Source organism: Cinclus cinclus, chromosome 2, assembly GCF_963662255.1.
Source record: "Cinclus cinclus chromosome 2, bCinCin1.1, whole genome shotgun sequence".
NCBI classification, from domain to species: Eukaryota; Metazoa; Chordata; class Aves; order Passeriformes; family Cinclidae; genus Cinclus; species Cinclus cinclus.
This window is the reverse complement of record NC_085047.1, coordinates 101,370,332-101,507,989: the sequence shown is the minus strand read 5'-3', so window position 1 is coordinate 101,507,989 and position 137,658 is coordinate 101,370,332. Positions and strand designations below refer to the sequence as shown.

General features: G+C 41.2%; 1 protein-coding gene across 1 annotated transcript; it reads right to left on the bottom strand.

Moving 5' to 3' along the window:
- Window positions 1-42,904: 42,904 nt before the first annotated feature.
- REPS2 (RALBP1 associated Eps domain containing 2) lies at window positions 42,905-133,655 on the bottom strand. The gene is made up of 18 exons (XM_062515134.1): window positions 133,449-133,655; window positions 99,560-99,683; window positions 97,201-97,349; window positions 95,520-95,643; window positions 92,711-92,808; window positions 90,909-91,047; window positions 89,390-89,453; window positions 86,946-87,088; window positions 83,700-83,794; window positions 80,371-80,440; window positions 78,398-78,463; window positions 74,092-74,134; window positions 70,986-71,122; window positions 59,866-59,930; window positions 48,403-48,486; window positions 45,736-45,881; window positions 43,555-43,660; window positions 42,905-42,973 (listed from the first exon to the last, which is right to left on the bottom strand). Exons 1-18 carry the CDS (start codon window positions 133,653-133,655, stop codon window positions 42,905-42,907), a joined length of 1,929 nt encoding a protein of 642 aa, XP_062371118.1.
- Window positions 133,656-137,658: the final 4,003 nt, after the last annotated feature.

Genomic DNA, 137,658 nt, shown 5'->3' with positions numbered 1-137,658 from the left:
TGTTCTTCACTGTGCCCTCAGGAGCACAGTGCCTTCCTATGCTTATCCCATGGGACCCTAACTAGAAGTGAGTCCATTACAGACTGCTATCTGCAATGTAAAACAGTTGTCAGTTGTCAAATCTGGTGTTCACATCACCATCCAAGCACCAAAGCCCTTTATATCGGCCCTGCAGGAGAGCGCTGCACGGGATGTGGCCCCAGCAGTTTTCAAGTGCTTTTGGCTGGAAACCAGTGGTTCATCACTCTGTTGTTGAGATATGTAGGGATGATGTAGTCTATTTTACAGACAACGAATTAATGCCTTTTGATAATCTCCAGGCATTGCAGGAAGATGGCAATAACTACCACAGGTTTGCCTCAGTCTCTAGAATCAACTGTCTTCAGTTGTCAACAGGAAGGGCCTGGAAAAATATAATCTGTCATTCAAAACCTTTTTTTTAATCTGAAAAATATTGATGAGTATTTTTGTTTTCAGCTATCAAAACTAAATCCATCTACTCAATAGCTTACTTTGAACTCCTTAGCCACAAATAATAATAATAACAATAATAACAATAATAACAATAACAATAATAATAATAATAATAATAATAATAATAATAATAATAATAATTTCTTTTGCCTTCATGAGGCTCCAGCTGTGTATTTTTCCCTATCTTTGCACACAGCTGAGAAGGAGCTGGGCTACCCACTCACTTACATGACTGAGAAAATTGCCAAAGCAGTAATTTACCCTGCAGAAGTTTGTAAGAAAAAGAAACGTGCCCCCAGCTTCTTCCCTTGTTGCTGTGCAAAGGGCAGCCTTCAGAAACCATCCAGCACTCTTGACCTGAGGATCTTCAGCCCCTCAAACATTGTATTGACAATGCATGGGATTTTGTGGTCAAGAGGGAAAGGGAGAGGTTTCACCCAGCTGTTCCAGCCAGAGACCTGTTGGGTCCCTCCTACCACTTACTGGCATGGGCTGGTTTTGCATCCTGTGAGAGTTTAGGATGCAGCTGAGGAGTTTTCAGCAATATTTTCTGAGGTATCAATGGCCCAAGAAGAGCACAGCTGACAAGGACAATAGCCAGCTCTGCCATGCCAAGGGCCAGCTTTGTCATTTGTCAGGATAATAAGCAAAGCAATTAATTTGCATATAAATTACTTAGTATTTTAATCAGATATTAATAAAAAAGGTTATGGTAATTACCTATACACATATATCTATATTATCACAGCAATAGTTCTTCACACAACACAGCGGCCAGCATCACTTGCTCTTGAGGCTTCAGAGAAATGTGGCTGGAAAAGAAACACCCACTGCTCCACTGGATCAAACTTCTCCACACATGGCTCTTGCTTCAGCAGTGACTGGACCCCCACCAGAGCACAGGTTCCTCCTTTCCCCAGGGGACAGGGAGCTCTGCAGCTGGGCATCTCTGCCATGTCCCTGGCAGACAGGAGGCCACTGCTGCCTGAAAGCAGGGCTCAGCCTGAATCCTCACCTCCTTCTTCTCTTCCTCTTTATTCTCCCCATCAGGAGCCACCCTGCTTCAGCACAGCTCCAAGAGGCTTGGGCTGCCATCCAGACTCCCTGAATTGCCACACATGGAACTCACAGCATAAGGTGACCTTGCTAAAAAGCCACCCATCAAGAAAAAAAACCCAATGCATCAGTTTTCACTAGCAGAGGACCACCTGCCTCCACCATGCCTGAAACAGCTGGGAAGACACTGGCACGGGGTGTGCACAGACCAGGATCCACCAGGGTGGGTGAAAGAGGGGAAAACTGCTCTCCCCCACAAACACTTCACACTGGAATAACACAAAAGCTCAGGGAGATTTATACTCTGCCATATTAGCCTTAAATCACAGATTTGTCTGTTAGTTGGTCTTGTTGACTCCCCTCTTACACACTCTGGGGTTTTTGGCTTCATGCATTCACAGGCTGCAGTTCAGTCAAAAAAAAATGGAGATTGGGCTTCAAGTTCTCACAATAATCTCAACCATTTAGTCTTATAAATGATTATCTGCTATAGTTAGTCAGATAAAAATAGAGGATTTTAAGTCAATACTGCCTAGAAACTGCTGTTGCATGCAAGAGAAAGGAAAAGATATCTCTGTCCTTAAGGAAATGCAGGACCAAAACTATTCTCTGAGCACAGAGCTGGTCTGCTCAGCACAGCCACATCAGTAGCCCAGCAGAGTAAGGTCAAAGAGAATCTGTAATACAATAAAATAGCAGCTGACTTGTCCCTGTTTAAGGGTTCACATCCATAGACACTGCTAAACAAGAAACTTTTCTAGCAGGAAGGTACTGGAACACATCACCAACATGAAGGACTTGTGTGTTTTTCCAAGAAACATGAAATTATCTCGGCTTTAAGTTTCATTTTCCTCAGCAATGCTAGGCAAGAGCAGGCACAGCAAGACTATTTTAGCCTACTTTTTGTTAGTGGTTTGCAAACAGAAACTCAACAGCTTAACAGTTTAACACAGCTGGGGATATTCAGCTTCAGTGACTAAATACGCCTGAAATATGTCGTAGCTGACTTGGAGGATTTTATATTTATTCTGCCCAAAGACTTGCTGTAACGTTATTTGGCACTGCAGGTAATTGGCTCTGCTCAGTCTCTGCATTCAACACAGGAAGGTTCCAGATTTTCCTGTCCATGGGTGAAGAAGACAGTGTTTTTCAATCTGTCTTGCTGGCAGCTTTCAAGATTTCTTTTTTAAGGAGTCATCCAGAAAGGACTGATTGCCATTCAGGGGTGGGCTGGGCACAGGCCAGTGGGTGGTGAGCAACTGGTGCATCAGGGTTTAATTTCTGTCTTTTTTCTTTATTTTTTCCCAATAGTATTGTTTTTTATTATTTTTATCCCATCCCACTAGGAATGAAAAAAAAAAGAAGGCAAATAAGTCTACAGCTACTTCTGAAAGGCCTTCCATCCAGGTACAGATTCACAGGGATGAACAGAGCTGTGGACAGGAAAGGAGAAAAGAGATTTGCAGTATCTCTCTCCTGTTAATAGGTCCTGTGCCTCTCTGGCAACACAATTTTTTTCCCCTCCCCACTTCTCCTGATCTGCTGAATCTGTTGAAACCAGTCCTCATCTTTTAAAAACACCTGCCACCAGCACTGCCTTTTCCTTCTGAGATGTTTTTGTCCAAGCAAGCACCTCCCCACCTCCTCCCCACCTCCTCATCCTGCTGGGGTACTGGAGGGCTGATGTGCCTTCCTCATCAGCACTCGTTGGCCCAAACAGAGCTTGGTCCTGGCTCCAGCACAGATGAGGATCATTCCTAGTTCATGTTACACTGCCAAGGGAAAATCTCATTTGTCTTTCTCACTTCAATGCTCAAGATACCATAGAAGATACCATACAAGCCTCTTCCCCAAACCTCCACTCCAGTGGGGTGCTTGGTGAGGAGGGTGGAAATACATGGGTGAGATGAGTGGAAAGGAACAAGCAGCACCTTGGGAGGAGCTGGCAGAGATGCTGCTGTCTGCTGCAGTTGTGCATAAGGACCCAAACTTGTGTCTCTTTCTCACCACTGAAGACACATCTCAGTGAAAACACTCCTAGTGTCTGCTTTGTGAAGAACTTTCTAGCTTATAAAATCAGTGTGGAGTGGGCTTTAGGAGGTCCTGTGCTCAGAGCAATTCCAGTTAGAAGAAATATTCAGGGTTATGTCCAGGTCTGTTTTGAGTGTGTCCAAGAATGGAGAAATCACCATGCCTCTGGGCAGTTTGTTCCAGGGTCATGGTCTAGTCCAGCAGAAGCAGGTGTCACCATTTCCCAGGAGATTCAATATGTGCCCACCCTGGGCCTGACACCACTGGAAGGTCTGAGAGAAGGAAAGGCTCCAGCTCCCCCTGGGACTCATTTTACATGCCCTGGCATCAAGCATTGTTACCTTGTTTTTTTAACAGGATCCTTACGTCCAGAGAGGGGAGAGAGCAGCATCTGCCATCTCATGCAATGAGTGACACCATGGGCATTGAGGAGTCTGTGAGCTTTAGTGCCACCCTCTAGTCACTCCCCTCCAGGGCTGCCATCCAGGGGTGCCACCTGGTGTGATGAGAGTGCTCAGTGCACACACCGTGGTCTGTCTCATCCTCAGCTCCAGGATGAGCCATGCAAGCTCCTCTTTGGTTATTGGGAGGAACATGGCTTTCCTGAGAGTGGGTCCTGAGGAGGGACAGTAGGAACAGTCTACAGCAAGCTCCTGGGCTGTCCCTCTGTCCTGGTTTGAAAGACAGGTGTCTGCTAAGAAAGGCAGGAGCCTCTCTTTGAAATGGAGAATGTAAACTCCCTCCCTCCAAATTATTGTAATTTTTAAATTAAGGGGCTCTCAGGCAAAGATATGGGAAACAGGAATAACAGTTCTTTACTAGGAAAATTAAAATAGAAATATTCCAAAGATTCCAAAGAATTCCAAAGAACAAACCCAAAACATTGACAGAGTCAGAATCCAACCTGACACCCCATCAGTCAGTCAGGGTGTTGGCAGCAGTCCCATTACATGGTTGCTGCAGTCCTCCTGCAGTGACAGATGTGGTTCTGTTGGAGCAGTGCTCCTGTAGAAGGGTGCAGTTTTCCTCCAAAGGTGCAGTAATGATGGAAAGATCCGGTTTTCCTCTGGAATCCAGTGGAAAAAAGGATTCTTTGGTGTTCCAAATTTTAGTTTTTATCTAGTTAGGAATGGCTTGACTCCTCCCCCTGGCTGGAGCATCTCCCAGTGGGATGATATAATTTTATCAGTCATACAGTGGAACTCAATGGCCCATTAACAGACAATATCTTCCTGAGGGAAGGATGGGTTGTGGAAAAGATAAAGATGACTTCCCCACCTGGTTTCAACAGATGGTGATAAAATACATACTTTTGGTCACATCCTACACTGCAACCTATGACACCCTCTGAACACAGCATGGCCCCACTGGCATCTTGTGTGGCCTACAGCTCTCTTGTCCATGTCCATCATGGAGAGGAGTGACATGCCAGAAGATTTCCTGCATTCTGACTGTAAAGACAGAGTCAAAGTAGGACATTTCCTCTGCTACTTCAGGGCTCATTCTTTGTTACTGAAGCACATCATGTACCAGTTTGCAATTAAAACCATCAACAGCATGGAAGGCCATACCACAATAGCTTTGTAGTCAATTATTTGATTTATAATTAAACATGCTGAATTTCAGCTTACTGACTAGAAAGTAGGACAAGTACTTTCTGTTTGCCAGGAATCCAGGCTGCAGTTTCAATAGCATGGATAATTTCTCTCCTGCAGTGTGGCCTGTCTATACAATTGAGTGAGTTAGGACAAAGTAAGTTTTGGAATGCAAATTTTAAGTACTACCATAACAGCAATTAGAAGCCCCAAGATAAACAAACAGCCAGTGGCTAGGAAGGCCTGTTAGCCATGTGGGAAAACAAGCAGGGAGAGGCTGCAGCTCGTGGGTCAGGTTGGGTGCTCCCTCCATGGGGTGCTGTCCTCCTGGGTTTGGCAGTGCTGCCGTCGGCTGACACCGCACGGCAGTTTTGAGTCAGCGCTTTGAATCGACACCAAGCATAGCAATTTCCAGCCACTTTTTCCAGCCACACACCAACGTGTCATCTATCCCTTCATTCTTTCTTTACCTCTCCCTCAGATGGCAGGGAAGATTTGAAGGTGGTTTTCATGTCAGAGTCCTGCAAAGGACATGGAGGAGTCGTTTGTGTTTGTCGACTCTAAAATAAAAGAGAGAATAAAGAAAAGGCCAGGAATGAGACTATTCTCCGTCTGACTGACACACTGAACTTTGCTTTGTTAAAACCTCCAAATCCTTGCACTTCTAGGGACAATCAAACACTTCTAGGGACAATCTGCTAGGCACATCAGAACCTGACACCTGTGACCAAGTTTTGCAGTTCTTCCTCTGGCTTCCATTTTTTATGCACATAGAGTGATATATAGTATATTCCATGGGCATCCTGTACACAATATGCAGTGTGTTTGGGCTAAACCCAGGTTTCACTCAGCTGTAGGACAGAGCACTACACTGATTTAGCCAATTCATACTCATTCTTCTCTGAGAAGTGGTAAGCATATTTTACAGTTGTTGTATTTTTCTAACCACTTCATACAATCAGTCTTGAGGACCTTTTTAGAAAATTTTTGTTAAATGTACTCTCTCCACTACTCTCTTGTATGCATTGGATTTTTTTTTCTCTTCCACAACTTTGCAAGAGGCCACTAGAAACTTACAGACTCTTCGCCTCCAGTGGACATGCCACAAAGCTTATGACAACTGCCAGCTCCCAGTTCCTCTGGGATTTCCATGCTCATGTAATGAGAGTGAATGCTGATCCACAGCTCATTGTTCAAGATCCCAAACATCTGTTTGTGGGATAGAGATTCTGTGTATCCATACAACTTATTCTAAAAGTGACTTTCATGTGAACACATTGTGACTTGTGCTCAAGACTTGCATGCTTTTCCTACCCACTGCATCACTGGGGTAGCAGAAAGACTTCAAACTATGAGGGGCCAAATGCATATTTATCTGATATGTTTTTTATACCTAGAGAGAAGACTCAGCTTCCTGTACAGACAAAACTATCACTACCTTTCCCTTTTTGAACACCTCCATTACTTATCCTTGAAAAACATTTACCTTTAGGATCATGAGGTGGCAGTGAAGTAAGGCCTGAGTAGTGGATATCTGCCTATTCCACCTCTTGACAGTAGAAGAGGGGCTTTACTTGCTGATTTGTACATTGGGACATCTGTATGCCTGCTTGATAGTCTGCTTTTCTACAGTGGTGGTGAACTGTTCTTTGTAAGCAAGACTACTGCGTCATCAGAAGAACCTACCTACTTGCATGTGACATTTTAGGGAAGTGGAGCAGTAATGTTTCCCAGTTTCAGGAGTAAATTTTCAGCTTCATCAGTAACAAATATGCCTTAGTGCAGAAGTGGTTCCTCTCTTCTCAGCCTAAGCATAGTTTCCAAAGGCTTGGGATTGTTTTGGTATTGCAGTGGTTGCACACGCAGAAGAGGCAGATTCCTATCTTGAAGAGGTTGCAGTAAGTGGCCTAATGCCTTGCAAGAGTTCAGAGGAGCTCAGAGGTGTTCAGCTGATGGGTCATGATGCAAGGCTGCAAAACCACTGACATTTAATGAATGCCAAACAAGGAATATTCTTTTTGTGTGTCAGATGCAATTAGCACAACACTAAAAATACTCAGCATGGTTACAATTGTCACACAGAAAAGCAGAGTAGAAATGACTGGATTTGAATGCAAGAAAACAAAAAAGCAAGACATTTCCACTTGTAAAAACACATATTTCACTTGATGCATTCTTGCTCAAGTCCCATTCCTGAGCAGACAGTCAGCAGTGGATTTTTTCCCCTATTTTAATCTTTAGTACACAGAAACACATGTTTTGTAACCATGAAGATTAAATGGTAGAGTACTAAATACGGTTTATGCCCAGTATTACTTCAACAGTGACAACTGTTAGAAATAAAATTAAGACCATTTTGCCACATTTCCTTGTTTTGTAATCCAGCCATTTTTCCCAAATTAACTTTACAACTGCAGAGGGCAGTGGTTTAAGTATGAAGGAACCAACTGGGATTTTTGTATGACTAAATGTTATTCCCTGGAGTTTGGGAAAGTTTGCATCAGCTGTTGCCAAGTCCTGCCTGCCTCCCAGGGAGCACAAGACCATGGCCTCTTGCTGGGAAGGGGAAGATGTTCCTCTGAGCCCACTAAATGGGGCATGAGGTGACTCAAAGTAACATGGAAAAATTTTCTTCCTCCCAAATCATGGCTCAGGCACAACACCATACCAACTGTAGTTGCCTCTTCACAGCGTAAAGCAGGAGCATCCTTTTTTCTTTAAGCCAAGTATCCAGAACACCAGCAGAGAACAGGAGCGTCTGGCTGGGTTTCAATCTCTAGAAAGAGACTGTTAGCATATCTGAGATCCTGGGAAGGTTGGCATGCTTAGACAGACATTTCAACCATGCAGTTAAACTTCTTCCCACCACCACAGTGTCACACCAGTGCATGGTGGGGACCATCTATCCAAGCAGCAGTCATGTGATGAACATTTAGTATGACAAGAAAGTCAAAATGAGCTTGGGGGTCATCTCCCAGCAGCACAACCTTTCCACGGTGCATCCTCCAGTGCTTCATCCAGCCATGATTAAACTTTATCGTCAGTGGTGTGGGACCCTGCTGGCACAACAGAGCAGGGATGCCCGCAGGTGCTGACTGTGGCCAGTAATTCTGAATGCCTCTGGCCACCACCACGTGCTGTTCTTTACCTTCCCCAAACACCAATGTCCTTCTCCCTCACTGGCTTTAGGCTGTTTATTTTGATAGACAGAAGTATTTTCTGCTCCTCCTCCTCTTTAATGTCCCAGCCCTCTAGTGAAACACTTGCTTTCATCACACTTGCCATTTCACCAGCTGTAACCTGCATCTGTGACTGCTGGCAAGTAGAGAATGTTCCAGGTTTGCCCATTCACTTCCCTGTGGTCTGGAATTTCTTATGCGTGGACTCCAGTTGCCACCTTCCTGGCTTCCTACAAATATCTCTACAGAAGAGGTGATTGCAGACAACCTCTGTCTGGGACACTCCAAGAAGGCAGTAAGTTGATTCCTACCCAAAGCTAGCTATATATTTTCTTTCCTGTGTCTAGCAGATATACATCCCTTCCCATAGCCAGGTGTCTGAGTCTTTGTCAGCATGACCTGGCTCTCTTCCAAAAAAACAGTGCTCTAATTTCAAATCTGAAGAGTGATTTGTTTCTGAAAGTGTGCAAAAAGCCCAAGAAGATCTCATCAGTAATTGGCACTGAAAGATGGCTGTCTTTTTTCCATGAAGTTTACTAGATCTCATTACTGGAACTTTATTTTTAATAGCCACGCTGCCAAACATTGATTAGCACACTAAGAGGTATTAGAAAAATGCAGCATGTGTCAAAATCTAGTCTATGTCTCCAAGCCTCACACCTCGCTTTTTCATTATGTTCATTCACTTGCAAAATTCATTTGCTTATTTTTGGAGAGCAAAAGAGCCATTAGGGAGAATTAAAGAGGATCTGCTGAAACTGAGGAAGAAAAGCTTAAACACCTGCACAGAAGGGAGGGAGGAAGGGAGGGAGGGAGGAAGGGGCACTTCTGCAGGTTGGCTTAAGGCTGCATGATTACGACTGTACCTATTCCTGGAAGAACAGAAATTGTCTGGAATACGGGTCTGCAGTCCAGAACCTACTTCATCCTGCCATGAGGTTTCTCAGCCTCAGCTGGGGCAATTACACCCACAGACTCATGAGCATGGCAAAAGTGGGGAAGAATCTGTGGAAAGGAGAAAGCAGCTCACATTTTGTTATCGCTCGGTGGAGGTAGTGAGGGATTTAGCCTGATTACACGAGCTGCACCTAATCTTTCATTCCCCAGCACCTGCCTCTTGCAGGGACTCTCATCAGATAATGAGGAGTGACACACGGTGTGAAGTGCCAGCCCTATCTAATCGAAGCTGTCATCGCCACTGTCACAAGGAAGCACTACGGGAGATAAATTTAAGCCTAACTGGTGTTTAGAATTTGGATGTTGTTTGTTGCTATTTTAATGCAACCACTCTTCAGCTCAGTTCTCTAACAGAGGCAGAAGGAGAACTGCTGAGTTACTGATCATGAGAAACAATTCCAGCTAATTAGTGTTTCTAACCCCACATTGGAAAAACATGGCTGGCTTTTCCCCCTGGGTGATTCTAAAATGCATCTTACAGACTCTTGAGTCTGATGCAGAGGATTCACTGTAACTGCTGGATTTAGCATCTCAGTACCTGCTTTAGGGATACGCTTGGTGAAAACTTTCTATTTTCTCTGCAGTTTCCCCAAACCAGCTTTGACTTTTCAAAGGTCACATGTAAACTTCATTTTGTGGCACTCTCTTGAGCCCACATGAACAACTGCACATAACAAAACAAATGCATGAATCAGCAAATTTCTCCTGCAAGGACTGAAGTTTTAGTTTGATGCTTCCAAGAGATTATTACAAATGACTGTGGGAAAATGATGAAAAAATGTAGAGTCCTTTCATAAGTCTTGCACTGAGAAATATAATTAAAAAAATAATTCCCCTTTTGTCTCTATTTTGTTGTATAATCCTTGATGTTAGTGCTGTGATTGTATCACTAAGCCCTTTCATTAACAATTGCTAATTATAATGCACCAGCCACTTTTCTCAGATGGTAACTTCTGACCTGGTCATGCATAAGTTTACACCCATGTTTAAACTCCTGTACTCTGAACAGCCTCCTTGGCTTAGAAGAACTGTTCCCTGTTTAGAAAAGTAGAGCCTGTGTTTGAAGTCCTACAGGAGGACTGGAAGTTGTGACCTCTCAAATGGTCTCATTCAGCTCAACAGCTGTGCAGAAACTTCCTCGGTGCCTGATATCTGCAGAGGTCCACCCACACAAAAACAAACAGCAAAATTTTTGCCTCAGTCTGTGGCAATTTAAGATAAAAAGTTCAAAAATATTTTCACATTTATTTTTCCTGAGCCAATGAAAGGAGCATTTTACCATCTCCAGCACTAACATCCATTACCAGTTTGGAGCGTGCACAGTGTTTGCTTTGCTGGCAATGAGTGCAATTATTGTTTGAAGCAGTGAGAAGTAAAATCCTTGGAAGCAGAACTCTGTGGGCTCTCTCCAGACCACAGTATCCTCCCACATGTGTCTATAGGACATGGTGCCACAGTGGCTGTCCAGAAGCCAGTGGTGTGTGTGTTGCAGTGGCATTAGCCTGTGAACAGTGTGGCTACCCATGGGGTGCCCACAACTGGAGGGATATTATATACATTTCTATCCTCTTTGGAATATTGTGACTTGCAAGGAAAGGCACCTTCCTTGGTAGGTACAAGGTAAGTGAGGTGCTTACCCTGTGATAAATGTTATACCAAAGAGTAGCAAAAAATCCCACCTTCGAATCCCACAGGGTTTCCTATGGGATCCTCTCAAGGCTCTTGGTAGACCCCAAATCTGAACTGCAGTTTTTTCTTGCAAGAAAATGAAGCACATGCTGACCACAGGGGCTCTGGACAAAATGGGCTGGTCTACTCCAAGACTAACAACCACATGGTTTCTGCAGCTGCAAGTCTGAAAATCCAAAGACATTTAGACTCTTGGAGTATTGAACTCTGTTGGCTGACTACAGAGGGGGTTAAAGGCCTTTTTGTCATCCCCACTCTCACCAGCAGCAACTGGACTATGATTCTGGGTGGTGGAACCCTGTTGCTGAGCAGCAAGCTTCTCTTTAACTGAGCAAAGGTTTCAAGAGTTATTATCATATTTTGTTTCAGAAGAGGAAAACATAGAATGATTTGTGTTTTCTGCTTGTGTGTTTTCTGTTACTGCATAATATCTTTAAAGAAATATTCATATATAGTAATTTTGTGTATATCTATTACTACAGAAATTTTGCATAAAAACCGTCATGCAAGCTCTGCTCCCACTCACCCCAATCAGTGACTTTACTGACTGAAGACTAAATACTGATCACTAGGTCAAGATCAACATGTGGATTTTGGTGTATTTCTCCAAAGAAATAAATTAAAATCAGATTAAAATGAACAGACCCTCTAAGGCCCATAAACAGTTTCCCAGCCTCTTCCTTGAGAAAAAAGAAACACAGACTTGTCAGCAGACTTAAATTCCCCATGCAGGGATTCCCTCCCCCACAAAAAAACGCTAAAGGTTCCAGAAGTGAAAAATACTTCTAAAAACCTAGCTTTAAAAGGTAGGCTTGCTCTTCTCCCTTGTGTCTGGGGTACAATGTTAATTACTCAGAAATAATTATAATGCCATAAAGAATCCTTCTGCATGTGACAGAGAGGTAGATACATACACTGCAAATGCTCTTCTCCCATCATCTGGGAGTCAAGATGTGTCACATCCTTCTGGGAATCAGCACTATGGGCTGTTCACTGGCAGCAATGCAGAGGTCCCTGGTGAACCTTTATGCAAATGACCCCAGTGATAAATGAGGGAGGGGAGAAAAGCGATAGATCCAGATTAATATTAAATTAAATAAACCCATTTCCAAAGTTCAGCACAATTTACCTCTTGGTCCCTCAGTCAACTTTAATAGACTTATTAGTCAACTTTATAAGACTTTCTTAAAGTCCAAGCACCTTCTTTGCTACGTGTTTCATATCTTTTTACTGCAAGAGAACCTGAACTACAGCTATAGATAGGATTGCTGAACTACAACAGCATGACAGAAATACATCCTAACATACTCCCAAGGTTTAGAAAATCCAGGTTCCCCTGCATTCCCTAGCTTCAGACTCAGCTACATTGTTCTTGTCCTTTGCTAGTTTTCCAGCATGACTTCACAAACCATGGATGTCTGGTTATTTTTTTATTTCAACCAAGATGTCCCAGTTGATCTCTACTTGTTGGTTAGCAGGAAGTTAATGTCAGTATAACAAAGGTGACAACACCAAAATGTTCATGAAAAATTGCTCTGTACTTTTCTGAATTTATCCTCCAGATCAGATTTGGCAATTAGGTCCACACAAAGAAATGTATTTGTGATGTTTTGTGAATTGTGAACCATGTCCTGATCCATGGCCGTGTCTCTACAGATGGAATTGCATTTGGGAAAAATGTGGTCTTTAGTATATCATTTACTCCTCACAGAGGAAGAAAAGTCATTTTAGGTGGAATCCATCTATCTTTGTAAATGCAGAGCTCATCAGTTGAGGAAGACAACCTGGCTAGGTCTAGGACAGGGACTTAGCAAGCACTCTCCTCAAATACTCACAGAGCAAAGAAATCCTCCCAGCTGGCACTGGTTGGGAACCCACAAGCTGAACTCTATGTGCTGAACTCTCCCTTGACAAGACTTTTTAGAAGCAGCAGCAGCACAGTTACAGCTAGTCCTCCCCTCTGTACCCACCCTCCTTTTTCTTTTTTTCCTGTTTTTCCAAACAAGAGACTTGAGTGGGTAAAGAATATAACAGCTGCTTTGGAAAGGAGAAGATCTCTATGGTTGCCTTTTAGCTATGGAATGGAAAGAACCACTTTTTGAAATCCACCCTAAAAATGATGGACATCTGCATTCAATTCATCCTCAGACAGCCTGAAGGAATCAAATTCATCCCTGCCTTGAGATGGACCATGCAGAGGAGAATAGCTTCTTCTCATCACAGAGAATTTGACATTTATTTGGTGAGAAGAAAGAGGATCCAGGCACTGCTTTAAAAAATTATCTGTAAATTTCATAAAAAAATCTCCATGGTGAGGGGGTTATTTTTATCTCTCTTCTTTGCCTAATTAATATTTACTGATTACATGTGAAGTGGGACAGATTCAAGCTTGAGAGATCTTTTCTTGGAAGTACTTTCTCACTGAGTGATTGACTGAAGCTGAGAGAGGCAAGAATAAGACCTGCCCCTTCCATCAGTTTTCCCAGTGGAAAAAGTTATGTCCTTTTGCTCATAAGAATCTGAGACTGGAAACCAAAGGGATTGGTATCAGTCAGCTGTCTCAGCTCCCTGGAGGAGGTCTGTGTGCTAAGCCTGCAGTGGTTTTATGTGTCTCTGCAGTGCTGTGGGTCAAGGAGCTCCTGCTGGTGCACCTCACTAGTCACAGCTTTGGGCAGTGCTGTTGCCTTCTCATGCAGCCTGGCAATGGAGTTTGGACTTAAAAGGATGAAGACATCCTTCTCAATACTCAGAGGTACTCCCTGAGCTGAGCTGAGCTGAGCTGAGCTGAGCTGAGGGATGACACACACACAGCTCTTTGTCAATGTCTGTCATCCCATCAGCTGTCCCTTGGCCACTGGCACATGATGGACACCAGCTTGGCAAATGGCCTCTCCAGTGCCCAGCTTTGCTTCACTTGAATATTTACTACAGAATGCAGCCAGATGGCTCTTCAGGCCACATCCACGTCACCTTGGTGTCTGCAGGCTGAAGCTGCCATGGGAAATACGGAGGATGCTTAAACCTCCAGCTCCTGTTTTAAGAACCCACTTAAGAGACAGGGAGATAGAGACTCCTGGCCAGGAGCCAGGCAAGCTTCTGGGAAACTGCTCTCTTCTCGGTGAAGAAGGGAAAAAGACACGAAGCCTTGCAGTCCCAAGATCCAACCTTCCACCACAGGACTTATTTTAATATGAAGGCCTTGGTCTTCCTTATATAAATGTCCCCACAATGTAATTGGGCTCACAATCTAAACTGCTCTAGAAATGCCAGTGGAAAAAGGATCACAAGGAAAATGTGGATAAATATGCAAGGTACCAGTCAGTGCAAATGCTGTTTTGTATATTTACTAATTCAACAGCAACAACTGGACCAACTGCATGCTGCCAGGTTATTCAGCAATATTGTAATTTTAAAACCCTTGTTTAATCTTGTTTAGCATGGTGGCTTTTGAGAGGTACATCTGAGATACTGACCCTCCTTACAGGTGTAGCAGAAAACTTTACAGCAAGCACATCAAAACCCAGAAGGACTTTTCATGTAAGTCAGTGGGAACCACTGTGATCTCCTACAGTGGTTTGGCTGCACACATGCTCCTCAATGATCTGGCACTTTGGTTTGTGTGCTGGGCTTGACAGGGATGGCCTGTGCCCACTAAGCACCTGTTTCCTCCATTAACTGGAGCCAAGTGATCATCTCACACTGCTGGCTTTAGACTTTATTCATCTTTAAGCAGGTCAATCACATCTGTGCTATCTCAGTGAGATCTCCAGCCACTAAGCTCTGTACATACAACAACGAAGACATCATGAAGTCACTTTAACTCCAGCTGGAGTAACATATATGCTAAACTGGACATGTGAAGAAATTCTTGCAGGCTTAAGACTTGGGGAGCTCAAGAAATGTGGCCTGATTTCCCAGGGAGTCATCTGAGTGCTTAGATCTCCTGATAAATTCAAAGGATCTGTAGGTTCTCAGCACTTCAGAAAATCAGTTTGCACCAGATTTTTATAACAGAATGATGCCATGCTGCACTTAAAAATAAACATTTCCCCCTCCTGCCCCCTCTCTGTGTCCCATTTTAACTTACTTTATTTCATTTGACTTTGTCTATAACTTTCCTGGTATGAGCAAAGGAAAACAATTGCTAAATTTTAATTAGAAAGTAATCTTTCAACCTATAATGTAAGCAAGGTTTTAAAACCAAGGAAAAAAATGTTGCAAAGCCTGTTATCCTTACTTACAAACTAAATATGCAAACTATGTCACCATATTCTTCACAAATATCTTTCAGCTGTTCTTTTTAATAAAGAAATAGATTAATTCTTCTGTATTATTCTGAGTTTAAAGTAGCTCAAATGTTTGGTCTACCAACTTTGACAATGTCCCTTTAAGTTTTCTGATTTTTTGTGGAAGATCTAGCCCTGGGGTTTTTTGGCTTAGACACAGTATTTGTCAAAACCCTTCAGACTCTCTTACTGAAGTGGCTGATGCTGTTCTGGAGGTTTTTTCTTAATATTATTCTTTTTTTCTTCCTCAGTATGACCTTATTTCCAGCTCCAATTTCATGAGAAAATATGATTGTGACATAATTTTCCTTTGGAGAGAATTTTCACTTTATGGATCTGACAGATTTTCAATTTCATGCTTTGATTTGAAGTTTCTGTGATTCTTTTCCTCTTTCATTTTAATCTGACAGTGTGCGAGGCTAGGGAGATCTATTCTCAAATGGTTAAAGCAAAAGGATTTGCATCAAGAGATCTGGATTCTATTTCTGGTCTAATCTTCAGACTTGCTGTGTAATTTCAGCAATATGAATATACGAGTTTGTATGTTTGTGTGTCTGTGTGTATTGTGCTGGGTCCTGTCCTATAAATACATAAATAAGCATTTAAATACACAACTATAGGCATAAAAGGCAGCAATGGCTATGCACCCTCTTTCAATTAATGCTTTTGAGTATTTTAAACTTTGTTAAACTGGCTGTGAAAGGAAAAAAAGAATAATGCATATGAGCATTATGGTATCAGTTAGAGTGCTCTCCTCAGCAGTTGAATTTTGACATATTTAAAACTGTCATTGATTTGCCAAAGTTTTTCGTGTCTTTTGTGTTTTTCGTGAATTTGTGCAGTATCCTAAACACAGTTTTATTTCGGCAAACAGGTAGGGAGGGCTGCAGAACTGAGGTGGTTGCTAGAACAAGTTTAGGCTTCCTGGTCCTGAACTGAGAGGCTCCAGCCACTGACAAATAGTTGCCTTGAGAGCAGACAAATATTGCCAGAGATTCCTATTCATCTGACAGAGAGAAATTCAGGTGCTTCTGTTCCATAGACCATATCGTCTTGGGAGACTTTCAAAGGCATGTACTTGTCAATAGGGAAATTAGGTGGTTACTTTAAAAAGACTATTTCATTAGGTGCCAAAAATGTAGATGCAAATTACGTGCTTATGTTGGCTAGATCCCTGTCACAGAGATGTGAGTATTTGGCTTCAAGAGTCCTTCATCTGTTTCTCATCTTGTGGTAATTAATATTTTTATATTTCTGTACTCATAGGTGAGGAATTCCTCATTTGTAGAGGTTATATGAAAATCTAAAAACAAAAGAGGTCAGTCCAAAAAGGACAAAAGATCAAACTGGTGAGCACTGAAAATACTTCTCCATGAAAATTGACAGTATTCCCATCCAGACTTAGAGACTCTGTGCTGCTTGCAGGCTGTGTCTTGTATTTGTAATGAAGACCAATGCTTTCCTCTTCTAGATGTCAAACATAACTGGAAAGGGAATGTGGAAACCACAACTTTGCTTTCACAGTTCAACTATTTTCCCATTCATGAATTAGATAGGAACTATGGGACTATTTACAACTTGGTTATTACCTGAAATGTGATCCAAGTAATTGGTCGTAGAATTCATATCTATTCTCTCTCAGACCAGAAACAATTCCAAGACCATAGAAGAGGTTTCAGTCTTGTGCCACCAGCCTTGCCAGTGAGAGTCCCCCAGGTGATGACTATCAGATGAGTTTTCACATGATTTTGATTTTACAGGGCTTTTCCCGGCCATTAAAAAAAAAACTCAAAACAAACAAAAAAACCCAACAAAACAAAACAAAACAAAACAAAAAAAAACTGAAAAACCCCTCAAAAATGCCACAACAAACCAAACAAAAACCGCAAACAAATAAAAAATAAGAAAATTCATCTACTTGAATGTTGATAAAAAGCACATAAAAGGAACCCTGCTCCTATAAAAGAGAATTTGCTGTTGTCTTCAAATAGCAGTATCTTATCAGCTACTGCTCATTCAGATGCAATCTGTATCAGACAGAGCTTTTCAGATCTGATGAATGATCTGATTCATTTTCGTTCATATTCATTTTGAGGGGAATAATAACCATGTAAGAAGAAGTGTGTCTCTTCCATCTCTGATTTTATAGCCATACATTTGGTTCATGGAAGAGACTGGTTCAAATGCTGTCAGGACCTGAAATCCTGAAAGGATTTTTTTCTAGGTTGTGTGGAGGGACAGCAAGTTCTCTTTGACATGTTTGCACAGCGTCTGCTACAAGCAGCTGGAGCATAAACGTAAATGGTGCACCACGAGAGTCATATTCTTCAGTGAAAGGACCTAGAAAGTAATATAAGCTGAGAGAAAAATAAACTTCAGAGGAAATAAAAATTCACAGAAAAATGCTATGTTTTAACTAAGATCACATGCCTTGTTTCAATAGTAGCTTTTTTTTAAAGTCAGATATTAAAAATGGCTGCAACACTGAAGACCTGTTGCTAATATTGGTCTCTCTGTCTCCCAGGGAGGGAGCAGATCCAGCAGCATCTACAGCTCTTGGCAGGTCCACAGAGTTATGGCAGAAGGAGCACAGTGGCATAAGCATGGCCCTAGGAGGGAATTTCTTAATCCTCCATTAAGATGAGGAAATTTACCTTCAGCTGGGAGGGGGATTCTATCTTGCTTTTGCCAAATTTGGCACAGGATAAGGAATACAAATATATACAAATACAGGTAGTAACTGAGAGCACATGTGTCATGTTTTTACAGTAACTAACTGCACTGTAATTTCCTGAATAGTATGCTTTGTATGATAATCTACTTAATTATGCTACTTTATTTTTCCTGAAATATAGCCTCTTTTTGATTTCGGTTGGTTTTGCAGAAGTGTGCAGAGGCAGTGAGCAGGGATGGGTTTGCAGTGGGAGAGAGTTATATATGTGTCCAGTATTTTTAGGAATTTATTTCATATTGCAACCTCTTTCTCAGCCCGCTATTCTCACTTCTCACTGAACTGTGTTCAAAAGGTGGGTAAGTTGTGTGTGAAGGAAGGCCCTCAAAGCACTGCTGGTCCCCAGCCTTGACATGCCCCCCATGTCTGAAGGCCTGGCAGCTCAGTGTTTGGGCAGCATATCTTCCTGCAAGGGACACCCTTCCCCTCCCATAGGCACAACGTATTTAGTCCCATCTGGTACAGGAAACACTTAGAGAGCCTTCTTTCCTCCTGGCAATACAATTACAATTTTTTGGTCTGTAATAAAACCATCACACAGTGAAATCCATCAGCTTTTCAATTAGAGGAATGGCAGATAAACCAGTCTTCTTTATATCTCCTCCAGTTCATTCCCTGTGTTTCCTCATCATGATTTAAGCCTTAATGCCATTGCTTGTGGAAGGAGTTTATTTGGTTGGCTTCATAAAAAATGCACCTCTTCCAGTAAGGTCTGAAATCCCAGCCATACTGATTCCTCCTCAGCAGGAACTGTGCATGAAGCATGGTGTTTTTTGCAATACCAGGGACAGACACCTTCTACGTGCTATTAGTTTCAGGGACAGTTACGTTATTTTAAGCACCTCAGAAGTACTTCTCTAAAAAAGAGCATTGCAGTGCTGCAGGAATGGCTGCCTATTGACAACTTCTAACCCTTCTGGGCAGGAGTGGTATCACTTACTGTTCACCATCAGCAAGCAGGGTGTTTGCTGTGAGGGAGCTGTGTGCCCTTTCTCTATGGTCTCTGTGGAAAGATGGTCATGTGAAAGGACAAGATCCCCTTTCTGCTCCACAGAGCGAAGAGCGTCAGGGTCACAGCAGCATTTTGTGATGGGATATTAAGGCTTGGTACTGTGAGCCTGGGATGAGTACAGGGATATGAGACAGAATTGGGTCTGTCACAGCAGTGCTGAGGGACAGCCCCTGAAGGTGTGGGGCAAACTGTCCTGTTAGCAGTGGCCTGCTTTCCTCTTGAAACTTACTTTAAACTGTGTATGGGGGGGTCTCAGCAGCAATTACTATGTGGGGGACTGATTTTATAGCACTTCAAGTTGTCAGAATGAATCATCCTGTGAAGGTATTTGTGGCTCCAGGTCCAATAAGGAGAGCTGAGGCAGCCTGGCAGGCTCTGCACCCTGCTTTCAGACTGCCAGGGCTGGAAGAGAGGAGCCCCACTGGTGTCTCAACCCTTTCCAGCCTCCACAGGTTTGATTTCTCCTCTATTTTACTGTGTCTGCTGGGACACAAGCCAAAGCCACACTGAGCTGGATCTAGTCCTGGTGTTCTTCATGTTCCCACTGTTGATCTCTAAGGCTTTGGGTTGGCCCTTCAGAGGAGTTGAGGCCAGCAGGGAAATCTGGAGCTTGATCAGCTTCCTGAAGGGGGAGAGTTTAGATTCAGTGGGTTGTTTCAATCACATCCCCACCAATATTTACTAGAATAATAAAAATTCATTTCTTTCCATTAGCTCAACTTGGATTTGCTGTGTTGGTGGTCTCGTTTTCTCTATTTTCTTTAAGTCTTTCTGTATAAACTTAATCAAAACAAGTTTCCTAGATTTGCTGAATGATTCCATGACATTTCCTGACTGCTGTCTTTCATTTCTGCTTTGCCTGTTCCCCCCTGTCCTGCAAGGATCTTTAATACGACCCTCTGAACCCACATAGCCCCAGCCCTTCAGTGTTCCCTTCATAGGGCACTGAAACAGGCTGAAGTAGGCTTAATTATTTGGCAGAGTAAAGGTAAAGGGTGTCTCTGCTGTTCCATGGGAAAAATCCTTGACACTCAGCTCTGATTTACAGCTCACGTCCTACGTGACCAGCAGCTCCCTGTCACAACTAGGAAACTCATTCTGTCATGCTGATGGGTAGTGTTAGAGGTGGGAAAGGGTGGCTTCCCTGTGCCCCAAGCCTGGGTGGAGGCATGCCTGCTCTTCAGAGGTCAGGGTGCAAATCCCTCCAGCACTCAGGGCTTGCTCCCCAGAAAAGCCCGTGCCACCTCTTGTTCCATCCTGCATAACTGTGACCTACCTTTCTGCATCCTTTTACTGCTCTCTGATGGGATTAATGCCCTTTCTTAATCTTGGAGGAATGTGAGTGCCTACTGACTAGAGGGCATGTATAAAACATGTCAGCCTGTACATAATGCCATGCAAAGGTGCTTACCTGGAGACACTGGGACATGAAGACTACAGTGTGCTGCTGAGGAGCAGGAATATTTATTGGTTTTAGGCCTGACAACCTTTTCTAACTGTCAGAGTGGCAGGGAATAGAGGCAGAGAGATTTGTGCTTCACCCCTGCTTTAACTACCAGGAATTTATTGTTCAGTCATTAGCATTTTACGTAGAACCTACTTCCTCCATAAGCTGTATTTATTAGAGGGGAAGGAAAATCCTTCTGCCCTTTCCTTGTTTCCTCTAAAAATCCCAAAATAACCCCCAAGCTACATATCCTGTGGAGTGTTTGTTTTGTTTTAAAAGTCTTTGCAACAAGATGGTAAAAAGTGTCAGAAAAAAACAGTGGTTGCTTTGTGGTTTTCCTTGATTCATTGTGATCCAGCTGACCAGCTGCAAACTCTTTTTTTTTCCCATGCCTTTATTGTTGCTTTTACTGTCAGTGGTTTTATTGCTTGATTTCTAATCGGACATTTCTTGCAGGTGTACCTCCAGTGGTAAATCAAGGCTGCCTTTGGTTCTTTGATCTGGGTCTTCAAATAACAAATCCGAGCACTTATCTCTCCCTTTTATCCCAGTGGCTGTGTACTTTGCCAGCGCTAATGAGTCCGGTCTCACAGCACCGAGGAGACCAGCTGTAGGTAACTATTGTCCCCATTTAAACAATGGTACAGAAGGCTCTCCCAGCACAGCAAAGGAAGGCAGTGGTGCAGCCAGAGCAGCACACCCAGCTCCAGCTGCCAGCACAGCCTCTCTAAACTGACTCCCCCTACATCCATAGTGACACAGGGAGAGCAATAGCAAGCCCTGGCAGGAGCCATTGGTCCTTTGTAGACAGAAAGACTGATCATAATAATGAGAACACATGAAGAAGAAGCATGCTTCATCTTTAAAGCGCTTTTCAAAAGTAGTTATATAACTTCCCAGGTACACCCTTTGCCCTGTGATCCCTGCTCAGCTTACTGAAACTTCTTATCTGCTGTGCTCTTAATAATTACTGCCAGAGCTCAGACATTTTTCTCCTGGGAACTAAGGGTGTGCATGAGACAATGGGAGCAAGTCAAAAAAGATAAAGGACTACAACAACTCCCTCTTAAAAATTTGCCACCTGCTGTTCCTAGCCTGCTGTAGAACCTATGCAGCATCTTGGTGCACAGCAGATAACAGCTGGAGACACAGAGGGCCTAAAAGAGATGACCCATCTGAAGCTGAAGGGCAAACCAACAGGAGAAGTAGCTGTGTTGCTGACAGGAGTGGGTAATTTTGGTGTAGCTGCCCAAGCTTGCCCACTGAAATGCCACCTCATGAGAAATGACACAAAAGTTGGCTTTTAGTGGACATATAATCCAGCAGCTGTTTCATATCCACTTCTGACATGTTTTTCCACACCCTCCAGAACTTATAATTCCAATTTTAAGAAATGAAATGCTGCATACTCCTTGTTATGGTGCAAACTGTGTCCAGATATAGCTTAATGTGCAGATGTGATTTTAGCTGGAGGGTATGGTTTCTCACGGCACCTCAAGTTGAATGGCTAACTCACAGGTCTACTGTTTTACTGGTCCAAACTGGTTTATCTTACAATCAGATGAGAGCCAGAGCTGGTACAAGGAGAATCAGGGAGGTGAGGAGTGGGTAGTTTGGACTAGAGTCTGGAGAAGGGCATAGAAGGGATCCAGGATGGATGACAATGGGCTCTCCCTCCTGTAGCAGCAGGAAACTTCTGGTTCAACTCATCCATCACCAAGCCCTTACTGACCAGAGAGAGATCAGATCACAGCAGTGTCTGGACAACAGAGTCACCTCTACAGCTGCAGGGGGAAAGCTTCTGAAGGATCTCCTGGCAAGCTCATTGCTCCAGGCCACCATGGTGAGGGCTCGAAGAAAACTGCAAGAGCTTGGAAAAACAAAGGCAGCTCTGCTACCAGGATCATGCAACAGCAACTAGTATTATAGGTTGGTATTGTACTCCCACAACAAGGGATGCAAGTTTTAATGAATACACTATAAAAATTAGGAAAAATAAGGGAAAGAAAATATGCATTCATAAGCCATGGAAGTTCAATAAAGCAATAAATAGTTAATGGATAATGATTCTCAAACAAAACCAAACCAAACAGGATTGCAGAAAGGTGGGAGAAAATGCAAGTGCGACTGAAATGAACTGGAAGACTGTGAAATTCTTAATGAGGTCTGAAGTGAGGAAGGTAAAGAGAGGACCTGGTCAGAAATTTCTACAGACTTCTCCCTCTAGAGCGTCTCATAAAACCCCACATAGCTCAAATTATTTTACTCCAAGACACACATTATAAAGAAAAACCTATTATTAATGGGAATTTTTCCTGATATGAAAACCAATATGAATTTGATCTTGTTCTTGCCATATGTCTTCTGAAATGACAGCTAAAGACAGCCGAATTGCCTCCAAGAGCTAGGCAGTTGTTACTGACTAAGGAGCTTTTTTATTGAGAAAATTATTATATTCCTTTCCATGATAATAAAATTCTGCATAACCCTCATTAAAAATGCTAAGACTTCCCAGGTAGCTGCTGTGCCCTGCCAGGAACGTCACGCTCTCCTGGAGTTCAGGCAAACCCAAGTAATGTGTAGAACTGTCTGTGTATTTCCAACATCTTTGCAATCCTCCTTTAAGAACCTGTGATTTGAATAAGCCCAGGAGTGTCCTGATGCTTCTGAGCTGATCCTTGTGCTGCTAATCTTTGCTCCACTATTTTTAGATAATTTTCCAATCTGCTTGCCTTTCAGTTACATACTCGCTCAAAGTGATGGCTTTTTATGTGGTCTGGGAGTGTTTGCTGTTTGCCTCAGTATGTCAATCTGAGCTCTGCAAACACTTCCTGACAGAAGTAAGCTCCAGTTCCCCTTATCCTTGTCTCCCTGCTGTAGGAGAGGTCGCCACGGGCACCTGACCACGGGGTACTGGAAGAGGAGGGCAGAGTCCAGACCTCTCTCTCACTCCCACTATGAGCCGCTGCTCCCTGTCGATTAAAGATAATAATCAACAAATAGGATTCTTCATGGTTTCAAATATCCAGAAAGAATGAGTGATCCTATGGAACTGTGAATGCATTGTCAGCAGTCAGCAGTGCCCCCAGCCACGGCGTCAGGAGAGCCCTGTGGCACCTGACAGAGGCCAGGGGAGGTGCCCTGGAACACTTACAAGCTTGGCTTTGCCATGTGTCACCCACAGATAGGCACACAAGTGAGGCCAGAGGGTCTCTGTGGGTCCAGACCCCATCAAGCCCATGTTTGTGCAGATGTGCAGTGAGCCACAGCAAGGAACAGGGTAAAAAATTATAACTTGCTTCTAAATCTATTTTACTCCTGTCTGCCTTTAAATAGCTGCAAACTGAAGACTAATGGTTGGAACTTGATGGGTGAAGAAGCCAGGCTGCTGCATCCTAGCCACCTGGTCCCATGGATGCTTTGGTGGTTGCATGGAACTTACTTCTGCTCCCAGATGAAATAAAAACCTCCTCAAGAGCAGTGACATATCCTGCTGCTACAGCCTTAAGGGACAGAGAGGGGGCTTGAGCCATGAAGGGATGTCTGCATGTCTGTTGTACTTTTCATGATCTGAAGCGCTCCCAGATCAAGAAAGGAATCTCTATTACATTCAAATTTTATTACAATAGTAGTTAGATGGATTCAGAGCTGCCTTCTGTGTCTAAAGAATGGGCTCCTCAGGCTGCAGCCACTCATTGTGAGCTGCCAGTGGTGAGTGACATCTGTGTTGGCACTGCAAAGCAAGACTGCCATTTTGCTGTGAAAAAAAGCAAAATTTCTTTATGTGGGCAGGCAAGTTTCACCTTTATTTAAACTAGGACAACTCATGCAACGTTTGCTGTAGGAAATACAGTGAAAACAAACCTGTGATGGCAGAGAGATGGGCTGGATGGTTTTTGCCCTCATCTCCAAGTCTATAAAAGTGAGGAAATCTCACTTAGGGTCATATCTGAGCATCTCTGTGGATATTCACAAATCTGTCAGGTTTTGCTCAAAAAAAAACCAGCCCTGAGCTGTTCAGATGAGACAGCTCAAGCCCACCCTCCTTCTCTGCTGAAGGAGCTGAGACGGTGGAGGGTCAGGGAGATGTTTCAGCTACAGTGCAGCAGTTTGTGTTTCACACTCCCATGCAAACTGTGTGTGTTTGCACTTTTAGGAAATGGGGCTGCCCTCGAGGAAGAAAGAGAGGTTTATCTGAGCTGATGCTGTGAACAGCACTTGGCTGATATAGCTGCCACTTCTTCTTAAGGCCAACATGAGCTCATGTGCTTTACACAACTGCAGATGCCGTGGGTGTTGCAAAAAATCAACAATTGCTGACAATATATCTACAGATGTGCCCAAACCAAAGCTATTCCTTGAATTTTGAACACTGAACTTCACTGCAGTGCCAGATGCTATTTACAATATGATACAGGCAGAATCTTGAGATTTAAGATTCTTACAGCTAAAATCTTGCTTAGAAATAGATCCAAATTAGCCAGCTTAAACCCCTCAGTAACTTGCTTACTTTAGGTTTCTTTCTTTCACATTTGTGACTCAATAACCTGGCAACAAAAAGCCTTGGTTATTCTCATTATATAGGGCAGTGTGTTTAAAGAAATTGGACCCAATTATGTCGGTTATGTTTATCTTGCCAAACTACCTCTTTCAGCAAGGAGTTATGTAGCCAATACATTTTCTGTGTGATAAATATCTCCCATTTCCTTCCAAACCACAAGTGTTTTTGCCCAGAGAAGACTGGCCAGAGCAGCAGGTAGATGAGGCCATCTCCACCCTCTGTGCCAGCAGCCACCCCTGTCCCTTGGCAGACAGCCTTGGGCACATGTCCCCATCGAGGGTGCCCAGGCCACCTCTTGCCTGGGGTCCCTGGTGCTGAGAGGGTTATGCAGCAAGGGCTCACGACCCACTGAGATGTGACTTGCACTTGGCTGGTGCAGGGTCTGGGAGCCCCAGTTTCCCAGCTGGTGAAACAGAGGGAATAGGGCTTGGTTCACCTTTAGAGCTGCTGTGTACTACAGTGACAGAAGTCCCAGAGCAGATCATGTGCTGAGAAAAATTTGTCTGTCTGTGGAATTATCACCTGCCTGTGCCATATGTAGCTATGCCCTAACTGAGAACAGGAGCCAGTAAGGACATGTGAAAACCTCAGTGTGGTAAAAGTACAAGCCAGTGCTAAATTAACCATACCTGGTCATGGCAATGCAACAAATCCCTTCAACCAAACACAACAGGTTGAACAGCTAAACAACTATTTCTTGGTGCATCCTCAATGTTTCCATGTTTAACCTTCATATATGAAGCTGCTCACTGGAGATCACAGACTTTAAAGAAAATTTACTGCAGACCCTCTTTGTTCCCATATCCCCTCTGTTCAGACCTTAAAACCTCCTTGCTCTTTTCCTGGTAGCCCCTTTGCCACCTCAGCAGTCTGCTTTCCCTGCTCTAGTACCTGCTGCTGTCTGTTCTCACCTGCGTGGCATGGAGTCTGCCTTAGGGCTTTATTCCAACAGCAATGCTTCTGGAAAAGTGTGCTTGATTTGGGAAGTGCACATGTAAATATCCTCCAGAGAGCAAAGAAAGAAAATCAGAAAAACTTACCTTTGCTTCCCAAGCACCCAAAATACCCAACCAGTTTCCAGGAGGTGACTAATGTTGGGAAGGTTAGTCTTTGGTGGGAAGAAGGACGGACCATGAGAGATGATGCTGTCAAACAGGGTCATTGAAGAGTCAAAGAAAAAAAACAGGGATGTAGAGAAGTACAGAGAACCACTGCTATCAGTGGCCCTTTCTCCCTTCCCTTCCCTTCCCTTCCCTTCCCTTCCCTTCCCTTCCCTTCCCTTCCCTTCCCTTCCCTTCCCTTCCCTTCCCTTCCCTTCCCTTCCCTTCCCTTCCCTTCCCTTCCCTTCCCTTCCCTTCCCTTCCCTTCCCTTCCCTTCCCTTCCCTTCTTTTTGAGCATGTGCTTACTCATAGACTTCAAGGCTTCCTAAGCTTCCAGTTAAAATGAGTTCTAGTGCAAAAAGTGACGTCTCCCTATGGATTTATTACTCTAATAAGGAAAAATGATGGAATGCCTTGAGCCAGCAAACCCTGCCCTGTGTACATACAACCCACACAGGTAACTACTGACAGTTCATCAAGATCAGCAGGAAATAGGCAGGGGAACTGGGAGGTGGCAGTGGCCCATTTAATTGTGCAAGCCGAGGAAAATGGAAAATGATGTCAAAGAGGAGCATCAAGAATGAGAGGAAAACAAAACTTGAGCATCCTTTCAATAGGCATGACTAATAAAAAAAGAGCCTTTTTAAGTTTCTAGTGACCTTCAGAGATATCCAAATTGAAAGCAACAAGGGGCTGGGGGCAGGTGGTGGGGCAAGATAGGGATGTGATGACAGGCTGAGGGAAAATAAACAGCCATGAGCTTGCTGAAGATCATAAAGCCCTGACTTCACCCTCCATATTTGCCATGGAGACAAGACAAAAGCCTTCAATTTTCCAAGCCACTCACATTCAAGTCCCTTTAAGGCACCTCATAGTGAACAGGCAAAATGTAAAGAGCTGAAGTTACAGGCCACTCTGGGAATGACCTAATATATCTACTTTTAGAAAAATTTATTTTGAAATTATAACTAGTTTCATCTATTGAGGATTTTTAAATGTTTTAAATTAGTCATGATTTGCATATTTTGGAAGAAATTGCATCAATTGTCTTTTATTTAAATACAGAAACAAAATGGAGCTTTCCTGGTCCTCCAGTCAGCACTAAATCAATGAGGATTAACCAGCATGCAGTGTACTTCTCATTCAAGCTCATTTAGCCTCTTTTTTTTTCCCTAGAGAATTTTGGCCTCTTATCTTCAGCTGACAATACACACCAATCACACCATCAGTGCTGAAAGCCAGGCTAACATTTGTGACAGCAGCTACTTCTCAACTAAATCCCCATGTTTTCCTTGAGAAATGCCCATCATTCTCCAGTCCCAGGACCCAGACCTTGCAGTGCTGGTTAATGGCAACATTTACCAGCTGCAGCAAAAGCCTCATCTGAGCAGCCTTTATCTGGAGAGACAACTGGAACAGCAATGGCAACCCATGGACCACCTTTCCCTATGGGAGACAGGACACCCAGAAGTTCAGCATTGGGAGGTGGAACTATTTTAGGTCAGGAGACACCTGATCCCCTGGAGCCTCACTCAAAAGGCGAAGTTAGTGGAGGTGGTAACTATTTGATTGAAATTCCTGCTGAAGTCTCCTGTCATTTAGAGCTCATCATTGAAAGGGAATTTGGCCATCTATCTCATGAAGTTTATAAGATCAAACTAAATTTTCCAACAAATCCCCTAAGTTCTGCAATGATCAAGTGTAAAAGCTGGGGAATTTGTCAGCTAGCTCACTGAAGTGAAGAAAAAAAAAAAGTGGGGAAAAAAACCAGGACTTTTAATAAATAAAATGCAACCAGAGTAATAAAAATCCATAGCAGATTCAGTATTATTTGTTTTTATACTAATTTTATGCTGCCCCCACAAACTCAGTATACCACAGCTTTGTATATTAAGAAAATATGTGCAATATGGAAAGAATTAAGGACGTGTTGCAGAGGCTGCTTTAGAGGAGGGTGGCTACATTTGGCTGTCTGAGGAGCTGTCTGGAGTCGAGGAATGTGTGTGTCAGCTGACTGAAGACCACAGAAGTGATTAGTGAGGGAACCCTTAACAACGCTGCATGTCATGCACATCTTGAGGTTAAGGAGTTAATTGCCTCTCTCAAAACTGTGGTTTCAAGACTTCTGTAGACCTGGGAAGCAAACCCAATGGCAGTTTGAACTTGATCCACAGTTTTCAAAATTCATTTCACAAATACAAAGGCTAGATATGTCTCCTTTTAATTCCTGCAGAGCATTTTAATGCTGTGTTAAACAGCTAATTCTGCGAAGAATGAGGCAGCCATGAACCACACAAGTGTTTACCCATCACCTCCCCTGTTTGCTCCAACCTTCTATTTTCAGGAAAGCTTTTCCTTGATTTATGAAGTGCACTTCTCCAAGAGTTCAAGTGTCTCTACTTTCCACAAAAGTGCTGATGTACAGCATGTCCTTCAAAATGCCCTTCCTGCCCCTGGGAACAAGCACTGGCCATTCTTCCCATCAAACCATCCTCCACCCACCCATATAAGCCTGAAGGAATAATTATTGTCCAAAAATTAGCAGATCAAGATTTTATAGACTGAGGGAACAAAAAGACCTCCTGATGAAAATGCTCTGGTGTCTTTATTGAATATACATGAGAAGCTGAAGCACCTCCACGTGGCAGCTCTGCCTGGACCACCCTGGTGGGCACTGGATACCCTCCAACCTGGCAGGTGCTGCCTGGAGGCCTGTCCTGTGGGTGCTGGGTGCCCCTGGCAGCCTGATCTCTCACCTGGACCCCAAACTGCTCACACTGCTCACACCCAGGTCACTGCTTTCCAGTTGAAACACTGAAATGTCACCATTGAGAAAACTAGGTGGTCTTCCACCAGAGGAGTCCCAGGCCATTTCCAGCTTTTAGAGCTGTTCCCGGACAGACCATGGAAACCAGGGATAACACACAGATATTTTTCAGACAAGATGTACCCAAGGCAAGTGCTGCTTATGTCCCCCACTGCCACTGCTGGGAGGACTGCACTGTGCTAGCCCAGTCTTGGGGTATGCAGGTATTGCACTCTGTACTGCAGTCTGTGAGCAAATTAGACCCAAAAAAAAAAAAGGAAAAAAAAAAAAAAGCCACAACTGAACAGAGGAAAAATAGCCATTTGTTCAGGTCAATTGCTCTGATCTGCTGATGTTTTGCTCAGCTCCCCATACAAGCCAGAAAGATACACAACAGACATAATCTATAATCAAGTGGATCTTTTCTTACCACTAACATGCAGGCACCATCAATCCTACCTTGGCTGAGGCCAGCTGGCTCCAGGTGAAGCCCTACCCTCAGCCAGCCTTGAGTAAATAACCTTTCCTGCAAACACTGATCCATGCCCCTGCACAGGCTGGCAGGCTGGGAAGGTACAAGGCAAGCTAAAAGCTCAGGCAGTGCCTGCAGAGAATCTGTCTTTTCAAACAGTAGATATTGGGAGTGATGGCTGTGGCTGTGGACACTTTGTGTCCCTGCCAACAGCTGCTTAACACAACTATGAGTTTATGCACCAGCAGCTTTAAACAATAGGAGAGGTCCTTCAGGACCTCAGCTAAACCTTCAACCTGAGGAGAGCAGCTTTAATTTGCACAAGCACCTGCAGATTCAGATGTTTATTTCAGTTGTTTGCGCTTTTTTAAAAACAGCTGGGCTTGTCTCCTCTAGGTATGAGTTTTTCTAGAGATATTCTGCATTTAATTATCAGCTGGGATAGGAGGCTTGCAAGCACAGCTGTTATTGCAACATTTCAGCGCTTTGATTTTCAGACCCAGATGGAGTGAGCTGTGCAAAAATGAGGAATCAAGAGTAAAGCAAACTTTCTCAAACTTTCAAAGCAACTCGATGTGAGAAACAGACCGGGATGGATTAAGAGTGCCCATGGCCCAGCTGAGCTGATGAGTCATGGTGCCACAGGGACGTGACACCACGCTGTGGTACCCTGCCTTGCACAAACGCCGACGGGAAGGGCTCCTCCTCACCATGCTGCTGTAAATCTCTCTGCAGTGCTGGGTAAGGACTTGGCTCTGCCCTTACTTGGTCAAATAGCAGTAGTTCTTTTCCAGGAGCCCATCACAGATAATGGCCTTGTTTGCAGGAGAAGGTATTTGGCTACCGAGTGTAGACAAGGGGATGGCATGGGCTCCTGGCTTGGGTGCTGATCCTTTCCTCAGCCCTGGCTGCACGAATAGCCTTGTCCCAAGCCAAAGGAAGGAACTGGTTTGGGGTAAGACAGCATGTTTTTTTGTCAGGTTGGTGCTAGCTCATTTTTCTCCCCCGGTCAGGTGTCAATAGGGCTCATAGGGCATTGCCATGGCAGGAAGGAGCAGCTGCAGGGCTGGGAAGGCAGGAGAGCAGTGCTGCTGCAAGGTGGTTTAGGACATGACAGTGACAGGTCATGGTGAGGTGCTGGCAGCCCTCCCGTGCTCACCAGCAAGGTGGCATGACAGGAGCCTGCCCCCTAAAAGTGCTCTTCTTCTTCGTGCAGAGGGAGCCCAGGCAACTAGATTCCAGAGCTTTAATTCCCAACCAGGTGGAATCAAGAAAGGTTAACTCCACCTCTGATGGCTTCCCCAGACCACAGAAGAGGATCTGGCTCCAGATTTACACAGCTCATGCCCTAATGCCTGGACTATCTTTCCTTTCTGGATGCAGGCATCTGAGAGCCAGACTCTTGTCTGCAGTGTCAGTGGCAAAGAATGAAACACCATGACAGCAAAGACAGCCTCAAACACTTTTTCCTCTCCTAAATAAACAGATTATTTCCTCAGGATAATATTTTAAGAATATAACTGTAACCCACCCCATGAATACCCACAGTTACTAGCAGCTTACTGTCAGGGCCCCCTGCTGCTGTGCACTGTGCCCGACATTGGTGGCAATGCTAAGCACCTGCCTCCAGTCAGTCCCACCAGTTTAGGCTTCCCAGTTGTCTTCATGCTAATGCTGAATAAAGTCCAGGTCTCTATTGCCTTGTCAGCTGGTTACAGATAAGGGGAAAGGCATACGGTCTCTCTTTGGGGGCCAAAGATTCCAGTCCAGAAGCTTAAAGGAGTGGATTTCCAGGAAGGTAGGATTTCAGACAGCTTTGTGGAGCTCTACCTATTGCCTGTGAAAGAAAATAATCTCTTTGGTTAGCTCATCCCATGTTAGCTTCATCCCCCCTACTCTTGAGCCAGGGCCATCCATACTTTATTAGTTCCCTGAGCCCTGTTGCACCTGCCACATACATGTTACTAGGTCACTGCTGATTAAATAATTCAGTCTCTCTGAAAAATTACAGTCCTCAAAAAAGTAGGTTATGTGCTGAGGCCAATCCTGTTTGCCTCAAGAAAGATCACTGCTCTCCTGCCTCTCCAGGGCACAGAAACAAGAAGTCAGTTTCATTAATTATCCTTGGAGAAACACTCAGCTAAATAATTATGATCAGCTGCTGCCTAAACATGAGATACATGCAGACTACAAATCAGAAGCAAAATACAGCAAAGAATGTCTTCTAATTTCTTTTATAAACTGGATATTGTGGCCAATGCAGATAGGATGTTCCTATTTCTAATGGGACAAGATTGACCTTGTTTTATCAGAGAATCACACACTAGTTGAGGTTGGAAGGGATCTCTGGAAATCACCTCAAGCAGGGCCACCTAGACCTGATTGTCCAGAACCACATCCAAATGGCTTGTGAATATTGCCAAGAAGGGAATCTCTACAAATCCCTCCGGGCAACGTGTGTTACACTCATAGTGAAAAGCAAGTGTTTCCTGATTTCAGAGGGAATCTCCTGTGCTTGAGTTTGTGCCCATTGCCTCTAGTCCTGCCACTGGGCACCTAATAGTCCCAAATATTCTGGCAATCCCCTCTGAGAAGGTAAGCCTTGGTCCTAGAGGAAAGCACAGGACACACAGGTTTAGTCCTTTGAAATGGGTCCTTGGAAGTCAGAGTTACTGAACCCTCCACTAGTAGAAGGACCTTTAGGCTATTAGTTATACAGTGAATACAATGCTTTAGGATGGGAGCAGTGCTGTTGCATGGGTATTGACAGCTGAAGAGCACTGCTACCTATTTGCTCTCTACTAGTATTGACTGTATTTCTTAAAGCTCCAGCTGTTGGAGCAAGGGATTTAAATAAGGGTAAGCTTAGCTTTAATTCAGAAGAATCTGTGGTCAAGAATTAAAAAAGGGGCCCTGAGTAAAAATTCAGGGGCCAGAAGTCACATTAAGCAAACTTCCCATTTAATTTTTAAATCCCACTGTTTTTAAGCTCACCTCATGGTTTTGAAGTCTGGGCTCACAAATATCATTCTCTGAGGCTTGTCACACCTTGGCCAACATGACACACAGAAAGTGAAAATGAAACCTCTTTTAGATAAAATTGTTTTTCCTACTAATTTCTTATACTCCTAAAGAACTTCTAGAATTCAATACAGTTTTTGCACTTTGTGATATGCGTCAACTTTGCAATTTATTCCACCCAGACAATGAAAAAAGACCAGTCTCTCTGAGCAGTGTGGCTACCCTTGACCTGCACAGTTACTGCTTTAAACCTAAAGCATTTGCCTACAGCAAACTTATACATGCAGCAAACAAGTTCCCATTTCCCCTGTGTCACCCACTCCCCACTGCAGTAAAAGATGCATAATGAAACTACTGTCAGAAAGTAACAGCTACAAACAGATACATCTAGGCTGAGGATTAACAAAAATAATTTGTGCCCTTCTAACAGATTAGGGAATTATATGGTATCCTATTGTGTAGGCAGGGCATATATCAACCTCATTTCTTTAAGACAAAAGCTAAATTTGAGGCCTGAATTATTATTTCTTCCCCAATGATAAAAGACAGCTGCATAAGGCAAAATGTGCAGTATGTCTGAGCACAAAAACGAGTGCAACTCTCAAAAGGCTTTGCAAAATTCAAAGAAGAGCAATAAATACTCCTGTTTAAGGGAAGTAAAAATTGAGACATCCATTACTTTTATTAGAACTGAATTTTATCTCACTCTTCTCCTGCCTTTGATCTCGCTTCTTCTTCCTGAGACAAAATAGATGAGTCTGTTAATGAGACACCTCAGGATGTAAAATTACCTGCTAGATGGTCCTGCCCCTTGGGAGTTTCCCAAGTCCATGCTCAGAGTCACCATTACCATAAATTCCAGAGCAACTCCTGAGCTTGGGATTTGCCTTCTCAGGAGATGCACACCGCGATGCTGTTACCTGAGGGAAATCAAAGAACACAAGGTCAGAGGACAGTTTATATCCTTCTGAAGAGACACCTTTTATTAGCACTGTTTTTCAGGGAGATACAGACTTTCAGTCAGCTAAGGCCTGCCTCTCCAGCTCTCATAGAAACTTTTCAATGCAGTTCTCTGAAAAATGCACTTACAGAATGTACATGCTATGGGCTAGATGGCTCACACGCACATCTGATGGTTTACAAAAATATTATAGGTTTAAAATGATGCTTTGGTTTTTATGCAAACACTGCAATAAGAGTGAGAGACAGAGATTCACACTGTCTCTTATGAACTTGTATAGTGTTATTTACAAATTCTCAATTCATTAGTATGATCCCACCATTCCAGGATGCCAGCTGATGTTTGCAGGGTAGCCAGATAGAGGGGAAAAAAGAAAATAAGAACAATAAACTCCTGGGTGTCAGGATGCTGTATTTTACGGAGGCACTGCTTTAGAAATGAGATGACAATGAACTGGCTTCAATTTGGCTACCTTACTGCTACTGCTACAAAACTAAAAATGTCCCAGAGAGAAGCAACAAAACCAACTAGAGACGAAGAAGTGTCTGGAAGACAGGCTGAACAGTTGTAATTCCTCTGTCTATACTGGAGAAAAATAACACAGGAAAAGATTAAAGAAATACATAAAAAATAACTAATTGCAAAAGGAAAAGTAAAGCAGAAACTTCTGTAAATACGTCTGTATAGATCTTATACTGCTGAGTGTGCATTACAGGTATTTCGACTTAAGGCACAGAGAAACGACTGTGGTCAGAAGTGAAGCAGAGGCTGGCCTTGAGCACGTGCTTCAGGTTCCAGGGATGCCAGAAGAAACATCAGCATGTCAGCCAAGGCAGTGGTCACTCAAACTCTATTTTCTGAATTGGTTTTGACAGTTCTAGGGCTCTTCCTCTTTCCTCTAACACTTTCTAGCCCTGCATAATGTCAATGACATCTTGAATGAGATGGGCCAACCTGGAGCCCTGTGTGTCCAGTGCCAGTGTTGCTATTAGTCTCAAATATCATTATTTATGTAACTTTCCCCAAATTATGTCATGCACTCTCAGGTTTCTGTGCTCAGTTTGAGCTGAGTGCAGGTTTCCACTGACCATTTCAGCTGGCAGAGCTTCAAGTCTACAATAAGACCATGTCCATGCAGATGATGCCTCATAGAGGCCTCTTGCTTCATCACCTGCAACCAAAGCCACTTCTAGAATCAACTAAATCAGAGAGAAATTGTAAACTCAACCATACATTTATACAGGAGAACAAAAGCAAGATGAGCCCCCTAGGCTATGGGCTGAAAGCAGGACCAGCCAGTGAGCACCTGTGCTTTGCTCAGCCTTCCCAGTTTGTGCTAAACCAGCAAGCACCAAATCTAGAAAAGAAGACAATCTAACTAGAGAGAAGAGTAACGAACTACAGCTGAGGATCCAACTCGTTAAAATATGAATTAGGCTAAGTTTGATTTATAACTAAGGTGGGGGAAATTAAACTGTATTTTTTTTCCTCAAACCAGAGCTCACCTATGGTAAAATTCAGAGCAGAAGGAAGATGCTGCTGGCCTGCCTTCACCTCAGCCCCTTGCAGTCCAGCACTAGCCCTGGAGCCTGCCACACTTGACCCAAACACTCATAACTTGTTTGTTCTCACTCTGAAATTGCTCCAAGTGCACTTAATGGCCAGCTCTAATTGGAGCATGACATACCTGCAGCAGCAGTTTGAAAGGCTGTACAAATAAATGTGTATGCATTACTATTTTCTCTAATATGAGTGACTGGGTGAGTAATAGGAGTAAATAGATTGTAGTGAAACAGGAAGGTCAGTTCCAAATCAGAGCCCCTAAAAATCCTAGGATGTCAAAAGTCCTGGGATGCTTGGATCAAAGTTCCCAAGGATTTTTGCAGAAACAAATTCAAAAAGCGCAGCCCTGAAGAGGCAGCTTCCGAGTATTACAACCAGATATTTGGAGAGCAATCAAAGCAACTTCCCCCCCCCTGCCCCAAGTGGTATGGTACTACATGCTGGAAACATACCTTTCCCAAGGAGGGTTTTTTAATCCCAGGAGACATTTTGATGGATAGCTTCAGGTGACTGATGACTCTGGCAGCACTGGTTTCTTTAGCATCCAAACTGAGACACCCAAAAAGGAGTGGTTATTCTGTTGGTGGAAAATGGTGCCCCCAGTATGACCCACTGGGAGGGCCAATTGCTTTTGGAAGTGCACACCGCCTTCACCCAAGGTGATTACTCCGGAGGGAAACTGCTGTAAGAACTCATTAATGAAACAGGAAGCCATTATTTCTGACCAAGTATACAGTGTCCTTTACAAAAAACACGAGGCTGGAAAACAAACCCAGGTGAGATCATGTGCTGGCCTTTTCCACTCAGATCATTGTGAAAACTGCAGTAAACAATGCGTGCTCTGTATCAGTCTGCTCAACACCAGCATCACTGCTTTAATGCAACCCAAACCTGTGGCAGATAGCACAAACTACTGAATTCCTTGAGTGACCATGGAAGGGAACAGCTCATGTATCACGTGGCAGTCCTACCCCAAACGTCCTGATAGTGAGTAGCCCAGCAGGGCATTTTTAAGCACATTATTCTTTTGTGTGGACACGGAGCAAAGTGGTGGAGGCACACGGACTTCCCTGCCACCTCAGGAGCATTATTACTTTTCCAGAGTTACTTTTTTTCTCCATTGTGGCCCTACCAGAGCTGATATACTGCCTCCTTCTCCTCTTCCCTCCTTGCTGGGCTCTGGATGCCATTTGCTGTCACAAGGCTGACACACTATCACTGCTCTGCTCCTGCTCATCTCTGGAGGGCAGTGAGGTCCTGGTGGAGTGCCTGTGGCAGCGAGCCATTACCTGCACATTGCCAGCTGTTACATCCATGTTTTATTAAAAACCACAGCACACTGATGAGCTCCCTACATGAACTAAGAATGACATGTAAAAAGATATGTTTCTTCTGGATCAGCCTAGGCTAAGGAAGCAATTCCCCCTCTCCCTCCCATCCTCTCTCCCTCCCACTAAAACCAGACTAGATGCAATATATAGCCTTAGTCTTGTCTAGCCCATCACATTTCTGATGCATAAAGCATCCTCAAAACGTCCTCAGATAAGATAGTCTTCCTGCCTCGTGCAATTTAAGTTAACAATCAATAAACATAAACCAATCCAGAATTTAACTGGAAATACTGATTCAGCACGTAGTAGGGGGACTAGTGGGCTAACACATCTGGAACACAGCTAATGCCACTGCTTCCAGATGTGTGCCCAAAAGGGTGGGTACTGAGGCAATAATGAGGACATGAGAGCCTGCTGCAAGTGGAGATCACATCCTCCCAAGGCCTCCTGCTCCAAGGTGCATTTGAGGGCACTGTAAAACAGAAGGACCAATGAGACCATGAGGTGAAGGAGCTCTGATTTGGCTAAGGGCTACAGATACCTAGGGATTCCATTTCTAAGTTATTTTTTTTTTATTCTGCTTTACTGCAAAATTCATGTAAACATCCCACTGAAGCAGGCACTCTTGTAAAGCAGCGCTACCTTAAAAACAGAATAAAAAGGGCTTTTGAAGCTTCTCTTACTTCTTTTGTTTCCCACTTCAACTAAGAATTTTTCTCAGGAGCAGGAAGAAGCATTTTTAATTTTTAAGAAAGATTATTGGAACCATGAATTTAAATACGGAGAGCCAATCTAGATTTGTAAGAAGGCACCCCAGAGTACCATCTAATTGTAAAAACTAAGAATGGAGGAACCATCTAAATCCATCCCACTGCTGATGGAGAATAGCTCCCCACAGGATATTTACAAGTTTTTAACGCCTTGGCCTTGTGCCTCACGTGCACCAGAGACATACTTTAGGGCCAATAAAACATCCCTTGTCATGGCTTAATGCTGGAAGAATTAATTTATCACCCATTATTTCCTCTTTTAAAGCTCTGCTCTTTGGATAGCTGTGACATAATTCTTAAAAACCACGCTAGTTAAAGAGCAGAATATGCTGTCCCTTCTGGCTCCCTGCCCACAAAGACCAGCTATTCAAATGGTTTCCTTTTCCTAGTTTAATTTCAGCTCTTGCAGCTGACAAGGGGCCAAAGCCACTGATCACAGGGATGCTGAGTGGAGCACCTGGAGTCCCCTCGCAGGTCCTGCCTGGCCACCCTCTGACTAAGGGTCTGTCGGAGGCTGGGAATGGTTTTTCCTTCACAATGGTGAAAAAGAGTGTCCCTCTTTGGGCTAAATCAGGGGGTTATGTCTGAATTCTGACAAAGCAAGGCCTGGCAAAGCAAAGATTAAGTTTTGACTTAACTGGAGCCTAAGGAAATATGATTTCACTTCAAATAAGTCTCTGTCTCTACCGTGTACACACAATCCCAATGAAAGTGATTTCATCTTTCAAAGCTGAAGGTCAGACATTTCAACATGGTATTTTTTCCACAGGGTGTCACAGTTTCTGGTCTCTTGGCAGATCTGTACCATCAACATACTAAATAAACCACAAAAGAAAGTCAATTTGAACTCATTGGACACTTTTATTTTAATGTAGCACCCAGTTTCATATCATATACATTTTTCAAAATTAGATGGGCATAGTATAGAACACTATACATTTTGTAGCTTACCACGGGGACAGTCTGCAGCTGTGAAAACAAATTACTTAAATCTGGCTATCTAATTTATAAGTTAAAATTCAAATATATAATAGCCTTGGGATATTTTTTTAGATTAACAGCCATAATGCTTGCATTACAACTATTTTATATAAAAAAATCAGTAACAGAGTAAAACATAATGCATATGTTCATAGCACATATCAAGATAGCTGAAAAAAAGCTTCAAAATACATAATCTCTTTTCAAAGATACTAAATCACTAAGATTTACTTTTTTTCCTGAAAAAAATATTTCACTCTTTAGTCAATAAAATATGTGGTTTCATGAACCCATGTATTTTCTTGTCAAGGACTGTGTGTGCTAAAGACTGAAAGACTGATGGTACTGGAAAATTGACATCCCTCATTTCCCAGCTCTCAACTTTCACAGGATCTCTTCCTCCTGATTTGGAAGCTTAGCTGGGAGGAAAGCAACCTATGCATCACCAACAGGCAGTCCTCACATCATGCCCATTCTAAATGCTCCCTGTGAAGGTTTCCAAATCCCAGCCATAGCCCTGTGGTCATTTTACCGTGCACAGCCTCATCACCCTGTGCTGGCTAGCCTTGGCAGTGTTGTAGAATCAGACTGGTTTGGATTGGAAGGGACCATGAAGATCATCATGGACAGGGACAGCTGTGGACAGGGACACTGTTCACTTTTCAGGTTGCTCAAAGCCCCGTCCACCCTGGCCCTGAACACTTCTAGGGTTGGGGCAGCCACAGTTTCTCTGGCCAACCTCTTCCAGTGTCTCACCACCTTCACAGTAAAGTGTTTCTTCCCTTTCTCTAATCCAAACCTGATTTCTTTCAGTTTGAAGCCATTCCTCCTTGTCCTATCACTACATGCTCTTATAAAAAGTCCATCTCCAGCTCTCTTGTAGTCCTTTTAGGCACTGAAAGGTGCTATAAGGTTTCCCAGAGCCTTTTCTTCTCCAGGCTGAAAAACCTGAACTCAGCCTGTCTTCACAGGAGACGTGCTCCAGCCCTCTGATCATCTGTCAAACTGGAACTGTCTGGATGATAGCCAAACAAATTCCTCTTCCTGATGTGGATATGGAATTTCCAGCAGGAAAACTACTGCCATGCAGTCTGAAGATAATATTTTGAATTAACAGTATATCCAGTAATTTACCAGTAACCAGCCTGCCTTGACTAAATACACTTTTGTTACACGACCAAAACTCTCTGGAAGAGCAAACTGAGCTTTCTGGAAAGAGTTGGTAATGCTTCCATTCCATCCTAGTATAATATTAATAACTAGGAGAAGGACATTGATCCTTAAGGATTAATGTGTGTTCACAGGTAGTTTGTTTAATAAAGGAATGACTCAGAAATGGAAACTGTTTGCCTTGCTTAATTACCAGGTCATTATTTATTCTGAAAGGCTCAAATAAAAAAATGGCTTATCTACAAAGGCAATTAGTCACTACACTTAGCTGGGCATTTTTTTCTTTTTTCACCATGGAATTACTATAGATTGAAACAAATACAGGTATCAGGTGATATGAATGTTAACAGACCCATAAAGAAATGCATGACCAAAAGGAAGACATGTGAGTGCACACTTACACTCATACCAAGGAAGATCCTTACCTGCTCTGCTTAGCCTTGTTCTGCAGACAAAAATATTTATTTGCCCACTGAAGACTTGAAAAGGGGCACCAGGCTCATGGTCAGCACATCCTCTCAAATGCAAGGATACTGTGCTGTTCTCCTGCTCCATTTATCCTCTCTTGCTGGGCATGTTGTGCTCTGCCCAAGTACCTACAGAAACCACTAACTGAGGACAGTGACAGCTCATGCATGGGAATGTGATCCTACTCCTTTCAGCAGGCTGCCAGCTGTGGCAGGCAGACCTTATTTGCTGTTCTGGGTCAGGGATGTCAGGGGCTGATCACTAGCTGATCACTCACCTGCAGCTCAAAAAAGTACCCTGAACATTAAGCCAGTGAGGTCTCCCTTTCTGACCAAATGGTTTTGGATGTAGGAGCATCTCCCACCCAAAGTTTGAGAAAGTAAAGCTCTCTGCAAGAAATTATGATTTTGCTTCACCCACATTCTTCTAAAGAAAAGGTAATTTTGAAGAAAATCTGTAATACTCAATTTAGATGTAAATTTGGACCAACCAGGGCCTGCTAACAGTAGCCATGAGCATGTCTGCATGGAGCAACTGCCAGAAGCACCGTCGCAGCTTCATGATGCCTTCTCCCCTCCTCAAAATGCTAACAGCTTCCCAAGAAGAGACACATTTTTTTGTTTTGTGTGGGCTATCATAAATGCTTAACCACTGAGACATACAGAAGAGTGACCTCCTGCATCATATGTATAACACATTGACATCTCTCCCTGAATATTTCACTTTATGGATGTGTGAAGTAGTGCACCATCATCATGGCTGACATTTCACCAAAAAGAATACAAATCAACTCACATTCTAGTCATTAAAACTGAGTGGGGTATTTGATTGCAATGCTGAAAATAGAGTAATTTTAAATACACGTATTTATCAATCCAGTGGTAAAGTAACAGCCAAGCAAGTATTTAATTGTTGGCTAAGCAAGTATCACAATATCCAGCGAATGAAAAAAACTCCTGGATTTTAGAAGGGAGACATTTGAAAAATACAGCATAAAGCAGACTCTTCCACTCTTCCCTTGAACAGCATCTATTCCATGAACAACTCAGGTGAAATAAATGGGAGATTATTTCAAGGGAAGCTCCTATCAAACATGAAAAAGTCCTCTACTGCCTTAAAAATGCAATGTGCACACTTCTTTGTAATAATTTAAAAGCTTCCCTTAAAAAAATCACCCATAAAAGAAAAAACAAGTGTGCCACGAAATAGTAAGGTCTTATTAACCAAATGACAATGTATGAACTAAAAAGCAAACAGAGCGAGCACTTAACCTCATTAAATCTCAGGAATGACTCAGTAGTATTATGAACAAATGAAATAAATGATGATAAATTCTCAGTGGCTCTTATGCAGATTCCCAGAAAAGCCTGCATTCTTCACATTTTGTCACTGACCAGGAATGATCATCTGACCCCAGCTATGCAACAGCCACATGAGAGAAGTCCCAAATCCAGAAGAACAGTTGTTGCTTGTTGACACAGTCCTCTTTAGTTGAAACAACACTAATGCATTACAAAAACAGACTTTCAGCACTCTGCCAATGCTTATTTTTACCTGCAGACTTCTGGATTCATGTCCCACTTCCACGTTCCTTTCAGCAAGAGTAGACTGTTTCCTTACCACTTTAAACACTCCCAGTGATGCCTTGCTTATCTCTCATCAAAACTTTTTGCTGCTCTGGTGCCCTCTGATATCCCATGACAGCCATTCCATGACACACCCCAAGGAGAGGTCACCCAGCTGCTTCAAGCCTGCTTCTCCTCCCTCTCAGCCCCAGGGCCATCCTACAGCTACAGGGAGCAAGCACCACACCCACAAGGGTGACAAAATTGCTGCACCATTTCTGCAAGGCGACCACATGCACTTAAATCAGGTCAGTGAGACCTGTGCAGGATCATTGTTCAAGGTGGACAACAGGTAGGTGACATCTCCTTGCAGTAAAGCACACCATACCCATGGTGGGAGCAGGGTTGACATTATTATGTCAAAAGTCACTCAGTCCAAGACTATTGCCCCAAGAAATACAACAACATTCATTAGCCAGCTTCCACTGAGACCAAAGCCACCAGCCACTGCATCCCCGGAAAACTCCCTAAGGAATTCAGCTGGCCCTGGATCAAATGCAGGTTAAAGATTAATCTTTGCTTCTTCCTTTAGAAAATAGATGTGCATTAGCAGCTTTCTCCTATCAGTAGCATCTCCACTGATGTGCAAAGGAACCTTAACAAAAGCCTGCTGTAAAAGACAATTACTTCCATCTCACATTTTATAGCCTCATACATAGCACTTCTGATATCTTTCCTCTTCTGGAAGTACAGTTCTTGTACACATCCTTAAATCAGCAGCTATTAAGACAACAAAGCAGACTAATACAAATGTACATAGAATAGCTTTTATAAAAGATGCCCTGAATGCATTTTTAACCTCTTGTTAGAAACACACTGTTGGTTAAAGAAAAAAAAAAGAAAAGAAAAAAGCTATACACCAACCATCTCAAACATGCTAAAAGAATGCAGAGACACTGGTAGTTGCAAGCAAGTGCTCAAATACTGGTGATTAGAAACAACTGTAGCTCAAAAAGATTTCTTTTCCCCTAATTTCCAAAATAATTATATTTTAGTATTTTTTACTGTTCTCTTATATGACTTGAACTAATAAAATACAAGTTCTCTAACATTAAAATACATCCGTGATTGCATAATAAACAGTACTAAGAAAATAATTATTTGACATGTGTTTGAGGATAAAGATTCTGTACATCTTACAAGTTCTATTCCCATGGTATGTTAAATCCACAGGTACTCTACAATGCTACAATCCTGCAGGAATCAGTAACATCCAGAAGTACATCTCAGAGGATGAGTTTTCAATTTAAGCAAGAATTTGGAAATGCTGTACCTCTTAATGATCAGGGCAGGAGGTGCTGCCAAAATGCATATAATCAGGAATTCTTTACATAAATAAAATACTCTCAAGTTATTAATTTCAGGGATAAACTGCATTTACACACTAGGCTGGGAGGAGGGAGGAAAGAAGGCAAAGCATCCCCCACTCAGAAATATTCCATAGTCAGGTATTTGTTCTCCATACTTTCCTCACCTGCAAAGGCAAAACGTGCGTAACGGGGCGAAGAGAGAGCCAGTCCTCCCCAGTGCCATGGCAGAGACCCTGCTCAGCTGCACTGAACTCCTCTCCTTGCAGGGCTGCTGGACACTGCTCTGCTGCTGCTCCTGTGTAGGAAGTCACAGGACGGTGACAGGACGGAGCTGCTCCAGCTGCGTTTCCAGGGCAATGCGCTCCTTGTGAACCTCCTGCAGGATGAGAGGTGTGTCAGAACTTTTGGGATGCTCGCATGTATCACCCTGCTCCAGGAAAGGGCAGCCAGGCAGGCTCTCATGAGCTCCCATGAAAGGGCTCCCCTGCCTGTGTGGGAGCTGGGCTGGACTGCAACTCCTCCAGGGTCTGCTTCCCCGACTGGGCAGGCTCAGAGCCCCAGAGTGGGAATGCACTCAAGCCTCAGTGCCAGATGTGCCTGAGGAGTGCCTATCAAGTCTTCTGGTCTCCATAAAAACAGCAGAGCTCTGCTCTGTCAGAAAGCTTCCAGACAGCAATACAACTTGAAGGACAAGTTCAGTTTTCTTCTCTTTTGTGAACTTAGACAAGCTTCTAACTTTTCCTGCTGCAAAACACAGGTAACAGCACTGGCCTGCTGAAGATGGAAGCAAGTAAGACCTGACCCAAGGAATGATGGTAATGTGCTCTCATTAAAAGCTTTCATCTCTGTGCTTATTTCAATTACTGTCCCACATTGTCTTCTGATTTCAATACTGCTGAAGGTGACACCTTACTGATTGCAGAGAGCTTTGTCACTGATTTTCAATGTGTTCCTTACCTTCAGCTGCTGCTGAAGCTCACTGTTCAACCTGGCGAGCACAGCATTGGCTTCTTTGTTTTTTCGGATAGCAGTCTGAATAGCCTTCTTCTGCTTGGAAGACTGTCTGCCAGACAGATAAACACAAGACATTTCAATTAAGAGCCTCAACACTGGCTGGCTGATGCCAGAAGAGCAGCCACCCATTTTGCATAACTCTCTGCACCCTGGACTATGCTTCAAAGACAAGGTATAAACTACAGATTTAAGAGAAGAAAAATGTAACACTGAAGCGAGATGGCTGAATCAGGTGGAATATTTGAAACTTGTTAACCTGAATGACAGAAATATTTTAGGTTGTCTTAATTATTTCAAAATCACTGCACTCTCACTGAGCTTAAGAATGATCCCTGCATAGCTGTGCTTATCGCAGCATCTTTGCATTAGCTGTTTTCAGACACGTGTAGAGTTTAAAGAGTCAGAAGTGGTTAACAGAAAATACAAAAATAATTCTATACAGAAGGAAAGGACATTGGCATGAAAATTCTGTCTCAGAGTTTTACTGATTCTGATGTTTCTTTAGTTCAAAAATTAATGCTTCTTTTATTCAAAGCAGTCATTTCCACCAAAATCATCTGACATCACAAACATGAAGATGACTTCCCTCAGTTCTTTTGCTGCTAAAATAAAGGATGTATCTTTCTAATTTTAAGAACATATTTTATTAATTAAGAATTTTTATTGCTTCATAGCCTGTGGTAACTGATCTGGAGGAAATGACAGCTATGCAGACAGGTATAAAAAGACAGCTGTACATAAGGACAAACCTACTCAAAGCAAGAGATAGTAACAGCAAAAAAGAAAGAAAATACAGACTGAATATCCCCTTTCCAAACAGATTATTTTAAAGTTTTACATGAGGAAAGAAGAGCTCTTTAATGCCAGATTTGATCTAAAACAGATGCCCTATTTAAATATGGTCCAGTGGCACACAGTCCCCATTAGCTCTTCTCTCTTAACAGAGCTGATGACATTGATTTTTGCAATAGACTCTTTCCCGCAGCACAGTGACAGGACTTTATGCTATTATCTTCCAGTGAACTGTCGGTTTTCTGCTTCACTGTTTTTCTGCAAACTACTCTCCATAGGCTATAAAGTAATAAATGAAAGGGGAAAAAAAAAAAGCAGGGCAATATATGTCTGTGGCTATTTTAACATTTCAGGAAAGACACAGACGACAGAACTGAGATGTTAACAAATGCTGTTATCTTTGAACCACTATGGAATATACACTCCCAAAGCACAAAATAGTGCTTTAAGAGCATCCTAGGAGTCTCATTACTTATTCTAATCTCCAATTATGCAGCTCAGATTCAGTCTACTGATAAACAGTCTGCCAAGAAATGTTCAATTGATTTGGGCAGCTCGATTTTGTTTCAGACTGAATTAGAGGTCTTTTGCAAGGCCCTGGGTAATGGTGGGGTATAATGTTTGCACGGTGCTTCAGCTGAGGGAGATGCAAAGACCCAATAGGGTTGCAAGTGCTTTTGCTTACTATTTGTACAGCCCCTTCTCCACCACTATTAAATACACATAGAGTGAAATCCCTAAAAGTCTTTGTTGGTGACAGCTTTGACTGCTCTATTTATGGGAGCAAACAACACATGTTGGGTTTGGCCATTATCAGATGGACTGCAAGTGGTCTGTGGTTCATCTCACACCAGTGGCAAGCCCCTTTCCGACATGCCTTGCAGTGAAGAAATATCACAAGGATATGACAAGGATATGATCAAACATTTCATGACTCGGCTTCCTGGGCATTAATTTGGTCATATCTGTCCACATGAAGGAGCAAAATTCCAGAAGACACATGCAAGGCAGAAACACACACCCTTACATATAAAAGAGGTTGTGTTAGAGATGCTGGTGTTAGAGATGTTTGAACAGCTAGGCTTGCTCCTCAGCCATGTATACTGGGTACTAAAGTAGGATAGCTTTGAAGAGGTAATCTACCCATCAAATACCACTGACAGTCACTACAGGCTTAGTCTGCATTTGAGAAGACTGATGTCTACAGAGACCTGTATCTTGTGAAGCATTCTTAGAAACAGAATATTAAGCACAAAATTATACAAAGAGCAAACCCTGCCACATCAGATCTCATGCTGCAGTTTGGCATGCTTGGTTGGTACAGGTTTTTACTTTTGGACCGGGAGGTGAGGCTTGACTGCTGGCAGGGACGAAGTCACATTTATAGTGGGAGAGAGTTCAGGGGTCTCCAGCCCTTGTGCTTCTGTCCGGAGCTTCCTGCGGGCAGGTTTGGAGGGTGGTTGAGCAAGAACAACCTCCTGAAAGGAAAGAGCACAGCAATGTTAACTCAGGCCATATGTGTCCCATCATTAGGCTGGAGAATACTTGTGACACATAAATTGCTGACAGCTGGTTAAGATTTCATAATTTAAAGACATACAGAACTTAATTCCAATTTGGTAATAGCCTCTCAGGTTTCTGACTTTGAGAAAGGAACAATAACTCCTGCAATCCCTTCATGAATGAAAGGGTGTTCTGCCTTCATCTGGATAACAGGCTCTTCACAACTGGGTTGTATAACTTAGTGTGCATTGGGTGGAAGTGGAGGTGCAGGTACAGGTATAAACACTAGCCCTCAGTTGACCCAAAAGCATTCAAAACAAAGCAAGACTTATTTTTTTACTCTGCTCAGTTGGAAAGAATCAATAATCAATCACTTGCATCCCAATTTACTGCCTCCCATCTGGCATGGAGCTTCTCCCTTGCTCTCTTACATGAAGCAACACTGAATACACTTTTGAAATACAAATACAAGAAATTATCCATGCAAAATTAACATGATGAAGTATAGAAGCCAAGCAATTTCTCTTGATAAGTTACATCAAAGAAATAGTCTGGGGTTTCTAGGTAAAGCAGTGTCTTGGATTTTTATTACTTCAGTAGTAAGAGGTGTTTTCATTATTATAGATTAAGACATCCTTTCTTTTGCAATGAGAAGTAGTTTTACCACCTTACAGCTGATTTAAATTATAAATATAATGTATCCTCTTCAGTGTATTTTACTGTTAGACCTATTTCACAAGGGATAAAACTATTACTGCCTCATTTCATGAATGAGAAAGGTAGGACTCAAAAAGTTGAATTGACTTGAGAGCAGTTTTCTCAGCATCAAAGAGAAAACCAAAGAAGAAATTTCACTATCACACATTTTACTGGGCTAGATTACCTTACTACTGTGTTTTCACCAAATGTTAATAAAATAAACAAAAAAGTAACGGGGAAACATTCAATGACAAAGCAATTATGAGGGAAAAAAAACCACTGTAGTAACTAGCCTGACTCACAAAAAAATACTATGACTGATACAAAATGTAACCAACATAATCAATCATTCATATTAGAAGGGTTGCAATTATTAAAATAATTTGAATTATAAGGAAAAACATTTAAACATTAAAAAACAGTTCTGTAATTACTGAAAAAAAAACCCTAAAAATATTATCGGATGTTCTGATCAGGATGTCAGCACATCATGACTGCACAGATCTCTGATAATGCTCTGAAATCCTCCGCACAGGCACAGCTCCCTGCAAACACACCCCATACAGCAAGGGTGGAACTTGCACATGCCTTCCACAACTATAATGCCAAACACACTATCCCAGTCTAACCTAAACTGCCCAAACCCTACCAAACCCACAGGATAAATCCCTCTTCCCTTTCAAACACAATACTGTATGCAATGCTCCAAGCAGATCCCTTGGCAGGGGCTCTTGGGCTGCTGCACCAGGCTTTGCAAGGTGGGTCAGCTGTGCAACAACCACCTGCCTCCCACAGCCTGGGGCTTCACTGCATTTTAGGGAACCAGATGGGATGAGGGTGAGCATGAAGTAGGTGGACTACAAAGACTTCATTTCCCCAGAAAGGCAAAAAAGCAAAGCAAGGCAAAAGCAGGGCCAGGCTAGAAGTAGCACAAGATGAGCACAAGCAGAACAAGGACACTGTCACATACAGAAAATGGTGACACTGGATGTTTGTCTGTGCCCCCTGTTACACCAAGAAGTGTGATGGTGCTCCCTGGGCAAGGTACATCCAGCACCTGCCAAAAGTTCTTGGCTGGGCTGTGTAAATGCTTTGCAGGTGCCCTCTGGCAGCAGGAGGGGCCAAAATGGGGAGGATCTGTATTTGCTGCCCTATCCACACCTGTTTTGGCTGGGGCTGGTGGAAAGAAGTGGTCAGGTGGTGGACCAGGAGAAAGAAAACACTCACAACCACTGCTAAGGCCACTCCATCCCTAAGCAAGGCCCTTTGAAGTGAATTTTAATTTCAGTGCTTACTTTTTACAGATGATACATTCATACAAAAACATATTAGAAACTGCACATCTTGAGAAAATCTCTTCCAGTCTATGTACATTTAGTGGCAGATCCTGACCTCTAGCAAACAGGTGTGTTTACATTAAAATCAAATCCTCAATAACAGAAACTAAGAAGTGCATCACAATTTGGAGGAACTGCAGGGAGGCAGGGCTGGAGTACAACCAAACTCTTTTTTGTTTTCCCTAAGGCTCCACAGGCCCCTATTGATTTGAAATAAATAGCAAGCTGCCTCTCTCAAAGCACGTGCATAAATGTGTACATACTAAGAGGTTTCTTAATGATTTATCCGAGTTGATGTCACACATGATCACAGTTCTCTCCAGTGTCTTGACCTCCAGAGAACATAAACATGTAAAAACATAACCCTAACCATCTGTTTAATTGCTTTTAAACTTAAAACAACCGCATTTGTTGATGAAGGCAAATCACTCCATAATGGTAAAATGTGTACAGATCTCACCTTTTTTGCTGAACTGTTTTCTTCTGCCTGCAATGGGGTTCTGTTCATCTGAGGGTGTAATTCAACCTCAGATGGTTGCTCTGTCTGCAACAACAAATCAGTCATTGCTACACCCAGAAAATGACTAGCAGTCACATACAATAAAGTCAATGAAAGGAAATGTTACACACAAAAGGAAAGTCACTTTAACAATTCAACAGTAGGCAAAATGGAGATCTAGGGTGATGGCTGAATGGATGACATATGTCTTTTGCAGATTTTTAATGAAACCATATTCTTGCATTTGATTGTGCTGCGAAAATCGGTGAAAAGTTTTTTTAGTGAAGCATTAGGAACCACGTGTCTGAATGTAAACAATCTAGTACCCAGAATTTTTTCCAGAATTACTATTATGGCCTAAATATTCTGAAAAAAAGCTAAGAGAGTGGAAAAAAGATATAAAGATCTTAGATATGCCCTGTCACCTTATCACCTGAAACTGATGAAAATCTATAGGAGTAAGCCTCTGTCTTTGAAGTTTGTGAAGCTGGAGTGACAAAGCCAGAATCATACCAAAAATTCCAGCGAAGTTACTGAAAACACAAGACATAAAAAAGCAGACAAGTCTTTCCTCCTCCCTTCTCACATTTCAAACAGAAATTCAGCTGAAAACTCACCACCCACATTTACACATCTGCAAAATGAAACACCTGATTCCCAAAATACCTGACTGAGAAGCACATTAAAGCAGAGGGTTAATCCCTTGCTTTGCCTCTCACGGAAGTTTTCTGCACCTTTTAATTTCCTCCACTAGGACAGGGCAGAGCACTGGGGAGGGCGGCAGGATTTAGAACTGCCTGTTCCCAGGTGCACAGCAGCAAACATGATATTATAAACACACTGTGGCTGTTCTCTGTCCAGAACATATGGGCTGACTGTCCAAGATGGGCAAGGCAGGCAGGAGCAGGAGGCTGAGCCCACTTGGCACTGACAGACAGCCCCTTCTCCTCTTTCCCAACTTGTGCCAAGTTGGAGCCAGGCTGGCAATGGCCCCCAGGCAGCAGGGGCAACCTGCCATCCTGCTCCCTCCTCAAACGAGGCTCATTTCTACACAGGTGAAAGCCTGTGTTTAACACCAAGTCCAAGGCAAATCTCAAACTTTTAAGGGGCCAGGATTTTAGCCATAATAACAACTTGTTGCACACTAAAGAACCTAACTCACTGTTGCCAAGAGGTTTCTGCATAGGCCCACCAAGCTCTGTAGCAGTCACAAGTTTCCAAGTGCTTAACTGGAAGTTAAATAAAAACAACAGAAAACACTGAATTTCGTATATTTAAAAAGGAGGAACTTTTCCACACCATTTTTATTTCTTCCATAATAGACACAATAAGAGCTGTAGGGAAAGGTGCAGGGGAAATGTGGTTCTGTGGTACAGCTCTTCTCCAATCACAAAATATCAAACGTGTGCACAGAGCAGGAAGTTTTGAAATTAATTTTTTTAAAACATATGTGAAACTCCTCAGGAGAAAGGGACTGACAGATTTCTCTCCCACCCTTTTTAAAGTGTGCTGCATCTGTAGTGTTACCTGATGGCTAAAAAACCCGCAAGAGCCCCTCACAATGTAATATTTCCAGTATTTAAATATTAATATCTTAATTTAAAAAAATAATAAATATTGGATGTTAAAATTTGAATTTTGAAAAGCTTTTTATATATTGAAGGGCTTCCTCTGTAAATGTAGATTTCTGGTCAAATACAGTGAAATGGAAAAAAGCAAGTTTTTTGTGCACCTGCAAAAATCAAAGACCTCTAAAAGTCCATTGAGTGCAAAAGAACATTTCTTTATCATCAAACTGAATAGCCCATAACCTCCCTGATTTCTATAACCACTTTTTACATATTTGAAAGAAATGAAGGCTCTAAACACTGCTTGCAGTAGCCTGGCAAAGTCCACAAGGGTTTCATGAATGATTTGGGGATGGCAAAGCTCAAATAATGAGCACAGTAAGTTTGGGCCACATCACTTTGACAACCCATTCATCCATTTAGGGACAGCAAGAGTAAACCCTTCAGAGAGACATGTAATGCACATACTAAAAAGTCCTCATGATGGTACAGCTTTGCTGCAACACCACAGAACAGGGTACAGGACAGACAGCTTTTAGTGGCAGGGAGCACTAGATACCTGCCTTAACCTGGCCAGGCAGGCAGTTTCTGGTGCTCACACTCTTGTTGGGGTCTGTACTAAACCTTGCATCAAAAGCAAGAATATATTAACTTATTCCACAGAATGAAGAGGAAAAAAAAAAACCCCCAAAATTATCAACTGCAGGTTGTTTATGTATAGATAAAAAATGAAACTTTTGAAGAACCAGTATGTTCAAACAGGGTAGAAGTAACTGAAAAGATTGGTATTCTACAATGTCAGTTTCAAATAATCAGAAAAATTGAAATCAGAGAAGGTGCCTAGAGAGAAAAGAAAAATTAAAAAAAAAAAAACAAACAAACTTTTGCAGAACCATCCATCCTCTCTCCCTCCTTTTTTTTTTTTTTTTTTTTTTAGTCTCATTGCCCTGCAATGAGCAGGGCATAGAAAAGAACAGCATACTCTTTTAAACCAAAGGGAACCGAAAAGGGAAAGAGGGAAAGAAAGGGTAAAACTCGTGTTCTGGTGAAAGCAAATATAACTCACAGTGAGAACATAAAGAAGGGCAAGATATCAAAATCTGTGAGAACAAGACATTTTTGCGAGTGATGTGTCAGGCACAGCCTGCAGCCCACGCTCAGTCAGGGCTGTGGTACCCACTGGCTGTGCCTGGGTCACTGGGCTGGCCACAGCTCCCTGCTGCCAGGACAAGAGGATGCCAAAGTTCGGCAGCCAGGGTGCAGGGGCTGGTACAAATAAAGAAATAGCTACATCTGACAGGAAAAAAAATAAACAACAACAACAAAAAAACAAAACAACAAAAAAACCCACAAAAACAAACACCCCCCCAAAACGCCCTATTTCTGGCGATGCAGCTCCTGCATAATGAATCACACCAAGTGACTGCCATGTCCCTAAACTGCCACCTAGTGGCACAGGGACCCGCCACTTCCAAGGGCCTGGCACATGCACCGTGCACCACTGCAAAGAAGGTTTGCTGCACAGCCAACACATCAAAGTCTTCTCTGAGTGGCTTAATGAATACATCTGCAAGCTGATGTCTCCCCACATTGTTCCCACGCAAATTATAAAGGAAAAATAACTCCTGCTTTTTCTTTTGGCAAAAGGATTCTTCGCAGATTTCCTTCGCTGATTTGGATGCGGGGTTATTTGTAGTCTGCTGGTAGTGGGCAGAGACAGCCTGGCTCAACAGTACTCTGGTACTCTAGGGGAGTACAAGGAAAAGGAGATTCTTCAGGAGCAGCTGAGGTGAATTCCCTTTAGTTCTTCATCATTTTAATACCATGCCTAGAATAGTCTGCCCACAACTCATTCAGAAACACGGCAATAAACAACCTCTCTCCAATCACAGAAATGTCTTAAAATTTTCACGCATCTTGGCACAATTACTTTTGGGTTTAAATTCTTTACCGTTGGTTTATTAATTATAAATTATGCAAATGGTCTTCCAAAGCAAACTCCATTTATGGTAGTGTAGAAGTGCCTTGATGGAGGTGTCTCACATCCTTAGAATGGAGTAAACTACTGACACTGGTAATGCTGCTCTGCTGGCTGGTATGGCTGGGAACACATACAGGGTTACAGGAAATGGGAAAAGAATATCCTGGTTGTCTGCACTGCCTATAGTGCACTGCAGAGTCTGCAGACCAGGCCTATGGGTGTCTTGATTTTGGGAAGCAGGGTAAGAGACCACAGAAAAGAGCAAGAGGGTGTTCCTATTCCAAATTTCCTGAATCACAGAATCACTGGGTTGGAAGAGATCTTCGAGATCATCAAGTCCAACCCATGCCCTAACACCTCAACTGGACCATGGTACCAAGTGCCACATCCAGTCTCCTTTTAAACACATCCAGGGATGGTGACTCCACCACCTCCCCAGGCAGACCATTCCAAGAGATTCTCTTTGCAGAGACCAGTCCAGTTATATTAGCAGACAGTATCTCCTGTTTCCTTAGCACAGTCTCAACTTTTTTAGGAATAGCCATACCCTTCTCATGCTTCTAGGCAGAGAGTAGAAGTGGCCAACAAAGTTTCTGTGCAATGGCCACAGACAGAGCCCAACCTGTGGCCTATGGCCAACACTGAGCACTAGGACAAATAATTCCTCGTCGTTAAGGAGAGTATTAAGAGTTGCAGTTGCTCATTATTTCATTGCATGATCCCTGACCAGCCATGATCCACACTGCTCCATATGATGAGACTTAACAGTTCCTTCCTACAAGAATATGTAACACTCACTGAAGCACTGAGCGCTTCAGAAGCCTCAGATGAAAGACATTCATAACTGTAGGAGAGTGCAGTACCTTAACAACTGGTTCTTCCCTTACACGTACAGTTCTTTTGCTTTGCAATGCTAGATTTCATGTAGATTTCATACCCACTTTTCAAGACAATCCCCAACTGATCTTCCAGAGCAGATCTACACCAAGCTTTCATGTTTCTGTTACCTGATAGCCTTCTTGCAAGAGGTGAAGCATATATACATTCAGTAATTCCCACAATTCAATTTCGCTCACACTTATGCTCTAAGCTAACTTTACACATGGAAATAGTCCCATTGTACTGGTTCTACTCACAGAAATGAAATTATCTTTGTGCATTCACTGGAGTAGCCCATAATCATTACCATATAGCGGCAATGCTTAGCTTTGCAAAAAAACTATTGAGAACAGCTCATCTCTGAGAAAAGGTAGGATACCAAATATACTTAACACTCTGCATGTGCCCACTGCAATCTTTATCATCTCTGTGTAAGTTCATTTAAGAGGTATTTTGCTCCTTTCTAAACACCCATATTTTTGTGCTTAAAGCCAATTTCTGGGAGTCGAGACATCTCAATTCCAGTTTCTGTGAGTCTCCTGCATCCCACACTGAATCATCAATTCTTTTTATTGCTTATTACAAAAACCAAAAATGGTATGACAGCAAAAAAACCCCACAGGGATGCAAATGCAACAAGCTGCCAGGGTCTTAGTGTGCTGCCTGCTTTCTCAGCACTGTGCAGCCCTGAAGTTTCGATAAGCTTTTTCTTTCCCTGAGCTATCTGAGGGCTGGTGATAAGGTTGAGGAGAAAGGCAGTAAATACAAACAAATTGCTGCAATGTTCAGCTCATTCACAAGGAAAGAATAGGACCCAGATGGAAGTATTAACAATCTGTTTTAATACTTCAACTTCCACAAAACCAGATTAACGTAAGCTAGAAAGGCATATGTGCATTCCACTAGAGATATAGGCCTTGGGTTCTTAGCTTCTTTTTTGTTGTTATGATAAATATGAAGCCAAATTAAAAAATTGTTACAACACATTTTAATTAAGATACTCGCTTTCTTCCACTCCTGCAGAAACCTCTTTAGAAAGGATTTAACAGCATCCATCAACTACTCCTCAAATTCAATTTTAACTGTGCTACTTTCCACCACTTCTTAAATCACAATTTATTTTGTCTGGCTGTCTTAGATTTAATATATAATTTTCATGAGAGGAAGATAATCCATTTGTATTATATTAAAGTGGCAGATGGCAAAATCTTTCACGCTATAGAAGTCTTTCAGTTTCATTACTGTTACATACTTCTTCAGCACCTATTGCATGACTTATACAACATATGTTATTCTGCAGCCAAAACCATGGAGATAATAAAAACAACCCCAACCTTTCCTTGCACAGTGGTTGTAAATGCAAGCTAAAAAGTATTCCTTTCATTTAATATAAAATAGTTATTTGAGAGAGTACCATCATGTATAAAATTGCATGGTGCCAAAGGCGAAATCTTTACTTTTTTGTGGGGGCAATTTTTATTTATGCAACAGAAAAGTTCCTTCCTGTAAAATTCAAGGTGTCCTGCCAGCACTTGAAATTCCTCATGTAATTTTACAGAATAAAGGAATGCCTGAGTATTTTCTCCAAACAACCTTGTAAGCAGGTCCAACCTCATTCCCCATGCATCTCTGCTGTAGCCAAGGACGCTGTGTGGAGGGATGCCTGGACCACTTCCCAGCACAAAGCCTGCACATGGCATCCTGCTCTGGAGGCCCAGAGGTCTCAGCAGGACAGATGGGAAACCTTCCCCACCTCTTGGCCTCAGCAAGGGCACATGTAATTGATGGTTAAAAATCCAGCCTGAGCCACGGATTCAGCAGAAAGTGGAGGCATGTTAGTAAAGACAACTTCTTGAAATGTGTCCCGGTTTTCATTTGCAATTCTGGATGACGAGTGGCCAAAAACCTTCAAGGAGCTATGAAGTATCAAGTAACATTTGGAGAGCAGAACATTCAATACATTAAAAAGAGTAATATTTTTGCTTTCCAACACCACCAGGGCTGTGACTGGGCAGTGACCCACCCATCACCCCTCACAGTGCTTAATTTCCAGGATTTCATCAAATCAGTACCATCTAATGGTAACGATGGCCACTAAACTGACAGCTGAATTCTGAGCTCGTGTAACTCAGTGAAATTTGAATCTTCAGAGCTGCACTGTACTCAGGGTACTTCAATTTGATAATGTTAACAGCTGCCTACCTACTCTACTTCACTTGAATGCTTTGCCTTCACCCACAATTTCTTCAGTGCCTGCCAAAACTGCCAGCATGGAATCAGTGGGAAAAACACATCCCAAGGTCTCCAGAAATAAAAGTGCAGCACAAACCAGTGTGAATTTACAAGACCAACAGGCTTAAAATTGTGACTCTGGGAAAAGAGACCAGGAACATCAGTTTTTTCAGCCAAGATATACAGTTTTCTTCCAGTCCCACTGTTTTCAAATTCCCTTATAAAGCACAGGCAGGATTGAAGATACGCCTTCATTGCTGGACAGGAAGGTACTGAAATAGAGTAATTTAAATAAAGGAATGTTGATCTAACTGGGCAACATTGCAGATAGTTAGCTGATGTTGGATAAATTCCTAAAGTTATATTTGCTTTTTGGTGTTCATCCGTAATTCCTATTAACATAAATACGTTACTAAATCTCCCAGGGAAAGCAGCTGTGGTAAATGACTTCTGTAAGCTTAAAAGCCAACAGTAATAAAGTATTATTTTGTTTTCCATCAAAAAAAATAACAACAGGGGCTTATATGAAATGTGCATACATGTTTGGCTCCAGCAGAACGTTATTCATGAGCATCCCAAAGTGATTTTCTATCTGAAATCTGTGTCACTGCAAATCAGCTGCATAGCTATTGCCTTCCTACCATGATTCTTGCACCTCTACATTACACAAATTTTCTCTGTACTGCCCTGGATCCGCACAAAATTTTGGGGCCGCCTTTATGCCATTTTTCCTTGATGACTTAAGTTTGCTATCAAGTTAAGAACACAGGATGAGGAAAACTTACCCAAGTCACTGAATCCAAGTCACTCTGCAAGCCCAGAAAAAGCCCACTGTAGACATCTCCGAAAGTTACAGGTTATCTGCTCTATATACAAAAGCATGCCACGGGAAATAAGCAGAGCTAAGGCACTGCCAGTATCCTAAGTCTACAACGGCTTGTAGTATATTAAATATTTATGGTCAAAAAAGTAGGGAAACTGATATGGATAAAATTATCCTTAAATCCAAGAAGCTACTGCAGAACTGCTAAATGTGAGATGTGCTACTAGAGATCACAGAAGGTGTCAGTGAACTTACACACAGGCTTATGCACAAAAGGAAAACACTGCAAAATAACATAGCCAAAAAATCCCTTCTCATCTATGCATGAGTGTTTTTCCATGCATAATCTTTCCAAGAACTCTTTACAGAATTGAGGCAAAAGTTTAATGTCTTTTTTTTTTTACAGGAAAACAATATGAATTGATGAATCTAATAAGAGAGTTAATGCTGCAATTCACAATGCCTTACTGTAAATATAAATTCAAAATGGCTTGGGGTGCAGAGAGGTATCAGGTGGAATTCGGGTTAAAAGATCATGAACTGAAGCTAATGATGTAACCACACTATTTAAACTGGCCTTTTGTCCATCTTTATTTATTTGAGTTACTTACAGCCACCATAGGGACCTCAGATAAAAGCATCACTGCATCAGAGAAGTGTCTGGTGAAAGCTCTGAAGAAACCTAAAGTACAGCTTTGTGGACTGATACAAAGTCAATAAAATGCTGACTTTGGCAATGGAGGCACATCCTGAGAAGGAACTACCATGGCCTTTTAGAGGTATCAAGAAAAACACAGAGTTAAATCCACCAGCTCCAAAAGCTGTTGTAGAAGTAAAAAGAGATGCAGCCACCACCTGTAAAGGCGTCTGCCCAGCAGAGGTGTGGAACACCAGGGGCTGGCAGCAGCAAGCTGAGCAGAGAAGCCAGCCCTGTGACTATTTGCCATAAAGAGGTCCTCACAGCATCCCAAGCATCTTGGGAGCATCCCAAGACTCGACCCTTCCACAGTAAGCCTCTGCATCCCCTGAGCTGTGAGGTCAAGGCCACAACAGCATCAGCTGTATCACCTTGTGCTCGGCTCACCCAGTAATACAGTCCTTGTCCCTTGTAATTCAGCTGCCTGGACTATGGAAGCACAGCTGGATGTGAACATAATTTAGGAAGTTCGTGATATGAGTAGACATATTTGGCACACTCTGAATAACCATATTCAGTCAACCACCAAGGCTGATTTACCTTGGAGGTTCTGACAGGAAAAATAATGTTTTCCTAAAGGCTGAAATGAATTCTACTAAAAAGCACTGCAACACAGGACCAAAGTCAAGGTGCCATTTCTATATTCTGCTTTCTATATTCTGGACTTCTGATCCACTGAAATGTAACACCTACCCCTGGGTACCTCTGTTTTATGCACTTAGGTCTTTACATCCCATGAGCCCTTTAATCTCAATCTAAGGACCCAACTGGTTCAAGCTGCTTCTCAGTCATCCATAGGAAACCATAGTCCTCAGAAAGAAATTACTTCCCTTTCCTCTTCCATCAACTGACTTCCAAAGTTGAGCCAAAATAATCATATCATGACCATACTTTTAAGGTGCACAGCCACCTGAAATATGCAGGGTTTGCTTCACATCCAAGCTACATTTATCATTAACAGTGTTTAACTGCAGGCGTACAGCAAAATGACACTAAAGAATGATTTTCAATAACATTGTTGAAAAATAAGTTAGAAGAGAAATTTAAGCAGAGTTTGGTAAATCTTGAAACAAGAAAAAGCTGAATGTGCAATTTCAGCCTCATGGCTTTTCTGCAGGTCTTGATCCTGTCTCAGCTTTGAAAGCAGATGCCTTCCTCCAACTTCTCTGTGCTCCTTGAATCAAGGGCCCCACTGGACTATGGCAATCCATATGTTCACTATTGCTTACATGCTATTTGCAAAGGTCAGCTCAGCTGAATTATGGCCCCATCATATATACTTCCCTACTGTCTGTTACGTTCATCACAGAGAGCCATGCTTGGAGAAAAAATAAACAAAGTTATTATGTTTTCAAGAACTGGTTCTACATACAGTTTTGGAAGTCATGAGTACAATAGTATTTTGATATTTGATTCAACATCTTCAAATATTATCAGAAATAAATTAAGTAAATGTAAGTGATGCACATTAGCAAAGCATCAGCTGCATATTCATTACTGAGCAGACAGAGAAACCACTCTTTTTCTTTTTAGAAACCAGACCTTTGTAATGGAGAGGACTGGGCCAAAAACCTCACATGAGAATCTTGCGTTAATAATTTTAAAAAGGTCCATTTTGCATGTCCCAGTGTAGGACAAGCACTTGGCTCAGCATTTGGTAAGGAAGCTGCTGGACATGCATAAACAAATTAAGTTGTCACTCCCCTGCCAAAGAAACACAATGTGATCACAAGACAAGAGAATGGACAATTAATAGAACCTTGCTTAAAACCAACTGTTTTGCACTCTGAGAGCAGCAGGATTTGTTGTAGTTAGAGCTTTCCCAACGGCAGGAAGAGAGCTTGCATTGCACAAAGCCAGCACTGTGGGAAGCTGCAGCAGCAGCAGGAGCAACTGCTGCAGGCACATGACTGAGAGGTAGGGAGCTGTGCTGTGGGATGTGGGATGGGGAGGTAGGGAGCTGTGCTGTGGGATATGGATGGGGAGGTAGGGAGCTGTGCTGTGGGATGTGGGATGGGGAGGTAGGGAGCTGTGCTGTGGGATGTGGGATGGGGAGGTAGGGAGCTGTGCTGTGGGATGTGGGATGGGGAGGTAGGGAGCTGTGCTGTGGGATCTGGGGAAGCCAGAGGGAAATGCTGCTCTCTGGGTAGTGTCAGACAAAGCAGGAATGTGATGGGGGCACTCGGGGTGTGTGCTGCTAGCAGCATGGCTAATGCCATCCTGACTGGGGAAACATGCAAGCTCAAACCACGGTGTTCTACAGTCCTCAAGGCAGAAACTGCACTCAGTGCTAGTAAGGGATGGGGAGAAGGAAAGCACAACAAGCTGCTGATGGAGCTGTGTAGCAACAAGCCTCTAATCATTTCTATCATAAGTACTGTGCAATAAGAGCACACTCTTAAGGGTAGATCCAAAGCTCGAGTGATGACCATTCCAGCCTGAGGAAAGTATCTCACCAGCTTTTTGTATGTAAGGGCTGTGGATTTGTTTTCTATCATACACTTTATATGAAGTGCATATACACTTCATAGAAATATATATATTATATACTTCTAAAGGAGTAATATATGAAGCATATTGCTGCCTAAGACTTAACACAGCCAACAACATAAAAACAGATCATGATCCTCCATCATTTCCTGAAAGGTGAAGAATTATCTTGATGCAGAAATGCATGATTTTGTCACTTTGTGTTGTGATGTAGTTGTGCCATGCTTTAAAAAACAAACCCAAAAAACTCACCCAAAATGCAAAAATAAAGCACAGCACTAATGGTCTGAAACTTCGAAATTTAACAACATAACTGATGTGGCATTCACTTCCTTCAGCATTTTTTTTTTAAGCCCATGGGTGCAACAGACACCTTTATGCCACGGTTCCCTTAGCAGATGCCCTCAGTGTTTTTGAAGCTCAAGAAAAAAATAGCAACAGCAGGTATCAAGCCCATGCCTTCAGGCATGAACCTCATTTTAGTAGACTAACTTTGCTAGCCTTGTATTTACAGTTGGGTCTAATGGGTGCATGTCAGCTCCACTGCAAAGAGGTTTAATTAGTCTGTAATTTGACACTGCAACACACCGGCCAGACAGACACAGGAAGGAGGACATGGAACTGCAAACTGCAGATATTCATTAACTTGGAAGCAAGAACAATTGCTATGTCCAAGCCAACTTGTGCTAACCACTGTGGCAGTAACATAAATGAACAAATAACACAGAGCAAAGAACTAAAGCTTTGTCCATACCTGAGATACAGAAGGTCGAGGGGGCAGTGCAGGTGGTGGTGGGGGCAGCCATCCAGACCTCACAGCTGAACAGTGGGAAAAGAAGATGATGATGATAAAAAAATCCCAAACAAACAAAACCACTGTAATTTAATTCCAAATAAACCCAGAATTAATTCCCAGGATAAGTGGAAATTCCTCCAAGTGAAGAGGCAGTATTCAAGTTTCAACAACAAAAACCAAACTTGATCTTTATTGAGCAAAAGCTTGTTCAAAATAACTTCATGAATAGTGAATGAGTAGTGATTTAATTGCTGTAAACCCCCAAATGTTATGAAAAAAAAGTAGAGAAAGAAGCCAGTCAGCCACAAAACCTGTAGGTAAAGCAACCCAATTCCAGTTAAAGAAACAGGGTGCACTTGTTCTTCGGACTTTGTTCTTCGTCATTAAAAATATTGCCTTACTTAAAAGTGACACTTTAGCACCCAGTGTAGACACTAGCATTCACTCTGGATAAAACATTCTGTGACAGAGTACAGCCTTAAACAGAAAACTTCTGCCATGGAATTAATAGCACAAAAGCCTAAATGAACCAAAAAGAAATCCATTTCTTTGGTTTTACATTTTGTATTTGCATGCTATTACGCAGTGGAGGTATTTCAGAAGGAGAAGGAAGACAAATCCTACCAGTTAGTTCAAGCCCTTATAAGACAACATGTCAGCTTTGAGTTTGAGCCAGCAAAAGGGAGGGTAATAATCATGTAGGTGCAACGCTGTAATTTTCAGTTTTCTTAAAATACCTAAAACCCGTTTGGGACAAAACTACAGGACAGATGACAGATTCCACAGGCAACTGTGAGGAGGCAGAGAGGAGGACTAGGCTGGCACAGAGACATCAACCAGGACTTACTGGGTTACCTTCCCCAAGCTCCTATTGTACTGAATGCTCAGCACTTGCTCTGGCAAAGACACCAGACAGTCCATCCTGCACTGCTGTATTTTTGTGTAACAAAAAACCCCCAACAGTAATAAACTTAGAAATGCTCTTTACCACAATAATGCTAAGCAATTAATTACATTTATATACTTTCTATTTCCATGCATATTTTAAAAAGACCACAAAGACCATTAAAAGATGTATCTTAGCCATTTATATATTTTATACACCAAATCTAAAAATGTCTACATGGCTGAAAATAAGAAGAAAAAAGATACTAACCATTTCAGATAATTGTGACACGAGTAAAACTGTGTGTGAAAACATTGAGAACACCCATATTGACTATTTACAGCTCCAAAGAGACTTATAATACACAGGTGGGTTTTTTCCATTTTCTGTTTTATCTCTTGTATCTTATAAAATGAAACCTAATATGGCACACAACACCAAAGAGAGAGTTAAAACAACTAAAACAGAGCTGAAGGTTTGCCAGGGAGCCACTAACACACCTACAGGTGTAAGAGAGATTTGAAAAAACCGTCATCAGGATCCTTTCTCCTGTATTTAATTAGTTCTCTTCATAAGATCATTGTAATAACAACATGATGTGGTAACTACATTCTCCATCTCTCCAATTCAAGTGATCTTTAGAAAGGAAGAAACCTTCCCTTTCCTTTAATCTGACCTTGAGGTTATTACTTAATTTATCTGGGCACTGGCAGTGGATTTGGCATTTACAGCTTGTTACAATATTTGAAAACAGCACCTAGCTCAGACACCACATGGTGGGAAAGCATCTCCTGAAGTCATTGGACACACTGTGAAACTCCATGAGTCTCTTGGGATTTGGTCCACAAAACTGCAAAGGGAAAAGCAATTGTTCCACAAAATAGTCCAATGAAAACAAAACCAACATCACCACACACAAAAAAAGCTACCACAAGAAACATCCTTCTTCAGCTTTCTAAATGCAACATATATGAATCTAGCATTAAAGAAGTCAGATGCTTACAACATGTGCATTTGACCCAGTTTCCTCTTTTTAATCCTAAAAATTCTAACTTAAGCTACTCATGAAATATTCATAGAATTCCTGCTGCTGCAGAAGATCTTTGGCCTGTTGTTAGAAGGAAATCATGCTTATGTGAGCACAATTACTAGCAAAAGTTAGCTGACTTTGGAAGACTCCTAACAACTTAAAAAAAACCAAAAAACAGGTTTCAGCCTTCACTGGTGTCACTACCCCAAAAGAAGACAGTATGAACAGACACTCTAGGTTTTCCTGTGCTTTGGCAGGTGACTTGTGCTATCCAGCTATTCCAGAATACTCTCTTTCCTGGGACAGTGCCCTGCACAGCTCAGATCCTGCTGTCAGAGATGGCAGCACCACTTACCTCGGAGCAAACACAAATACAGGGGAAGGTCTGTTCCCAAAATAAAAGCAAGTACTCTGGGGTTGAGCAGCAAACAGACAAAGAGACAAATGATGTGCTTCCAGGGGCATGCCTCAGAGCTTGGAGAAGCTGATGTCCCTGATCTTTGAAAACAAGTCTTGACCCTGTGCAGAAACCCAGGGAGCTGGATGGTCCTTGCACAGGTCCTCCTCCTATTGGGCCACTTTTGCTGGCATTCAAACCAAGCTGAACCACAGAATCATGGAACAGTCTGGGCTGGAAGGGACCTTAAAGATGAGCTCAATCCAACCCCCCTGTCAGGAGCAGGGACATTTTCCCCTAGACCAGACTGCTCAAAGCCCCATTATGTAAGGCGAATCCCACAGAGAGCACTGTGGAAAGCCCATACAGGTACCAGTAAAAATAAATTTAAGTATCCATATAACATGTATTCCTGTAAATGACAGCATTTTCATGCACCTACAAAGATGGTGTTTTCAGTTCAAAACTCATGGCTCTTTACCTAGCATGTTTACACTTTAGGATAGATTATCTGCATGGAAACCTTCCAAGACCATTCTTCTGCCCCATTTTGGCAGCGACAAGGGTCTGATAATACTAACATGACACCACACCAGATTAAAAAACAGGTTTTCCAATCTGAAGGTAGATTAGTATTTTAAAACAAACAGCAGGCTGCAACTGTATACTCTGAGAGCTGCTCATGCCATCTTATCTGACCACTCTGCCTCCAGCCGCCCTAGCAGACAACAACACCCAGCACTTAATCATTATTTGTGGCAGTGAAAAATAACAATCCTAGGAACTACTCATATAGCTCCTTTATTTATTTGAGGCAGGAAGAGAAGATGAAGGAAAAACAGAAGTTGTAACAGCCCCCACAAATCTGTGGAAGTAGGTTTTTAAGTCAACAGACACAGATGCAGTGGAGAACCCCAAAACTAGGGTGAACAAGTCTGTGCCCATGGGATCTTTTTAGAGCAATAAGAGCAAGGTGCTGTACTTCTCTTACCTGATGACAGTGACTTATGGTCTTAGTTTTCAGTATTGAAGAAAAAACTGCCATAATACACTGAGTTTTTGGATGCCTGCTATTTTTGAAAATTAATACTGGAACAGAAGCATATAAAATTACATTTCCTGAAATATTTCCATGTCAGATATTTAATATTAATTCCTTACATGTGGATGACATCTTGGTTTTAGATGTCTATTACCTTATCTTGAACATCACCTCAGACAAGTTAAATTTTGGGTGGAAAAAATGTCCACCCTTGTTGCCATCTGAATCAAATACATATGTAAGCAGTCTCCTGAAAGAAGGGAAGGGTTCTTTTCCTGGGTCAATGGCCATTTTGTACCTTGCAGGCCAAACTGAAACTAGATCCTGCCTATCCAAGGAGACTGACCTGATCTCAAGCCAAAAGCGAGAGTCTGGCTGATGTATTTGGAATTTTTCAGGTGGATGCTACAGTACTGTTGGATCAAGGGAGAGGCTGGTTGCATGGTAGATTTCCATCAGCTTATGCTGTTTCAGAGTCCTGAGCTCCCAGATCAGGTTTAACAAAACACCAACCAATTAATTTTATCAGGAAGAAAAGGGAGTAAAATACTGCAATCAGCTCAAAAAAGATAAGCTAACAGAATGAATTATTCTTCAGTTTCCCCAACTACCTAAGGGTTTGCCTCCTCAGGGAAGCCAGCATTTTCACCCTCCCACTCTGCCACTATTCTGGAGAGGTTTTTGAGATACTTTTCCTGCTTCTGTTGCCAAAGGCAGAGCACAGAAAAATTCTGTGTCTAAGCTGGTTTCTGTTTACCTCCTTCTTACTAAACTTCTATTCTTGTTCAGTGAAATTAGTACTTGGTTATCCCCTAACATTGATACCATTCTTTGCACAACTTCATTTATTTAACTTCCCAACAGAAGTATTAGTAAGTGATCGTGAAATAACCATTTCTCAAGAGATCTGATTTATTAATTCTCAGTACTAAAAAAAATTAAAAAAAAAAAACCTGTAAAGCTGTAGCCAGGAATATAAACTTAATACAGGATTCTAGTAAGGTAGTTGTGAAATACCACTGATCCAGGGATCTGTTTCAATAATTCTTGCTAATGTCTCTTTGGAAGGCATTGTAAAAAAAATCCTTCTTTAGATTCCTGACATTAACTTTGTTACCAGGTTTGTAGAAATACTGTAGAAAGCATTGCCAGTGGCAGAATGATCTCTCTTCTCACAGTTAGTTTTGAGAACCTGTTCAGCAGGCAGTTTCTTGTGTCACAGCAAATGATGCACACACCTGATGTTACACTTGACACACACTCTTGTAACAGGTCTGTTTCATGTGCCAACCATACAGAACCTTATTTGTACCTTAAGTGAGTGGAAAATTATCCATGTACTTACCAAGTAATTAGGAAGAGATATAGCCAGGCCTTAAGTAATTAATGGTTTTGCACTACAAACTCACAGGTGTGACCATTTAGAACACCGTGTACTAACATATCTAATGGGTCACTTCCAAATCAAACAAGCAAAATATCATTAAAGGTTTTGGGTTTTTTAATTATGTCTATTTGTAATGTTCTATCCATGAATTTCAGTATGTGTTAAGAAATTCTGTACAACAGATTTTTTTTAACATCTATTTTCTGGTTTACATCATATATCTGCAACATCTGTATTTTTACCTCCCTGTCCCTCATTTTCCTTAAACCATTTCATTTTCTTTTTTTTTTTTGTTTTCTCTACCCTTTCCTTTTCTGTGTGTCTCTATTTGGGGACTGTTTCTCCCTCCTCCCTTTGCCCTTAAACAAAAGTATCCAAGATTTTGTTCTGTCTCACTTCAGCTTCATTCTCCACCCAGAGGGAGGCACAGTCCCTCCACTACCTCCCACAGATCCATGTTCCCAGGGCTTCTCCCCTCTGGAGAGCTGGGGAGGAGTGCTGGAGCTTCCAGCACTGGCCATCCCTGACCAATTCCAACATGGACACACTCAGAGCAGGCACATGGGAGCCAGGAAGAGCAGGGGGCTACCAGCACCACCCCTCTGGTCCCTCCTGCAGCTCACACACTTCTTGGGGACATCTGCATCCCCAGGGTCTCCCCCCAAAGGGAGGCAGCTTGACCCCCGTTCCACATGAGACAGCAGATCCTATCTTGTTCAACCTATAAAGCTGTTCCATGATGGATGAACATTTTTTCACAGAACAGAGTAACCCCCATGGGATCATGAAAAGGGTCAGTGGGACTGGTAGGGCTAGTCAAGAACATTTCAACCTTCGCAATTTTATGTAGAGTTTTTGGATTAAAATTTAATTTTTAACAACCTGCAGCAGGATGAAAATAGACTGCAAATCATTCCTCAATCCTTGAAAGAGCTAAGATCAGATAAATGGGAAAACACAATTTTTTAAAGTTCCATTTATTGACACAAATTGTAAAAAAAAAAAACAGCTACACTTGAGAGGCTGGTAAGATTTACCTCAGTCAATTACTATCCAGACTCAGTCTTTAGAGATACACATAAAAATCTAAAAATCTAAAAATGCAAAATTAAGTGACCCCATCAGATTCCTATAATAATATATATGTAATAACTATTCATCCATTTATATCCTCACTATTTTCTCCATCTTATTTAAACCTTAATTATGTTTTTGTCCAGTTGGGCAAAGAACTAAGTTACACAACTGTAAACACATAAATCCTTCATTAAAAATTCTAAAAGGCTGATAGGAACAGAACTCTTCCATTCAAATCAGAAGGAAGAAATGAATTATTTTATTCAGAGTAAGCTCAGTTCAGTCATCAAATATATTCTGAAAGGGAACAGGGCTAGGAAAATCCAACAGCTCCAGTACCAGATCAACAGCTGAGTCCAAAAAAAAATATTTTCTGACTCAAAGAAGTATTTTTGCAGCAATTATTTTAAAATTTATTTCATAGTCAGAGAAAAATATATATAGCAGCCAAATTTTGTGTTTTCTGTGCTCTACGTATAAGACATTTTTAATTTAAATTTGTCACAACCGTTACAACCAGTCACTCACTTGACTCTACACTCCTCACTTGATGAAGCTTGTAATATTAGAGATCTTGTACACTATGCAAACAGTAATTTTTGAAATGGCATATTTGGTGAAGGTATTTGCTATTATCTCTTCTCTAAAATAAAGGTCCTTCAGAATTCTCATCTTCCTAATTTAATGTTTAATGGTCTGATTAATAAACACAACACAGTAACACGTAAGGCAGTACAGTATTAAAACACGAACAAAATCCCAAGAAAGTAGCTGGATTTTACTAAATCAACACTAATGTAGGAGCAATGAGAAGAAGGAGTCCTGAAAATAATTTACTTAATTAAATTCAGCCTTAAAAAAAAGAACATTACTATTCTAAGTTCCCCCTTGTCACTTTGGCTTTCAAATAAAATCTTAGTTAAGAAATCTGTACTTAGGGTAATAAAAAAACATAACTGCACCACCCATTAAAAGCTTGTATTTAGCAACTACATCTTTCAGACAGCTAACCTCAATTGACACAGACATTTCCTAGCAAATACAATTAAACATCAAAGAACACAGAAAATAATACAGTAATCATGCTTATCTAGGTTAAGTTTTCATGTACATGAAAGGGAAAGTCTCTGGCATTTGGCTCACTAAGGTGAAAAGACAATCTAGCTGAAAATATATTCCTGAAACAACAGTATTATGGCTGCTGTTTGGGCCTGTTTGTATCAAAAAACCTATGACCTCAGAGCAACGATCATTTTAATTCTCAAAATCCTCTTTCCTACACCGTTAGGAACTGCTTCATTTTTACATGCAGACTTACAACCATTGAGAAATACAAAGAATTTGACTTAGGCAAATATAAAAAACTAGCATATCTCAGCATATATTTAGCTAGTCAAACATCTCCACACTTGGCAAACAAAACCCACCAAGCCTATAAGTTCAAGGAAATTATGTGCTTAATTGAATGAAGTAATGGAAGTCTGATGAAGTAAAGAAAGTCTTCTTCAAAGGTATGAAAAAGAGGGTAAAATGTGATGCTGAACACTCTTTCTTTAGCACTAATGAAAATGAGAGGGTGCAGAAAGACAATTGTACTGATTGAGTCTTAATGATACAAGTACCACTTCAAACTGCTTGGGAAGCATGTGCATGAAGGAATACAGGACTGATGTGGATGCACATCAATAAATTCTATTCCCTTGTTCCTTTCCTGTGAACACCAAATTAGAACAAACAGGACGTTTTCTTGTCTGGCAGCAATCACTAGCCCAGCAATACTGAGTACAGTTTACAGATCTGACTGTAGTCATGAAAACATTATCTGTGACAGAAAATACTTCACTTGCAAGGAAATGCTTGTTGTGTTTTCACCTGACCAAGTGTGGAACTTAATACCTCACATTTTTAGAGAGAGAAAACCCCCAAAATAATAGCCTCTTGTTGCTGGCTGAAACCAGGTTGCAGTGAGTGCTTCCTTAGAAGCCCACATAAAAAATGGTGCCTGCATTCCACGTGTTCTTACTGCAGGGACAGCCACAGCAGGAGGAGAGCTCCAAAAGCAAATGAGTGAAAATGAAAACCTCCAGTCAGAAATTCATTTGTAAATAGTTGTATGGCTGTTTTGTTCAATCTGCTTCCAGATAACACAAAACTACACTGATTATGACAATCTTGTCATTTCATCAAAGCAAATTCTCTTTTCCCAACAAGTATCCTTTGTTCAACAGAACTGTTAATTAAAAGTAGATACACGCCCCCAAAATGAAACTAAATGGGAAATAAAATGTGTTTCAGAGGGAACTGTATGAATCTAACAAGACCCACACTGCCGTCACTGCCCAGAAGTAAATTCTCTGTCAGCTGTCATGGGCAGCAAACAGAACTGAACAAAACACCAGATGACAATGGGTGCATTTTCAGGTCTTAATACTTAAAGTGAGACTTGCCCCAGCCCCAGAGTCACTGCAGGGCAGACTCTGGCTTACTGCTGCTGTTGAGGCTAGAAGGTGGCTGGGGCTCTGAGCTGCCCCAATTTTGGCCCCCTCAATACCCAGGCCTTAGTCTGGGAGCTCTTGGCTTGTGTCTGACTATAGACTAGGCTAGGGGAGAAATGAAGTAGTAAACTAGGTCATATATGCATTTAAAATGACATTTTTGTTTCTGCTTAAAACCTGCTGTTGTCCTTCCAGGAATGCATAAATTCTAGCCAAGTATTTTCTTAACATGAACGTAGGCCAAATGCCAGAGATTACAGATTTAACAAAAAGAAATACATTGAGAATGTAGCAGCACAGGATTTTTCTCAGATGCTAACAAAGTCTACACAAATAAAAAAAAATAGAAAAGATTCTGTCTCTTAACAGGAATTCACTTGGATATTTCAGAAAGCAGTGCCTTTCTATAAGTTCTCATGCTTTTTTACGTCTGTTCTGGGTAACACTTGTTGCAGCATCCCAGAGAAGTGCAGCTATGAAGTATGAATGAAGGTGCCTTCTTCAAGTCCAGTTACCTCCCAGTTCAACAATTTTAAACCACATTTCTATGGTTAATGCATTTCTGGACATCCCAGCCATCACAGATAAATATTCTGTGTGTATACAGGCCGGGAGAAAGGCATAAGAGGATGACAAACATGATATAGTAGCAGTAAATGAATAACAAAAGAAAAAAATCCCTGCACCCACAACAGGGATTTGCTACAGTCTTTAACTGAATTTACTTGAAGAAAAATTCACTTATTTTTCTTTTTCTGCCCTTTAAAAAGGAAATACACAAAACAAATGCTTCAAAGCATAGATGGTTTTACATTTAAAGAAATTATACCTACAGATCAACGTGACCTATGTGGAACTGAAAACGAAACTCAATACTTCTAAACATTCCTTTGTAGATCTGGAAGTAGATTACCCACCAATCTCCCCAAACTAAAATTATTTCTGAACTACAATTAGTAGGATAAAAACTAATGCACCAAAATAGGTTTAGTCTATTCATGCTAGATATACACAAAAGCATAGAATATCCTGAGTTGGAAAGGACCCACCAGGATAATCAAATCCAACTCCTGGCCCTGCACAGGACACCCCAACAGTCACACCATGTGGCAGAGGGCCTTGTCCCAAATGCTTCTCAAACTCAGGGCTGCTGCTATAACCACTTCCCTGGGGAGCTGGTCCAGTGCCCACCCAGCCTCTGAGTGAAGAAAATTTTCCTCATATCCAACCTAAGCCTCTCCTGACACAACTTCAGGCCATTCCCTTGGGTCCTGCCACTGTCACCACAGTGAGATCAGTGCCTGCCCCTGCTCTTCCCCTCAAGAGGATGTTGTCACTGCAGTGAGGTCTCCCCTCAGTCTGCTCCAGGCTGAACAGTCCAAGTGCCCTCAGCTGCTCCTCATGGCTTCACCTCCAGACCCTTCATCATCTTCGTCGCCCTCTTTTGGACACTCTCTAATGGCTTAATGTCTTTTTTTATATTATGGTACCCAAAACTGCACACAGTTTGTTAACTTCCCCAAAAGAAACTGCTTTGTGACTTTCAAAATGAACTATTGCAAATTCAAGATGTTAATTTTGATTTACAGAATGACTTCTTTCAGAATTTACATTCTTCTTTCATTTATGTTCCAAGCAAAATTTAAACCCAAGTTTGTTTCCTTCCAGTTATACTTGTTATCTGGATTCCAAGATTTGTTGCAGTAGAAAATGTACATTTGGCTCTGTCTGGGGTTTTATTTTGATGTGTAACAAAATTAAAATTGGAAGCACCAGATCCCTCAACAGGAACAAAGATAAGGAATTATTCCTCTGTGTAAGGCAAAAAAAAAAGTTCATTCGTACTGAGTTTCAGGGATCAGCACACATAGCAGGACTCTTGAATTCTCTCTAGTGTTTGCACAAAAAAAGTCACAAAAATAGCAAAAGGTAAAACTCTTTCTACTCCAAGAACCACATTAGAGAGCCCAGTTAAACATTCCGTGACACAGTCAAACCTTGCCTTTCTTCTGAAGCATAAGCATGACTGTGTTTAAGGTGGTCCTTGAGTCAGATGATTGGTGTGCAGCACACAAATGTCTGATGTGGTTCAAGGACACTACTGAGGTACAGCCACGCTGGGTGACTGCTGCCCTGAACAAACAGCTCCTCTTCCTACTTGAAGGCAAGAGGCACACTCAAAGGGTAACATGCTGAAAAGCCATTTTCTTTCAGTTCACCCCAGCTACTATTCTACATTTTCTTTCCCTCCTCTTAACATGCACCCATGTCAAAAGAAATAACCTTTTTTTTTTTTTTTTTTACTCAAGTGTGGCTTCTCATTATTCTCATGCATATGTTAGACCTCAACATCAAAAATATTTGCTTTCTTTCTCCCAGTTTAAACATTATGGGTTTTCTTCCTGCTTCTGAACTACAAAAAATAAATAGGAATGAAAATCAATTATACTGTAGTTACTGATGAGAGGTGTCTAAAAAGCCAGATGAGTTATAAACAGTCAGTGATGACAGATTACCAGATGTTAAGCTTCCCATTACTGTGCCAGAAAACCTTATAACCACCTTAATTATAGAACCAATGATTTTTCCCCTCAGAAAGAGGGGAACTCAGAAAGAAGCAGAACTCCTGCTCTGCAGTGCATTAATGTCTGCAGCAAAGGCCAGCATATGCACATATTGCCAAGCATTTCTGCAAACAGATCAAGTTGCCAAGCACGCAGCTAACCTGAAGGGTCTCAGAAGGAGCAAAGAAAGCAAACTTTACCTTGTGTGTTTTGCTGAAATATTTTGTTCAGATCCAAAGAGGAAGCTCTGGAATGTGATTTTTGTGGCCTTGGAGGTGGAGTAGGGGGCTCTTCTCCCTTTTTCATGGCATCTTCTATTGATGTGCTAGAATAAGACCTAAGGAAAAACATGTTGGGGAAAGCAGAAAATATTTTATTTCAAAAATTAATTTTAAACAACTATAGTGAATAGTACCTAAAAATACACTGACCAGAAGTCAGGTTCATGGTGGAAATTCTTTGCCCTAATGACTAAGAGTTCCCTCTTATAATAACACAGATGTATTTGGCAACAGAGGGACCTAAGCATGTGGAGAAAGGAATGAGTCATGCTTACAGGGCTAGTATTTTTTAAGGCTTTTTGTAACACAGCTTGAGGCCTTCTTATGTAACTTTGCCAGCAGGATAATTGTAACAACTATTTTGAATAAGCCAAAGTAAAATTGCCCACATACACCCCTTGGAGTTTCTGCTGCCTTTCCCAACTGCAAGGGCAGTGTTTATACAGGTATAGATTCAACCTACCTCTTGCAAGTATTCATTTCACGAATTGTAATATTTTCACTAGTAGAATAAATTTTTAACTATTAAAATAAATTTTCCATAGGAAACAGTCATCAAAATCCACAAAATTCAGAAAAACAGAATGGCTCCAAAGTGACTTCAACTGGTCAAATACATGGCTCAGTACCTCTTTCCAAGCCCTCCCACAGCACATGAATCCCAATGTGGTGTGGTGCATTTCCTAAGAACTTTGATTTTGATGAATACTGTCCAATTTTTTCAGTTTTTGTAGTTATCGGTTTAGAAAAACCAAGACCAAGCAAGACCAAGACTCTGTTCAAAATGAGCACTGGCAATGTGAGATGTTAGACTTACTGTAACACATTCTGCATGTCAGAGCAAGACCAAAAGCACATTTGAATAAAACAGAAATAACTCCCACTAATGGCAAATGGCCCTTTTTTTTTTTTTTTTTTTTTTTTTTTGCCAAACAGGTTCCTAATATCCAGTGCCAGCTATACAATTAAGAGAATATTAAGCAACATCCTATTACCCTCACTCTCCAGGTCCAAGTTTGTCCATTTATGAGCCACTTCCATTTATGAGCACAACCACTCATAAAAAGCTAATGGAGATACTCTGTCTCCCTGCTTTACCTCATACAACTTCACAAGACTCCTAGATTTTTCCACTCCATTATGAATTCCATATAAAATCAACATTTTCACTCCTTTTAATCCAACATCTTCATTCAAATCCCATTTAAGATCATCTTTAGGGAGAAGTTCATCAGGATTTGGTATTCCTGTTCCCCCAGTTTTCTGATCAACTTTTCTCCTACTCAGTCCTTCCTTTGCTTCTTCTAGAACTACTCTTATTTTCTTCATAAATAAACAAATTTCTTACCAAACTTGGGTATCTCCCCCAGCTGGGTTTATGTGTCATCATCACAGATTTAATAATTGTATGCACATCATTTGGACTATTACAATGAGTTGCAATGGAAACATCCTGTTTCCAAGTCAATAAATCACCATTAGTAAACAGTACATGCACACAGACAGCTTTCCCAGCAGTCCCACAGTTTTTTTAAAGGAGCCTGAATCACTGATTTACTCCATCCTCTTGTTCTGGTTCTGCTAGAGACAAGACTTGCTGATTTACTTCTTTGTCTTAGAGGACTGTCAGAAACCTCCTCACCCTCTGAATCAGAATTTTTAGGACCCACCAGAGGAACCATCAACAATTCTACTTGTTCATCATCACCACAAAGTTTACCAGATTTACTTTTTGCCAGATTTTTACACACCACAAATTCTTCACACCATTTTTATATGTTTTCCCAGTTACCGAATATATTCCAATGTGGTTTTGAAGTTCATTAATACACACTTTTTCCTAACATCCCAGTCATTCTTTAAAGAGAAGAATTATTTCCCCTATGGTATTTCATCCCATTTCCAACAAGCACAGCAGGTCTGAGTTCAAGGATGTGCTCAAGCATCTGTAGTCTCAACTTCTGCACTGAAGCAGTGACATACAGTCAGATGTGAGACAGCCACAAGTGACAGAGTAGTCACATTCAAGTGACTTTTTGGAGCTTGTTTAAGCATTTGGTGTTCTATGTATTTGTGCACATTTTTTGCATATTTGCAATTTAGTAATACAGCAAGAAAATTTAAAACTCTGCAGAAACTAAAAAGCTTTGGCTAGCAGCAGAAAAAAGGCACACAAGGCAGTTCAGCCTTCCTGAATACAGGTCCTAAGAACAGAGGAATTCAATCCTCAATCACCATGTTTGTAGCTGATCCTCTCTTACTAGAAGGCTTTGACAAGCCTGTAAGCAGACAGCTTCTGATTATACTCTCATTTCCTAGGCAAAAAATCCCAAGCAGAGTCCTCTAACTAGCACCAAAAATGAAAAGTTTAAGGTGAATTAGCAATATGGCTATACACCAGTAGGTGACAACCAGCCCACAATGTAATCCATTTATATATAATATTTTCTGGCAGAGGTTTCCCTTTTCTTTCAAACATCCAAATTCAGCAGGTGTCACTTCTAGCACACAACACTCCTGAAGTCCTTCCATCACACACCAGCCAACCACAGCCAAGCACATGGATGCCAGTAAAGGGATTCACTCACCCACACCTGAGAGCTGAGCTACTACTGCTGTTTCTGTGGCAATGTGCAGTGTTCCCCTCCATTTGAAATCTCTGTGCAGGCTGCAAGAGCACAGAATTGCTGAGGATGTTCCCTGCAATGGGGTGGTCCCAGCTGTCCTGCCACAACACCCCTGGGGCTGGGCTGGAGGCAGTCACTATCCTGACAAGGCAGCAGGGCTGGGCAGACAGGCAAAACTTCCAGCACCTTATGACCAGAGATCATGGGGCCCTAGCACACTATTTATGTAGGGTCTACAGCTTACAGATTCCTCCTGGTAAATCTGTTTGATCTGAGCTGTACTTCCAGTACAACACCAATTAAAAAAAAAGTTAAAAATACAACACTAGTTCTGATGCCTTGTATCTTAACACCAGGGGAGCATATGCCTTTTCCTGAAACAGGGATGAAAGCAGTACCTGGATCGTGGTCTGGCTCTGAGTGCATAAGGTTCTTGAGCAGCTGGAACAGAAAAGAAAAAAGAACCTCTAAAACATCATATTTTAAATAAATGCCTTTAGCTACAGAATCAGTGTTCATTAAATATGTGAGTGTTGCAAATGTGGATGTGAGAACATACTCATCTCACATGAGCAATAGGGATTGATTTTCACTTCTCCTTCCCCTTTGTTTTTGTAGTGTGTGAATACCCTAAGAATTCAAAAGCCAACATGTAGCGAGAGCTTCACTTTTTCATTTGGTTACCAGAACACAGGAAGAACAGTAGGTCTGATAGCTCTAACATGTAGCCATGGATGTTGGAGTGATAAAGCAACGTAAAGAACAATAGAAACTTTTTATAGAAAACATCTTGTTCGTAGTCCAGGTATCTATTACTTGTCCTGTTTCCAAAAGGATGAAGGTTTATGTCCTTCTTAAATACATTAACAAATTAGTATAAACGTACATCACCCATTACAAAACATTAACATGTCATGTTGAGACTGTTTTGACCTTGGGAAGGAAAGGTATTTGAAGGAAGAAAGTTTTTAACTTTAAATGTTGATCAAACACATTTCCATTAATGTAAAATTAGGTTTCTGTTATTTGGATAAATTCCAAATATCCTGCCTCATGCAGGTTTTATGTGATAGAAAAACAACAGTGCTGAATTATCATGTCTGGGTAATTGCTCAACGTTGTTCCTTGGTTTACATTGTCTTTTCTGTTACTCTGCTTACTAGTATCAGATAATTTTGAGAAAACATATCTGCATGACTGCTTTCAAATTCATCCCACTGAGATATCCTCAAGGTATTACAGCAGCATCAATGATCCCAATACACATACAAAGTGAATCCTTGTATATTTTCCCAATCTACTAATCAAGGTACAACGCTCAAGAGAAACAAGTCGGTTGGGAAAAAAAATAATTGTCAGAATTTCTAGCTGCCTTGAGATATATGCCTGCTTTCAAGTCAGACATTTATCACCAGCTACTACAGAGCACTACCTGAGAATACAATGGATCCTCCCAACCACAGAGCAGGAGCTGCCTATGGCAGCAGCTGGCAAATACTGAGTTTTTAATGGCTTGCACTGTGGTACTGCACAGACCCTCCACAGGAGGCTTTAGGCTCACAGAAGACAAGTAGCAGCATATGGCACATGTACAGCCACACACTAGCTCCTCCTAAAAGAAAGTGCTTTTAGGATCATGCAGAGCTAGTTGGTGTTTTGGATAGAATAAACCCCACTGCAGCTGACAGTGACCACTTATAAACCTAGTTCTAGTAGACTGTCATCACCAAACTGGCTCATTCCAGATTTCTCTGCAGCAAACTCTTCCTAGCAACTAAAAAGGGGAGAGGGAATTAATATTAAAATATGCAGTGGTGATAATCCTCCTCCCTCTCTCTGTGTCAAACTCCCAGAGAATACAACTTCAGACACTGCTTCCCTACAGCCATATGACCCAATTTTCCAATGCTGAAATTGCTGATTATTAAATTACATGCACAATTATTAAATATGCCACTTAGAAATAGGAAGTATAAATCCTTTCCAAGCCAAACCATGTTTAAGAATCTTCAATTTTTCCTTTTCTTATGGAGACTGTAATTCTATTCATACTTCTTTTAGAAAGCCTTTCATATAAAAAAGCCCGTAGGTAAAACTGACATTCAAATTCTCCAAGGACATCCTGTTGAGGTAAACAGGAAAGCACATAAGGAAGAGAGAACTCCAAAATTACTACTAATAAAAAATGATAGCAAGAGAATGCTACTGCCAAGGATCTTCTTCTTAAGCTTTTGTAAAACTAGGAAATTCAAGGCTACAATTACAGAATACCCAGACTTAGCTTTCCTTTCAAAAGAAATAGTATAATACAAAAAAATACTATGAAGCAGGTAGTTCATTATTAGGCCATACAAATAACTGTGGCATGATATCCAAGAACGGTGCAGCTATTTTGGTACATTCAGTCTGTGCACACTTCATGTCTGAGATGCAGATTTAGATATATAGATGACAAAATCATTCAAGATGATACAAAACTATTTATCCAGTTCATGAGTTTTCCATAGTTCTACTGCTATGGTTACACAAACCTGACTTTCATGAAATGGATAAATTAAACCTGTTGAGTAAATAATTTACATTTATTATTCAAAAGTCTCTATGATTCCTGGAGTAGTAGAGCCTGACAGAGTGAGGAGCTTGGTCTGCAGTAATTACAGATGGTCTGAAAGTTCCTGTTTTGGGTGTTGAGCAGCTCCTACAGCCCTCTTGCAAGACAACTTCATTTTAACATTCCAAGGATGCTGATTTGGTAACTTTTGACTGTAGCCTAACATCTTACACTCAACAGCTGCCTCCTTGTTTTACAGGCTTAAGATCGGGTGGAAAATTGTGCTGAAAAAGGTGAAAGGCTAAAGAAAAATCCAAAGCATTCCCCGCTAGTCAACATCAACTCAATGATTTATCTTTTATTGGTCATCTAGGGAGAAATGTACAAGTTAAATGCTTGGAAATTTGGCCCTCGATTCTTTAAAAGGCTAAGGTCAACAATGATCCTACACTTAGGAATCTAAACAAACTGGCCAGATATTCAGAATGCTGAGCACATAAAGTTCTTACTGATTTCAAATTTCTAGACCTTCTGATGAAAAAGAAAACTTTCAGAGACTATCATCTTTCCTGAGTTTACATAAACAGCCTAAATGAATAACCAAAAGAAGCATGCAAAATTTCTCCCACTTCATCCCAAATGAGTTTTCATGCTGGAGGTTAATGATTACAATGACCTTTCAGAATGGTGACTGGTCCTGAAACAACAACTCAATTACTGTGCTGCATCCACTCCACTGGATAGGTAAACACTTTTACCTTTCACATCAGTTGTAGCACGCAACCTGAGAATGTGCTGGCTCAAATCCTCAATGTGCAGCACAGCAAGAGTGGAACTCCTGCAGGGACAGGAGCCATGATGATGGAGTGAAATTCTGCCACTGTCCCCCTTGGTATACAAACACAGAAACACTGCTGGAGGAGCACACCAGAATGGGGAAGACTTCCCTGACCAGAAGATGAAAGACACAGGAGAAGGAGATGTGCAGGTGACAGCAAGTTTATTTCCTAAATGTACTAAAGACATAATTGCTGAACTGAAAGTAAAACTCCACTATGCTCCTGGGCAAAACCAGGGGAAGGAGAACAGAACAGAAAGTCATGAAACTACCCACCCCTTTCCCTGAGAGGGATGTGCAAGAGTACATGTGTGTGTATGTAAAGGAGAAGCAGCGATCTTTTGAGAATAGGAGCTGAAGAAAGCAAATCTGGCAGCTGCCAAGTGTTTGGGAAGAAGCCAGGAAAAAAAGATTTGGGAAACGAGGCATACAGCTGTTGAACAGCCATGAATAACTCGAGATGTAAGACAAAACTGCTGTGACAGACATGTGGGGTCCATTTTCTTAGTCAAGGATAACTTCATGAGTAAAAACATTCATGCAAAAGGAAGAGAAAGTGAGATTCTAGCTTGACTGTGATCAGGGAGGGCTTACAAACATTCTTACCACTGTAGAAAGAGATTAACAAAGAGGAAGGCAAGGGAGGTCTGATGAACTGAACTGAATGCAGGAGAACTTTCCAGAGCAAATAAGTAATTTTGACATACGCTGTTCCAAAAATAACATTTTCCAGAATGATAGGAACAAGGAGTGTATGCTGGAGCTGGAGACAGAAAAATCAGGAGTGGTTTCAACAAAGAAACAAGCCCTAAGTCAAAAGCCTGGGTCAGTGTCTTAAGTGCCTCCAAGGTCTGTGTTTCCAAAAGGCTCTCTGTCCTGCAACTCCTTGACACAAAATAGGAAAGTTGAGCTTTCACAAAGAAACAGGCCATTTCCAAATAGTTACCAAAACATTACAGTTATTCTATACTTTGGATGAGGTTTTACCAAGAGGTTCAATATCCATGCTCTTGCATCTTGAAGAAATTCAGAATCTTTAAAACGGCTTAAAACATTTTCCACACAGGAAGAACCCATACACTAACAATGAGGGAAAGAAAGCAAGAAAACCTTTTGACAACCTGAAGAGGTAATTAATATTTATCTTCCAAATAGCAGTATATCATGAGGTAAAAGCTAATGTCAGTAGGAAAATAGTACAAGAGCAAAAGGTTCTTTCAAAAATAATCAAGTTACACCAGTTTAGGCTTACTGTGATATAGAAACACTCGATCAAAATTCTTATGCAAGTAACATAAGCATTTTTTTTCCTTACCTGCTTTCACAGTCAAGTGCTGAAATTCCTTTGGTATAGTTTTGAGAGTAGTGCTTACTTTAAGAGCTTAAGAAAAAAAAAAAAAAAAGGAAAGATAATTACTTTAAGTATGTGTGGGTAAAATCTAGAAGTATCAGGTCTGAGAAAGGAACACCTAAACTGGTATTAGACATCTTATAATGCCAAACATACTTGAAAAGTAGCCAAATATCCTCAGAAAACTGAAGCACTCAAAGTAACAATTTCCAAGAGCATAAAAGTCAATAACGGAAAGAAAGACCAATGCTCAAGTTACCAAATAATCTCAGATTTTGAGAATTTGTGGGGTTGAATGGCTATTCCCCTTCCACATTCCCCTACACACCCTTTCTAATGGAGTTCTTAATGCACCATAGTGTATTTTGACATACTGTAACACTCAGTGTTAAATGAGTACTTGGAATGAAATCTCTCCTGCTCTAGGATAAACCTGCTTTAGCAAGGAGGTCACCAGATGCCCCTTCCAACCTTACCAGCCCTATGATCTGCTTTTATCAAACAAAACACGTAGGAAAAGTTTTGGGTCTTGTAACCCAGTTCATCTTAGATTATTTTCCAAGTTTAACTACATTATAACCTAAGTGAAGTTAATTTACTTGTATACTTTTTAAAATGCAGGCAAATTTGTTTCTACTGTCCTGAACTGCAGGCTCTTGACTTCTGGGGAGACCCCCTCAGTCAGGAGAGTGATCTGTTTTCATGCTTGTCAGAATAGTAATAAAGGTAGAACAAAAGTATTTGTTCTTTGGCTGAAAAGGCAGCAATCTGTGTCACAGATACAGCATATCTTCACCCCTGAAGGAGGACTGCATTTCTCAAAACACGTTCCCATGTGACTTAACATGTCAGCTACAAAAATCAAAGTACAACTTTGTCATCTAAATTAAATATAAAAAAATATTCCCTTAGTAAAAAGTAAATCTTCATAGACATTTCAAAGCAATAACCTTCAAGGTTCAAGTCCTTCACTGGTTCATTATACATTTTACAATAAAACAAACCCTGTCAACAAAACACTGATTTCTTGGAATATGCTGATGTGTCAAAATGTTTTACAAACACACATCAACCCTTGACAAACTTTCTTTGAAAAAGGGACACTGGGAATCTGTCAAACTCTGTCACACCTGAGTGTGGAAGGTGAATCAGGAATGTGGACTACCTGGTCTCACAGCTCTGATGCAACCTTAACGTGTGGACATCTGGGAGGCCAGGATATTTTTTTATTTGAATTAATACATACACTGCAGCTCTAAGAATCAGGCAACAAAATACCCACAACTGTTCTGTTTCTACATACAACAGAGGGACAGCAAGTAAGAACTGGGAAAAGGGAATATAAAAGGGAATGGATGGCTGTGTCATGATCCAGTGCCAATTCTGGAAGCCATAGAAGCTATGGCAGCAAAAAAGAGAAAGATCACTTCAATTTCACATGACTTGCTGCTGATGGATGTCAAATGAAATGAATGAATCAAGTATTTTCAGTCCAATTTGACTAAAACTTTTGTTTTGCAAGAAAATACTGGGATTATTTTTTTTTAATAGGAGTAAAAACTAATTTTGAAGTGTTGGTGTTTCTTGCAAAAATAGTAATTGAAAATTTGGCACAGTGTATCTTTACTCTTAAAAAATTCCTGACAGTAATTAAAATTTTGTTTAAGTAAAAAGCACAGCATTAATTGCCTTAGGGCTAGACATATTTTAGAAGATACATTTCATATCACTCACATATGACAGAACTAATTTTGAAGCAAACCCCTCTATTTATTTGTCTTCAACTCAGCTGCTGTGAGCTGTCTCTTTAAATCTTTAGCAACACATAGCCAGCTTAGAAATTAAACACACCATTGCTTCTGTCAGCAAACATAGGGGCTTACTAAAAACACATAATTTAATCCCTAATGGAAAAAAAAAGTTATTTATTTGAATACCTTGTTTGTCATCTTTCTTTCCATCTTGTAACGGGGCAGAGTTATCAGGTACCTCTTCAGCTGATGACTTCTAAAGGAAGAAGATTTGTTAACTACACTGATTGTAACAGCTCATACCTTTCCACAGTCAAATATTTCAGAATACAGATGGACACAAATAATGGAGACATTTGCTTGTGCACCACAATTCCTTCGTTAGATAAGGAAGAATAGAGGACCTGTAGAAAGACAATGGAACTCTGCTTTTCAAGGTACAGCAGTTCCACACCTGAAATCAGTTAGAGGAGCACTTCAACAGTGAATGACTGCAGGAGGTCAGGACTATATGCAAGGAGAGGCTTCTCCCAACAGAGCCACATGTAACACCTGTGCAAGGACAATGAAAGCTTCTCCAGTCTCCGTGAGAAAAGTCTCTCTAAGCAAAACTCCAGCTGATGGTGATGCTTTAAAGGCTCCTGGCTGATGTGGCTGATCCTTGAACTACTCTTTTCTTCCAACATGCAGCCATAGAGATGGGAAAACCAAACTTCATTAGCAAGTCTGTTGGAGGCCCATTCATGCCTTTGATAGGAAAACAGGGAATTTCTCCCCAGTCTTATTTTCGGTTATTCTTAATTTTCTGTTATTTCAGCAGCAACCTAAAGGCGTTTATTATTCTTGGAGCTTCTGCTGGAACAAATTCTACCTCCATTATGAGTAAGAACAAGAATACACTCTGCAACCAAATAAAACATTCAGGCAAATGTCAGAAACCCTAAACTTCTCTAAATATTAAGTGATGCTGGTTTTTTTTCCCAAAAAGCATGGAAGGGGTTTGACCTGAAAATGCCCTGAAATAAATTTGGCCTAAACAAATGAACTGAGAAAACTAGATTTCATAGACATTTTTAAAAGACCACAAAAATCTCAAGTCAGTAGTTCAAAAAGGAAAACTCCACAGTAAAGGTCTGTGAGATTTGTTTTACAAAGTTCCTGAGGAACAGGATACCTGAGGAATGGGATACCCTTTTCTGAGAAAGCAACAAAGCAAAAATATGTCTTGAGGACTCTGAAAATGTGTGAACAAAACATTTCACATCCATAGCTAGCCCTGACACTCAAGTGAAGATCATGAAACCAGAGACCTAACTCAATGCATGCTTTAATTGATGGAATGACTTTCAGAGATCTCAATGAACTGTGAGCATGACATTTCTAATGGGAGCCCAGAGGACCCTCAGCCGGTCATTTTATACATGTTTTAACTTTAAGATTTTGGCAGTGAGAAAGCTTGCAGAAAAAAACCAAAGGAGAGTGGGAGACAAAAACTTGAGGGAAAAAAAACCTGTGAAGACAAAACTTCCTCGGAAAATAAAAATCAGTCACCCATGTCATTCCCAAGCATAATATCAGCAGCCTTGGTGCATTTTTCAAGTTTAACAAAGCCTAGCATGTAGGTGACGTGTCTCCTGCCTTTATTTTCTTTTTGAATGCATTCAGGAACTGCTCCTATTTTATTGCAGCATTGTAGCTCAGCAGTCACAGTAAAAACAGGCATTCAAAATGAAATTAAATAGCCTGAATAGATGATAGATAGAAATTTAAAAAGACATGGAGGTAAAGCATAACAGATGGCATTGACAATATAATACTTTTAATGTAGAGATCAAGTATCTAAAGTATAATTCCTCAACTAGCCAAGATACAAATGAAATTGCAACAGTAAATTGCTGCGCTTCCCACTGAAGGAGATTAATGGAAGATGAATTACTGACCTCCCAAACGATACTCATTCATTGTATCAATTCTGAATGTAAAAACATGAGCTGAACAAAAAAATCAAGTCAAAATGACTCTCAAATCACTTTTGAGATTTTAACCTCCATTAATCTTGGACAATGCAAACTGAAGCTTTTTAATTATTTGTACGAAAAATACATAATTATACATTTGTTTACCTTTCAAATATAATTTAATTCTACACTGTATCTATATCTTCTTTTATATCTTAGGTTGCAAGCCATGCAAAATAAGATCATATGCAAGGGATCAGGTGTTTCTTGTAAAGGACCTGCCAACATACTAGCACCCTGCACTACCAGATCTGCAGTGCTACTCTCAAAGCCCAGCTTGACTGCTGTGCTTTGGCCAAGTTGCTGTAGGATGAGCAACACCTCCCAGGAAAACACCACATATTTAAATAGCTCCAGAAGATACACTGGGGGCTCAATGTGCTGGCTGCAGCATTGCCCGAAGTGAGCACTGTACTCCATAGAAGCTTAGCAGATTCTGTTTGGTGGTATCACCACCAAGAGGGATGTGATGAGCTAGGTTCTGACCCAGGGACTCCCCAGAGCAAGGCACTGGCAGGAAATAGCTGGAGAGCAGCCTTGCTGAGCTGCCATGACACACCATCATTTTTAAACTTGAAAGAGGGTCAGAAGGGCCAGTTCCTGCAGTCAGTCCACCACTTGATTAAGTACCTTAACACTAAACCTTTAAATCCCACAGCACGTATATTGAGAGTTGCAATATTTAGGCACAACTCAGCGGCCATGATTAGTTCAATTCTATAGGGTCTTTAGAAGTTTGGGATTTTAACCTCAGAGTTAAACTCTTCTCCTTAATTCTGTTTTGGTTGCAGCAGACTTCACAGAATCATACAACAGTTGGCTTTGGAAGGGACCCCTGGAGATCTAGTCCAAAGCCCCTGCTCCATCCATTGTAACCTACTGTGTTCAGTTGTGGGCCCCTCACTAGTAGAAAGGACATTGACGTGTGTTCAAAGAAGGGCAGTGGAGCTGGTGGAGCTGGTCCAGAGCACAAAAGGAGTGCCTGATGGAGCTGGGGTTGTCTATCCTGGAGAAAAAGATGCTCAGGGCTCTCTACAACTATCTGAAAGAAGGCAGTGCTGGGCTAACAGTTGGAATCAATGATCTTGGAAGTCTTCTCCAAATTACATGATTTTATGATTCTGTGCTAAAGCCTCTTATTTTCAACCAATTCAGACTGAGCAGACACTTCACCTGAACACAGTCCACAGTCCTGCAGCAGCCCTGAAGGGCACCAACAGGTAGAGCCTATTTCTCTGCACATTCCAGCTTCTCACAAGTCCACAATGACCACTTTGTTATGTGGCAGCATCTCTTGAAAAGCCTGCCAGCCCTTGCCATACACAGAAGATATGGCTGAGATGGGGGTTTGAAATGGCTTAATGAGAAGCTTGGAGATTCCTAAAGTCCTCTCAGAGACTCCCAGTCCTGCTGCTCACATGGCACAGTCTGCTGAAGTGAAGCTGGTCCAGCCACCTCCCCTCTGGCAAGGTAAGGACCCAGCTTACACCTTCTCACCTCTGTCCGACTGCAGTCCCGGGTCTGCTGACTGCTTGGCAATGGCTCAGAGTAAGAATCAAATAGTGCACAGTCACGTGTGGGCTTCAAACACACTGCAGGGGAAAGAAAAATGAAATAAAATGTAAAAAAAACCAAACCAAAACAAAAAAAAAAAAACACCAAAAAAAAAAAAAAAAACAAAAAAAAACAAAACCAGAAAACCCAACAACCCAAAGCCAAACATAGAGACACAGCAAGTCTTTGGTTAATATATACTTCTTAGAAACCTGTTCTAGCATAATTGCATAATTTTGCTCTTCATTTCTACATCTCACACCTAATGGATGACAAACACCATGAAGAAAATCTTTCTATCTTGCATCGTAAGTAATTCAGTGTCATGAAAGGGATAGCTTGTACAATTTCTGGTGCAGAAATAATGGTGAAATTTGGAAGAATTTTTTTCTTCTCCCAGTCCAGTATCAACTTAATTGATCTTATAGTTTATATCCTGTTCTCTTAGCAATGTTAAAGGTACTTATGTTACCTTCAGCTGCAGCTTTGACTTTTTGAATACTGAAAAGGGTAGTTATACTATAACATAACTCTATATTATACTCTAGAATTAAAGGCCAGCAAAAAGCAAAGCACTAAGCACTGTGCTAAACAACTAAACAACAACTAAACAACATTGAGAGCAGGGGGGGAAGAAAGAAAAAAAACACATCTGACTTCACAAAGGAATATTCACAACAAGCTAACTTCTATCTCACAAGTCAGGTCCTTTTGCTGGTATCCCTCTGGGATTAGATCCTCTGAGATAAACCTGTCTTATGAGCTGGAAAGCAACTTTTTTTTAAAGATCAATATATTAAAAGGCAGAACAACCACATTTCTGATTTTTAGCTCACATTTATTTTATCTCAATAAATTAAGCTCTTGAAAATCTGTCTTAATTTACAGTACAGTGGGTTACATACAGGGCAAATAGCTTTTGAGATTCTGCAAATTAGTTTTTATTAAAACTTTCCAAAAAGAAGGTGGGGGGTCAAATTGTCAATGGAGCTGCGCCAGGATAGCATTTGGACCAGTTGTGCTCATAGTTTACAGTACAAGTCATAAAACTAGAATGATTAATGCATTCCTAAATGCTTTTTTGCTCCAAGTCATTTTATTTGAAGCTTTAACAGCACTCTTATCAGATGCAAATACTTGAATTGAACCAAATTATGCCTCATTCTGAAACTAATACAGCAACCTAATGAAAAACAGTTTCCAGTGTTCTTCTTCGGGGTCCTAAGAAGCCAAAAAAAGTGGAAAAAAAATTTCTAAATTTCACAGAAATCAAAATATGAAAACACAAGATTTCTCTTGAAAATTGCTTTTGACATTTTAGGCAACTGTATGAGGCACTTGCATACTTGTCAATGCTTTTATTTCAGAAGTAATACAATCAGGGCTCTATGCTTTCCTGTGATTCACGGGTTTACAGTGTGTTGAGATGTTCTGCTTTTTATTAATGCAAGTCTTTCAAGAGACAGATTTATGAATCTTGACCAGATAGCAGAATGAGCAGGAGATATTTTCAGACCCTCAGATTAACCAGAATTAGTTCATTAGCTGGGGTTTTTAATGACCCACAAGAAACAAATAGTCCTTTCACCTCTTCCATGTAGATTTGCTTGAAATGCTTGGTTTCATGCAACAGCATGAAACAATAATCACCTAAGAAAAGGGTAGAATTAGGTGCTGAAAGGGACAAATAGGGAAAGAGAAGACTCCCAGGGAACAAATGCAGCTTAGCATGCTATTTCTCCCATTGACATAATGGTTCCTGCTACTAGAGACAGCTATTTCCATTGCTGTTTTACCCAAAAAGGTTCAATGTGAAGACACATCAAAAAGAACCTGCATGGATGAGTTTACAAGCCAATTTATCATGAGACCAGGCATGAAAGTAGTGAACAAAGTGGTGGTCCTGGAGGGAAAAGAGTAGCTGTAATTATGACAGGGGAATGCAATTAGAGAGACTGAAAGTGATGAAGATTTGGAAATGCATGTTTTCCAGGAGCTTATTGCTTTGGATATGAATTTAGTGGATTACAGGGAACATGACTCCACCAGAAATAATTTCACAAATCTGATACAGGGTCAACATTTAATTTTCCTAACAGCAGCTTGATTTGTTCTTTTCTTGCCTTTTAATATATTCAGTGTCATCAAATTTAATGGAGATTTTATTAGGTCTTAAATATTATCCCTTAGCACTGTAATTATCATCTCTGATTAATCCTCCTTGCCCTCAAGAGTCATGCACATTTTTTAGATGTAACAGTATATATTTCAACATTCATTTATAATTAAAATAGACATAACTGAAGAGAACAAATGAAAGGGCAAGTCTTTCACTGCACATTGTTACTGAAGTATGTTACATTTTGGATTAATTCATCCTTGTGCTACACAAATTGTTGTAATCCTCCTGTCATTAATGCAAACTACTCACAGAACCTGTGGATTACATAAAATAAATTACAAAATAATTCAACCTTTGATATAACCAGTATCTCCATTGAAAAAAGTACACTAGCACATTAAGTTCTAATGCAGTCCAGTATCATTTTTAACAAATCTTCAAGAGATAGATACTTTAAGGAAAAATCATCCAAAGAATTAAAAGGTATATCACAGATTCACGGAATGGTGAGGACTGGAAGAGATTTTAAAGATAATCTAGTTCCAACCTCCCTTACCATGGGCAGGAATACCTCCCTTACCATGGGCAGGAACACCTCCCTCTAGACCAGGCTGCTCTAGGTCTTATCCTACCTGGCCTTGAACACCTTCAGGGGTGGAGCACCCACAGCTGCTCTGCTGGTGACTCACTGCCCTCACAGCGAACAGTCTCTTCCTAAAGTCTAACATAAACCTTTTGTCTTCCAGTTTAAAGCCATTGCTGGATTCCCTTTGCTTTACAGGTACTCATCTACCTCTTCACCTGTCCTGACACCTGTAGCACAGTGGAGCCGAGGGGCAGACATTAAGAGGCAGGCAACTGCTCCACTTTGCATCCTTATCTCTATGCTTTGGTATTTTACTTCTTTAGCAATCACCTCATAAGCACAATTAAAAACACATGCTTTAAATTCAGCTGGAGAATCATTACACAGTGTAGAAGCCCATTCCAGGAGGGAAAGTGAGCCCATCTTGCACGCTGGATTTCTGAGATGGCTGCAGGGACATGGCTTGCCACAGGAACTTTACCTGCTTGAAGGTACTCGGGTAGCAGTGTCTCTGGCAGTGTCTCAGGCAGCTGGTAACCATTCTTCCTTGCAACCACAAGGTGGAAAGCAGCACAAAACTCTGGAAGCGTCAGCGCCCCATCACAATCCACATCACTCAGCTCCCTGTGGATAAAACAGGCACACGTTTTCCAAGGTGTTACCTCAGGGAAACATATGTGTACCGTCATGGGGAGACAAAAATGCAACTCTGAGAAGGGATATTTTAACACAAAACAAGCATCTCTGTCATGTACACTTGATCCCGACTTGCACGTTTGTCTCAGGGAAGATGAAGCAAGCTGATTTTCTAATACCAACTTGCCACTTTTTTTATTTTTCAGTAAAGTACATTTCTTTAATAAATTATGCCATTGAAAATTATGCTATGTTTATACTAGAATGTGAAATACATAATCTATATTTATAGAATCATAGGGTGTCTGGCATTAGAAGAGACTTCAAAGATCATCTAATTCCAACTCCCCTGCCATGGGCAGGTAACCTTCCACTTGACCAGGTTACTCAAAGCCCCATCCAGCCTGGCCATGAACACTTCCAGGGATGGGAAGTCCACAACCTCTCTAGGCAACCTGTTCTAAGGCCTCATGACCCTTACAGTAAAGAAGACCTTCCTAGTATCTAATCTAATCCTGCCCTCCTTTAGCTTACAGCTGTTCCCCCTTGACCTACCACTACACGCCCTTGTGTAAAGTCCCTCTCCAGCTCTCTTGTGGACCCTGCTTGGGTACTAGAAAGCTGCTAGAAGACCTCCCAGACCCTTTTCTTCAGGCTGAACAGCCCCAAGTCTCCCAGCCTGTTTTCATAGGAGAGGTGCTCTGTAATTAACTTAGTCGACCTCCTCTAGACTTGTTCCAACAGCTCCATGTTCTTCTGATGCTGGGGGGACCAGAGCTGGATGCAGTACTCCAGATTGGGTCCTTGTCAGAGCAGAGGTGTAGAACCCCTTCCCTTGCCCTCCTGGTCACACCTCTTTTGATGCAGCCCAGGATGTAGTTGGCCTTCTGAGCAGCAGTTAATTGCACATTTTTCCAAGGGTGGAATTAACCTTCCAATATTTGGAAGCACTTTTGGCTAATCCATGCAGGATCTTAAAACAGTTCAAGCAGAAACAGTTAAATATGGACTTTAGCAACGGTTACTTAGCACCATTGACAAACCTTTAAAAAAAGAGGTAAAATTAATGCTCTTGACAAGTTTAAATACCATTGTTAACTTCTCACTAGGCAGTTCTCTCTAATTCTAGCATGTTTCACAAACACTTCAGAAATTCAAGAATTCAATTTTATAAATTAATTCTTTGCAAAAATTGCACTCAATTTTATTTTATCTTCGGCATATGGTCTAAAAGAAACATATAATTTCTTACTCTTTGAAAGTAACAAGCATTTCTCAAACTGTTGAGGTTATAGTGACAAGGACTGAAACATCCCATGTGTTTAACACAGCAACACAACCTGATAAATCACATTGCCACATAATTGCAAGTATCTACTAGAAAGGAATAGTTTCTGTGAAATTCTGCACAGAGAACAAGTTGTGTCAGCAACAGAAATAAAATCTGATTTGGAAACATATTAGGTTAATCCATTCTTTTTAAGTAATCTTAAATTTAAATTCCAACATTCACTTCCCCCTATGATTCTTTGGCTGTTTTTTTTTTTTTTTTAATTTTCACAACTGACAATCTGCTTTGAAAAGATTCCAGACATATCCTTTGACCCTGACAGATGTTTAGGCTCTTACAAGCTTTTCTTCTCAGCTCTCTTCATAAAAGCATATAAAAAAAACCAAAATCACTATCAACATTTCTGATCCATGTTTAAAACTGTTTGTTCCTCCTATCAGACATGCAATGATGACAACAAATTACAAAGCACCATGTTGTTGATGAAAATATAATAGAATTCTTGTCAAATTTTATCACGTACAGTTCCATCCACAATTGTTTCTCAATAAGCTCATTAAAAGCAAGAGAACTGGTTCATTAGAAAAGCACTAATGAATTATGCAGTTGTTTAATTAGGCCTCCTCTGACAGAACAGAGACAGAAACATAAAACCAACAACACATGTAAAACATTCTAGAGGTGCTTCTCCTCTGTGTCATTTAATGAAAAATGCCAGTTCTTTGAGCTAATGAAGCTGCTTATAATACACTTAAGAACAGCTCTCAGCTATGCTGCTGTTCAAACCTTCCCAGTCCTGCTGAGCAGGCAAACAGCTCTCCAGAAAACAAGTGTGTCAGGAAGATCAATGACCACCCTGCTGCTTGAGCCTCTAACTGATTCTGGAGATAAGAGCAATAATTATAATAGAAGATATTTTTAAATTTAACAAGAACTCTTGAATTAAGCATATGTTAAAAGAACGTGATAGGCATCCCCAACACTACTACAGTACTCACCAGATGTGAGAAAGTTCTGGGATGGGCAGCTTTGATTTTGTGAAGAAATTCTTTGCTACGGAACCTGTTGGGAAAGCATGCCTTATCAACCATTGGAAATTAATTCTCCAAATTCTTTCCTTTGACCAGGTCTGCCATGCCAGAAGCAGACAGTTAATTTACGTCTGAGAGATGCTCAGATTAATTGGATGCTACTATAGATGCTGGACCATTTGTCTCCTTCTCAGTAAATGAAAGAGAAAGCCAGACAGAGCTGTTGACCTCATTTCTCCATTCCCTCCATATGGGAAAAATAAATAAAGGGAAATCTACTAGTAACTCTAACCTGCATAACAAGTATGTCACCAATGATGAAATAACAGACAGGAATGGCCCTGCTTCACAGTGCTTTGACATCTGCACTGCTCTCCCAAGATGATGCTTCAAGCATGACCTTTCCCTGCAGTGAAAATTTTACAGAGGGGAAAAAAAAAAAAGAAAAAAGAAACTGCAGAAGATTCAGCTAGCACTCCTGTTCTACTGCAGGCATCCTCACTCACCCTGCCATAGCAGCCCTTCTGATACTTCTAGCTAACAGTTCTTCACCATTTCATATGCATGGGGTGTCGGGGTACCCTGGAAGCCCTTCCTGGGTACAGGCTTACAAATCATAAGGAAACAAAGCACAGACTTCTGGAAGAATAATCCTTTTCCTGTTGGGCAACCACTAGGGAAAGAACCAACACTGAAAAACCATTTGTTCTTTGAAGCAAACTGCATGAAGGAGACTTGACTGAGGTGAAGAACTGCTGGAGCACTAATTTCAGTTAGCAACAGGTCCTTTCTTAAAACTTTTGGCTGGATCAAAGCTTCCTGAACCCCAGTGATACAGAAGGGCTCATTACAACTGCCTCAGTCTAAAACCTGTGACATATTTCTTGCCAGACCAACAGTCTGTACTCGGCAAAGTCTGCTCTCACAAGCAGCCTGGACCTTCTACTGCAGATGGAAATCTGAGTATGATCAGAGCCATCTCAGTATACTCTTAATAGTACTTCTACCATGTGTGTGCTCTCCAGATTGTTTCCTAATTACCTAGAGGTCAAAATCTCAGTCCCCCAGAACCCCTCAGGCTTGAACCACCCAGGGCAGTTAACTGCATGCTTCACTGTCATCACATGGACACTGCCACAGCTCTGCTGGATAAGCCAGCACAACCCTCAGGGGTTCTTCCACTCAATATACACTGCAGGTGTGATCCACAAATACAGCACAGCAAATGCAGAGAACTCATTTTAGTTTTTACCAAATTGTCAATGCTTCTCCCTTAGATGTAATTATTTTTCTAAAATCAGGATATTTAGAAGAAAATGGCCACAATATTGGTTTAAATAGTCTGCCTTTAAAAAAAAAAAAAAAAAAAAAAAAAAGCAAAACTGTTACAAATGTGCTCAGAGAGAAAGGAGAATTTATTTACTTAACACTTCACCTCCCAGCCTGATCCCCCTATTTGATGTGCACAGTGTTTGGTAAAAATTACCTGAAATAAAGGCGCTGAGGTCAGGCTGCAGGGACCTGAACTGGTTAATGTAGTAATCTCGCTGCTCCTCTGTTATTCTCCAAGGGTCATCTGAGTACTGGGTGCTGCTGTCCTGCTGCTCCCGCTCCACTGAAAGAGACTGAAGGGAGGAACACTGGCACCAGCCACAGGGAGGGCACCAGAAGGGCACTGGGAACCTCAAGAAACCAGATTCACTCTCTTCTTTGTAGCAGAGACAAATTTTCAGAAAACAAGAAGCAGAAATGGCCACACTGATGACCATCCCACTATTTACCTTGTTAAAACTGAGGCTATTATTAGGTATCTTTACCCCTGCAATTAAAGGAAGCTTTACATGACCAACACTCAAAGGAAAAGGAAATCTAGCTACTGCTGACCACTAGAAGTCCAAGTCATACTTTATTACCTCTAGATTCCTTATGGGGGTCCTTTTTTCCTGTCATGCATTACAACCTGAACTGCACACTGTACACCTCAAATGGATGGAACCAGTAAAGGAACTAAAGCTGCATTTATACAGCTTTGTCATTAAAAATTATCTTTGCTATGAAACTACATATTTCATCTAGGAATGGTGCTGTAACCATGGAGATATTCCACTTCTGGACCCTCTGCTCACCCCAGTAATTCTGCACTCATTATGCTAAGTCAGGGAGACACAAGCCCAGAGACCCCCTCGAACTTCTATCAATTCCCAAGGTTTAAGCAAAAATCCTCCTTTGGGTAAGGAATATTCTGGAGGAGAAGGGCATTTAATCCAATTATTTCTTTGCTCTGTCTTTGCTCTCTAATTAACTTGTTTAAGGAGGTCTGTACCTTTTGGAGGTTGGATGGAGGTACAAGAGGGCTGCCAGTACAGCTGGTGTCTTTGTTAAAATGGAATGAATGAGCATTCAGTATTTAAGCCTTCATGATAACAGTCTTAAAAAGGAAGGGAAGAATGAACAACAATCAGCTGTGAAACCCTTTCTCTGACATATCTGTCTATTTCCCAAGAATCATGCAAAACACCAGTTCTGAAATACATCAAAAGTTCCCTGAAACAGGCAACATCATAAAGCTGTAAATTAATTTTCATTTCAAAGTGCTACACAAATGCAGCCAATTTCATTTCAAGTTAGCACAAATTATGTGATACTACCCGTAGATCTCTTTTGGAGACTCAGGAAACATTTTATTGTGGGTGAGAGGTGCTTAACACTCAGGAAAAGGTAGAGTCTTTGAGTCTTACTTATTTAGGAAAACCTCTTGCTTAAGAGAGCTCTTCTCTCCCTTAGGGCAAATTAATTGTTTGCATAATAATGCACAGCAGGCATACTGAAACACAGGAAAGATCGGCTTTTGCAACCAGCAGGAAATAAGACCCATTTTCACAAAAACAAACAAATGCCCAGAAATTAATATATTTTGTTTAAGGTGCAATTTAATCAACTGGAGTGAAAAACCAAAATATGCAGAATGTTAGCCATAAATACTGAGCATGTGTTACAGAAAGCAATCTAAATCAAGAAGAAATTTCTCTGAAATCTCATGTACTTTAAATGAAAATGTTTTACTCGACTTACTTTTAGCAATTTAATTAATTTGATTACTTATTTGTTGCAATTTCTCCAGCCCATGATTTCTTCCTCATATACTAAAAAAGCACACTTCACCACAGAGAAGACTTTTCACTTTCAAAGTGATAATTTTCTGCCTTTTTAGAAAATTTCTCTGCCTTTTTAAAAAATTTAATTTTTTAAATTGTTTTAAGTACTAAAGAAAAATACGCAAGTCATTACCCGACTAGGAGTTGAACAGGTGAGTGCAGACTTGGCTCCGTAATTCCCTGAAGATGGTCCATCTTGCTGGTGAGTAGAGTGTTTGACTTCATAAGGAGCTACATGAGACATTTAAAATTAAATGTATAAATGTCAGGATAATAAAAAAATACTGCTAAGCTAAAAGAAATAATTAAATACCACAAGACCAAGAATGCAGCTTGTGAACATTGTATCAGAGCATCAAAGTCTATTTGGTCAGGCATCTATGAAGTGAACCCGGTATCACAGCATCAAAGTCCATTTTGTCTTATGCAACAAAATTCCATACTTGTCTTTCTCATTGCATCATCCTTCTTCAGACATTACTGAGACATTGTCACTTTGTACTGCTAGACAACAGAAATCACTCTTCATCGTGTTTAAATATACATTTATATAGCCTGTCCATGCATTTATACATTTTATACGCTTATAGCCACATATAGCACAAGAACTATTTTATGTAAGAAGAAATAATTCAACTGGGCTATAAAAAGTATGCTTTGACTGTGCTATCCAATAGCAAACCATTACTTCTCCATATAGTCTGCCTCTCCCTTCCCTAATTTCTGTTGAAAATCAAAATACATGACTCACCACTTTGTACTGTTTGGAGTAAAGTTAGTGAAGAAAACTAACAATTTCTTCTTCTTTTGCTAAAACAAGTCACTTAGGCTCCACTGCAGCAAATATAGTAGGCAGTGACACAACAAGACATTTAAGAACAATGTTTTAAAAATAGGGCAAGTATGCAAACCAAAAAGGCAACTCACTTGCAAACCCTTAACCAGCTGAGAACTGCTGCCAGCCTATTTAAAATTTACCTTTACCAAGTCTACATTAGATAGTCAGAACCTTCAAGACTCATGATGAAAAAGGAGTCCAAGAAATCTTGAAATTTTTGATCTCAGGAAGAGCTTAAAAATTATACCCCTAACCTCCTTGTTTTCCTACAGGGTCTTATTCTATATTGTTATCTATTTTTATTCCTGTACAAGTCACTGTTAATTTCTGATTTTAAAAAAAATAAAAAAAATTAGATGCTCTCAGAGGGGAGATTTAAGCATGAAGCCACATGGCTGTGTGCTTGCTAGCATGAAACACTTTCAGAACTATAAAGAAAAACATGCATAGTAATGGTTTCAGTGCCCTTCAAGACACCCTGTCCAGTGTCAGGATCAGATCTGCAGTACAGCCCAGCCCAGCCAGCCCAGGGCACAAGCACCTCCTCCTCATGCAATACACACAGCTGCCCTTTGGAGTGCTCTTCAGAAAACTGGAAGGTTTTTAATCTTAAAGGTCAGGAAGAACCAGCAGGTCTTGCATTAGGCCTGGCATGTGCTACAGTATGGCTCATAAAATGTTAACTGCTTACTGCCACTGAGAATACATTTGGCTGAAGTATCCCCAGTGGGATTAAAATAGGAGAGATTCCTTTTCAGAAAAATAGGAACAATCGCTTTCTGAAAAATAACCATTGTTCTGCACCTCTAAGATTCTATTACCTTTGAAATGTGAGCAGTTAAAAAATTAATTTTGGAAGATGTTGACAGCTGGACTACATGTATGCTGCTGTCCCTGGTCACTTCACACAGCTGCTGAATCCATGAGAAATTTCACAGAGGTTACATTTGCAACCAAATTCAAATGGGAAAAACAACACCCAAAATACTCCCTCATAGCACTGACAGATCTGGGACAGAAAAGAGCAGAGCTCTTGACAGGTACCCAGTCAGCCAGTCCCAGAGGACACCCCCTGTCCAGCTCTGCACAGCACAGGCTCTGTGCCACGTGTCTTCTTCACTGAGGCAGAACATGCATTGTACCAGAAAACAACTGCACTAGAGTGCTTCTTACAGAATTAATCCCACCTCTGAACAACCTGCAGTTTACCTATGCAGCAGGGGAATACCTGCAACTCAGTACTGGTACAATTTTCAGGTGGAGGTCACTTTATAGTGTCAGACACATTCTTATCACAGCTGTACTGAGTTTCAACACGTTGAATAGCTCTTTTGTCACTTATTTGTAAATAAGGACAGAAGGTGAAGGACTAGCATGGTTCAATCTTCGCACACTGCAAACACACTAACATAAAGCAGGAGGGATGATGGTATGCACCAATGCCTCCTACTGCCACCAACTTGGTTACCACATTGTAATTACAAAAGCACAGGTGCTTTACTGTTAACAGGAACCTGTAAAGCCATAGTTGAACTGGCTTCTGCTCCATTCACATCTTATTAAAATCTGAAGGCCTTCCCACCTACTCTGATGACATCAAAATGGACAGAACATCTATGCAGTGCCTTGCTTCTGTCTGAATTGCCCAAGTCACACTGCTTTTATATTTATTCATCCTATTATTATTATGTCTGCTACAAAACCAGAGGTATTATCTGTTCCTGCAAAGGAAGGTTCACTTCCAATCCGAAAATTAATATACAGCTACTGAAATCAGGAGCAGGCTTTTCTTCCCCTCTAATGAAACCAGAACCTCATGCACTCTGACAATACTTGCAGGCTCTCTGCCACTGGGGTATATTGCAGAGCCTTGTCAGAGATTAGGTATTAGCATTTGTGAGCAGTCACACATAAATCTAATTCAATAGAAAGTGAATGGGAAGACAGGACTGACCAGTCAAACTGATCAAACAATTTTCAAAAACATGAGTCTAATTGAATTTTAAAATAATTAGGCTGATTGTCACTAGCATTTTGAATTTGGATACTTCTGATAAGGGGAAAAAAATATTTAATACAATGTGCATTGCCATCTTTAACCTACCTCCATGCTGCTGTTCCAGCCCACTTCTTGCTTTACCATATCCATAACTTAGGGGTATTCTCTGGTACGTAGATGGAGAAGCAGGAGGTGAGCAAATTGGAGACATCAGAGGAGACTTGGGTTCCTATTTCAAAAACGCACCAACACAAAACACAATTCTGAGACAAAAATTGTAAGAAACAACCCAAGTAATGCTGCAAAGCGGTCCAAGTTCATATAATATGATGGACAAACAACAACAACAAAAAAAAACTGCAGCATCCTCAGGTGCTTTATTTCCAAGAAAAGGTTTAAAACGGACAAGGCAGGATTCGGTACTGAGCCTTCCAGGGATAAAGCATGGCAGTGCTTTACAAAAGCTTTACAATGTATAACAAAGTTTTACAAGGGTCAGCTCAATGTATTTTGCTCCCAAAGAGGCCTGAAGCAGTATATGTAGAAGGCTCAATGTTAGTGGATAACTTAATTTATATAGTGTGAGTGCGTTCCTTGTAGGAGATAATTTTTCTATATTAAAAAAATGCACAAAAAATTAAAATACATCCCTGGATCAGTATTTTGAACACTGTGGATTTGTAAGTATCACTGGTTAGCTATTCTAAAGCTTTCTCTTTCCTTTGACTTACTGAGATTGCTTGAGAAAAGAATGTAAGGCTGAAAGGTTTTACTGAATAAAGAGGAAAATATAGCACAACACAGATAATCCAGATGGACCCAGGGGTTTGAGGGCAGTGTTCTACTCCAGTGTCAGTACACAGAGGGCAGGCATACACGCTCCTCTTCTTCATCCTGTTATTCCACCTGTGTATCTTGTCACCAGCTCACTCCTGCTGGGTGACCTGGGGCTGGGAGCGCCGTTACTGACACCAACGCACCCTGTGATAAACATGGGCACATGTTTTGGGAAGATAATAGTGCTTCCACCAGGCACTTTCAACATGACCTGATACAGCACCAGAGGAGAAGGTGCCAAGCCTGGGGAAAACTATGCAAATCAGTCTTTATAAAAATTATGCAGCACTGTGAAGCTTCTTGTATCTGAACAAGGGCTCTCTACTCTCCTAAATACAGGTAATACAAATGTCCCTTGGATGCTTCATTAAACTGGCATCTCAGAACAACAGATGCTGGGACAATGTTTCACTCAGGAAAAAGGAAAAGCAGATGTCTTCTGGACTATTCCTTGGGGAGATAAAAAAGAAAGAAAACATGGGGGCCTTAGCCCACCAAAAAATAGTGGCTCATGATTGAACAGCTCATCTCCAATTGAGTATTTCTAGAATGACTAAGGACCATTAGTCCATTACCATACTTGCCATGGGAAATCATTCACTTTCTTGTTCTGTTTCACAGACAGACTTCTATCTGCTACTTTTCCTGTGTCCTCTCCAAGAAACAGTGATGGCTTAAATAGGAGGAAAACACTGAAAGAACTTACACAGAATATTACAGGGCTGACAGCTTTATACAAGCTCATATAGAGAATTTTCTTCAGGGAAGCAACTGGCACATATCAAAACCAGAACATAGGGACTATGGGGATTATTTGCACTTCAGGAGTCCATCTCCTGTCTAGTATTGGAAAATTGAGTAAGCCTCTGTGAGTGTAATCATTTACAGGACTGAACCCAAAAGGAGGATGTATAATGACATGTTGGCCTGAAGGAGACAAGCCCGTTACCTGTTTGTCCCCTTCATCTGTTCTTTTGTAGGAATTTTTTTCCAAAGTTGCATGTGGAACCTGAAATTTAACTCCATGGAATTCTGCTGGAGTCCCATAACGTACTTCAGTGTCATTTTTCAGTGCCATAAATCGTGGTAGAGGCAATTCTTTATTAGGAGAGAGAAAAATTCAATTGAGACTATAGAACATAAGAAACACTTTAAGCAATATCATCTTGCAAAACCAATGAAAAATTTATCTATAAAAGACTGCTGATTATGTTTTGTAACATTTTAAGTGTGGGACTCCTTTGATTATTTTATGTCTTAATAAAAATATGAATGTTACACAAAGCTACATTCGCTAGCTTAATATATAAACTTTCCATGCAAAGAGAAAAATAAGCCCTTGTGCATGTTATGAAAGCAAGCAGCAAACTTATTTCCTGCCTTCAAAACTTTGTCTGTAATGAAAAGAATAGTTTCCCACAGAAACTATGGGACAGATAAATTAATCTGTCAGGATCACAACATCCTCAATGCTGCCATCATAAAAGGAACAAATCAAAAAATTTTAGGGTTCAGAGATCACACCAAGGCCTAGAGAGACAGCTGTGTCAAAAGGTCCTATGTTGCATCTTCTGGGCTGAGCAAGAGAATGACACTTTGTCACTCTAATATTCCCAATTATTTTGCAGAAACACCATTTATTTTTGTGCACAGTCACTGTGAAAGATCAATACAAGTAAAATTAACAGAATGCTCAACACAAAGCAAAGCCATTCATCCATTACCTCTGTAATCTTTTTCACCTATAATTACAGCCACAAAAAAAGTAAATCAATTGGAATTTGATACATGTTACTCAGCCCACTCTAAAGGCATTATATATTTTCTAGAGAAAATGTAATTAGCACTGGAAGAAGTTTTATCGAAATTTTACTGAAACAGTAAGTAAGCAGGAAGCCAATACAAGGACTGCAAGTACCTGCTTTCACTCAAATTTGTGGATAATTTGCATATGTTGGACTTGTAAAACGTAAAGAGTAAATCTCAGTCCAGGTTTGTTGAGAGTTTTTGTTGGTGTTTCTTTTTTTTTTTTCTGTTTAATTAACATCTTTAGAAAGTACAGCAATGCAAGAGAGAGTGCACAAGCTGTCCATATGGAAAACTGACTGAGAAATCCGGGGCACTTGTCTTCACCCTTGGTTCAAGCTCCTGTTCAGCAAAGCACTGAACCGAACTGTGCCAGCTGCATGTGATGCCCTTCACTTGGTCAGGAGCTCAGCTCACACAGGTCAGATATGCTCACACAGGTCAGATGTGCTCACACTGGTCAGATGTGCTCACCCTTCTGCCCTTCCCTTCCTGGGATGGGGCAGACCTGGGAACCCCCTCCCTGTGCCTTGCAACACACCTGAACTGGATGTTTCATTGCCTTTATCAGGGACAGCAGAGCAGAAGCTGTGCTGGGAGCAGTGACCTGATTGCAGAGCTGTGAGTAGGTGATGCCTTTCCACCCTTCTCTCTGATCTTGCTGCTTGCATTGCTCCTGCAGTGGGATGGTGCAAGCACAGCCTTAGGGCATGGCTTGAACGCCCATCCAGGAAATGGGAGCTAAGGGTTCAAACCTGTTCAAGCTCAAGCAAAAAGCCCTGTTTTGAAGCCCAAGCCCTGCAGACACAGTGTGCATCACTGAAGCAAGAACACTGAGTTCCTTCCAAGTTGCTATCAAGGTTTCACAGCTGAAAGGGACCTGCTTTCTCTCTCCATCGCTTGAGTTAGATAAGACTCTTTAGAGAAGCTCTCTTCACCAAAAATTGTACATTTAGTTTTACTGTCAATTCATTGGGAAGAATAAAGCTGTTTTAAAATATATCTAAATATACATTTCTGTACCTATTCACAGTAAGCACTACGATTTTATCTCCACTACCCATTTATTCCAGCAGGATTATTTACTAAAGCAGATGAGTGTTACAATCTGCCCCACACAGAGGGACTCCCTGACCTGCCCATGTCCTCCACAATGTATCTCCACCCAAAGCAGCTATCAGCTCTCACTCTGGACAGCTGTCAAGATTAGAGACTGAAGGTGAGAGAGAAATGCATCTCCCACACTGATCATCTGTCATTCCTGCTGTTCCATTGTAATGTCTTTTCCAGAGGGGGATCTCATCTCAGATCTGCCATATCTGAAATTCACTGCAATTTTCCACCACTCATTTAGAGCATGGAACATTATCTTCCACTCTTTCTCCACTCCTTAAAATTGTTCTTAGAAACATAAGAAAGAGTTTACCACCATGGAGAGCTGACAAGCATTAAAGAAAGTGAGAAACAAGTGCAAAACACTGCAAGCAAAATTTGCTACTTACCATTCTTAATGCTCTCAATCCGTACTGGGAACCCTGACTGTGCTGCTGCAATTAACTTCAAAGCAATATAAAATTGAGCAGGACCAAAATAACCCACGCGCTTGGCTCCACAAACTTCTGTAATCTAAGAGAGAAGAGACACAGTGACAGTTAAATGCATTTCCCTCTTCCTGGAGATGTCAGCATCTCCACATAAGCAAAGAAAAACCTTTAAAATGCTTGTTATATTTGAAGTTTTCTGCTACGTGTATTTGTTTCAACTCAGAACGTTTGTACACCAGAGACAGGTTGGTAGTTGTTACACCTTTCAGAAGCACTGCTGGTTAACACTGCTACCCTAAAACAAGTTATGGGATTCTCATACTGCGTAAGATTTTAACAGCAAAGGAAATTAAAAGTTCTTAAGTACCCTGTCCAGTAAAACATTTCCACCAGAGAAGCTGTGATTTCTTTAGAAAATTATACTTAATATTAGCCCCAACAACAGTTCAGATAATACCATAACAAGGAACATCAACACAACAAAAGACCCCAGCACAACACTTGAGCAAACAATTTTTTATGTGAAAAATTAACATGGTCTCAGCACTTAAGTTTAAATTCTGTGTATACTTCATTATTTACTTCACTCTGCCACTTCTATGAAGCAAAGAGGGCCATGTTCGCACACTCAGACAATGCCTAAACAAACAGCAGATATCAGCAGGTTTTAAGCATAGGCGCCAATTCTCCCATGCCTGGAGTTCCCAGATGTTCACAAATAAACCTCAGACAGGCATTGGGGTTAGAACAAAACTCCATTTGCCTCAGACCTAATAGGAAATCTCAAACTGTTTTCCTGAAAATACACCTAGATTAGCAATATCTACTGTCTGGTGAGGTGCAGCCTCTGTGACAGCTCTCCAAGGGCAAGTGTTCCTTCTGGAAAGCCATGTCCATGAATTGGCTCCCAAGCTACAACAGCATGACAGAAAATATTAAGTTGCATATAAGCAAATAGCACAAATAAGTAATTTTTCTGATCTATTTTTATATGCATATACACACATACATAGTGGCAAAATGTCAGGTCAAACAATTACTGAAAGAATCAAATGTTTTGGAATGGTAATTCTTACTAATCAAAGACAATTGTTTTCAAGCAAACCCATTCTTCTCTGGATGCAGCCTCTGCTTTGACTGAATGAGCTCTGGCTGCTTTCTCTTCCTACAAGTTTCAGACTTGGTCACAAGATATATCAAATAGTTTTCCTTCTCTTACTGCTTGACGAAAAGGGAGATTGAGTCTGTATAAGGACAGCTTCAATTAACCAGAAGCATTTGCCATTCTCTTTCCTCTATTTTTTCTCTGTTACTGTGGCCTTTTTAATTCTGCCCTTCCCTCTATCACTGGCCTCACTTCTTTTATTTTCCTTGGGAAAGCAAGGCATTCAGGCTATGCCCGAAATGGATGACTGGGCACACCCCTGCTACCCTTTCTGAGCTCCAAAGCAGGGTTCTCCCCCTTGGTCCTGGATCCTCCCAATTCACTCAGTGCCACTGCCCATTCCACCCGCTCCAGCATGGTCCTTCCCCAGCCAGCAGCCCTGGCTCTGTCTGGTGCAGTGGTGTGGAGCACAGATGACTGAACTGGACCGTGGACACAGAACATGCACAGCAGCTGCACTTCAGACTGCTCCTCGTGGGCAAAACCTCCCAGGCATGCCAGGATCCAGCAGCCCTGGGGACAACGGTGCTGCAGCAGCTATGTGAGAAACCACCAGCTTGTCCAACAGCCTGGGGAGAAGCAGATGAAGAAGGGGCACAACAAGGCTGAAATTTAATCAGGGTTCACAGCTCTGGTCTGTTATGAGAGGTATTTGTTAAAAAAACACCAGCACTGAACAGGGCAATTGGCAAAATCTGGGCACCCACTGGCAGCCAGGTCCTCCCCTGGAGGACATGGGTGCTCAGCTCCTGTGTGACCCACGGGCAATGCCTGGGACAGCTCCTACTGTGGGGCAGCAGTGGCACACGAAGTCCCTGGGTGGGCCCACAGGGTATACCCTATAGGGACTTTTCTCTTCTTGGGCTCTTTTCCTGCCAAGGCTACGCTTCCTATCCTGCCTGTGCTTGCTGACATGGAACCATGATGTGTTTCCTCTTGCTGGATGCTGGAAAAAGGCAATACTGAGCAGCTGGGACTTTCACAGAGATGCTACTATCTTCCTGAGGAGTTAATTTTCCATATATTTTCTATATTTTGAAATATTAAGGTTGTTGAATGCTGCAAATGCTCTGCTTGCTCCTCATACGGAAACATGAACATTTTCTTCTCAATAAGAGGGCTAAAAATTTTTATCAAGGGCATCTCATCCGTCAAAATTACAGCAGTGTTTCTCAAGCACATTTATAGCCAACCAACCAGAAACTGCCTCTCTGTAATTTTGCTTTTTGATAACAATAGAAATAAATTTTGTAGACACAAGCTTCTCTGTTATTTGTGCAACCAAATTCTGAATGATTTGTTAATGGTCCAGAGCAAAAGATGAAAGCTGACAGAGTAGTTTAATTTATTACACGATTAATTGTGGGTATTTATATAGATTAATTGCAGGTACAGGCATTTACTCTCATCAGGTTCCTTGTCCAGTAAAAGGAGAGGGTCTTGAGTTCCTTCCAGCCAGCATTTCACACTACCTGCATCAGAACCCTGCTTAGAGGTGCCAACAGAGCAGCCCCTCTCTCCAGCAACCACATAAGTTGGTAACAGATTAGCCTTTATCCAAAAGTAAATCTTCATGCTGCCTGCTCAAATCTGAGTAGCAGCTTAAATTGAACACTGGATTAATTTTTTGTTTCCTGGTTTTACCTTTCACAGGGTCAGTGTAGATTGCTTTTTGATGTGCAGATTACACTTAGTGATATGCAATTCTGAAATTAGGCTAGTTAGAGTGATACACTATTAGGAATCTCCCAAGGTCCATCCAAGTTAAAGGCACTGCATATGAATGTGATATGGTAATGTTTCATTCAAATCCTTGAACCTGTTCTCAGTTTTGGCTGCATGCTTTTTTAGCTAGCCAGCAAGAACTGGTATTTTCTGCTTGTGCACTGCTAAACAGGCACACATATAAATCAAAAACACTTGCATGCCTTGATAATTCAAGGGATTTTAATGCAGAACTATTGACTGCCCATTTATACTACAACTTTGCCTTTAATTCTCCAGCAGAAAACTGTAATCCTCCAGTGATGGCAAAATATTGAAGAAAAGTGTAATAAGGAATGTATTGGAAATAATTTTTCACGGTGGTGGGTTACAGATGTTGCTTGCCAAATCTAACCACAGGATCATAAACAGAGCTAGTCCAAAATCACACAGAATCACAGAATGGCTGGGGTTGGAAGCGACCTCTGGAGGTCCTCGAGTCCAATCTCCTTGCTTAGGAGATCAGCATCACCTAGAGCTGGTTGTTACAGGATTGCATTCAGGAAGGTTCCAAAAATGTCCAGAGGAGAATGTGCCATCCTCACAGTAAATAACCTTTCCTCATATTCAGAAGGAACTTCCAGTGTTTTTCTTTGTGCCTGTTACCCCTTGTCCTGTTACTAGGCACCGCCAAAAAGCCAGGCTCCATCCTCTTGACACCTCCCTTCAGACACTTACTTGCATTGATAAAATCCCCTCTCCATCTTCTTCAGGCTAAACAGGTCCAGGTTCCTCAATCCCCTCCTAAGAGATGATCCAGTCCCCTGGTCATCTTTGGATGCTTGAACTTTAGCCACTTGAACCCATCCCCATACCTTCTAGACCCCTAACCCATGGGATTCCTTCAAGTAGATCCTTGAAGAGGCCAAACTTAGCTCTCCTGAAATCCAGAGCTGGGACCCTACTTTTTGCCCTGTTTCCTCCACACAGGTTCCTGAACTCCACCATGTCATGGTCACTGCAGCCAAGCCTGCCTCAGCCTTCACATCCCAAACCAGTCATTATTTCTTCATTAGTACAAGGTGTAGCACCACATCTCTCCACGTTGGCTCCTCCACTACCTGTACCAAAACCTAATCACCAGTGCTCTGCAGGGCTCTCCTGGACTGTGCCCAGCTGTGCTGTCTTCCCAGACGATACCAGAGTGGTTGAAGAAGGTGGTGAAAGCTTGTGATCACAAGGGTACTTCCAGCTGTTTGTAGAAAGCCTCATCGAATCCTTCTCCTGATAAGGTGCCTGCAGCAAGATTCCAGTCATGGAAAATTGCCCTGTTCAGTGGTTTGTGAGGCAAGAACACTGCTGAGTAGACAATGGGTTTTCAGCAGGTAGCCTTAACACACTTGTTCTGTAGAGGAATCGCACCATATTCTTTACCAAGCACTCGTAAGAAGGGGAGAAGGAGCAAGATCTACAAACCCTCAGACCTTCTGACATGTCACAAGTTCTTCTAGGGTTGTAAAAATATATACTTCTTAGTAAGTATTAAAAAACAAATCTCCAATTCATAAATATGAAAATTTGAAATGTAGCCATGAGCTTTTCAGAAGAGTTGCTGTTCGAAATCACTGTGCTCCATGCAAACTTCTAATAGAAAAGCTCTACATCTTCAGGTACCGGAACACAGAGCAGATTTTTGTATTTTTTATCCACTCACTGCTCTGCTCTGTTGGCTGACAGCATGTGTTATTTTTATAATTGCTCCTTGAAGACATCCCACACGAAGCAGCTTTTCCCAGCACAATCTGACATTGTTCCAGCTCTCCCCAGTTCTCTCCAAACAAGTTTCCACTGCAGTCTCCAAGAGCACTGACCTCGCAAACACACTGGGCAGGCCTAATTTAGATTGCAAGAACTAAACTTAAGAAATTGAATGAGCTGAGAACTGAAGTTTGTTTTCCATAAGTAGAAAAAGGCGTAAAATCAGAAATAATTACAGCCTAATCCTATGGGAAGGCTGAAATGGTCATCCTGGAGCCTCAAGGCAAAGGCAGACCTGCAACTGACTTTTGCTCTTTCATTTAGCTGCTGTGGCATCCTCTGTATCATGCTGAGACACATTTTTTGTCTGTTCTCTGTCACCCTGCGACTCCCTGCCACATAGATGGTCACTGCTTGCCATTTGTGGGCAAATCCAGCTCAAACGTGCTCACACCTCCATGTGGGCTGTGGGATCCTGTGAGAGCACCTGTGAGCTGGATGAGTCACCTCATTTGAGGGAAAAAGAAGGTGACCATCACTGGCTCCTACGTTAAAGGAAATTTCCATCTCAGCACAACCCCAGAATGCACATCTATTTTACTTGTCCTTGCTCAGTCTATAATGAGGCAGAAATATTTTCCAGTTTATCAACAGCCTCTGAATTTTGGGAAGGTGTTGAAAAGCTTCTGCCATTGCCCAGTGCACACCTCATCCAGTGCTCTCCTGAGGGCAACCAACTGTGATGCCACTGCTCAGACCTCAACCACAGAGTGACCTCAGGCTCCCTTTTGGGTCAACCAGCCGCTTATAATAGTTTCAAAGACAAATATTTGCAGCAGTGGCTTATCAACAGCTTATCTCAAAATTGTGTCATGCATCTGACCCACTTTACCTTTTTTTTTTAAAATTTGTGTTTACAGACTCTTTGATCTGCTTGTTACAGAAAAGTTTTGCTACATTCTTAAACAGGTATTTCTCTCTCAACCGATCACTGTTCAGACATTTGTAATACTACTTGGAGCCCAGGACTACACATCTATTTCTTCAATATTTAAAGCAAGGTAAGAAACAACACATCAAGGAATACTGACTGGGAAGGCAACAGGAATATGCTGGAGCATTACATTCCCAGATGTACATAGGAAGAGGCTCTGCACGGATTAGGTTCTTTACCTCTGTTCCATCATATCAGTGGCATGTCTGTAACTGTTTATTTTATTCTGTCATCTTGTCTTTTAGAAACAGATGTTTTACCTATTTCAGACCTTTTAAAACATCACCTGAAATGTTTACTAAAACTCAAGCTATTTTGAACATGCAGGGTTCCAATATTTAAAGCAAAATTTGAAACACCACAATGCATACATAGTATATTTTTAAAGAGCATACTCACTGTTTAAGCTCTGCATGGTCATCACTTTGCATTTAAGAACACCGTAATTTTAAATTGCAAGGCAAGTGACAGATAAACTGCCAAAGTTTCACAACTTCACATAACAAACATAGTGCTAAAAGCAGCAGAGAGCAACCCCCTGAGTTAGGCAAAAACCTGCTGACAGCACCATCAGGGTTTCCCTAAACTCCCTCCTCCTAACGTTACCCAGAACCATTCACATCTGTCTGCACTAGTGCTCCATTGCACCTTTGCATATCTGGGGGGAAAAGAACTTCACTTTGGGAACAGGGAAACACTTTCCCATCAGCTCCAAGCAGAACATTTAATGCCAACACTGAGAACCGTGTGGATCACGATGCAGTGCCCGCTGCCCGCGTGGACAGCCGACGACCACCGACAGAAGTGCATGAAACAAACACGAAACCAAGTCCAAACAGCTCCAAGTCTGACAGCGAAGCTTAACAGCAGAACCATTTTACTGGAAAATTCTGATTCCTTAGCAGAGCTTTAAAATAACCCCAACCTGTAACACAACTGGTTTTAAAGAGCCTGTGAGCAGGAGCAGGAGCAGGGCAGTCACACCTGGTCAGCGCAAGGGTCTCTCCAGTCCTCTCTCTTGTATAACAGTGAGCTGTGGATACCTAAGGAAACCCAAGCATGTGAATCATGCAGTACTTAGCTTCAAGTGGGAAGACTGGGAATGCCAGCATACCACAAATCACAAAAATATTGATCTGAATTATACAGCTATGAGGACACGTGAGTCAGCACTGATAACCAAAAGATTTCAATTATTAAGGAGTGCTGGCAAGAAAAAGTCTGCCAGGGAATAAAGGCTGCTGATGCATGCTAATACTTATAACCACTGAAATATACATGAAAGAAATGCCATCTCCCATGCTCAACCTTTTGTTTTTAATATACAAAGGCTACTCAACCATTTACCTGCATGTGATATAGAAATGCTGGACACTTTCATCTCATGTCAGTCTCATAAGGGAGTTTAAGAAGCCCCATTCATGAGAAATATCTGACAATTGCCACACCAAGTAAGTTATTTTTGTGATAACACTGCCTACTGCATTAGGTCAGAGGTTGTTACCTACATTTGCTAATACTTCATTCCGTCTTTGGAAAATCTAGCACCACCTTCACCAAACACATGCCTTTAGGAGTATGTGAAAAGCCTACAAAGGTCAAAGAGGTGAAGCAAATTATTTTCAAAACCTCTTTGCCTTTTTATTCTTCACTATTTGGAAAAAAAATGCTCCCAGAACAGCATTCATGCATCTAAAGTTGTTCTGTGTTTCATATTAACTGTCTGTATCAAATTTATATTAACAAGATCAATAAATACAGCACATGTCAATAAATATGTGCAGGAGTAGAAGTAAAATTTTAGTAATGCCTGGAACACAAAGTCTGAAAATAGATTACTTCAGCTTCAAGAACTTGGCATAAAGATGTAGCAGAGTACAGATTTTTAATATAAATCCATTTATTCACTGAACGGCTTCACATTCTTTGTAGGTAATCAGTTTGCATCTGGATATGGCAACACAGATACTCAGAAGGTCACTCTCTGAAATACAGCATGCACAGTCTTGCCAAAAATCACTGTTAAAACTGAAAACCCACAGAAATTTGCAAAGTACACAGAATTGAGTTATAGATGCTTTATCTGCTTTTCAAATCTCAACTACAAGGGAATAAGAGCAAGTAAAATGACAAGCTCAGAGCTGTCACACTCCCCATCCTAACAAGTAAATTGGAGAAAATTTCCACAAGGGTTATCCAAATTTCTTCTGATGCAAGTCCCTGCCAAGAGCATTTCTCTTGGACATGAGATTCATAAAGCTCATCCTACAGATGGTTAACTGTATGTTTTATACATTGCAAATATGGTAAAGGTACTAGCCCTCTTAGGATTTCTGTTCTTTTTCCCACTCACCTCATCACTTTCAAGAGCATACCTAGGGACATAACACAGAGAAGGTCCAGGACATGACAGAATAGAGCCCAGACTCTCCAATTCTTGTCCACTCAGCAGAGACATTATCCTGAACTCCCCTTACCCACAAGCAACTGACATTGCAAGAGCTTGATGGAGGCAGGATGTAACTATCCACACTGAAAATTTGGCCAGGGCTGGAACCAGGCCAAACAAAATACCTATTTGTTCCTAAAACTTCCATTTTCTGAAGCTTGCACGAGAGAGAACAGGATCTAAATCTTACTGCTAGTGAGAGTGAATGGAGAGCTGCATTTTAGCTCAAGTAGAAATACCATGCTCTGCACAGGAGCTGCACCAGTATCCTGTGGGAATGAAAATACAGGATGATCATGGGAAAATAAAAGGACAACACTAAGTTTACCATGCGAAAATCCTTGAGGTTTGGACATTTTAGACTACTTCAGCAACAAAGTTGTTAATTATTTCAAGTAATACTTTACACAAGCAGTATATCCATCAGCATATTTTGATCTTGAGAGTGGATGTTCACTGACTTAAAATATGGCACTCATTTATAAGCTTGAGTTCATTATTAGTCCGATATATTTCAAAATGCAGGTTTTCTAAAATCCATTCAAAATTCTGGGTGCGTATACATATGCAAAACTGAAATTAAATGTAACTTGAAACTCAGCCTTAAAAATCAAACCTTTGAAGGAAAGGTTTCTGCAATCTGTCCAAGCCTTTTTTTACAAAAGGAAAATCTCTGTCTCCATTGCTGCAGTTCAGATACAAATTAAAACACCTACCATGAGGGTATTTTTAAAAAAGAAAAACACTGAAAAACTAACATTTTATAATGGCACTTGAAGCCATTTAAAATGCTGGACTCTCCACGTCTGCACAAAAGGATATAACTGGATATTGTAGTTTGTCATTCATACAGAGAATCCTTATCCTACCTCTGTTAAATTTTAGTCTCTTAACAGCATACTACAGACTGAGAAATAACAGATTTTTCTGAAGAAAAAAAATAAATCCTCATTGGATGCGTTGATGTCTTATTTCTTGCTGGAATAAAAATTCAGTTTGGGTATTAGTCACATAAAACAAATGTGTATTACACAAAATTCCACAAGGTGTTGCTAGACAGGATTTCATTTACCCTTTGCAAAAGCAAACATCAACTCCTAGCTGCAATTTACTCTTCAATAAATGAGTAACATATGAAGCTCTGCAATACAACTCCATTTTGTTCTCATGTTAAAATATCATCAAAAAAAGCTTCAGCATAAGTAACAGTCTGTGAAACTACTGCCCCACCACCCATAAAGAAGTTTGCCAAACTCACCTAAGGTGCAAAGAGCATCTTGAAAAAGGCTGAAAAAGCTTAGCATTAAGGAGATAACATCTCTTGTGGACACGTCATAATGTGTTATGAACAATCAAAACATCTTCTCAAATTCAGAGACTCTTTTAGCACCTAAGGAAAAACAATGGAAACTACTGCTAGATAAATGCTGAAGTCAAGCACAGTGAGGAAAATGGGCAAAACGACTTGTAATCTTTTTTGTAAAAGTAGAAAAATTAACTGTTATCAGAAAATTCTTAGACAGTTCCACTGATAAACGCAAGCCAAGGCTACCCAAAATATGTCTTTACAGTCAAATCTTTCTTTTCCCATTCTATCCAAGTAACTGCATTGCTAGAAGTGAACTCCAGAAAACAAAGTTGTTTTAAGTCACCACTGAGAGGTCTAGAGGACTCCCTACAGACAGCACTGCAGTGTGCTCCCGCTGCCTCTACAACAGCTGCCTTATTATTTCCACATTTCTGTAACTACTAGGAAATACTTCAGAAGTTTCACTCTCAGATGCTATGCCAGGATAACTTTATGATCTGTTCCATTTGTAGGCGTTCTCACAGCTGAAAGCATACCAAGAGCAACCAACAGCAAACCTCATGACAATCTCCATTATCTCTACATATCCAGGCAAAAACATTTCTCTACTTATCTTGGAAGGTGAGCAGCCTTTTCTTCTTTGCAAAACAAACATTTTCCTACTTGTTGATGGGACACAATTCCTCCAGCCACCACTGCAGTCTTGATGCACCCCATCACAAATTAGATCTAAATAAATCCTTCATCTCTGATCATACTCAAACAAAGCACCTCACTCAACTCCCCTCTGCACAGGGACAAAATACTTGGATGCTGAGCCACGGGGGCCATGGTTTAATTGTGCAGGATAAATTTGTGCAAGCTGTAGATAACAAAAGATCAAACACAGAGGACACCTAATGTTGTCTATAAAGATTACAAAAAAACATCCAGTGTTCAGCTTTTTCACATTTTAGTGACAACTTGCATCATTGCAGTACAAGGCCTGTGAAGAAATTAAAAATATTTTCAAGTTTCAGGATAAACATAAGTTTTCTGCTGTTTGAGTTCAAATACACAGGATATTACCCAAATAACAAGGTTCTTTGAAAAACTAAAAAGCCATAGACAGAAGTCACTGGCAGAGGCAGTAATCAAAACTCCCCTTCAGCACTCATCAGCACTTAATTCATTTTGCCAAGCTCTTTTGGCCTCAAGCAGCAGTAGCATCACTGACTACAAGTTCATTGATCTGTTCTTCAGATTTCCTACCACAAACTCCTACAAAATCCTAGCCCAAAGCTCAAGAGACTTTCACTTGTCATTCCCATGCTGCCAGCACTGCGCCCCTTTCAGAATGCCCCAGCAGCTCAGGGCACAGGTAGCCAGGCTGTACCCAAAAGCATCCAGCTGCAGTCCTTCCACGGGCTCATATCCCCCAGGGAAGGTTTTCAGAGAAGTCTGGAAAACCCCTCCCTTGGGAGATGTGCTGACAAAGGCTTAGAGCTAACTCACTTCACTCTAAAAAACTGGCAATTGAGTCAGGTTTCCCATGACTTTTGGGACAAACCCTTTAAAATGCAGGAGAAGTAACCAGCTTCCACAATTATTGAAAGAAAGAAAAGCAGAGATAGTGACCCTAAACTGAGCTGAGACTCGAATTTTGTGCATCTGTGCTGACCTGTGGATCAGCTGCACAATTGCTGTGTCCACTGGCTGCCCTGCCAAAAGCCCTCTAAGGGCATAGTGGGATCAGGGGGACAGGCAGGCTCCTGGAGCACCTGTCAGTGTTCCACACAGAAAGCATTCCCAAGATATGGGAAATATTCTCAGACCCCACCAAAATATAGTGACCCAAACCCAAGCACTGATACATAGCAGAGCTGGCAAAAAAAAAAATAAAAAAAATACAGCAGCAAAGTTATCAGCTCCAGGTTTCTGGATGGAACTTTTGAAAGCCTGGCACATCAATCAAAGCTGGATGGCCTCTCCCACATAAGAGTCTTCAAGAGATTTTTCTACAAGACAAAAATCTCGTTGATCCCTCTGGGTTTATTTGTTTACAATGGGCCTTGGTTCCAGTAAAGAAATGGAATAAAACTTTTCTTATACATTTTTCTCTAACATCTGATTTATAACACCAGGTTTTTTCACTCCAGTCAGTGCAATACAGATGAATGCTTAAAGATTGAGTTCAGCAGTTACGCTTGTTTTCATTACATTTCCTTCCTACTCTTTAATTGCTTAAAACAACTCTAAGACTCAAACATCATAATATGCAAAATAAATAACACAGCACTTAAGAACACCAACTGTCTTGCAAAATCTTCTATTGCTCTACAGCAAGAGATAATTGTCCAAAATTAAACTTTAGCAATATGATTTTAAATGAGTCAGAAACTATTTAGAAAAACTGCTCTTTTTTTCAACAACTGAAAAAAAAAAATTCTGTACATTAGGAGACCAAAAGTCCTACTGATTGTTTGAAATTATGCCTTTTCCAAAACCCCAGAGGGAGCAAGTGATGAAGCTTCTTTTCCAAATCTTGATGGCAAAGTGAAGATTTGTGCAGTTTAAAATTAATTGACATGTTATTAGGAGTGCTGCACTCAAATGAAATTGGCATAATTCACTGACAAAAAGGTAAGTTAGGAGTGAAATTCTGTAAAAGGAATTTCTAACCACCAGGTCAGTGGCAATTTGTGCAGAACAGCTTAGGCTGGTTCACTCTGGAAAGGGAAAAGTCACTTAATGGTGCAGCCTATTTCTCAGCTATCAGAGATGCTGTATGATCCATCACACATCACTGCTGCAGTATTCCTGTTTAACTTTTCTCTCTCGTTATGATAAAGACAATGATGGCCTAAATTGCACTTGCAAATGCTGTCAAATACTGCTTTGGACCTCTAAGACATCAATAACTCTCCACATAGGGTATCTGTGCGCCAAACCAAGGAACTCGCACGCTTGCACAACTGAGGGGAGCAAACCAATGGCAGAGATTTGCCATGTGCAATAGGTATGCAAATTCCTGTTTCATTTCTCCATTCCTGACACAACCTTCAACAAAAATTTATGTCTCAAGATAGTAAATTAATAAGGGAGAAATTAAAACATTGCACAGAGAAAAGACTGCAGATTTATTTGATTCTGAAGAGATTTTTATTCTAAAATGGAGAGTGATCTGTGTGACCAATGTTGCAGGCTGATTTCAGCTCTCCAAAGGCACTAATGACCACTGCAGGAAACATACTGCTATCTGCAAAGCAAGAAACAAAGCTCCAGCCAAATCTTAGCGATTTTATAAGGATATGAGTACAGTTATTTGTGACCCAGGTCTCATTTGATACAGAATTCAAAAAATTCTGTGAATTCTGTATCAAACAAGGCCTGAATCACAAATAACTATGCTCAAATCTATCCGTAATTGGCACGAAGTACATGAGCTAGCACTTCTTTAACCCTGCAAGAAATCCTTCCATAATCAAATGGGACAATTTACAAATGGAGCATAACCCAAAAAACAGGACAATAAGTCTGCATTTGCCATCAGAAGACACTTCCACGCTTGTCTTCTGTGGTGCTGAATATTCAATATTTACAATCGGCTCTAATAACTATTGTATTAAGCGATTATTTTGCATTGGCCCATCATTCAAGAAAAAGAAGCTCAGCAGAGATGTGCTAGGAAAGAGCAACTGCATACCAGTTCCACTCATGGCTGTTGCTGAAACACCTTCTCCAGCTCACAGCACAACCGTGTGTGCAAGAGGAGCTCACAAGGTATTTGAAATGCAAAATTATTCAGTTTCTCATTTCTTTGGTCTTAATGCAACAATTAATATGCTTATTTTAATGCACCTCTATTACTGAGGAGAAAACACAGAAGGCAAAGCATTTAATATTAGATGTAAGGCTTTTATGACTTTCACAGGACCTTCTGGAATTAATCTAGAAAAAGAAAAAGACATCTGTACACATTACTACATATCAGAATAAAAAATTAATTACAAAAGCTTGTCACATGCAGCTTTTCTAAATATCTGTTAATTTTTAGCATTACTTTGCTTCAGTATTGAAAATTAAGCCTATGCACCAGGACAGTGAATGAACTAGCTAGCAATCATTTTTCTTTTCAATTGCTTTATTTTCTTTCTTGTTCTTTAATACTGCAAAGTTTTATATTCAGGCAGAAGTCTCCAGGCAAATTATTGCTTAAAGCAAATGAAAGCTAAATATGAGAACACAAGCCTGTGTTGCATGCCAATTCATGTCTTAAAGGCAGCAGCCTCTCTTCCTTCTCCTAACTCTCTGCCTTACATTTTGCACAATTTCTGCACTAAATGAAAGAGGAGTCCTGCAGCGCAAATAGTTTATCATGCATTTAAACCCCACAACACATTCACAAAGGGAGCCAAAGTGCAACGGCTTGACAGGGGGAAAAACACAAAACAAACCGCAGAGGACTTTTAATAAAACTATATTTTACTGAGCACATATTCTTTGAATGACTGAGCTAGAAATTCTTTTCTTCTAAATTTCTCTCAGATTCACATTAAAACAGCCCCATGCGAATTCACCAGGAAAGCCCAAGGGCTGAAAACCCTCGAGTTTCTTAACTGCTATGTTAGTTTGACGCCTAACTGAAAACAAGCAGAAGTACTTAAATATATACTCTTTCCCCTATTTTCCTTGACTAAACCATTTAAACTCCTCAGAGTGCAGGAACCGCTTAAGCTTTTAATTCCCTTAGTGCTTTTGCACAGGAAGCTGTTGGCTTAGTAGACTTACAACAACCACTTTGTTAGATATGAGAAGCAAGATAACAAGGAAAGTCCTATTCCCAACGCTCTACTCCAGTGCCACCAAACAAATAATTGCTCCACCTCCCCAGCTGCTGCCCAGCAAGACTGCCACAGAAAGTGCTGTCAGTTTGGAATATCTCAAGTTTTATTTTACATTGGGAAATTAAATTTCAGATGTTCCTATTACTGACAACTTACTGAAAGCAAGTTTAAATGGAAGAGGAAAATATTTTTGAACACGACAGAAATCATATTATTGCCATTTCTTCACTTGTAATTTTTCAACCATGGCTTAGTTTTATTTTGCTGTTGAAATCAGGTCAGAAAGCAGGAGTGGTTTTTCCATGTGTAAATACTTAAAATAGATATAGATTACATTTCACTGTTGAATTTGAGGGTAGGCTGATGCAAGATACTGGGAATTTTGGGGTGGGCGAGGGAGGCATTAAAAGTTGCTGGGGCTTGCATAGGGGTGGGGGGAAAATGCCAGTTTTACATCTGCTCTCCTGGTGACCAATCCACCAAGAAAACCAAAAAGCACCTCCATTGATGATCTGCTTCTCACCACAGTTGTGGGCTCATTGCTGATGAGCATGAATGGCAGTTTTTTCTTTCTTCAAGTGCTTAACAATACTAACTTTCTGAGTTGTTCTATAGCATCTGTACAGAGGAGTTTCAACCTCTAAAAAATAGTTTTAAGCAGAAAAAAACCTAACTGTTTACCCACAAGCACTTTCTCTCTAGAAACAACTCAGTGTACACCTATTTTGTAATACTATCTGAAAGACTCTCAGATTTTATTAAAAAGTGAAACATCTACTCTATGGTATGACACTAGATCTGAATTAAAACAACTTGCCTACTCTAACTAGTAGCAAGAAAATAAAAGTAGCACTGTCCATCATACATTTTAAAAAACGTAAACTTCCTAATTCTTAGAAAAATTTCTGGCGAGTACAAATTCTTAAAATGTTTGGGGAAAAAATAAAATTTAAAAGTCTTTTCTCAACATGTATGGCAGATACACTGCATTTACTCACTACAATTTCAAAACCTTGTTTGAGATTGATGTCACAAATCATTCTGACTCTCAGCACTGTATGTACTTCATTGGCACAAAGAGGGTATTTAATACTGACACACAAAATCCAACTTTGAGGAATTTTATGCCTATAGATTCAGGTGATCTTCAGGTACATGAAAAACCAGGATAATTTTAACTCTGACAAAGAACAAACTGTGCTACTTTTTTCTCTCAAAAACCCTAAGAACTACACAAATTTAATGATAATCTGTATGTTCCTATGCAAACAATCTCCAAAAAATTGTGACAACTACAAATGTCACAATGCATTAAGCAGAAAAAAGCATTCAAAATGCCACATAAATAATACAGTTAGGAACACCAACTAAAAATATATTTAACCTTATTTTTAAAATAGCCATGCCCTTTTAGATACTTATATCTTTATGTGTATTGATACATACATACCTGTATGCTTCATGCTTCCAGATTCAGAAATATAAAAAACCTTTTGTTCGTAATGAACAAGTCATGCAAAAATGACTCAATTAACCTACAGTTTATAGTAGAATTTATTTGTGTTCTGTACCTTTCTTTTTAATGTCACAATATTTGGGAACCATACCCAGGCTCTTATTGTTTTAAATCCCTCAGAACTGTTTTCACAATAATAATTCCCACAACACTGAAAATCTTTGGCATTATAATGTCAAAAGGAATTAATTCAAACTGAAAGAATACAAAATCTTTTGTCCTTTTTAACAAGAAATTTTAATGAGGTATATAATTGTACTTATTTCACATCAAGAGTACAAATTTAATTCAGATTGCATAAAACACCAGATTTCTTTTTTTCCCTTCCCTTGCTAAAAAAGCTGGAGGAACTTCCACAGAATATTAACCTTAAAAACCTTGACACTCCCCATAGAAAACTGATTCTCTACAAAAACTTTGGGAAGGGCTTGACTTGGATTCCTGAGGAAGACATTTATAGTCTGTTTGGGTCCCAGCCTACAGCAGGGCCACAGATGACAGTGCAGGATATGGAAACCCAACACATTGAACAATCATCCACATTGCATGAAACTTTGAGACTATGAGGAAAAAAATGGAAGGATAACAAAAAAACAATTCTAGAGATTAACATTTGTCCTAAGTCTCCTTATTAAGCATTCTGTAACATAATTGTTTGCATAGCAACTGCTGATCTTCTGTAAGTCTTGACAGACGTATGGGATGGTAATCATCCCACTTATTTTGCTCTTGAGAGCTTCATATATGACCTGTTTTTAAAGGAATTGATAAGAAACATTTCCGACTCAACAAGGAATTTACTGTGAATTCATTCCCTTACTGAGAGATTACTTTTGTGTTGGCTTTATTTGGGGCTGTTTCTTCAGTTTGGTTCCACTATTTCCAGCAGAGGGCCATTTGAACACTGGGCACTGTTAGGAGGCTTTTATTTTCTAGTCCACAACTAATGCTGGTTTCAGGGACAGAAACTGTATGTGACCACACAAGGAAGCCACTAACAACAGTACGTTTTTAAAACTAGAATTTAAAGGAAAGAATACAAACATGGTGAACATACCATATAACGCAATCCATCATTTCAACACGTGTAGAAACTCCAACCCTGCCTTACTGGAAACCAACATGCTTTTATGAACCTCAAAATCTCCATGAACTCTTTATGGATTAGCCCACTGGGACTGGGAGAAAGTTTTGGGGCAGGAAGTGACCCCAGACTCAAGTCACTGATGGACAGTACAAATCCTGCAGCTGGTTGATGCATTCTGACTGTCGTGATGAGCGGTTGTGATCTGCAGAACAGGCGGTACAGCCTGTCCACAGGGAGGACCTCTCCTGGCACTGCAGCTCCCCAGGGCCTTTGAAAACACCCCTGCGCCTCAGGCACAAGGGAGTCCACACTCAGAACCCAGAGGAAAGCCACAGTGGAATTCCCACTTCTCTGAAGAATCACTCCCACATGAGCCTTATTCTTTTGTCTGATGTGATCATCTGCACTGTTTTCTCTCTTACTAGCAAATGCTAACTCAAGATTCTTGATTAAAAATTCTCTGCTTGCACTTTCCCAAGACTTCCTGCAGAAATGTCCAAATGTAAATGTCAGTTTGCAGCACTAAACTAAAAGGAGGCATGGTAGCAGTTGGCTTGAAAAAGGAGAGGAATAATCTGTTCTTTGTATCCTCTGTACACCAGATACAAACAACACCAGGCTTAAAAACAACCTTGAACCCAAAGATAAGGCAGCAGTAGAGTCCATTAGCTATAAAAGTTGTAGAGTTAGCACTAAAGATTAACAAATTGCTCAATACATGGCAATGGGATTTTGCTATGGGCAGGAAAGGGTATTTAGGGATGCTCCAAGGTCCCTTCCATGCTTGTAGATTATTCAGTCACCTGTAAAGATGCAGCTGATGTGATCACACCATAGAATACTCTTTCCAATACTTTTCAGAACTCATTAGCTTTGGTGTCCATTTGGTTTGAAAAGAGGGCAGAGGTGTCAAGAAAAGTGTAGGGGCCTGGGGTCCAAGCCATGGGTGCCACTGACGTACCCGGATAGGGAATTCCACAAGGAACAGCCTCTCCTGGAGTCTCAGGCAGGCTTCAGCCACAAGGTACCAATATGCAAGCAGTGCCTGGAGTTCAGGCAATCAGCTCTTACAGGGATTTCAGCTCCAAGTGATTTCAGCTTGGCTTGCAAGGTACCTTTGGCCAGCACAGAGAAATGAGACTGGGAGGGTTGTGCAGAGATTCCACAGGATTCTTTATTGTCTTCTGTGGAGTCCAGGGACAGCAGCATTCCACTGAACTGGGTAAAAGCAGGGGTTTTTATAGGGAAGGTATGCCTTGACAGAATGACCAATGGTTTGGGGCTAAGGAAATATGACCAGTAGTGTTACAAGGAGATAAAGCAGGTCTGAAGCAAGGAGAAGGGTCTCTTAGCCCAGTCACTGTGACTGAGCAATTCTTACCTAGGGGATAGTTCTCCAAGGAGGCCTTGTCAGGGGCCCTGCTCCCTCCACAGAAAAGCATTTCCCAGACTATGATTTTCACAGGTGTTATCAGTACTGCTGACACAGCTCAGCCCCTTCTTTGTGCTGACACAGCCATCAGGTGTCACGAGTTGTTTCTGAACCAGTTAATGTTTCTGCTACAGCTAGCCCATGAAAAGTCCTATGCTGTACTCATGCTGCCACTTGCCTTTTTCCTATGACAAGGCATTGTGGAAGGCCAGGAGCAAGGGATGACAACCCAGGGGCAACTTACGACACAAATCTGTGTCTTGACAAGACTGTCCACTGGTCCCTACCTCAGCAGCCATTTCAAGAAAAAAGTGCAGAAACATCACTAATTTTCAATGACACCCAACATCTACAAAAACCTCAGATATTATTTTACTGTTTATCCTTACTTTTATTCTCTGTCATACTTTGAAAAGTGAAAATGACAAAGTCTAGTCTTACTGGGCAGCATCTCTTACTAATGAGCAAACGCTCTTCCTTTTGTACACTAAAGGGATCCTTGATCACTCCAGATTCACTGGTATTCCTCCCAGCCAGCTTCTTGCTCTAAAGGCAACAGAGTCAGTAATGAAGCAAAGAGTAGAGGAACACCCAGACCCAGCTGAGCAGGACTACAGGGATGAAGGTGTGCATTGTCCACTGCTTGTATCCAGCTTCTCAGAGCAACCTCAGCCCTGGCATTTACAGAACATGCACAAACATCTCTCTAGACTGGGGAAGCTGGTTAAACAAATACATCCCCTGAAATTATTTTGCATTCCAAATAGTCTTTCAAACAAACCACGTCACAAGCATTTTACAGAGCTCAAGACCTAAAACACATTTACAAAGTCAAAAGGTAGATAGTCAAGGCAAGTTTGGCTCATAATTAGATAACCTTACATAATTTTTTCCAAGATTTAGTATCAGCAAAAACACTTCTGTCATGAAAATGAATGGTGGAGTTTGTTATTTTTAAATTCCACTGGACATAGTTGTGCAGGTTTTGTACAGAAAGTTTTGTCCTGCAATGTTTATCCTTAAACATTTCTATAACAAAACTTTAGAAGTAAGACAAATGTTACTTCCAAGTAAAGAAAAACAGACAGCAGAGGAATAGTAAGAAATGAAGGAAAGTCTGTTACTCATTTTTACTCATATTAAAAAAACACTGGATTTTTTTAAAGATAAAAAAAAATCTATAAATACTATCAGAAGGTTCCACAATCCTCTTAATTAAGAATGAACTAGATATGGACATAAATAATGAGATAGATATATCACAAGAGAAATGTTTTGTAATAAGGCATAATCTTGCTGCAAAGGAGACTTAAGCAAGCAGAAGAATCTCCTGCACACCAGCACAACTAGGGCAGTTCCCTCATCACAGGCAGTGAAACCTGCAGGGAAACCACTGCTAAATGACCTAGACTTCTTAGACATAGCTGAAGAAATTATTGCCTCCTCACACAAACGAGAGAGGAATCAGTAAATAGCAAGGATGTTGGATATTTAATTTAGAAGTAGCCATCAACTGCAATATTCTGAGCTGGCCCACTGTGTGTGAGGGGCTCATCTCCTTGTTGTGCCAAGGATAATCCAGATGTTCATCTCAATCCCCATTATAAGGCATCACTTGGGGTCAACTGGGAACCTGGGCCTAAATACAATTAAAAAAAAAAATGGAGGGGGTTGGGGAGGGAAAGGAACAGACATTCTCTCCAGCTTTCAGGCAGATGGCAGTCACAAAGGCTGGAAACACTGGGAGAAAGAACTGGCACAAAAGGAATAAGAATAGTTCTGGGGGACATTGTCTTCAGTTTCATGGAGAGATAGAGGGAATTTATAGGACAGACAGCTCCCAAAGCCCTGCAGTGATCAAATGGGGGTGCAGGTGCAGGTCATCCTGCAAAGCACTCCGTAGGCAAGGGGTGCCTTGTGGCAAGCCCTTAGGAGACAACAGTAGACCCCTCAGTGGCTGTGGTCTATTTAAAACCAGAATATATGAGAATCCATCTTCACCAATGTCTGAGCACTTGCATTTTTCCTAATGCCAGAAAACTAAGGAAACCAAGGAGGTGATAGGATTCAGCTCTAGTTTCAAGGAAATATCCTCCAAGTAATGCATTTTAGCAAGGCATACAATTAAAAAAAAGCCCTAAGTAAAGCTGACAAAAAGAACAAGAACACATCCCTTCCGTTTCTCATCCCTCTATTTATTTATTTCCTGGCAGATGCAGAGAAGTGCTGAACCAGCAGCTCTCTTGGCTTGTGGAAGTCGCCAGCTGGGAACTAGGGGAACAAAGAGCAGTGCAGGTGGAGCTGTGTGGGAAGAGACAGGGGAGCAAAGAGGGGCACAAAAATAGTGGCACAGAGCAGACATGGAGACACTCGCCTGTCCCTTTTGCTCTTCTCCACTCACTACTGCAGGGATTTTTAAGATGCCATTTTACAGCCATCTTTTATCTCCTGCCCACACCACTCTTCAGAATCCTAGAATCATTTAGGTTGGAAAAGACCCTAATTCAGCACTGCTCCAGGGACGGTGACTCGACCACTTCCCTGGGCAGCCTACATCGGTCAAGGAGTTGTCTTTGGGCAGCAGAACCAATAAACCCCAACTTTCTCTAGACCCTTGCCATGAGATGACATTCCTATAGGGATGCTTTAATGTTAAACTGATTCTTACTAATTAATTATTAACTGATTAACTAATTTTAAGGCTGATTTTCTTTTGGAATGTTCCTCTCAAAAGCAAAATGAATAGGCTTTTCTTTTACCAGATGACTCAGTCCTTCCACATAACTCCTAGGTACTCTTCAAAGTCTCTCAATTTTCTTGACATTTTGTTGAAATAGTTAACAAATTCTTAAGTTATTACAGGGCTGAATTAACAGTATCATTGCACAAGCCTCACCTCTTTCAAAAACCAGACCAAAGAAACCTCAGCCCATGACATAGGAAATTGACAAATTTTAGATTACAGTAAGAAAGGCAAAGTAGAATAAGTAGTAATAAAGGAGACTATCTCCTTTTTTAACTGAAAGCACATAGCTATGTAGGAAATGGCAAAACTTTTCAGGAATATAGGTTTATGTGGTTAGTCATATAGTTATAGCAAAAAGACCATTAGTTGATAGGTTATTGCTAGCAGGAGATAAAATCTTGAACTGAATAAAGAACAGGGTGACATGTTAAGACAGCCCCTAATATGGAACCAGATGAGGGGTGCCTTTCCTGCAGTATACATTACACATTCAGAAACTCAAAGGTGTCTTCAGCCATTTGACCATTTAATGGTTAATGAGACTGATGGGTGCTCCCACAAGGACATAAATAGCCTTTATATTCTCCCTGCAATGTTGGTAATAAATGAGCTACTGCTGCTACAGAGGGATAAACTGAATGTTCTATTGCAACTAAGTACTTCTAGCATTGTGCTTGCAGCAGTTCTACATAGACCACAAGAAAAGAGGAACTCAACAGAGAGTGAGACTATCATTAAAAGCATTGACAGAAAATTCTAACGGAAGAGAAACATGACCAGCAGAGCAAAAGAAACACTTTATACCACATAGTACTGAAAAAACATTTGAGGTTAAGCATTTTTTAACTGTTAAGTTTGGGAAGTGGTCCACTATGGCAATGTATATTAGCTTATGACTCAAACACACCTTTCCTTGGAACACATAAAGCTTGATGGTACTACTCATCCACTTATTTAAATGTATTTCACATCTACAGCCCTTGACACATGGCTCCTCTTTCTTTTTATTAAACTGTCAAGCACCTATGTTTTGAAACTTAACTTGACCAAGTTACTAGAAGGACTATAAAAGTAGTATGGTGCTCAGCGATTAATTAGATGGTTACTAATATTTGCACTTACATGCTGCCAAATAATTTAAATAATAATATTTAAACTATGTAGTAAGGGGAGGGGGGGGAAAGAAAGAAAAAAAATATTCACAAATGTCTCTTTTACTTTTGCCCTTCTGGATGTTTCCCTCACTCAGAGATGTTTACTTTAAGGTCCATCCTTCAGTATCTGAACAGAATACCTTCATTCAATTTCCAGGCTAATCTCTTTTGTTGCAGGGCTTAAATCCAGTAGTTATACTGGAATAAAGTGCCTTGCTAGACTTAACTAAAGCTTTACCTCTTGCACATTTTCCCTGCAATCAAATATATGCATAGTAAGTAATGCAATCTAAAAACAGCTAATGAATATTTCCCATGGAAAAATACTCCTTTGGAGAATATACTCAAGGACAGTCCTGATTTAGACTAGATCAAATAAAAGATACAATTACTATAATACAGCTGTGGGTGGAGGAGGGGGTGGAGAGAGGGAGAAAGAAAGTAAGGGACTGATAACTTATGTAAATAACACTAAGAATTATTTTCCTGCTGACATCAGTACTGCCCAGTGCTGTTCTTTCTTGTTCTGAAAGATTTGCTGTGGCCAGTGAACCTGGGTCCTGTCATGCTGTGAGGTAGCAGGTGCTGTAACATCGTCAACCCCAGGCTCCCCATCCTGGTTCCTTCCTCTCACAACACTCAAAACACATTTTGACAGACATCACTTCACAGCTGTATTATTTTAGAGGTATACTTTATCTCCATAATAATAATAATAATATAGTGCTGTTTTTAAAAAGAACTCCATGGTTAAGCGAGGGTAGCAGCAGGATACAACATAATTGAGAAGAAAACCCCATACACACTATCTGTTGCAGGGGTACATCTCCATCATGTATCAGGCATAGAAAACAGAAAGCTGAGGCTCTCTTAATTTCTAACCTTAGCAGCACCTCATGAAAAAGTGAACCTAAAAAATGGGTAAGATTTTGGGTGGTTTTGGGGAATTTTGAGGGGTTGTTTATTTGTTTTGGGTTTGGTCCTTCTCTTTTTGTTGCCAGGCTTTCCAAGAGATTACCCAAAGACTCTTGGAAGCTTCAGATCTCAGCACAGTATCTCTCTTTAAAGCTTACTGGGTTCTAGCCTGTTTCATCTTCCATCTGCAACAGACATTTATATTTATAACCTGCTCACCACCATGATACCTAAAGCTTCTAATAAAAACCAGAAACAAGCAGCTTCCTGGACCCTGCCTTTTATTACTCAACAACAGAGAGCAGCTGTTAAAAACATAATTGGGTTTTATTTATTTTTGCCTTCTGATCTAGCAAACCAGAGAAGCCCCAATAAACACTGGCCAGCTGGATGATTCCTTCAGGCTCCTCCAGTCTCTTTCACATCCACTGCTTCCAATGACATTCACTACTGTCCTGCTTCTACATATCTCCCTCAGCCTCAGGTGAGGTCTTCATTTATACATTCTTAAAAGGGAAAATTCATTTCAGCCTATCTATTCTTTATGCTTCCAACAAGCACCATAAGGGATCTCCTGTAGGTACCAGAAGCACAAAAAAGCTGCTGGGAGGCGTGAACTTCACATGGACCAAACCCAGAAAGGAACCTGGCCAGTAGCCCAGACATCAGCCCACCATGACCAGCAGAAATGTACTACCTGCTCTGGAATAGGCTTGTTTCTCCTTCACATGCTTCTTAAAAAGGGTATTACTGTACATTAGGTCCAAAGGAAAATTTGTTTACATTAATGCTGAAGTCAAGAGCTTACAGAAGAGACAGTCTGAACATATGGGACATGTCCATGCACCTAAATAGGAGAACGCTTCTAGCAGCTACAATTATCTAGGTCTTCCACAACTTTCAGCAATAATAGAGAAAAATCTCATTCTTCAGAGATTTAAACAATTGTTTCTTACTTATCAGGATGAGTTATTGACTCTGCATGGCAGATCTGACAGCTGCTGTCTCTCTCATTCTGAAAGCAGCGGCAGAAAGCATTTAAAGTTGTTAAAAATCACTGGAGTTAATATCCAGGAAGTAGCAAACACCACACGAAAAATACAAGAAATCTTCCCCAGCTAGATGCCAGCCAGCAGATCCGGTCAACTTGAACTAGACTAAATAAAAATACTGCAACATCTTGAATCTCTTCCTGGAGGGAAAAAAAAAAAAAAAAAAAAAAAAAAAAAAAAAAAAAAAAAAGCAACAACCCAAACTCAATCGACTATGATTCCAATGAAACTTTCAAATTTCTACCAGGAAAGAAAATGGGTTTTTTCCAGGTCACCTTAACACAAAGGTACCATAGAGTGCCTTGGAAGCTGCTGTTTTGATGTTTCACACGTTTGTAGATGACATCTCTGAGGTACCACAGTGTCCCTTCTGAACAGGCTGCCTGGCCACCACCAGTTCTATCTGTAATGGCAGAATTAGTGTAAGAAACAGAAAGGAACGAGAGATGATGCACACCAACAACCTCTTTCCCAAAATTCATGTGTTTAAGGTGTCACAGTGCTTCAACATCCAAGCAGTTCAAAACAAAGTGTTTCAACTTCATTAAACAAATTAAAAGCTTTTAAACATTTCCAAAGCAACTTCTCTTGCAAACATCATTACATTTGCCCTAGAAGACAGGAAGAAATTCTAGCATTTCCCATAAAAATGCAGTTCTGGGTTTTGTTCCACTTTCAGACAAAATAAAACTTAACCAACACAGAAGAAAACAGAAATTCCGTGACACATAATACATTTTTGCCACAAACAAATCTCTTACAGACATATCTACCACTCCATCTTATTTTTTTTTTCTAAATTAGCTTCTTTCCTCCATAGTTACTGTTATTTGATTTTTTGGACTGTCTACCCCAATAAAACCTTGATGCTTCCTGTATCCCTCCTGTTTTATCATATGTGGCATGTTTCCTGAATTCACCTCCCTAGTGCTTACAACTACAGCAGGTCCTTTTAAAGGCAAAGCAGCAAATACACAAAATATTATCTTCTACAGATGTGCAGTTATCTTAATCAATAACATTTATTAAAACCCTTCTTTAGTTGACAGTTATGGACTATTTTTATAAGAATGAAGAGCTGTCAAAAGTTTTCTTAACTGAAGGTGCACCCTTGCTGCTAGTTCCATTGCATATGGTGTATGCTAAAGACACTTCCTGCCTTTCTTGGTCTTATATCCAGTTTACCTCTAGTTGGAATCCACACATCTTTTGGAAAAGCAGGCTAAAATTTTTCTCTTCCACATCACTAAATAAAACACTAAAATATCACTATTTCACCCAATATGCTTGCACCTTATGTGTAGAAATGCATTCTTCAGTCAGTGACAATCTACTTGCTTGTGTCCAAATCAAGGTTTGTTCTCAATTCAGCTAAAGAGCACAGGATCTCAAAACAGCAATACTAAAGCCAAAGATGACACCATCTCCAGTGCCCATGCACATTATGGCACATTTTCTACCACAATTTGCATTTGCAATTCTATCTGTACACAATAAAGGAAAAGCAGCCTATAGCTATCAAAACATATAGATATTCTTATAAAGATTGCAATTACTCAGAGGAAGAAAAGCAAATATATATATATATATATATATATATATATATATATATAGACTCACACAACTGAGTTTTGGCCTCCCTCTCTTTTTATTCTTATTTTTGGCATTTGGAATCTCAGTGTATTTCACCTTTTGCTCTCTACTGCTCTTACTGTTTGCAACAAAATAATCCTGATTCTGCTGTTAGCCCACAGCAGTCACCCTGTTTTGCAAATGATTAGACACATTGTTTTGTTCCGAATACCATCATCTTGGCTTCCATAGGACATCATTGTGTAAATTATGCCAGAAGTAAATAATGCATGAAATGTGAAATGTTGCCTATGCCAAAGCTGATCTAATGTTTCTTGGTGCAGAAAGAGACTTTAAGAAAAAGAAAGGATTAAAAAAAAGGTAAAATAATTTGAAAGGCTCACGCCAAAAAAACACTTGACATTTATAATCCTAATAATAAAGTAATGCTACAGACATTTGCTATTGAAAGTAGAATTCAGCTTCATGACTCATACCGGAGTGAGCAAGCAGACACCATGGACCATATTCAGACACTTCGAATTCAAGCTCAGCCAAGTGTTTCCCATTAGCAGACACTAAATTTTCAGTGCCACCAATCCAGTGGGAATTATGAGGCCCAAATCCAGCATTTTATTATGGCTCAGCCCAAAGGAGCATATCCTCACTTCTTCCTGACAGTGAAGGGGACCAACCCAGTCCTGCACATTCAGACTGGATGACTACACAGGTGCAGGGCTAAAATACTAGAACCAATATTTGCAGCTTTTTTGGATGGGGGAAAGACTGCAGGGCAGGAAAAAAAAATCCTACAGGCATTAAAAATAAAGCAGAAGAAAACACTGAAGATGAGCTCTGGTAGTCAAGCTATCAAAAGTTACTCAAGACTCCCACTTTTTTTGCAGGCTTCACAGTGCTGAACATGGGGCACTCCTGTGGCTCTGCTCAGCAATGTGTGCACCCTGTAAGGGCCTGCATGACCCCAGCAGGCACAAGAGATGATTTAACAGGCAGACACTGTGTAACCTCAGAATGGTTCTAAGCAGTCTGTTCCAGACCAGAGAGTACCCAGGGTACAGAGGAGCATCTTCAACACCCCACTGCAAACACAGCCCCCAGTCTGAAGCAACTGGCAGCACCAAATATCGGAACTTCAGTGTTTGCAGGGCAGATTTTTGGGAAAATAAGCTATTTAAAACATTATTTAAGTCCAAAGGGAGAAGACCTTAATTTCATAATTAGCTAATAAAGACCTGTCTTGTGAGTTGGTCATCATTACAACAAGACTCTTACTTTTTTAAAAAAAATATGGTAACAATTTTTTTAACACAAAGTAACAATTTAAAATATATCTAAGCAACCACATCACCTAATATTTATCTTAATTCTTATTTGATAAGAAATTTGCTCCATTATAATTGTTAATAAGAGACATCTACTTGTGTGGTTATGCATGTCATATGCAAAGTTAAATTAATCTGAAAACTGGAATTCATTGAAAAATACAGTCTTCATTGCTAAAAAACCAAAAGCTACATATTTCTTACATATACAAGATTTGAAACTTTATAAACACATTTTGCCTTTTAAACACTTTGACAAATGAAGTAAATCTAATTTGCAGTTAATAATTTAGTTGATTATTTCTGGTCACTATGTCCTACCAGATCACAGAACTAACGGATCTCATCCCACCGCATCTTTCCACCTCATCATCATATCTAAAAGGCAGGAATAAAAAAAAATTTAAAAAAAATTAAAATAATGATAAACAAAAAAAAGTTACTCCCAACAGAGTTCTCAATTTTATGCACTGCCACCTAATACTGCTGCTGAATACAATGGATAAAGAAAATATTCTCTCTGTTCAGGAAGAGGGGATTGCTATTTGTCCCCAGTTGATTTTCTACTCTGCCAAACTTTTCTAGTTAATTATCCACTAACTCAGCTGTTAAACTGTTTGACTGTCTCAAAAGTTGGACTAGCATATATGGCTCATTAATGTTTTATTTTACCACACTGTTGGTATGTTTAGATGTTGATACATCCAACAATCTTGCTTTACAAATATTATATCATATCTATTTCTCAAATCATAGTACTTTAAATTTAAATAGGTCATTTATCCTGATTCCTTGCCTGAGAAATGCTTGTTCCATCTTTCATTAATCTATCTTGGCGAAGTTTTTCAGCTCAGCTAAATTCATGTTTTCAGACTTTACACCATCCGTCCTTCATAAGGTGTGTTTGAGCCAGATTCAGCCACTAAAGTGAATTGTGTTCAACATCTCCTTTGCAAACAGACTGTGGCAACATCCTCAATCAGTGTATAACATCACAATGCTGACAGCAGATTGCTGTAGATATACACAAGACTAGAAGAGGTTATGTTCTGAGGTTTGGTGAGCCCCACTGCATTTATGTAAGTACCATGACAACACCACTTACTGAAAACATAAAAATGAAAACCATTCTTCATTGCCCCAGCTTCATACTGCAGCAACCTCTCATGAAGAAAATTAACTCTTTTTCATCCCAAAGGATGAAAAGGATTTCATCCCATTCCTTTTGTATTATTTTAAATCACTGGGACAGCAAAGCATTATTTTCTTCAGAAATTAAATAATTAGTAAAGTGATGCTTGGCTGTTATGAGGGTTGATTTCTGAAGGCAGCAGGCCCTGACCAAACTAATTCTGACCATCCCACTGGATGTCTGTGACAAGCAGGTCTAAGAGGCTGTTTTACAGTGTGATTTGAAACACACTTGGAAGGAATGGCTTCTACAAGTCATCTCTTGTGTACGTCAACACTAAGGCACTCAGAATTACTAATCTTGTAAGCAGTGACTATGAAGTGATAGTTTACATCATAAAAAACAGTTTAAAGACTTATTAAGACCTCTATTTTATTTGCTTAATGAAACACATCAGCAAGATAGCTCCAGGTGAAATTTTACCCTTTACTTTGTTGCAATTTAGAAATTTTCTTAGTAACAATACTACTGTAGCTTTTACTTGCGGGTATTTCATTCTCCTACTTACATATACACAAGTTTGCCAGTGACTCCAGAAAGGCAACCACAGTTTAGGAGACTGTGGTCAGAAGTACTGATATGAAATGCCAGTTTACCTTTCCTCCACTTGCTGCACTGCTGACATGATGCTGTACCACGCTTTTGTTTCTTCCTGACTCAAAGACATCAGTAGGATGCAACTTCTCTCTTAACACCACTTTTTGATGGACCAACTGTTCTCTCAGCAAAATCACATGGCCAGCACAAGCATAATGCCACATTCTGTCAAAAGCTGCAACAGAGTGAACTTTATTTTTGTAAATTAACATTGAGTCCAGACTTTCCTCACTCAAACAGCTCTCATTGTAGCTGCCACAGTTCTTTCTTTTTTCCGCCTGTTTGAAGCAGTTAGTTCCACCCCAGCTATCATGCAGGTAATAATTTATACTTACAGAATTGAGAAAAATTAATTTCAGAAAGCCAATCCTTACAGGCTTTTGTCCAAAGAAATATCAATTTAAGCATTTTTTGTTAGTCTATTCACACTTCTGCTTTTTGAACACAACACAGTTAAAGTGTAGAGCTGTAACTATAGAGACAAGGCACAATAAACACAAATTAACTCACGAAGTCTGTGGAAGAAAAGCACGACCGTTTGTCTGTGTTCCCTATTCACACAGCACTGGAAGGAGAGTCCCGGCTAAAAAATGCAGTGCCTGTATAGCTCCAGCATCACACAATTAGTACTTGTCATCCTTGGAGCTCAGAATAACACAGTGTGTTCGTTTGCAGAGGAAAGAATGCATTTTCTTAAGAAAACTGGATCTCTGTGCTGACAGTGCCAAGTCCACAAATAAGATTAAGGTTTATAAAAGTGAGAATTAAAGATACTGTCAGACAACCAAGTGAGAATTAATCAAGTAAGTCAGAAACCAATGAAAATAAATAAGCATTTTAGTGTAAATCTTGAGTCCAATTTGGGTCTTCAATTTCTTAAGACAGCATACTCAGAGAGACAATAGTAATGTCAACAAACAGCAAAGCCAGCACAAGGTACCTCTCCTCTGCTGATAAAGAGGGCAGTGATTCCATAAAGCTTTATTGTTGTAGCTGAGCTGCCTGCAGACATCAGCCTGCTGTTAGTTGGCACCCACAACAAACACTTGGGGTCCCAGGCTCAGGCAGCAGAGGCTGTATGTACTTGCTGGTGGCCAGCTTCAAAAAGGGTCACAAGTCAACTGCCCCAAATGAGACAGAGCAAACCAGCCATGGTCAGCCCCTGGCACAGCTGTCAGTGCGGAGCACTGACATCCCAATGCACTCGGGGAGCATAATCCAACAGATCTTCCAAGGAATAGGCCCAAAACCCCAGCGAGTTTGCCCACATGGGCACACAAACCAGTTTTAGTCACCCACTGATGGCCAGCAGTAGTGCCTGCTGCCTTCCTCCCACACCTCTGCCTGCTGCTTCCCCTTGTTAGAAGGGTTACTGATATTGATATGTGTAACAAAGCATGCTGTGGGATCACCAATGCTTTTGTGGGCCCAGAGAGGCCAAAACATTTACTTTTTTCAAAATTTTTTTTTCTTTGTACAGATTCAGTTCTTTTCCCTTTTGTTACAAGCCTGAAGTGTAGAGAACACCATTTTCAACCTCATCAACACACATGTATATATACAAATCCAGCAGATGCTGATGAATTTCTTCTAATTCTGACAGTCTGCATAAGTGTGTGGTGCATGACTAGTCTGTTCCTTCTCCTTCAACATAAATACTGTAAAAACTTGAAATAAAAACAACCCCAGCACAGACCTTTCAGGCAAATAATTACAGACATTTTGCAGAGTTACGTTAAATGCCACTGGTAAAAGATCTGCCATAGGTTTTGTGCAAGTCTAAATACAATTTTAATGGCTCTGTCTTTAACCAAACAATATGTCTAGCCAGAGACTTTCAGTACACTGGGGAGGTATGATTATACAGTCCACAAAACCCATGCTGTTCTGCCCCTGCCATGCCCTTCTCTGTCCTATGAAGTGTCTGACATTTTTAATTTTAGTGCTAACTGCAACCTTTTTTCCAGAACTGAAATAACTCTTGCTGAGTTCATTGTTTGATCCTGTCTGTAAGTAAAGCGAAATCAGTACAAGCTCTGCTGAAGCCTACTGCCCAGCAGAATTGCTGGCTTTAATGAGCCTGGGTGTAATGAATCTGTGTTCAATCACTTCATTCTTAGCAAGACCCAGGACTCTCGGGGGCATGCCATCTGCTCTGACTGACCCGGCTGCTCTTGGATTCTTTCCAATTATTCCAGCATTTCCTCTTCTGCCACATGCTCTTGCATTTCCTACCTGCTCTCTGTTACCTAGCCTCTTTCATCCATGTAACTTCTTGGATTAAGCCAACAAACCTTTCAACCAAACCAAATCCTTGCCTGTTTGCTGTCTGAGAGCACACACCACTGCTTTTCCTTAGGAACAGACATCCCAAACAGCACTGCTCCATCCAGGAAGCACCCACTGATTTTTGTCTTGATGGCAAACCCTGCCATTACAGGTAAGGAGTGGAGGGAGATTTCTTATGATGCTTGTGAGCATCATCCAGATGAGTAATAAATCTCAATCAAAGACTATAACGAAAAGGTCCTTCTTTCTCAAAAAATTTATCCCATTTATTACACAAGTACAGCTGAAGACAGCACAGGTTTAAGAATGCCACAGCACTAAATGTCAGTTCTGGAAGCACCCTGATTTGTAAAACCACTCCTCAATGAATGCCTTGAGAATAAAAAGCTGCAAATTGCACATAGCTTACAAAACCATCCATAAGAGTCTCTTACTATAAGCCCATGCAAGGGCTAGAGAATGGTGTTAGGTACCTTCTGGACTGGGCAGACTCTGCTTAGCAGAAATCCAGAATTGGTTTCCAAACCAAATCTCCCCATTTCTGACGTGAATAAACTCAGCATGACCATTTCTCAGTTGGTCAGTAGGGATGCTGCCTGTACACAAAGCACTAATAGTGACAGATGGGGATTTCAGAAAGAATAAAAAGCCCCCAGAAACATTCATAATCAAAAATTATTTCAAAGAAAGCATGTTATCTTAACCAAAACAAGCTGTCTTGGCCTAAAACAGGTGTTCCCTGTACCAGCAGAAAGTGTATACCAGGAATCTCTGTGTATTGCTCCCTTAACTGTTAGAATGGTAGGATTTTTTAAATGCAAAGATATTAAATTCCATTTTTGGAATATAATAAGACAAAACATCAGAAAAATACCACAGACAACACTGTGGGATTTTCCCTATCAAAACATCCCCATTTGCAATTTATTTTTTTTCAACTCATTTCATTAATTCATTTTTCCTGAAGTATCAGGAAATGTTAGAATACCTGACAGTGGTGGGTTCTGAGGACAAGCATGCCAGTACTAGAGCAGAATGCCACTGTGATTAGTGCCCTATAAACAAGAGGGGGAGGGAAGGAAGGAGAAAGAGAAACAGACCCAGATCCCACAGGCCTTATTATCTGAATATTTCTGAGGCCAATTACAGAATTCTTTGCCAGTAATGTTCTCCCCACAGCATAAAGATACCTGGAAATAATCTAAAACGGTTCAAAAAAAAAAAAACCCCAGAATGTCAAAACCAACCAACAAACAAATTCAAAAACAAAACCCCCCAAAACAAAACCAAAGTCAATACCTCACCATTTCCAGGGTTAAATCACACATTAGTACCAAAACAACTTTTCAAACAAACTATGATAATAACATAATCATAATAAAACATAATAACATTTCACTTAAATTATAGGGTAAGACACTACAAAGCCATAATAAGAGGTTTTTTTTACATACTTCTTTGAAAAATTAAGTGGCTATTCAAATAAGCCTTCTTATTTGAAATTAAATGTCCTGTTCTTCCTCCTTGCAAAAATAGGAAAGAGGAAGAACACTCTTAAGTGCTCTATTTGAAATCTCTACTTTCACCACTTGATTCACCTGCAAGACCAAGGTCACAGTGTGGCTCAATATAAGGTAGTAATACAGTGCTCAGTAAGATTGCTGTTTTATTGAACTGGTAAAGAGCACAAGGAGGAAGAAAAATATCCTTGAAACATCACGATTGTCAGAATTCTCTGTGCAATATGAATTTATATAACTCATCAAGAGACGATCTGCTAGCTATCAGGAGAGCAGTAGAGTTCACTACCTTTGGGCAGCACCCAGGTACATGACCTCCACTTCTACGTAACTTTTTTCAGCTTGATAAGTAAAAGCTATTGAAGAACAAAATTCCTGAAAATAAGAGTTAAATAAATAAGTAAACTATCATGAATAGCCTATCTCTGTTGAGGAAGTATTAGGCAATGACAGAGTGTTTGTTAAATTACTAATCTGCAGGTGGAGAAGACCCAAGCCCGAGTCCTTCCTGTTCAGGAAACTGACACAAGCTTTCTCGCACCCTGGACAAGCTTTTCCTCAAAAAGCAGGAGGGCTCCTCCTCACAGCCCCTATTGGGGACCACTCCTCTGCTGCTCTGACGGGGGAGAGCCTCGCACCTTGTATTCGCGCTCTAGAACCGACACTAAACACCGCAACAGCACTTTACCTGCGGTTTTTTTGTTGTTTTTTTTCTTCCACTGAAACAATATTTAGGAAAAAACCCTCAGTGGTAAACCAGTAATTTAGGACATGGAACGTCCTTTCATACAGCTGCCTTTACCGACTTTGGGGGCCCTTTTGAGAAAGGCGACGGCACTACCGACCTGACAGGAGAGCCCGCGGTGCCCAGCCCGGCGCGGGCGGCCCCGCACGCACCCGCAGCCGGAGGGCAGCACCGCGGAGCGCCGGCACTGCCGGCGCGGTCCGGAGGAAGCGAGCGGGCACGGAGCAGCCGCAGCACCGCCGCTGCGGACGGGACCGGCCCCGCTCCGCTCTGCCCCGCCGCCGACAGGGCTGTGCCTCCCCCCGGCCCCGCGGGCAGCGCAGGGACACCGGCCCGCCCGCAGCCCCCAGCTTCCCGGCGGAGGCAGCGCCGGCCCCTCTCCCGAAGGGCTGCGGGAGCAGGTCCCGTCCCGTCCCGCACCCCCCCGAACCGGCCGCACCCCGCACTCCGGGGCCAGCTGGAGCGGACACCCCCGGACCCACCTGGTGCAGCGTGTCCGGGGGCAGCTGGGAGGCCCGGAACAGCTCGCCCACGCTGCTGCCCCCGGCGGCCGCCTCGGGGGGCGGGCAGCACCGCGAGAAGAGCTCGGAGTAGCGCTGCTGCTCGGTCTCGCTCAGGGGCAGGAGCAGACCCCCGGTGCCGCCGGCGGCAGCTGCGGAGCCGGACCCCCCCGGCGGCCCCTGCTCCATGGCGGGGCGGCGCAGGCACAGCCGCTCGGCGGGACAGCGGGTGCCGCGCCGCCGGGGAGCGGGGGGACGGGCGGCGTGGCGGGGCCGGGGGTGGGACGGGCGGTGTGGCGGGGCCGGGGGTGGGACGGGCGGTGTGGCGGGGCCGGGGGCGGTGCCGCGCTGCGGCGGCGAAGGTGCAGTCCCCGCCCGGCGAGCGCCGCCCCGGCCCCGCAGTGCCCCGGCCCCGCCCCTGCCCTGCCCTCCCCTCCCCTCCCCTGCCCTCCCCTCCCCTCCCCTCCCCTGCCCTGCCCTCCCCTCCCCGCCCCTGCCCTGCCCTCCCCTCCCCGCCCCTGCCCTGCCCTCCCCTCCCCGCGGCCCCTCGGGCTGCCCGCCCGCGCTCTCGGGCCTCCCGCTCCTACCCCGCTGCGGGACCGCGCTCCCGGCTCTCAGCAGCACGCGGGTTTCTCCCCAGATGGTAGAACCACGGAATGGCTTGGATTGGAAGGGACCTTAAAGAACGTCTCGTTCCCACCTCTCGGCCGTGGGCAGGGACACCTCCCGCTAGACCAGGTTGCTCAATGCCCCATCCAACGCGGCGTCGAACTCTGCCAGAGATGGGGCATCCCTCATCAATAGCGTTTTCAAAGTACCACCTCCTGCTGAACGTGGGCACCACCGAAAAGAAATGGCATAATTCGGTACCCTTCAGTGAGTCCTAGTCGATTAGCCATGACGGTTTGAGAGAGAAGCATCTCACCGTGTTCTCTACAGTTTTTGCTTTAACGTGAGGGGCAACTTGTTCATGGAGACGAGATTCCTCATCATCAAGGTTTTGTCAGCAGTGACACTGTAAATGCTCCCTTTTCAGGTCGAGCAACAACTCAAGTGTTGGGCAAGTCAGGAGGTGAGAGGGCTGGGTACCTCTCAGCCAGGAGGTTGTCTGTGTGTCTCATACTGCTTTTTGCAGCCTTTTCCCAGCAGTTGTTTGGGGAAATTTAAGGAATAAGCTAACTTATAATGTGATCCTTGTAAATATCTGTGACCCACAGAGGAGTAAACACAGCAGCTTTGGTGCTTAGACGTGGCCTGGCACCCAGGTAAAATCAGACTACCCTGTTTGTTTCCATCTTGTACCATTAGCAATCTTGGGCCAGTGTTTTTACCTGTGTTCCTGAATACAAAACATTTGGGAAATCAATATGGTTTAATTTTTATATGCTTCTTTACTATTAATCCAGAAAAAAATATGAAATTCGAATGTAATAATTTTACATAGCATTTTTACTAGAAATAGTTCCATTTGTGGTCTATAAAGCAAAAAAAAAATAGTACTACCTTGTGACTTCTGTTCTTGTTAACTAAACAATGTTACTCCTTTTCAAAATATTTTTTAAGCTATTTTATCATCCTCACACCACATATCTGTGCCTTCTTCTCACGCAAAACATGTAAACTCTTAATTACTCTAATACAAAATGAAGACCTGTTTGTGCCTTCTCAATGTGTGGAACACTGAATGGGTTGTTAGATACAGCTATCGCAGTTGAATAATTGATACTTGTGTTAAAGATGGAGTGTTATGAAGAAATATTTTGTCTTTCAGGACGGAAGATTATTATGGTATTTTCTCTTTTAAAACATATTGTTATGCAGGAGGGCAAGACTATTTCAGAAACTGAGTGTTGTAGCCCAATTTAAAGTGACAAATATCTGTAGTAGCTCAAAAAAATTAAGCAAGTCCTTTTCAAAAGGCTCTGCAGAGCAGAGAGTGAATGACCACTCAGCTGCAAGGTACATAACCTGGAGAGTCGTGAGATGTCACTGCCCTTTTTCTGTATCTCCAGCCAGGTACAAGCTGCTGATCTGAGGAAATGGTGCCAGCCATGTGGATAGGATGTAGGGCCATACCTAAGTATTGCCATATTTAACTATATGACTCTCATGACAAAATATCTTCAACCTACCTTATGGAAGGGCAGCTGACTTCCAGCTGAACTTGAACAGGAGGGGTGGTATCCTGACAAGCAAAAGAAAACACTGTAAATAATTTGTGTTAATTGTGCATCTTCCTGTGCCTGAAGATGCTTATTTGTAACTGACCAGATCAATACTTGTGATGTCTCATCACAACAAATCTGCCCTTTGCCAACACTCCAGCAGACACCATTTGATCCTTGTTGATGTGTCAGCCAATTCTTCAAAGTTTTTCTAAGGTGGAGCCTGGCAGGAAGATTTTGGAAACACACACGGTCCTGAACACAATAGTCTGTCTCACCAGCCACACCTCTTACTGCCAACACACACAGCTGCTTTTTTTTTGCTTTTTTTTTTTCTCCTTTGGACAATTTTCTCTTCTTCCTTGACCTTTAAAACTTGCATTCCTCTCTCCATACTGCCCACTCCCATCACAATGACAGAGTGGCTGTGTTCAAAACCAGTCTACCCCAGTGTTATCTCCAACATGTTGTCTCCAAGACATGAAAGAAGTGAACCACCATAAGCTGAGGGAGGTGGCAGGGAAATCCATGCCTCTTATGCCTGCAAAGTCAGTGTGAGCCTAGAGGTGTAGCAGATGTGTACCCTGTCTGCTTTTGGGGAATACAGGGGCTGCTCAGGTGTCTTCCTGCTCCCTGCAGGTGTTCTGCACTCAGCAGCACCAACCACACTGACTTACTCTGCGGCACCCAGTCCTTATGGGGAGTTTTAATCCACCCCATGTGGCAGAGCCACTTTCTGTACAGTCCAGTAAGCCTTGTGCAATGACATTTATGACTTCTGTGTGCTTTAAAGTTCTTGTGAGGGTACATTAGCTCAGACTAAGAGGCACTTAATGATAACAAAAGCCATACAAATATCATAGGAAGAGAGATTCAACCTTCCTGTTTACATGGGAGTTGTGGCATCATTTCAGGTTACAAAGCTTCCCTACAACTGAAAAACACTACATATCAGTATCAGAATCTGAACAATTCAAGTATTTATTTTTTTGCTGGAGAAAATAGTCAGTAATGTAAACTGAATTGAAATCTGACTTATCAAACTACGGCTTAGATCTGTGTGTGGTCCTCCTTCCCTCCCCACCCAACCAGTAATGCAATTACTTACTCTGAAATCAGCCAGCAGCAGTCCTGCAAACAATTGTGTGATCACATGTGGGAGGGAGACAGAGGTCATAGTGAAAAAAAAGAAAAAACCAACCAAAATAAATACTACTTCCAAATATGTACTAATGAAAATAACAGTAATATGGACGATAGGTACAGTTTTGCTCAGGATATAAACCGGTATAAATTTTCATGTGTAACACGATGTAATATATAACCTCCAGTAAAAAAAATTCTCCCAATAATTTAGTATTTAGAAGATCCTGGGAATTTTTATTTGAGCAGTAAACCCAAACACTAGTCACTCAAATTAATATGTTATTTCAGAAGTCTTAGGGTTGAGATCATGTCAGACTTGTCCTGGTCCAAAAGGCATGAGATCTGGCTGGCAGCTGCTTTATATTGACAGTGGAAACACTCCATATATCACCAAGTAGAGCTTTGGAAACTCATGCAAATTGTTGGCTGGAAAAGTGTGATTTAGCTTTTCCCAAACCAGTTCAGGTGAATTTCACCCGTTGTTCCTCATAACAATTCTTTTTATTTACTTTCTTTGCAAAATCAAAGAAGGCTTTGATGGGGCAAGCAACTGGTGGGACATATTTCCTGACCATAGTATCAGACATGCTTGGAATATACTTGTCAAGCTTGCTGTTTAGTGTATACATTCAGCATGCAAATACTCATATTCTTTGCAGTGTTGCTTACATGAAGAGATCTTGTTTCTAAGAAAAACAGGAAAAATGCTTAATGAGCTGTAAAATTTGATTCCCTATTTTCCAGCTTGTTAACACCTTTAATGAAGAAGACTAAGAAATAGTAACTGTTTTCTATTCTGACCAATTCATTGTTTTCAAAAATTAGATGGCATCATAAACTGCACATTGTAGAAGATGCAATTCCTGGTGTGTTGTTTTTTG

What these genes read in the sequence shown, in the direction of transcription:
- REPS2 (XM_062515134.1), bottom strand. Translation starts at nt 133,655, where the DNA reads ATGGAGCAGGGGCCGCCGGGGGGGTCCGGCTCCGCAGCTGCCGCCGGC. An exon ending in GCTGGAACAGCAGCATGGAG is followed by an intron (nt 92,809 to 95,519) that starts GTAGGTTAAAGA and finishes TGTCTCATGTAG; the next exon opens with CTCCTTATGAAGTCAAACAC. An exon ending in GGGACTGCAGTCGGACAGAG is followed by an intron (nt 80,441 to 83,699) that starts GTGAGAAGGTGT and finishes TTCTTCCTTTAG; the next exon opens with AAGTCATCAGCTGAAGAGGT.